Genomic DNA, 111,516 nt, shown 5'->3' with positions numbered 1-111,516 from the left:
ATCGAGACAAAATGCGCCTTCTCTCCACCGGCACAGAGCTCCTTACAGTCCAGCCAAAGCTCCACCTGTGTGCTTCTAACAAATTGCACCATCTTATCCCCTATCGGGAATCGCAGCGGTCTGGGCACACGTATCCCGGCTTTCCGGAAGTTGGAGTCTGCCCTTTCCTTTTATGAAAGACCCACATTAGTCTGGCGAAGGCGTTTTCATAAATGTGAACCTCCGGTCTGTTTCAGTTAGCAGAAACCGGCGCTGATGGAGACGTCCGTCCGCGGACTGGCGGCACTCCCGCCCTCGCGCCGTGCTTGCAGTGAGCCGCGGAGCCGCGGGGCCAGACGCGGGGTCCGCAGGGAAGGCAGAGCCCGGAGCTGGCACGGTGCCCGTGTGCGTGTGCGTGCACACACATGTGCCTGTAAACTTGAGATGTCATCGGGACGGGGACGGACCCCTTCGTGGGTGAAACTGTGCAGCTCCTTGTGGCCGGGCGCGGAGGTCAGCCGCCTCCCCACGAGGACAGCCGTGCAGCAGAGCACCAGCTGACCTCCAGACCCTGGGACGGGCCTACCCCTCTACCCCTCTAGCTCCAGCTGGCCGAGGGTGGACGGGGCTCGGGGTGGGCAGGGAAGGGGTCCCAGCAGGGGTGCCAGCAGGGAGGGGGTCAGCTGCCCTCAGCCCCCTGCCCTCTCTGATGGGGCTGGAAGGGGAGGTCTGAGTGCCGCTCTGGGGGCTCAGGACGGTGGGTGGGCGCCCAGCAAGGGGTCTGTGAATGCCGGCTGGGCCCTGGGCAGGACGTGGGGGGACACTGTCCTGGGGGTGACCTGAGCAGGGACCGGGCAGGGAGGCAGCCTCCCTCCCGTGACCTCAGCCCCACCCAGGCTGGCCCCCTCGTGCCCCTGCCTCCCCCCCGCTCAGGCCCAGAGAGGCTCAGGGAGGGCAGGAAGGGGTGTCGGTCCACATCTGCCGCAGCATCCGCTGCACCACCCCCAGCCGCTCTCAGCCCGCACCAGCTGGGTTTGCAGAATTGATTTTTCAGCAAAAAGCGTCAGGGAGAAAAACTGAGACAAGGGCCAGCTGTACGGCTCTTCCGGGCTTGCTGCCCTGGCGGCCAGCGCTCTCTGCATAAAGAAAAGCATCTGGTCCACTGGGCCAGAGGCTGGTGCCAAGCACTTGGAGGGCACCTCGGGTCCCCGTGACCAGCACCGCTCCCCATGCTACCCTGCAGACCTCTCCCCTTGGCACGGGGCATTCAGACAAGCCAGGGTCCCCTGCCGCCTCACCTGGCAACCGTGGCCCAGCCAGGGGCCACCACCCTGGTCTAACCCTGCGTGCTCACCAGGACAGCGTGACCACCTGCTGCCAGTCCACCCCCCCACCCCGGAGCAGCCAGAGGGGCGCCATGGGCACAAACGACTCGGAATGACATTCAAGAGGCACAAAAAGATGGGGTGACATTACAAGACCCTTCAGCAGCTGCCCTCAGTGGCCAGTGGGTTCTTTGTCTCCCTGCGTTCTTACACGTGGGAGCAGTGAGCATCTGGGGTCTTCCACTCCCCACGGGCAGCACCGGGGTGTCTGTGTAGGATTCCAGTGCGGGGATGAGTCACTGTTCATTCTTCCAGGCCCTCGTCACTCCTTCCCATTTTTGGTGTTACGAACCGCAGTCCAGCCTGTGGCTTGTCCTTGGGTGGTTGTCATGGGTGAACACATTCATCCTCAAGTGGATTCCCAAGAGTGGAATCGCTAATCCAAGATATGCACGTGTGCAATCTGGGGAGATATTCCTGGATTAACCAGTGTCCACTGCCACAGCGGCCCGGGCACTGCGAGATCAAACCATGTAATTCATGCCAGTGGGCAGGTGAGGAGTGGTGCCTCCATGGGACTTTACTTGCTTTTCTCCTAGTACTGGTGACACTGCACACTGCCCATGTCTCCGCATCCTATGAATTACCTGTCTCAAACTATTTTCTATTTGGGAAATTATGACTGGTCTTTTTCTTATTGATTTGCAAGCACTTTTTATTTATTAAGGAAATTCAAGTTTTAACTATAATATGAGTTATAAATACAGTTTTCTCATTTGTTGTTTGTTTAACTGTTACATACACATTTATTATCTTTCTCTGCCACTGGATGGCCAGCCCCAGGAGGGGCTAATGGGCCTCCCCCTACCCGGTTCCCGGGCCCCCAGGGCAGCTACACCTCAAGGGCTCAGCCTGGCCCCCCCACGGGACCCCCTCTGCTTGCCCCCGGCCTGCACAGACCCCTTACCTCCCCCACTCAGGCCAGGGTGGCCTCTGCAGCCACCGTCACCTGCCCCAGCAGCAGCTCCAGACTCCCGCGCCACCCCCTCTACACACACCCCAGGTCGGGCTTGGGGGGGTTTGTGCTCCAGGCATGGGGGGCCCTGGCTCTTCCGCCCCCCAACTGAGACCCCCAGGCAAGGCCTGCTCCTCCTCAGGGAACCCCTCCCCCTTGTTTCCCCCAGAGCCGGGCCAAGCCCTGAGTCAGGGGGAGTTCTCCTCGGACGGCACCATGAACGCTTGCTGGCCTTGTTGATGCTCCTGGGGGCCCATCTCAGGGGAGACCCCTCTTGCTCGGGGATCCTGTTAGCACCAGGGCACCTTCTCCGTGAGGAGGCTTGCTGGGTCCCCGTGTCCTGGCTGAGCCCACTGCCCCGGGCCGGGCAGACCTACAGCGGAGGGGCGTGGAGGCTTGCCTGGGGCGGGGGGGTCTGCTGTGGGTCAGCGCCCGCGCTCTGCCTCCCCACCCACTTCCTTCCGCAGTGGCTGTCACCTCCAGCCCTCATGGGGGGGGGTCTCTGCCCCTGAGACGGGGTTCCCATGGCGGGGTGGGGCGGGGGCAGCCCTGTGTGGTCGCGGCTGCGGTCACTCTTGGTGGCAAAAGCGGATGGAAGGCTGAGTGGGGCCAGCAGCCGGGGGGGTGGGGATGGCCACACGACCCAGGGCCGGGGCGCACACAAGCCAGGTGACCTTGCCCGCCGGCCCCCGCCTGTCCTGGCAGAGCCGTAGCATCCCTGCGTGGGCCCAGGGGTCAGACCAGGGAAGCAGGGCCTGGGTGGCGTGGACGCACGGGGGTCCGCAGCTGGGGCCCTCCGCGGGGGAGGGTGGGCAATGCCAGCGCACCCTGTGCTCGGCTCTTTCTAGTTCCAGAGGCGGGGCTGGGCCGACCCCCAGCCCAAGACGCCCTGCGAGGTGGCCAAGGCTGGGCTGCTGCCCAGGGCTCAAGTGGTGAGGTACCCTCCTGCTCAGGGCTGTGTGCTGGCCCGGGGCAGGGCACGGTCACCCGGGTGACCCCCGGCCCAGGGATGGAGGACGAAGGATACAACGGGAGGAGCCATCACACCCGAAATGAGAACCACATGCTGGGTCCTGGCCACTCTCCAGGCCCGGGCTCGTCAGCAGGCCAGGGCCCGGCCCCAGCTCCTGCTCCCTGCTCTCACTCCCAGCCCTCCCTGGCCGGGCTGTCCCTGGGAGAGCTCAAGGTAGGAGGTCAGGGACCAGGTCGCTTCCCACTGCCCTGCCCCCCTGGGGCCCAGAACTTTGGAGACCCCCAAAACCTGCTGGTCACTGAGCCCTGAGCCTCCCCACCCCCCACCCCGTCGAAGCCTGCCCAGCGTCAGAGCCGGGGGCCTGCTGGGTGGGGGCAACTTGTGGGGGCCTGGGCAGTGGGCAGCCTGGGGGGTTTGGGGTGCGGCGTCCAGGTGAGTGAGGACAGGCGTGCCTGGGGGGGCCTGGACAACACCAGATAGCGTTCAGCCCCTCTGTGGCCACCGCCCCCCAGGCCACCATCCCCGCAGGTGCCGCTGGTAAATATATCAGGACACTGGCCGAGCAGGGTGAACCCAGCAGGCGTCCAGTGGGAGCGGTCAGGGACAGTCGGTGCTGGATTGCGGCCTGACCTTCCCGAGGGAGACTCGGGACTCAGGGGAGTGACCTTAAACCCGAACGGCCCTCCGGGACCGCCAGCCGCCTGGCGCTGCCCTCAGCAAAGCGCACAGCTCCGTGGGCACAAACTGCGATTCGGTAAAGTCAGGGAGATGAGACGTGGGGACACGCAGGCCTTTGCCCCGGGGTGAGGTACCTCCCGGTGACGCCGGCACCGGCCCCAGCCTCCCCGCCAGGCAGCCTCCTGTGGCCACAGCCGTGCCGGGCCTCCAGACGGTCCAGTGCCCCCCACACGACGGTTTGTCCGGGGCCCAGCCTGGCAGCCCCGAGGGGCACAAGTGGAGGCCGGCCGCCCTCCTGCCTCAGCCACAGAGCCTCACCCGGCCAGGAGCTCCAGAGAGCTGACCCCGCGCAGGCCTAGAAACTGCCAGAAACAGTTCAGGACGGCAGCCAACCCTAACCAGTATCTTCCCAATTCAAGCGGCTTCCAAGAAGAGACGGTAGGAGCAGTGTTTACAGCCGCAATCAGAATGATGGATTGTCCGGGCACGATCTGGCCCCACCTCCTGTCTATATAGGACAGTCCTGCCTGATGTGGGACGCCTGAGCCCCACGGTGGCCTCACTTCCACCCGAGCGAATCTGAGCGTGACGCGGGCCGGAGAACGCCCCTAACTAGGCACGCTGATTCCAAGGTTAACATTGAGCAACAAACATGGACAAATAACTAGTAAGTTCTGGAAGGAAAAAACAATAAGGAAAAACCACGCGTACCTGAAGCTAACAAACATCCTCAGGCTGCAGCCAGTTGGCGCCGCGTGACGCTGGTGTGTGCAGGCACCAGCCAGTCACCCGAGGGCCTGATGCGGGTCTACAGGCACGAGGGACCGACTTCACGGGGGACAGACGGCTCCGTCGGGGGGACGGGACCGACTTCACGGGGGACAGGACGGCTCCGTCGGGGGGACGGGACCGACTTCACGGGGGACAGGACGGGTCTGTCGGGGGGGGACGGGCACCGACTTCACGGGGGACAGGACAGCTCAGAATTCTGTGCAGCTGTGGCGGGAACTAAGCTCGGGCACGTGGGTGAACATGGATGAAGCTTGAAAACATCATGTGAAGGAAAGAAGCAAACCCACCAGCCACTTTGGTGTGACTCTGTTCACAGACACGTCTGGGATGGGGAAGTCCCCAGGCGTAGAAGGCAGCCAAGTGGTGGCCAGGAGCTGGGAGGGGCCGCTAAGGGGACAGGACCTCTTTGGGAGTGATGGAATGTTCTGGAAGTAGACAGACATGATGGTTGCACAACCTTGTGAATAAACTAAAAACCACTGAAGTAAACACTCTAAAAGGTGAATTTTATGTCATGTGAGTTTTATCTTAATAAAGGTGTTTTTTTTTTTTTTTTTAAGCCAGTGCTCTCCCTCCATCTGTCCTTTGGTGGCAACCATGAGCACCCACGGTGGGATGGCGGCACGTGCCAAGGCCCTGCCCTGGTACGCTGCGGTGGAGTGCAGCTTCTCCGGGATATAAGGTTCCCTCTGACCTTCCTCCTGTAAGGACTCCGACCTCCCACATGGTTTTGCAGGGCTGCCCCCACAAACATTCTCTCCACGCACACCCCCTGGACTGCTGGGCACAGGCCTGGCCCACTGGAGGACCCCACACCCCTGTCCAGGGGGTGGGCTTCGGGAGCTGCCCAGGCCTTTGGTGGGGCCCATTGAGGGGAAGCTTTGGGCTGGAAAGGGCCACCCCAGGGTGTCCAGTGGGGTAGTCAGGGCCCCCCGGCTCATCCCAGCTTGAGTCGGCACGGCCCCTTGCCCGGCGGGAGCCCCACCATTTGTGCATAGAGCACATCCCAAGTGCGGTGGGGCTCAGGGAGCAGCGGGATCACCAGCAGGGACTGGGGCGCAGCCAGATTGGGGAGGTAGGGGTGCCTTGGGCGGGTGCACCCACACGGCCCCCCGGGGGCAGATCTCACAGGGGTGGGAGGGGGTAGGGGGCGCAGGCTCAAACACAAAGGCTTAGTCCTGGGCTTGTGCAGAAGGAAATGAAGAACCAGGGAGGGACCAGGCCACACAGGGGTCTCTGAGCCATCCAGAACCTTCTGGCCTGTAGATGTGACTGGTGGAACCACCAGGAAGCTAAGATGCTTGGGCTGGGGAGGATCCCCACCTGGAGGTCCGATCAGTGACTGGGGTAGGGGGTCCATCCACCAGCAAGGGCTCAAGCGGCATCCCGCCCTGGGGGGCTGAGGGTCCCCAGTGCAGTGCCCTCCACAGCAGGTGCCCGAAGGGGACACAGAGCCCCACCTCCTTGCTCTCCCTTCGCCCCCCACCCTTCCCCCAGCTCGAGCCCGGGGATATGATGTCCACGAAGGTGGAAGGGCCCACACGTCCAGCCTTGCCCTCTGCCTGCCCAGGCCCTAACTGCCTTCCCCACGCGTCTGGAGCTGGAGCCGGTCCTGAACAGCGGTGGCAATGGGAGGGGTGTCCACCTCCTTGCTCTCCCTTCGCCCCCCACCCTTCCCCCAGCTCGTTGTGCAGCCTCGAGCTTCCTGCTGGAAAACCAGGGGCATCTAGAGCCTGGCGGCCGGTGCTGCCCTGATGGGGACCAGCTGTCAGCTGCGGGGCAGCCAGCGGAAACCACATTCCCCGAGCCGTTACGTCATGGTTTACATTCTCGGCAGACAGAGGACATGCCATGAGAGTTGGATGATCCTGGCGCTGAGCCAGCTGGCCCACCCACAACCTCCTCACCGTGGCCGTGGCCCCTCATCCTGGGCAGGGTCCCGCAGCCCGTGGCCCCGGCCCTCCCAGCACCCCCTCCCCTCTCCACCCAGGAAACCCAGCCCGGGGCCTGGGGGCTGCTCCTAGCCCACTACTCCGCGGCACCGCTCATTATGACTCAAGCCAAGTTTTCCCCAGTGATGTTGACCTTCGGCGTTGTCATTCAGGACCCTCTCACATGTTCCTGAATCCAATTCTGGACTCCGTTCCCGGGGAGCTGATGATCTTCTGTGGATGGCACACAGATGGGATTTGGGTGGGTTTCAGGGATGACACCTGCAAACACCACTCAGGTGAGCAGACATTTATTCAGGGCAGGCACTTCTCACATGTTAACTCCCTCCCCAGCACAACTCCCATTTAGCAGGTGGTGAAACTGAGGCACAGGGAGGCTAAGCCATCACGCCCCAGCCACGCACCTGACAACTGGCAGAGCCAGGATTGGAACCAGGGTCCACACTGGTCCTCTCTTTCTTGCAGGCCAGGCACAAACCCTTCCAGAGCCATTTTAAAGTAGCTTCATCCCATTTGAAAAGCTGGGATCCAACCGGGAGGCCGCGCACACGGACTCTGGGCCCCAAGCCTTCCCAAGCGCTCACTGTGTCTCTCCGTTCACTCAGGGCCCGTCTGCCCTGCACGGAGCTTGCATGGTTCTGCTCCCGTCCGTTCCCGTCTTCCTTGCCAACTATTGGATGGTTCCTGTTGTCCTGAGAACACCACTGCTCACCAGGCTCGTCCTGCCCTCGAGGGGGGGTGCCCCTCCGTGATGCGCCGCCAGGCAACAGCCTGCCACGTGAGGGCCACGAGAATGCAAACAGGAAAGTGGGCCTTTGAAAAGGTGGCAGCCGCGTCCCCACACTCCGCCCTGCCACGGGCAGCCCAGCCTGGAGACGGAAGCAGCAAATGGCTCGCCGCCCTCCAGGGGGTCATCCAGCACCTTCACCTTAGCCCCCAGGTTCCTCCTGGGACCAAACGTCTCTTGCTCTCATGCTTAGGTGCTCACTGCTGAGAAGTGACAAGTTATCGTTTTCATGGATTTATCTTTATCAATGTTAGGGTATAGTCTCTTGTGGTCATGTACTACTCACACAAATCATTTTGTCCATCTTTTTCTAATGTTTACATCATTTATTTGATTTTCTTATTACATTTGCTAGAACCTCCAAAAAAATGTTGAACCGTGGGCACCTGGGTGGCTCAGTTTGTTAAGCGACTGCCTTCGGCTCAGGTCATGATCCTGGCATCCCGGGATCAGTCTTGCACCGAGCTCCCTGCTCAACAGGGAGTCTGCTCCTCCCTCTGACCCTCCCCCCCTCACGCTCTTTCTCACTCTCTCTCTCTCTAAAATAAATAAATAAAATCTTTAAAAAAAGGTTGAACAGTAACGGCAGTGGGAAGAATCACTGTTCATACCTGTGTTTGTTGGAAGTTTTGTGTTTTCTAGGCAGAATGATCTCAGCCAGTGTTGTGTGCAAAGATTTTAATTTCTTTTTCTATTTTATTATATTATGAATAATGATTACTATTACATTATACTATAGTAGATTACACAGATTAATAATATTGTAATCGGTTATTATATAGGTTGATAATCTGTATTAATGATGATTGCTGAACTTTGTCACATTCACTCTCAGTATTTATTGATTTGGTTCTATGAATTTTCTGTGCTATTTTGTCAATGAACTTATTGAACTCAATCATTGAGCCACCCTTGGAAGCCTGGACCAGACCTACCAAGTCACAGTGTGTAATTCTGCAGATTCTTTATTGGATTCTTCTTGCTATTCTCATATTTAGATTTTTTCTCATCTTCATTTATAAGTGATATTTGTAGTCTTTTTTTTTACATCAGGTTTTTATATTGTTATACTGGTTTTATGAGATGAATTACAGAGTTTTCCATCTTTTTATGTGTCTTGGAAAAGTTAGAGTAACATTGGAACGACTTTTCCTCTGACTTAAGGTTAGAGCATACTCCACTGTGGATGTCTCTTCCCGCTGCTTTCAAACTTCATTCCTTCATTTTTAATCACCTTTCCACTGTCTTATATTCATCTGTCTATGTTTCCCCCTATATTTTAAGTTATTTTGATAATTGGTTTTCACTAGAAAATTACCTGTTTGCTCCAGGTTTCCAGGCAGCTGCCCCAGATTTACAAGTCTTGTTGTTATATCTCTCAGCTGTCCACCCTGGCTCCCTTTCCAGCTCCTGGTTGCATGTGGGTTGTGAGTTTCTAAATTTCAATATACACGAATTCTAAATAGAGACTGTCACTCCTTAACCAGGCTTTTAGGCAGGACTAGGGGGTTCTATTTTATTTTCTATTAGAAAAAATACTTTATCATCTCTCCTTTTTACTTGTTTTCTACTTAATTATTTTCTGGTTTTCTCTCCATAATTCCCTCTTTCTGCTTTTTAAGACGCATTTTATTGTTTTCATTCTAATTTCCTAAAATGGGCACAAAATCCCTCTTTCATTCCTTCTTCTGAGCATCTGAGTGTTGTGTCAGTTGAGCCTCTGGGCTGTGCTAAGATGTGTTTACATTTTCATAGCTTTCCAGAGACCTTGTATGTTCAGATTCAATTTCCTGTTTTATCTTGAGCGTTACCTAGGAATGTGTTTCTTAGTTTCTGAGTGGTTAAAATTGGGAGTATGTATGTGACTTTTTTGTTATTTATTTCAAATTCTGTTAGATTATAATAAGATCATTTTCATTGATCTACTTTTTCATTCAAAGGTTTTCTTTGCGTGCAAGTATGTAATGTCACGGCCGTGTAGAAAGTCCTGTCTTCCCTCAGAGGAACGTGAAAATCATTGTCTACATCCATGTCTGTTATATTTTTCAGTCGTTACTAGACCTAAAAATGAAGAGATTCAGTGAGAGTTCCCGTGTCTGCATTCCTCAATCCCTGTGCTGCCTTTCAGTTTGGCTTTATGTGTTTAGTTCCTATGTTGTGTGGTACATAGATGTTGATGACTTATGTTTCTGTCATTCCCAACATGTGCTCACTTACTCAGTGTGTAGATCAGTGTGCGCCAGTGTTTGCTCCTGTCCTCTTAGTGCTGTCTTGACATCAATCTTGCATCCTCTGTTTTGACTCACGGTCAGTTTTCTGGTCTTTTTCTGGTATTTCCCTTGAATGGGGGATATGACGACGTGTACTAGTATTCATGCTCACAGTAACTACTTCTGGGCTAGTATAAGATGCCTGGGTGGAGTCCTTCTCTCTCCATGACCCATGGATGACATTTCACTGTCCTCTGCTTCCAACATTGCAAATGAGATCTCCAGGCCTTGCTAAGATTTTCTCTCTTGAAGTAACACGTTCTTTCTGTCAGCACACATGTTAGTTTCCCCACCCTGGCTACCCCATCCACCAACAAGGTTTCAGGACTTCGTGGGTTTGTGAGGGTGAGGGGAAGGACAGGCAGAGGCTCCAGGGGAGTGCGTGGGTGATAGCAATGGGGGCTTTTGACCCTCTGTTGTGCTCTCACGCCCTCCTGAGGTCTTGGTCAGAAATGTTTTATTGGAACATAGCCACGCACACTCGTGCTCATTGCCTATGGTTGCTTTCTCAGTGAGAGGCAAGACAGAGCCCCCACAGTGCTTTAGAGACTGGCAGACCCTGAGCTACCAGGCCCCAGGAGGTGAAGTGACCTCCCTGAGGTGGAGTCCCCTGGCCTCTCTGACCCCAGGGCACTGGCCTCCTTCCCTTGCTGAGTACGAGAGAAGAGAAGTTGGAGGGCCTGTCTGGGTAGAAGCTGGTGGGTTAGCTGGAGGGTGGGCAGCCTCCAGCCTCCATGAGCCTCCCAAGGGGCAAGGGCACCGGGACCTGCCTCCAGCTTGTCTCTTCCACAGGACCCCAATTCAGATCACCGCCGCAAAGGTGAGTTACTGCCTTCCGCAATGGGAGTGGAAGGCAGGCTGCCCCCGCACCCCACACACCATTCCAGGCCCTGCTAAATCCAGGTGCTGCTTCCCCAGGATGGGCTGCCCCCTCGGATAACTGACCCGGGCGCTGAGCCAGAACACTCACCAGTTGTCACCCTCCCAGACCCATGGGGCCTGACCAGTGGCTGTGGCCACAACATCTAGGGCATCCAGTGTTCTGATCGCCAACCCCACCCCTAAGGAGGCAGGACCCTCCAAAGAAGGGAGAAAGGAGACTGGACAGGGTTGCCTGCAGAGAACCGACAGAAGCACGGCTTTGCTCATTCAGATGCTGATCAGAGCTGTGGGAACATCTACAATTCTAATTTGCATCCACGGGGCCTGTGCGTGGCTGGACATCTCCCCCCCCCCCCCCCAGGTGGCTGATCTTGGGGACCCATTGCCCAGGCCTTAAGGTAGTGTCAACAATAGGCACGACCCCTGAACTGGCCGCCAAGGACAGACACTCTCCTCCCAGGGATTCCTGCCCAAACCAGCTCCAGGAAAGAGGATCAGCAGATACATGTAAACGTGGGACGCGACAGGACACCTGTCCAGTGCCCTTCAAACCCCACTGGCCCTGCGCCTTCTCTCACTTTCAGAGGTTGGGAGGAAAGGGAGGGCTGATCCTCTCTTTAAATCATTGAGAATAAGGCTTTCTATGCTTTTAAGATCTCCTTTGGGAATCCCTAGAAGGCAGGGAAGCAGACACCTCAGGAAGCACCTGCAGGGCATCCTGGCCTCTCCCCTGCCCACCTCCCAGCTCACCCCAGCACCCGCAGGGCATCCTGGCCTCTCCCCTGCCCACCTCCCAGCTCACCCCAGCACCCGCAGGGCGTCCTGGCCTCTCCCCTGCCCACCTCCCAGCTCACCCCAGCACCTGCAGGGCATCCTGGCTTCTCCCCTGCCCATCTCCCAGCTCACCTCCAGGTGGGCTTTCCGTGGTCTGAAACAGGAGGGTCCTGAAGCAGGGGCTACAGCACGCACAACTCCAGGGTGCCCTCCCGAATTTGGGGTCCATGACCCCTCATGAGCAGAGCCCCTGGAGGATTGTGGAGGATCAGGGCACCCACGGGCAGCTCAGGGGTGCTGTGACTCTGGGAGATGGTGCAGATACCTGGGAGGGGTGAAGGCGCTGGGCTCTGGGTGCTGGTGGGCAAGGGGCGCACCAGGTCGGCCTGCTGGGTGTGGTCTATAGGGTCGCCCACCAGGGGCCCGTGGGCTCAGTCCAGCTGCCTCTGGGGGAGAAGAGGACCCAGGACAGTGTGGGGTCTTCCATTAGCCACATGACAGCCAGACCTGGGAATGAATGAATAAGGATGAAGAGGGACAGCCTGGTCCCCTGCCTGCTGAGCAGCATGGAGGTGGTGGTGAGGGTGGGGCTGCTGGAGTGGGGCAGGCTGCTGTGGGGGTGGCCCCCTAGGCAGCCCCCAGGCTGTGTTTTTCCTTCCATCGGTTCTGGCCCCAGGCCAGGCAAGCAAGCGCTGACCCACATTTCCACTGGGCCCAGGAGGAAAGTAGGCCTCCAGCGAGGCTGGAGCCAGGACGTCCAGCCGCAAGGCCATGGGGCAGCCAGTGTCTGCTCAGAATTTCCAGGCTGGCAAGTAGGTCCCTGAAGTGGGGAGGAAGCCTTCCCCTAGTCCTCGGGGGCAGCTGGCCTCCCTGGGCTGGGGGGTAGGCAGAGCCCTGCTGGGAGGAAGCTGGGTGTGTGTGTGCTGGTTCACTCGGCCTTGTTGGGGAGCCTGACCCTCGGCCTGCACCTCCAGGCCTCCCGGGGGGGGGACAGCGTGGGCAGGGCACAGCGACAGAGCCACTGGGCTGGGCGACGCAGCCCCTCCCCACTGGGGCCGGCTCCTTTGATGTTCCCTGCACCTCTGAAAGGGGCCCCCTTCCTGGGACCCCTTCAGTCCCCCCACCCTGACAGGGGCAAAGCTGGACCACCTTCCTGACCAGACGGGAAGGGCCTGGACACGATGCCACAGACCCCAGAAGGAGCCAGTCCCCCTTTGCTGTGCACCCCTTTGCTCACCAGCCAGTCAGCCCTCGGAACCCTAGGGCCGTCCTTGGAAGGGGCTTTTCCTGAAGCCTGTCAGAGCCGGCCTCCAGCTCTGGTTCAGCAAATGGCTTCTCCAGCCCTGTGAGGAACGAGGGAAAACCCACGGGGAGGAAGCAAGTATGAACGTGAATGCCGAAGTCCCCACGTCTGAGCCCATTGCCGGGATGCACGGCCGCCTGGCCGCCAGCAGGGCCTGACTCAGAGCTTGGACGAAGCTCCTGGAGCAGCACAGAGGCTTGGCTGGCCTGTGGGGTCATGAGGCAAGGGGTGAGCTCAGTGCTCAAGCGTGTGGGGGCCAGAGGGCCATCTGGTGAGCCTGGTCCCTCCCACACCCTGCAGAGGGAGAAACTGAGGACCCAGGGGGTGTGGCCAGCACAGGGTCAGGACTCGGGGAGCCAGGGAAGGGCCGGCTCTGGGCTTCCCCGGCCCAGCCGCCCCCTCGGCCCCACGCGTGGCCCCCCGTGCTGGGCATCTGCTGTCCCATCGGAGCCCAGGAAAGGGGACGCTCGTGATGTGAGGCACACAAGCCCAGGGGTGGGGGCTGGCTGTCCTGGGGGCCCCTGCATCCGCCACCCACTCTGGGAATGTGTGCTGGGGAGGTGGGCGCGTGTGGTTCGGCATCCCCTCGGGCAGCACACACAGCACACACGGTCTTGCTCGGCTGGACACCCCTTGCCCCGTCCCCGTGCCTCTGGGCTCTGTGCACAGCGCCGGGCCTGGAGCTCGGGAGCTCACGGTGCCGTTGTGGGCAAGTGAGATCTGCGTCTGTCTGCCTCTCTGGTGGGTGCATCCACTGCTGGCTGCCTCTGAGGACCGTCCCCCTCCAGGCTCCTTCCCGAGGGGGCGGCCACTGGGTGGGTCTACCAACCCTTCCCCCCAAGAGGGGCTGAGTGCCATCCTTCAGTTTTCTCATCATGAAATAGGATAAAAACTATCCACAGGGCAGTTGTGATCACCAAAAGGGCCAACACAACGAACATCTCTTAGGACGGCACGGGCAAGCAGAAGGCCCAGCCGACGCAGCTCTTCTGCAACCCATCCGGACGGGCTGGACAGGACACTCGGAGGACCAGGCACCGACAGAGGCTTCCTTCTCATGCACACCCCACGTGCGCTGCGCAGCCAGGGGTTTCCACTGCCCACCGCCCCCCTCGGCCAGAGGCACAGGGACCCGGGGTCCTCGCGAGTCCCACCTGGAGAGTCCAGCAGGGCTCCTGGTTCTGCTGCAGAGAGGTGAGGTTTCCCCATTCCCTAGCAATCCCTATTCCCCGCTCTCCCCAGAGGCAGCATATCCATGAAATTCCTGTTGGGCCCCCAGCACTTGGGCTCTGCCCAGCCTTTGGGACTGGGGCCTGAGCCCGTCCTCGTGCCTGCCCTTCGTGGGGCTCCCTTCCCACCATCTGGCCGGTCCCACCAGGGGCTAACTGGCAAGTGGCCTTGTACGTGGTGCCCTTGCCCCAACTTCTTGGCCTTGCTGTTGCTTTGAGCTCCTGCTAGAGAGGCGGTGCTCAACCCCATTTCCAGCACGTGGGGGTTCAGGGGAGTCTTGCCCCAGCCTGAGGGAGGCAGGTCAGGCAGAGGGTGCACCTGGGTGGGTGCGGGTGGAGGGGAGCCTGGGGGAGGGAGGGGAGCCTGGGGGAGGGAGGGGACCCAACTTCGGCCGGAGTCCCCAGGCCTTACGCAGAGGTTCAGTCCCCAGAGAATCGGTGCCACCAAGGCTTAGATGGTCTGCAGAGGTACGGAACATTCTGGGGAGAGATGTGAGGCCTGCCCCCAGGAGATCCTGCTCATCTCCTCCCCAGGGCAGGGGTCTGCTGGCAGCCCTGCTGGACCACCCCAGTGACAGGCACTGCACAGGGCAGCTCACTCTGTCCCTGTAACTTCAAACCCCTGCTCTTTAGAGACCCCTGCAACCTCAGGCCCTGGAGCCCAGAGAGGAAAGAGATGGATCGGGTTGCCAGCCAGTGAGCAGCACAGCTGGGCTTGCAGGTAGGACCCCTGTCCCAGGTGGGACCCATGTCTCCCAGAAGCTCCAGGACAGAGGCTGAAGCCAAATTTCTTCTTAGTTTCTAATTCATTCTACTGTGGTGAGAGAACTTACACACAATATTTCACTCACTTTAAATTTACTGAGACTTGTCTTGTCATTTGGTCAATTGTGGAGGTCAGACTGCCAGATCCAGGAAGCTTATAGTGTTACTCTAGCCTCCTGGGCCCTTGTTGCGTGTTCTTTTCCTTCTCTTTCTGGTCCCGTTGCTCTATCCATTATTAAAAACGAGCTATTGGAAGTCGAAAGTCTCCAATGACATTTGACCCTCGAACAACAGGGTTTGATCCGTGCAGATCCTCTGTCACAGAGATTCTGTTTCACAAACAGTCCGGTCCCGTACATGTATTTTCCTCTTCCTTACGATTTTCTTCATAGCATCTTCTCTCGAGGGTACGTTACTATACTACGGTATACGACACATAGAACATACGCCGTCTGGGTTGCTCGACTGTTTATGGCAGCCGTAAGGCTTCCTAGAAGGTCAGATTGGGAGGGAGTCCAGGACTCTATGTGGATTTTCAACAGCACATATATGTTTATAATGGTGATACGCTCCTGACGGATTTACCCTTCATCATTGCCAAGTGTTCTTTGTCTGTAGGAACAGTGTTTGTCCCAAAGGCCATCCTGCCTCGTTGGCATGGTCTTGTTTGCTGTGTGCAAGGTGCATCGTCCACCAGCTTGTGTCTTGGAATGCAATGCCTGTCTCCTGCAGACCGCATACAGAAACATACAGAAACATCCCGCGTTACTCTGTCCATTCTGCCATTTGCTACTTGTATCTTTTTCGTTCCTCTCTTCTCCCCTATGGACTTCCTTTGTGTTAAATGGTAGTTTCTAGTGTCCCATTTGAATTCACTTGTCATTTTCTTTTACTGTGTTTTTTAAGATTTATTTTCTTAGTGGTTTCCCTGGGAACTGTAATTAATTTATAGCAAGCCCCTTCCTGATTAGTATCACTTTAATCTCAATAGCGTACAAAAACTTGGCTGGGACACAGCTCTGTTCCCTCCTCCCTTAGCGCTATTATTGTCCGTAAATTACCCATGTGCACGTCCCTTGTAACTGTTACGGCCCTGCTGTGTGCAGCTGCCTCCCGCGTCAGACAGGAGCGAAAGGAGCTCCGCGGCACAGAGCGCACCCACGCGGCCTCTGCACCGACCCCCGCCTCCGCCCTTGGCAGCGCCGTTCCCGGGGCCTGAGCGCTGTCTGTGCCCCTCAGTGCGGGCTGACTCCTCTCGTATTTCTGTCGGGCAGGTTTCCTAAGCCGGGAACGTCTTCATTTCTCCTTCGTTTTTGAAAGGGAGTGCTTTCACCCGTAGAGTTCTCGGTTGCCATTTCGTCTTCCAGCACCCTGAACGTGCCATCCCGCTGCCTCTGGTCTCCGCGGCCTCCGGTCCCAGAGAAGGCAGCTGTGCACCTACCTGCTCGGGGCGCGTCTGCGTGCGGACCTCTCCCTGGGGATCCCTTGCACGTAGCTGGGAGCTGTTCTGTCTCTGTCTCACAGGGTTTGCGTGGGACGCGCGTCTGGGTGCAGACCTCTCCCTGCTCCCCTCCTTGGGACCCATGGCTCTCCCTGGGTGCACACAGGAGCCCCTGTTCTCTTCACCGTTCTGTTCCTCAGGCTGGTCAGCCCCGGTCGACCTACCTCCTTCCCGCTGATTCTTTGCTGCTCACACGCTGTGGACTGGCTCCAGCAAATTTCTCAGTTCCAGAATTTCGATTTGGTTCTCTCTATCATTTCTGTTCATGCCCGGTGTTCTCTATTTGGTGAAACATCACCTCATAATTTAATTCTCTGGACAGGCCTCCCTTGGTTCTTTGAACATACTGAAGACAGTCGCAGTCTTTGTCTGGCAAAGTGCAGCCCCTGGGACTCCTCAGAGACACCTGCTACTGGGTGCTCCCCAGCCTGCCGCGGGAAGGGGCCGCACGCTCGGCTCTTCGTTACGTGGTTTTGGATGAAACCTGAAGATTTAAAATAATGTAATGCAGCAATTCCAGAAGTCAGAGCCTACCTGCTCCTCTTGCTTTGTTGCTTTTGCTGCCTGTTTAGTGAGTTTTCTGGGTTAATTCTGTACGATCTGTGTTTTTGCCACATGTGGCCGCTAAGTCTCTGCTTCGTTAGCTTCGTGGCCAGGTAATGACTGGACAGAGCCCTCCATCGCGTCCCCTGCTGTGGGGCGCTCTGCAGGTGCTGGGCCGTGGCCCGCACTCCCCCCATTCCTGCTGGCCCAGAGCCTCTGGCTAGCTGGAGGTAAGCTCGGGTCTTTCCGGAACACGTGCTGCCCTAGGAATTTGTGTGGCCTTCTAGATCTCCGGGAATACGCCGGTGCTTTCCATAGCTCCCTGTAGACATCCCATCTCTCAGACTTTCCTTCTCAGCTTTTCGGTTAGTCTGTTTGTCCCCACTGTTATCCACCACCTCAGGCCACTGCAAAGTTCATTAATTGCCTGTGATGGTTTCCAGCCATCACCCCTGGGGAAAAGGCTTGTCTACGGGGTCAGGTCTGAATCAAGTCAAACGCAGACAAATTTGCTAACGAGGTCTTCCAGGAAACCACGAGACAGGTGAAATCATGACACTTTCCTAGGAATGCTGTTTTGAAAGGGCTCCGTCCAGGGGCCGACTGGCTGTGGGTTTGCACCATGAACTTGGGCTGCTCATTTTTAGGCTATTAGAGAGCTGAAGAGTGGGAGGACGGACCAAGTGAAAACACCTCGTAGCTTAGTGAAGACATGGGGAAAATGGAGCCCTGTGCCCCATTGGTGGGAATGTGAAATGGTGCAGCCGCCGTGGAAAACAGTGTGGAGGGTCTGCAAAATATTAAACATGGAACCACCATACAGCCCAGCCATTCCATATCTGGGTATACTACATCCAAAAGAAATGAAAGCAGGGATGTTTGCACACCCGTGTTCGCTGTAGCATTATTCACAGCAGCTAAAGCACGGGAGCAACCCAGGTGTCCATTGACGGATGAATGGACTACCCGTGTGTGGGTGTGTGTACATCGTGTATTCAGCCTGAAACAGGAAGGACCATCTGCCACCTGCCACCACATGGTGAGCCTTGAGGACACCGTGTTCAGTGAAAGGAGCCAGCCACAGAAGGACAAGACCTATATGATGCCACTTGGATGAGGTACTTAGAGTAGCCAAAATCACAGAGACAGACGGGGCTGCCAGGGGCTGGGAGGAACGGGAACGGGGACTTATTCCTGGATGGACACCGAGGTTGAGATTCACAAGAGGAGTGAGTCCTGGGATGGACGGTGGTGATGACCATTCAACAATGTGAACGTGTGCAATACCACTGAGCTGTGCACTTAAAAATGGTCAAGATGGTAACAAACAAAACACCTTATGGCTTGCTGTTCTTACCAAGATGCAGCCAATTTTCTGGATTACAACAAAAAACAAAAAACTCTCCAAAGCCTGCTACAGCTTGGTTAATTTCCTGGTGCTGAAAAGGTCCGTGCCAGCCATTTTTGCCTGTTTTCTCGCTGCTTTTACAAAGGAGAGCATTTCCAGAGGTCCTCACTCTGTCATCTGAATTTGGATGAAGACACCATGGCAAACGCTGAGAGCAGAGGCCGTGTTCATGGGAGGCAGCCGGTCCCCAGAGCAGGTGAAGTCTGTATCCGTAGCCAGATGGAAGCGGGTCTCCTCCCACACCTGCCCCTCAGCCGCCGTGGCCCCACCCCCTCGACAAAGTGGGCCCAGCAGTGTGGCTGTGACGCCTGCCGAGAGTCCTGGGCTAGAGGGCCCCTCTGCAAGTCGGGCGTGGTCACAGGGGGCTGCCTGCAGGGGGGAGCCCACTGGGCAAGGCCCCCACTGGGCATTGGCTCCACGAGACAGAAGGGCAGGCGCGGAGCTGTGGGTGTGGGGCTCAGCTGGCTAGCACTGACCCTTCTCGTGCCTTCCTGGACTGCAGAGGCCGCAAAGCTAAACCCGGGACCCAGGATTCCCAGACAAGTTCGGGCTCCACACACCAGAAGGGCTCGGAGAAACCCGGATCCAGAGCAGAGCTCAGTGGGTGCGAGGGAGGCAGGTGGGGCCAGCCACTGGTCAGCAGCCATGCTGCGCACAGTCCTGGAAGTCGTTCTTGGAAGCCAGCAACAGCCTTCTTAACGGCTCTGGAAGCCACACCCTGCTTACGTTAGTCAGACTCGCTCTTCAGGAGCCATGACACGACAGGGCAGACGGGGCTCCTCTGGGCCAAGCGGTCAGGAGGTGCTCCCTGAGACTGACACACGGGGAGGTACAGGGAGCTGCCAGTGCAAAGGCCCTGGGGCGGAACAGGTGGGGAGTGTCTGGGCACAGGAAAGGGTGCTGGGGCAGTAGGGCGGGGAGAACCCCTGGACTGCCGGGGTGTTGCTGGAATATTCAGCCCTTCAGGAGGCGGCCATTGGAAAGGGTGTGGAAAGAGTCTGTGGTGTCTGGCAGGAACGGGGCCCTTGGTCAATGTCTGGTGAGTGGGCAAATGAGCAGACAAATGTGTGCCTGTGTGACTGGCGGGATCCCCCAGGGGAGCCAGACACCAGTGCCTGAGACAGCCTGTCCCCGGGTGAGGGCTCTGAAAGGACCCTTGTTACACCAGACCTCAAGGGCCCCCAGCACCCCGCAGGGGCATCCTGGGCTCTGGGACCCGGGGACAGGGACACAGCCCAGGGGGGCAGAGGATGAGGACACAGAGCTCACCCAGCACTCCCTTGCCTGCCAGGCCTATTCTCAGCAACCCACAAACACAGACTTCTGGAAATCCCACACAGCCCTCAAAGGGCCAGTGTGAGCCCACAAACCCCACCCCTCACACTAGATGGAAAGGACTTCACAGCTGCTCAACCACAGCAAGGAGGTCGGCCCATCAAGTACTCCTCCTGCACGAGGTACTAATTTGAGGGGGGTGCCTGCTGCGGCCATTTAGAGTGGAGGGGCGGACAGGACTGCTCTGCCACTGGGGCAATGGGGGTCCCAGAGAGCATGGGGGTGCAGGAGGGTAGGGGTGCAGAGAGCATGGGGGTGCAGACAAGGAGGGTAGGGGTGCAGAGAGCATGGCAGACAAGGAGGGTGGGGGTGCAGACAGGGAGGGTGGGGGTGCAGAGAGCATGGGGGTGCAGACAAGGAGGGTAGGGGTGCAGAGAGCATGGCAGACAAGGAGGGTGGGGGTGCAGACAGGGAGGGTGGGGGTGTGGAGGCCTGACCGGCAACCACAGTCCTGAGCCCCATTGCCCTGAAACCAGCTGAGGAGTGACTGATCAAGAAGTGACTTCCAGGAAGGGACCCTGGAATTAGGGTCAAGCAATTAACGAAGCACTCGCCAAATAATAGAATCCAGTCTACAGAATGTATCCTGTCTGCCCAGCCCCTCCCCCACATCCGGGGGAGTAGGGCTTGGTGGTCAGGCTCACTTCTGGGTCCCCAGCACTGAGACGCTGGAGGTACTTATCCAGGGTTAATGAATGGATGGCTTTCCCTTGGTGGGGGGGGGGGGTTGCCTAAGTAGGGCGGGACCTCCGTCGGTGGGGGTCTCCATGGAAAAGTGCTCCTCAAATCACGATTCTGTGATTCTCGAAGGGAGGCAGGACCCGGCAGAACTATGTCTGCAGCTGAGCGGACTCCCTACTGGCCGGGTCCCCACCTGAGGCCCAACCCAGGCCAGGGGGCCACAGGTCGCCTATCCTGGCCTCCTTCTGTGCCCCTTCCCAGGTCCCACTGTGTCCCAAGAATCCCATCAGGCATGCCCTTGGGGGGCCGTCCACCACCAAAGGAAGTGGAGCGCCTCCCAGGGGAGCCCAGGCAAGGAAGCCGGGGCCCTGCCCGAGGGCTCTAGGCCTGGGGCTCCAGCGGCCTCACATCACGCCTCCCCTCCCCAGGATCCTTGAGCTGCAGAGGCTTTCCACATGGGTGTCGGGGTGCTGGGACCAGAGCCCCCTGTAAACTGGGGCAAGCCTGAGGCCACGGCCACCACTGGACAGTGCGTGAGCAAATCGCAGCAGGAGAGCTGGCTGCAACTCAGCCCTGGGCCCATCTCCTGCTTTCTCTCCCCCCAAAAAGCCACGGCTTCTCAAGGAGAACAAGACACAGGTGCACAGAGAGCACCTGCCTTTTCTGCTCACGTTCTCTCCCGCAGGTGCGGGACTCTTCCAGAGGCCGCAAGGCCTGTCCTTGCCGGGCTGGACCAGCCCCGCACCTCCCGCCCGCTGCGCGGGGTCACATGTGGAGGCCCAGCTCTCGGCCCACAAAGCCAGGCAGAGAGAGCTCTGCACAAATGTAGAACCAGACCACTCTTTTTTGAAAAATATAGTTGTTTTTCATGAAACATTATGCTATTTATGTGAACGTATTTTCATTTGTAAGTGAGTTAATACGTATTCTGAACGTTTCTGTTAGGATTTCAAATACGGTAAGTATTGACAGCTGTAACCCACACACACGAAAGCTCTTTGGGGCTCTCAATGATTTCTAAGGGTGTCGGGGGTCCTGAGACCAAAAAGTTTGAAAACCCCGAGTGAGGATGTGCTCAGCCTGAGGACCTGCCGTCTATGTGGCTATGCAGGCAGGCTGCTCTTGTGGCCTGTGGGATGTATTTGAAATACAGCTCAGGTCATTTGTTTTTGTGTGCGTTCTATTCCTGTTGATTCTATTTATTCTGTCCCTCTCCTCCCGCCCCACCCCCCCAACCACCTCTGGAATGTTAACAGTTCCAAAAATCATAATGCTTTCTGTTTAAGCTTGAAAGCTCCCTGGGCAGTTCTGATAAGTAAGAGCTTCCTTTCTGTTCCCAGACCCCATGATTAGGGTTCTAGAAATATTTTCGTGACCGTGAGCAGTGACCAGCTTTGGTCGTGTCCCCCTGCGTGCCAGGTGTCCATGGAGCTCTACCCCACGGAGGGAAGTGGGGTGGGGGCCCTGGGCCACCTCCCTGTCCCAGTGAGCCTTTCTGGAGCTGGGACAACTCTACCCGAGTGGTTCTGGCTCCCCTCTAGGGGTGCCCTGGCCAGCCCTGTGGACGGTGGCTCTGTGCACGCTGACAGGCTGTGTGTGCCAAAACCCAGCTCCCCAAGGCCAGGGATGCCTGAACTGGGAGCCCCCACTTCTCCAGTTCCTCTCCAACACTTGGACTAGCGTCAGGCCAGGAATGTGGCCCCTGGGGTCCCACCCTGCCCGGAGGGTGTAACACGCTGGCGCTCCCCAGCCCAGCTCCCCTCCCAGCCGAGACTGCGACAGTACCTCCTGGGAGACACTAAGACGGGTTTGTTGGGAAGGGGGAGCGGCAGGGAGAGGAGCCGAGGGCGGGGAGGCGGGAGGGAAAGACAAAGAAAGGGGTGCGGCAAGTGGCAGGCGCCCGAGGGAGGAGAGTGACCTCAGCGCCAGAGAAGCATCTGCTCGCAGAGCGAGGGCGGACCGCACTGGAGGAGCCCCTTCTCTCCCTCTCCCCGTCCGAGCTTCGGCTCTCTGCAGCGGCCGTGGCCGGCCGGGGGGCTGTCCTGGGCGTAAATTGGAGCTCTGGGCTCCCTCGGGGACCATCTGCCGCCCACAGCCCAGCTGCCAGCCCTCCTGCCGCTCCTGCTGGGTGAGTACGCGTGTGCGCCCCTGTCCCCATCTGGAGGCGCTGGGCCTCCTGGCACTTTCCTGGGCCCAGCAGCCCGCAGCACCCCAAGAGGGAGGCCTGCGTTTGCTTGTGTCATCCCGAGCACAGCGAGGCTGAAGTGTACCCTCCAGGTTCCTGGGACTCAGGGATGCTGCCCCGGGCACGGCTGAGACCAAGCCAGGGCTCCGAATCTGCTGGGCTTGGGATCCAAGTGTAACCTGACACGGCTTGGCTTTTGGGGGCAGGACAGGGGTCCCCCTGAGCCTGATGGAGGTGGGAGTGCAAAGGGATGTGTGGGGGGCGCTGAACTCTGGGAGGCCCCTGCCCCTCCCCCCCCAAGGACCAGGGGTGCCAGCTGGTGGAGCTCTCCCTCTGCTCCTAGGTCATGGGAGCCCCAAGTCACACCACCACCTGGGGCAGGGCCCTCTGGGCCCTCCTCCTGACCACACTTGGCTCTGTGGCCAGCCAGCCGCTGGGGGGAGAGTCTGTCTGCACGGCCCAGCCCCTGGCCAAGTACAGCATCACCTTCACGGGCAAGTGGAGCCAGACAGCCTTCCCCAAGCAGTACCCCCTGTTCCGACCCCCCGCACAGTGGTCCTCCCTGCTGGGTAAGTACAGCCCCGCTGCCCGGTCCCTCCGGTCCGGCAGTGACCACCCCCCTCAAGCGCTCCACCACACTTCCCAGTGTGCAGGGTAGGCACGCTCATCCCAGTTTCCTGCAGCGCCAGAAATATCTGCGGAGCACGTCCTGCTGTGCTTGGGCCCTGGCCCCGGGGCGCCGGGGATGTGCGCTCCCTCGCGCGGCGGCTCACACTCCGGCCTCGCGCGCAGGGGCAGCGCACAGCTCCGACTACAGCTTGTGGAGGAAGAACCAGTACGTCAGCGACGGGCTCAGGGACTTTGCTGAGCGGGGCGAGGCCTGGGCCCTGATGCGGGAGATGGAGGCGGCCGGGGAGAAGCTGCAGAGCGTGCACGAGGTGTTCTCGGCGCCCGCCGTGCCCAGCGGCACCGGGCAGACGTCCGCGGAGCTGGAGGTCCACTCGAGGCACTCGCTGGTGAGCCCAGGCAGCGGTGGGGGGAAGGGGCTGGGCCGCCGGCTGCCGGGCTGAGCACCCGCCCTCCCCCCAGGTGTCCTTTGTGGTCCGCATCGTCCCCAGCCCAGACTGGTTTGTGGGCGTGGACAGCCTGGACCTGTGCGATGGGGACCGCTGGAGGGAGCAGGTTGCTGTGGACCTTTACCCCTACGACGCCGGGACCGACAGCGGCTTTACCTTCTCCTCCCCCAACTTCGCGACCATCCCGCAGGACACGGTGACGGAGGTGAGGGGGTGACGGAGGTGGGGGACGAGAGCCCTCCACCAGGTGGCTCTTGGGCCAGTGCGCAGCCTCATCCCTGACCACAAGACGCCAGTCTGCAGGCGGCTGCTCTTCGGGGAGGAGGGCCCAGGCCGCCACCCAGAGGCCTGACCCTTCCTGCTGTTTCCCAGACCTTGGGCCGCGCACCCCCGGAGCCTGCGGGAGCCTGGGGCGTGGGGAGTCCTGAACTGCCCGGGCCCACCCCGCGGCCCCACCCCGAGGCTCCACCCTGCGGCCCCACCGCACGGCCCCACCCTGAGGCCCCATCCTGAGACCCTACCCCGAGGCCCCATCCCGAGACCCCACCCCGAGGCCCCATCCCGAGACCCCACCTCGAGGCCCATCCCGAGACCCTACCCTGAGGCCCCACCCCTAGACCACACCCCCAGGCCCCACCCCTAGACCACACCCCCAGGCCCCACCCCTAGACCACACCCTGAGGCCACACCCCTAGACCACACCCCCAGGCCCCACCCGAGGCCGCAGCCCTAGACCACACCCCCAGGCCCCGCCCCTAGACCACACCCCGAGGCCCCACCCCTAGACCACACCCCCAGGCCCCACCCCTAGACCACACCCCAGGCCCCACCCCGAGACCCCACCCCGCGGCCCCACCGCACGGCCCCGCCCCCCGCAAGCGCACACAGGCGGCTGGGTGTCCTCTGGCCGCCGCCCACACTGCTGCTCTCCCCGCAGATAACCTCCTCCTCTCCCAGCCACCCCGCAAACTCCTTCTACTACCCCCGGCTGAAGTCCCTGCCCCCCATCGCCAGAGTGACCCTGGTGCGACTCCGGCAGAGCCCCAGGGCCTTCGTCCCGCCCGCCCCAGGCCCCGCGGGCGCCGGCGGGGGCAATGAGATCGTGGACAGCCTCTCAGGTGAGTGCGTTGCCACCCCTCGGCCAGGACACTGCAGGCTCCCCGCCCGCTCCACCGCCATCCGGGGCGCCAAGCGCGCAGACGCCCGGGGGGCCCTGACGCCCCGCGGGCTGCAGGGGATAGAAGCGCCACCCAGGTTTGCGGGCCACACAGGGACCCGTGACAGGGCAGCTGTCAATACTGACCCCCGTGTGTGAGGCCCTTCTGTCCCCCTCTTACAAAAATCCTTAACGGTGAGTGGCCACCACGTTGAAGCAGGAAAGGACACTCGGGGCCAGAAACTGCCCCAAAGGGACTGTCTTTGAAGTGTCAATGACACCTCAACACGCTCCACTTTCCAAGGCCACACTGGTCACCTGCTCCCCACGAGGGCCAGTGGTCCAGGGACCAGGCGGTGTCCATCCACCCAGATGATGCCCCCCAGGGGAGTCCCACGTTGAGCCGAGGTGGCAGAGCTGGGGAAGGTGCCCGTCCAAAGCCAGGCTCCTGAGTGTGATGTGTCCTCTCGCAGGATGCTGGGGGTCCTGGGGGTTCAGAGCACTTGGTGCAGGACGATGGGGGTTCGGAGAGATTTGGGATTTGGCTGACTGACCAGTTAGCTCTTGTCCATTTGCCCAGAAGTGAGTGGTAAACCAGGCCCCTGTCAGTGGCATCCCCGCGTGTGGCCCGTGTCACGGCCGACGGGCAGGACACCACTGAACGGATCCCTCTGTGCCCCCCACCCCACCCTGCCATGAGCCGGCGTGGGGGCGCTCCCACTGAAACACAGAGCCCCCTGCAAGCCCGGCTGCATCAGAGTGGGTTTCTCAGCAGCGGGATCCTTCCCTGCCTCCAGGGCCTTGTGCTCCCACTCCCCACTGCCAGAGCTGGCCTCCCAGGGTCCCTGAGGCAGGAGATGCAGGGGCTCAAAGCGTGGAAATGTTCCCTCCAGGCGTCGCGGTGGGGTGTTGCCAGAGGTGTGACTGGTGGTCTTGCAGCCGGCTCTGAAGTGCACTGATAAATCCAGCGCTCCCTCCCGACTCGGATGAGTGGGCCTGTCTCGCACAAGGAATGCACACGTGCTCACAGGCCTCTCTTGTGCTTGGTCCAGTTCCAGAAACTCCGCTGGATTGCGAGGTCTCTCTGTGGTCGTCCTGGGGGCTGTGTGCAGGTCCGTGCGGGAAGCTGGGAGCCAAGAGCAGGACTCGCTACGTCCGCGTGCAGCCTGCCAACCACGGGGCGCCCTGCCCGGAGCTCGAAGAGCAGGCCGAGTGCGTCCCGGACAACTGTGTCTGAGGCCAGAGCCCTGCGGGCCCTCCACCCTGCGTGGGGGCACGCCCGGTGGTTCAGCGGGCCAAGGGGGGCTTTGTCCGGCAGGCCTCCGAGCTCCAGCGCTGACCGAGCCCTCCGCGCACACGTACCTTCGGCTGCTGGAGGCAGCAGGACGTGGGGAGAGGCGTCTCCTTTCAGCAAGCTTTCCTCTCGGGCGCCCGGTCCTGGGACCCACTCTCATGGGTGAGTTCAGCCCCGAGGTTACAAGTCTCTGCGATAAATCCACTTCCTGCTGGTCGGGGGTTGTCTGCGTGCAGACAGTGTGCCCACAGCGCCCACGGGGCCACCTGCAGGAGGGCCACGCACCCCGGGCCCAGGAGCCCCAGGACAGCGGATATGAAACACCTCGGACCTGCTGTCCCCGGGCTACAGGCACCCACGCCCCCGCCTGCCCCGCAGGCCGAGGCTGCCCCGGACAGGTCACGCAGGTCAGGTGGATAAAGGAGAGCAGGCTCGGACATCTCACCTTGGCATTGTCCCATGACCCGTCTCCCTGCACGTGAATAAAGACTGTTTCCTGACATCAGGGGCCCTCGCCTCGCATTTCCTGGCAGGGCGCTGGGAGGGCCACCCTCCCACTCCCGAGTAGGGTCTCCGCTGCATGGAGGGCATGCCCGAGATTCCCAGAAGGGCACTCAGCAGCCTCCGAATGGTGTGAAGGTGTTCAGACCCGCCGCACGCCAGTGTGTGCTGCTGGTGGGACTGGCGGGGAGTTCACAGGAGCACATGTGGCTGCCTGTAGCTGGTCCCCGCCCCTGGCCACTGACCGCGGAGCCCCGTGGCCTCATAGAGATGCCCTGAGGGCTCACTGTTCATCAGCCCGGGCCCTTGTCTGAGCTCAGGGGTCCCAGCCTCGCCCACCAGCACAGATCCCATGTGGGCCCTGGGGCTGGGCTGGCCCTTCAGAGAATGACCAGGAGACGGGAGAAGCCTGCTCTCTGTTCCTTGGGACCCTTCCAGAACATTCTTCCTCCTGCTTGGACACATGCAGAATCAGATCCAACAACTACCCCCTCCCCCCTCCTGTCCACCGCCCTCTCCCCTCCCCCCTCCTGCCCACTGCCCTCCCCCTCTCCCCTCCCCCCTCCTGTCCACCGCCCTCCTGCACTCCCCCTCCCCCCACCCTTCTGCCCACTGCCCTCCCCCTCTCCCCTCCCCCCTCCTGTCCACTGCCCTCCTGCACTCCCCCCACCCTTCTGCCCACTGCCCTCCCCCCACCCACCTCTCCCCCTCCTGTCCACCGCCCTCCCCCCTCCCCCCTCCTGCCCACTGCCCTCCCCTCCCCCCTCCCCCCTCCTGTCCACCGCCCTCCCCCTCCCCCCTCCTGCCCACTGCCCTCCCCTCCCCCCTCCCCCCTCCTGTCCACCGCCCTCCCCCACCCCCTCCCCCCTCCTGTCCACCTACCTCCCCCCTCCCCCCTCCTGCCCACTGCCCTCCCCCACCCCCTCCCCCCTCCTGTCCACCGCCCTCCTGCATGCACTCCCCTTCCCCCCACCCTCCTGCCCACTGCCCTCCCCCACCCCCTCCCCCCTCCTGTCCACCACCCTCCTGCACTCCCCTTCCCCCCACCCTCCTGCCCACTGCCCTCCCCCCACCCCCTCCCCCCTCCTGTCCACGCTGCACTCCCCCCACCCCCCCTCCTGTCCACCGCCCCCTCAATGCTCCTGCTGATTCTTGGTCACTTCCACACAGAGGCCCCTCTCACCTCTGCCTCTCTGCTTCTCAAGGTCACATCTTCCCGCTCACACGTCTCCCATCTGCTCTCTCTGAGGGGCATCTTGGATCCCTGAGTGCTCAGACCTCCCGCTGATGAACCATCCACACCCCTTAGAAGCTTGAGCAGGACAGCACGCCAGCCTTGCACACACCCAGGGCCGACCCTGCATGTTGTCTCCCCTCTCTCGTCCCCCACTTGGTCATTCTCAGCAGCCAGTGTCTCCCCCGCCTATCTTGGGGGATGCTTCTCTTGGCCTCCCCTTCCCCTTCAGGTCCTCCAGCTCCTGTGCCCGCTTCCAGCCACACACCTAGAAAGGATTCTCCCCATTTCCTGTTCCCAGTGTCTCCCTCCACACGGGAGTCCCCGCTCTGCTCTGCGCCGCTGCACCCGGGGTCCACGCTCCTTGCTCTCTGTCCTCTCCCTCTCAGCAACAGGAGGTTTGACCCCCACCCCCACCCCCACCCACTACCCCTCCCCCCACTGGAGAGGCGGTGCTCCTTCCCCATCTCTTTTGAGATGGTGCTCCTCTGGCCCCTGACACCCCTCCCCGTGAGCTTGATCTCAGACCCCTCTGCCCTCTATTGTTGCTCACCTCCCTGGACCTGTTCCTCTCTCCAGAACACATGTAAATCCCCAGAGGTCGCCTTGACCCTTGACCTAGGGGAGGAAGAAGTGAAAATAGCTGCTTGTGACCCCTTTTCCCCCAACAGGGAGTAGATTCTCAGCCAATACCTTGGGTGTGTCCTGCTGAACAGACTCGGGGTGTTCACTAAGAGGAGAGACTCGTCGGAGAGATGTTCTTAGCAGATGTTCCCTGTGGATCTCTGGACACGTCATCTCGGGGCACAACTGAGATACTTCACAATACCGCACTTTCCAGCAGTGGGCTGCCAGCCTGCGTTCCTCAGAGGCAATGTAGAAACAAACACCCTTTACGTCACGCACTCACATTAAGGATAAAGCAAGGAGCCAAAAGACAAGGGGACGATGCCAGGGTGGGACGCACCTGTGAGGGGAGAACCTGCCTCCCGATCTGGGCCAAGGATGCACGGGCAGAATGTGTCTGACCCTGAAGGCTTGCAAGCCCGGGGAAGGCTTGGATGGCACATGGTGGCTCATTTGGTTCATTTTCAGCTCTCAGTACAGTAGCAGCTACCCATACGCATCCCCCAGCCCCACCCCCATGTCCTGCCACCGCGAACATGTTTCGGGAGCGGCTGGAACACAGCTTGCAGGAACCAAGGTGGGCAAAGAGACCCTGTCCTCGAAATACTGGGGATTTGTTCTGTGACAGCTGATTGCTGCTTCTAATAACAGAAGTGCAGACAGAGATGGGCACCATTGTAGTTGCCCACCACTGTCCCCCTCCAGCTGACGTAACTTCCAGGGAATTTAAAGGGAGAGCACACTTTTCTCCCCACTCCCCCTATATTTCTCACTTTTTTCCTCTTTGGGGAGCTAAATATTAAAGACAAGGACATTCAAAAGCAACTGCATATATAAGGGAAATTAGAAAGTGACCATGCATGTCCAGGGAAAGTCTCAAAAAGACCTAGGAAGACCTTAAGTTACCCTCAGACTGATCCTCAGCACAGAAACAGCCTATGGCAATCAAAGAAAAAACAAAAGGGTGCCTGAGTGGCTCAGTCAGTTAAGCCTCTGACTCTTGATCTCAGCTCAGGTCTTGATCTCAGGATCATGAGTTCAAGCCCTGTGTAGGGCTCCACTGGGCATGGAGTCTATTTAATAAAAAAAGAAAAAACATAAACCTTGGGGAAGGGGGAGAATCTGATTTTCAGAGTTACCACATTATTACATTCAAATGTCCAGTGCTCAACAAAAAATTGCAAGGCATACAAAGACAGAGGAAAGTATGGCCCATTCAAAGGAAAAAAGTAAATCAGTAGGAACTGCCTCTTGAAAAAAGTCTAATGGCAAACATACTAGACAAAGACTAAAACAACTGCTTTAAAGATGCTCAAAGAACTAGATAAGACTCCCTCCTTATCAGTAATTACTTACATATAAATGGATTAAATTCTCCAATCAAAAGACAGAGATTGGCAGAATAGATAAAAACACATGATCCAACCATAGGTTGTCTACAACAGACTCACTTGAGACCCAAAGACAGAAATAGATTGAAAATGAAGGGATGGAAAAATATACTCCATGCAAATAGTGACCAGAGGAGAGCACGGGTGGCTACACTCACATCAGACAAAATAGACTTAAATTCAGGAATGGTTACAAGAGACAAAGGACAGTATATATTAATGACATTTCAGTAAAAGAAAATATAACAATTATAAACATTCACACACCCAATGACAGACCATCAAACTATATGAAGCAAAAGCTGACGGAATTGAAAGGAGAAATAACCAGAGGTACGGAACAGCTGGAGATGTCAGTCCCCCACTCTCAGTAGTGGATGAACAGCCAGACTGAGGATAATAAGGGACCAGAGGACTAACCCCAAGCAGCCAGCCAGACGCAGCAGACACACAGAGCACCCGCCCAGCGACAACCCCACACGCGTTCTCACGGGCACTCGGGACAGTTTCCGGGACAGACCATGTGTGAGACCACGTGGTAAGTCTCAGTAGTTTTTATTTATTTATTTATTTGTCCGAGAGAGAGCTAGAGCGAGTGCACAAGCAGGGGGAGGAGCAGAGGCAGAGGGAGAAGCAGACTCTCCGCTGAGCGGGGAGCCCGACGCGGGACTCGATCCCAGGACCCTGAGATCATGACCTGAGCCAAAGGCGGGCGCTTAACTGACTGAGCCACCCAGGCATCCCAGTCTCAGTAGTTTTTAAAAGGTCGATATCATACAAAGTGTCTTCTCTGGCCACAACAGGATGAAGATAGAAATCAGGAACAGAAGGAAAACTGGAACATTCACAAATTTGTGGAAATTAAGTAACATACTCTTAAATCAATTGATCAAAGAAGAAATCACAAGAAAATTAGAAAATACTTAGAAACAAATGAAGATGAAAAATCTTCAACACAACAAAACTATGGAATGCAGTGAAAGCTATGCTAAGAGTTAGGGGAAATTTATAGCTATAAACATTTAAAAATAGAAAAGATTTCAAATCAGCAATCTGAGTTTACTACTGAATGAACTAGGAAGAAAAGAACAGACTACACCCAAAGCTAGTGGAAGGAAGGAAATAATAAAGATGAGAGTGTAGATAAACAAAATAGAGAATGGGAAAACAATAGAAAAAATCCATGAAACAAAAAGCTGCTTCTTTGAAAAGATCATCAAAGTTGACAAACCTTTAGCTATATGGGCTAAGAATAAAAAGAGAGAAGACTCTGATTACTAAAGTCAGAAATGAAGTGGGAACATTATTACCGATTCTACAGAAATAAAAAGGATTGTCAGAGTACTGTGAAGAGTTGTACACCAACAAATAACTTAGACAAGTGGACAAATTCCTGGAAACACAGAACCTACCAAGACTACATCACGGAGACACAGAAAGTCTGACTAGACCTACGACGAGTAAGGAGACTGAATCAGTAATCAAAAATCTCCCAAAGAGCAAAGCCCTGGACCTGACAGCTTCACAGGTGAATTCTGCCGAACATTTAAGAAGAATTGACACCAGTCCTTCCCAAACTTTTCCCAAAAATTGAAGGGGAGAGACACTTCCCAACTCATTCTGTGGGGCCAGCCTTACCCTGATACCAAAGTCAGACAGAGACACTGTAAGAAAAGAAAACTATAGACCAACATCCATGATGAACACGGATGCAAAAATCCTCAACGAAATACTAGCAAACAGAATTCAGCAGCACGTTACAAGGATTATATACTGCAGCCAAGTGGGATTTATTCCTGGAATGCAAGTATGGGTCAATACATGAAAACTGATCAGTGTAATATGCCACATCAACAGAATGGAGGGGAAACCACATGATCATCTCAATATGATGTAGGTCTGCAAAGCATTGGACAAAATTCAAATTAATGTAGAAAAGCATTTGACAAAATTTCATGATAAAAACACTCAACAAACTAGGAACAGAAGGGAACCACCTCCACATAATAAAAACCATATAAGAAAACCCACAGGAAACATCATACTCAACCGTGAAAGACTGAAAGCATTTCCTCTAAGATGAGGAACAAGGCAAGGCTGCTTGCTTTCACCACTTCTCTTCAACATGGTGCTGGAAGTTCTGGTCAGAGCAATTAGGTAAGAAAAATATATAAAAGGCATCCAAATTGGGACAGAAGAAGTAAAATTATCTCACATATAATTTTACATGTATAAACCCTAAAGATGACACACACACAAAGCCTGCTTAGGACTAATATATGACTGTAGCGCAGTGTCAGGAGACAGCACACAAAAACCAGCTGCATTTCTGTACATGAACAATGAACCATCTGAAAAGGAAATCGCAGAACAGTTCCATTTACAATCGCATCAAAGAGAAGAAAATGCATAGCAATTACCTCAACCAAGGAAGTGAAACACTTGGACGGTGACAAGTACAAGCCCCTGCTCGGGGAGCTGGGCGCCGTCAGTGAATAAAGACACACCCCATGTCCGTGGTTCGGGGACGAGATGCGGCTGCAGTAGCCACGTGACCCTCAGCGGCTGCAGGTTGCCCGCAGCTCTTGCCGAAATCCTAATGGCATGTTTTTCAGGAACAGAGAAACCCATCCTAAGGTTCATATGGAATCTCAAGGGACCTGGAAGAGTCAAAACAATGTTGAAAAAGAACATACTTGTTACTCCCACTTAAAAGTCTGAGCCTGAGTCGAAGGAAGCCTCCGCCGCACACGCTGGTCTCCGGGGAAGCGGCAGGAAGAGCCAGCGAACCCTCACCGCTCAGTTGACGCAGCAGCAGCGTGGGGCCCAGCGCCCGGAGCCGAGGAGTCGCACCACCCGGGACCCCGAGATGCGTGTGCACGTGGAGTGTGTGCCGGGCACTGCGCCCGCCCCGGGATGCGGCCTTGTCCTCGGGGATGCTTGGAAGACAAAAGGCTGGCTGAGGGGAAGTCGGGCCCAACAGAATAAAAGATTTAAGAGACATCTGGATCCTGTGTAGACAGATTCAAGCGCATCAACAGCAAAAGACCTTCCCAATCAGGGAAAACGGACTACGAACTGGCTCCTGGATGACAGTAAGGGTTATTATTAATTTGTTAGGCAGTCACAATGGCTTGGTGGCTAAGTTGGGTATTTTTTAAGTCCTTACGAGTTAGCTCATCTGGATAACGGCTTCAGGACATCAGGCTATAAAACAGTAGTGCAAACATTCTTGCAGTCAGCACTTTGCACACACATCACTTGATCTCCACAAGCCCTTGATAAAGTGGGTACTATTATCATTCCATCTTCACAGATGAGGAAACCAAGGCAAAGAGCAATTACGGAGCTTGCCCAGGACCACACGGAAGGTCCGTGGCCAAGGAGGTGAGCCCAGACAGTGGTCCTGGAGTCCAGGCATGGAAGCACCACACGATAGTGCTTCCAAAGGGAGAGCATTGAAATCACTATGGCCTAAATGTGTCTCCTCAAATTCATATGCTGGAATCCTAGCCCCCAATGTGATGGTGCTAGGAGGTGGGACTGTGGGCGGTGATGAGCTCATGAACATGGAGCCCCCGAATGGGACCGGTGCCCTCACAAAGGACTCACAGAGCTCCCTCACCTCTCCCACCACAGGAGGGCATGGAGAAGGCGGCTGTCTGCAACCCAGGAATAGACCATCCCTAACCCCACCATGCTGGTACCCTCTACCCTCCTGAACCGTGCAAAATAAATTCCTGTTGTTCTGATATTTTGTCATAGCAGCCCAAACAGATTAAGATGATGGCCAGGGAGGGATACCGAGGTGGAAGGCACAAGCCAGTAGGAAGGAACAGGCTGAAGAGGCACCCACTGCCTTGCACAAGGGACGCCTCAGTGTGGCTCCACCCAGAGCCAGAAAAGCCAACAGCTGCGCCCCCCTCCCCTCCCCATGTCTGCAGGGTACCAGGCGCAGAGCTAAGGGCCTCGGTTGCTGGTCCCATCTAAACCTATCACGGTGCTGCGAGATGGCCTATACCACCGTTTTCCTGTGTCATGGATGACAACCAGGGTCAGCCAGCCTGTCCGTGCTCACACAGCTAAAACACAATTCAGTGCATAGCAACTGTTTTCTCAACACGTCTCCTGAGGCAAAGGAAGCAAAAGCAAAAATAATCAAAATAAAAAGTCTCTGCACAGCACAGGAAAGAATCAACAAAACTAAAAGGTAACCTACAGAATGGGAGAAGATATTTGCAAATAACATATGCAATAAAGGGTCAGTATCCAAAATATATAAAGAACTGATACAACTCAACACCCAAAAACAAATAATCCAATTTAAAAATGGGCAGGAGACACAGACAGACATTTTTCCAAAGAAGACAACCAGATGGCCAACAGACACATGAAAAGATGCTCAACATCAGCCATCATCAGGGAAATGCGAATCAAAACCACAATGAGATCCCACCTCACACCAGTCAGAATGGCTAAAGTTAACAAGTCAGGAAACAACAGATGTTGGCGAGGATGCAGAGAAAGGGGAACCCTCCTACACTGTTGGTGGGAATGCAAGCTGGTGCAGCCACTCTGGAAAACAGTATGGAGGTTCCTCAAAAAGTTGGAAATAGAGCTGCCCTACGACCCAGCAATTGCACTACTGAGTATTTACCCCGAAGAATACAAAAACACTCATTCCAAGGGATACCTGCATCCCAATGTTTATAGCAGCATTATTTACAATAGCCAAGACATGGAATTAGTCCAGTGTTCATCAACTCATGAATGGATAAAGAAGATGTGAGATATATATATATATATATATATATATATATATATACACACACACACACACACACACACATATACACAATGGAATATTATTCAGCCATAAAAAGAATGAAATCTTGCCATTTGCAGCAACATGGATGGAGCTAGAGAGTAATGATGCTAAGTGAAATGAGTTAGTCAGAGAAAGACAAATATCATATGATTTCATGCATATGTGGAATTTAAGAAACAAAACAAATAAGCAAAAGGAAAAAAAAAGAGTGACAAACCAAGAAACAGACTTTTAACTATAGAGAACACACTGACGGTCACCATAGTGGAGGCTGGTGGGGGGCATGGGGGAAATAGGTAGTAGGGATTAAGGAGGGCACTTGTTGTGATGAAAAAATAAAAATGAAACAAAATGAAATGAAAAAAGACGATGTTACAGGAAGAAACAATGGAAAGATATCTCTGAGGCTGAACATAGACTTTTAATAGAAATGCTGTTTTTTCAATAAATTCTAAAAATTGCTAAAAACATTCAGAATCAGGATGCTAACACATAAGAACTCAAAGGTGACTAAAAATAAAAAGGAGAAGTATTTCAAGAAATGACCCTTCCACATGCCAAAGTCACTCCTACCCATAATCGAATAAGAAAGTCTCTCCTATTCCAAAGTATCTTCCCCACCCATTTGGCCACCCACTGCCTTCCATTTTCGCATCACATTTCTTTAATTTTTTAAAATTTATTTTTGTTGGGGCGCCTGGGTGGCTCAGTCATTAAGCGTCTGCCTTCGGCTCAGGTCATGGTCCCAGGGTCCTGGGATCGAGCCCCGCATCGGTCTCCCTGCTCGGCGGGAAGCCTGCTTCTCCCTCTCCCGCTCCCCCTGCTTGTGTTCCCTCTCTCGCTGTCTCTCTCTGTCAAATAAATAAATAAAATCTTTAAAAATAAATAAATAAATAAATAAATAAAATAAAATTTATTTTTGTTTTTTATTTTTTGCCTTTTTTTTAAGTAGGCTCCATGCCCAGCGCAGAGCCCAAGGTGGGGCTTGAACTCACAACCCTGAGATCAAGACCTGAGCTGAGATCAAGAGTCAGATGCTCAACAAACTGAGTTGCTCACGTGACCCACAGATTTCTTTAATTTAATATGCTTCGGGCTCCTGTAAAAAGTAAAAATGAAAGTAAAAAAAAATAAAATACAATTCAGTGAAACATCCCAGGGCATAGAATGCCAATTTTTTACCCCAAACCATGATGCTGTATTTCTCCATTTCCCCGCTTGTCTCAAGAGTGTTCATAATTACTTGCTGAAGCATCCACTTGACAGCGCACCCATATTTTTAAAGACAGAGTGTGAAATCCATGTGAGCTCCGTGGTCCAGTTCCCTGTACTCTTGACACGTCAAATTCCCAGTTTCCAGGATGCAGTTACTACCCTCTGAGCTCCTAAGGCGTCACCAAGGCGGGGGGAGCTGGGTGATGGGTACAGGGGAACTCTCTACTATTTTTGCAACTTTTTCTGAGTCTATAAATATTTCAAAATAAAAGGTTTAAAAAGAAATCATTGTATGACAGAGCTGGAAGGACCTATGGGACCACACTTGGTGATTTCAACTTCCTCCTTTTTGCAAGAAAACAGACTTAGAGTCTCATCTGTGGTGAGGCCTCAGTTAAACTGGGGCTCCCACCTCTTCCTAGTCCACACTGACCTCCCCTCCCCTGCACCCTTGTCCTTGGTTCTCACCCCCTGGCCTGATGCTCACTTCCTCCTCCCTCACCTCCTGCCAAACAGTAGAAACAACCACAGAATGGCCAAGTTGGTTGGGTCAGGATGGCACAGCGCGGGCTGGTGCTGGGCACATGCTGGGCTCGGTACTTAGGGCTTCTCTTCAAAATCCTTAAAAAATAAGAGATCAGAAGAAACTTTGACGTCACTGCGCTTGGAAAGGCCCCAAGGTTCAGACACCTTTTTATCTTGTTCCCTGGGATTTGCGGCAGTCACCTGCCTACGTGTTGCCACCATATGGCCCTTCTCACAGAAATCAATTTGCAGAATTATCCAACGAGCTGCAAGCACTCCATGGGCAGTACCACTTGTAATTGATCCATTTCGAGGAAAGTGCTGCGAGGAGTGGCTAAAGCAGCAGAGATGCAAACGTTAACATTTGTCTTAAGTTTTCATTTTTCACTTTCAACTGCTTTTTATTTCCACGTAGGGGAACGAGAGGAGAAATGCATCATGGAAGACATTCCAAGCGACACACTGATAACAGGTATGTACGACGTGCTCCATTGAATGTTGAACTCAATATGCCATTTTATGGTACGACGCTAATTTCTTGGTGCATATATTACTTGGTGGTGAGTTTCACGCTGTATGGTTTCCTCTTGAGACAGTTTGTCGAGTTATGCGAACCTAACATGGAAATAGCCTTTGGAGTGAATTGCATTAATTCATAAACCAGGAAACAAAGATACAACACCACAGCATCCAAGCCTGATTTGTTTTCCTGGTTGTCAGCTTTCCTTAAGTAAAAGAATTTCTGATACCATTAATCATGCTAATTAGGGTTGAATTCTCAAAAGATAAGTGATGTCTCCGGCCTGGTCCAGTGCAACCGTGCGAAACAGCAAATGTTGAAGTGTCTCTGAGCCTCAGCCTCTGCAGCCCCACGCGCCCGCCTGGCGGCGAGTGGTGCTGGACGTGCACACATGTGCAGAACCGAGACTACTTTCTAAGCGGAGTGCCCGTGAATCCGGCTATCGGCACAGTGACTGCTGCACATTTCCCACACTGCCACCAAGCACATCTCCGCGTGGCTGAGCTTAACTGGCCTCCTGAGAAAGAAACAGGTGCCCATGGGTTTCAGAATTGTATGGCAAATACAGTATATTTAATGTTCAAATCCAATTGACATCAAATTCCCTGATTTCAATACAAAAGAGGAAAAAACAGCAGAATCTAAATCTAGTAGTATTCTCCGTAAGAGCCGATCGTGTATTTTTACGTCCAATTCTAACTTACATTGACTAGTGCCAGGTTCTCCTCTCCATTTGTCTTAGCCATTACGTTTGGGTGTTTTATGGCAGAGAATATGGACCCAACCCGCAGAACTTCAAACGCATACAGAGAATCATGGCGCCAAAGCCAGAGACGGCAGTGTGAGGCCGGGCTGGGGAGGAGCAGAATGGGCAAAGGGTGGTGTGGGGATGCCCACGGCTGCTGCAGGAGGAAGCAGTGTTTGGGACTGTGCGGTGCGAGCAGGGCGGCCAAAGAACCCTGTGCCCTTGGGCAAGCTACTGAACCTCTCGCTTCATTTGTCAAATGGGATAAAAATAATAATGATACCTGCTTCCTCTTGTCGTGATGATGGAATTAATATTTGCAAAGCTCTTAGAATGCAGCCAGACACACAGAACATACTCTGAGTGTTGGCTCATGCCCCCTGACCCCAGCTCTCTCATCCCAGGGGACGTGTGACTCTTGGGTGAGTAGCTCTGTGGCTGCTGGTAATATAATAATAATAATCTAGATTGTCAAGAATGGAAAAAGGGAGTGCGGACTTTCTGGGGGAGAGATAAGAGGAGAGGGAGGGAACTTGGTGGGGGCAGCTGTTCTGATGAGCTTTAAACCACCGCTTGCTGGTCCTTGGAGACGTTCTTCAAACAAGGCTGTTGGTCGTTTGTAAGAGGCAAGCACCGAGGGGAAGAGCAATGTGCCAGGGAGCACAGGGACCATAATGTGGGAGACTGCTCATCAGAAAGAAAATAATTAGAATTCGGAACCAATGAAATTTTGCTCCTGGATGGTCCTGCTCAAAAGGTCCCTGGATTTGATTCACTTTGCCAAAGTACCCAGGGTTTCTGTTTTTTCTTCAGAGTACAGACCTTGTTAGAAACAGGAGACAGGAGAAGAGGAGGGCATCACCAAGTTACAGGTCAATCTCATTCGTCCACTAGAGCAGCTCCAACCTTGTCTTGTTTTTTATTTTTGTTTTTAAAGATTTTTATCTATTTATTTGACAGAGAGAAAGAGAGAGAGCTTGAGTGGGGGGAGCGGCAGAGGGAGAGGGAGAAGCTGTCTTCCCACTGAGCAGAGAGCCCAACTCGGGACTCGACCCCGGGACCCTGGGATCATGACCTGAGCCGAAGGCAGATGCCCAACCCACTGAACCCCCCAGGTGTCCCATCCAACCATGTCTTCATGGGAGACCACACCACTCCTCAGGGGTGTCTCAGCTCAGGCACCCTCGGAAGCCGACCCTGAGCCAAGGATTCTAGTGAGGAGATGCTCTTAGGAGACAGAGGGAAAGTAGCCAGGCCAGGTGACATTTCAGGTGAAGCCCAGAGTCAGGCTGAGCCGGGGGCGGGGGGCCCAGGAACTTACGGTAATACCGCGGACGTACGACTCTGCTCTTCCATCGCTGAGGAGACACCCACAGGAGCGATGGCAGGCTGTCGGGGGCAGGCACCCCCCATGGTCACTGCAGCACCATCCACAGCAACCGAGCGCGGAGGCTCCCAAGTGTCCATCAGCAGACGGACGGAGAGACGGAATGCGGTATCCACACAATGGAATGTGCTTTAGTCACAAGAAGGAATGAAATAAGTTACAATGAAATTCTGATACTTGCTCCAAAGGGATGAACCCGAAAGGCATCATGCCTGCCGAACCACGTCGCCACGGAAGGACCAGCCCTGCGCGGCTCTACGCGTGTGAGGCCCCCGAGGGGAGCTGGATTCAACAAGCCAAAAGTAGAGCAGAGGGGACCAGGTGCCAGGGAGGGGCACTGCTTAAACGGGGACAGAGTTTCTGCTTCAGAGGATGGAGACGTCTGGAGAGCGACGGTCGTGATGGTGGCACCCCAGTGTGAACACATCGGATGCTACTGAGCTGGGCACCTAAAAAGTGGTTAAAATGTTAAATTTTGTTACATGTATTTTACCATGATTTTTAGAACATTAAAACAATGGATAAGATATCCCCTGTGGTGTGTCCCACCTCCTGGCAGGTGTCGTCCCACACCACCCACTGGGCAGGGGTCTCTAAGGCTCACGGTCCCTTCCCACTCCCTGCTCCCCTGCACAAGGCGCTCCTCGGAGCTCACAGGTCGCAGCAGAGCCCGGGGCACGCAAACAGCTGGGGCAGGGGCGCGGAGGGTCCAGAGTGGGGCGGCAACAGCGTCCTCGTGGCTGCATGCACACGGATCATGGCGGCTGTTTCTCCTGGTCGAGGAAATGCGCTTCTGCCCCCAGACTGTTATAATTTCGCTTGACACCTTGCCTTGCCGCAAGGGCTTTGCAAACACCCACAGTTTCTACGGACACCAGTTCGGGAGAAATGCCTGCACTTCCAATCATTTCTCCTCAGTGACAAAACGACAAGTACCCAAGAATAAATGTAAGGGTAACGATGTGCACGACCTGCTCACCGAAAACCGCAAACCAGCATGGAGGACGAGCTTGCGCTCATGGGACAGAAAGATGGGCAAAGATCAACAGACACTTCTTAAGGGAGGAGACCCAAGCTGCCAGGAAGTAGATGGGAAGGTACTCGACTTCACGGCTCGGTGGGAGGGCACAGAGCCAAGCCCAAGGAGATGCCGCACCCCCCAAATCGTGTGGAAGCAGGTCAGAGCCCTCACACACCAGGCCACGGATTTCCCCACTAGTACCGGTTTCCCCGTGGTCCAGGTGAGCACAGGAAACTCGCGCGGAGATGCAGACGTGTGTCCACAGGCCTCAAAATCCTCACGGTGGCATGATCAGCAACGGCCAGAAACCGGACGTGGCTCAGATGCCCATCAACAGACAAACGTAAAGTAGTCGCCTCTGCCCACAGCGGACTGCGAGCGGCCGCACACCGCGTGGTCCGCATGCCCGCGACAGCACACACGCTGGCCGGGAGGGGCTGATGCGAGCTTGCACACAAGACGCCTCTGTCCTCACAAGGCCCGGGCCCGTTACCTTCGGGAGGCAGGCGGCGAGTGGGGGCGGTTGGGATGCTGAGGATGTTTCGAGCAGGGCGGTTCTGTGGGGATGAGTGGCTGAGCTACACTCTGATGATGAGCGTGGGACGTGCGTGTGCGCCTCCCGTCTGCCGCACCCCACCTCGCCGTGCTCCCTCCACACGGAATCTCCGAACGGTTCACAGCTTTGTAGGGAAACAAAGGGTCCTCGGGAGCGTTCCCCTGGAGCGTTCTGGAACACATCGCTCTACATTCGTAACCACTGCTGAGGGCGCTGGGGGTCAGCCCGACGATTCGGCTTTTGAGCGCCACCCGTATGCCTTCATTCCTTTGCTCACGCATCAGACGCTGACTGCAAAGCTCTGGGCTCAGCACTGGACAAACAACACTGGATCTTTCTTCAGCTCTCGGAATACACTAGACTTGAGGTTACAGAAGAGTGTTTAAGTACTAGAAAGGTGGTCGCAAAAAACTGGGTGGAAAAATCAGGTTACAGATAGTATATACAGTATGATTTCACTTTTTGTAAAATAGGTAATGTGTACTTATAGGAAAAAGACTAAAGGATAATCCTGAATACCAAAAACCTCTAGAGGGGATTTTTACTTACTAAGCTTTTACTAAAATGCATTTTACTTGTCTGAAACCAACCCAGTGGTCCCCGGTCCCAGCCCCAAGGACTCAGAGTCTGGGGCGGGATGCACGACCACACCAGAGGTCACGGGTCAGGGCTGAGTGCCTGACCAGCTGTGCTCCGGGTCCCCGGGAGACCAGGAGAGGCATGTGCCCGCGGCCTGCCTGGCACCCGGCAGCTCCCGACCAGGACCCGCTGAGAGAAACAGCCACGGAGGGCGCCTGGGAGGCCGGCTCTGCACGAACCACATCTGGGCTTTAACACGCACGCACACGCAAGCACACACATGCACGCACACACACACGCACGCGCGCGCACACGCTCATGAACACACACACGCACACACACTCCAAGACCATGGGGTGAGTGCTGTAGCTTGAGGTGAGGGGGCCAAGGCCCTCGATTTGGAAATCAAGCTGAGTTTTAACCCTGGCTTGGCCTTTTATCAGCTGATGGTTTCCGATAAGCCGTTCAGCGCCTTCAGCCTCAGGCCCCTCACTGGTACGCGTGGGTATCATTCTCCCCACGTCACAGGGTTGTAGGGTTCAGTGGGAGCTGAGGGAAGACACTGCACATGAAAAGCCCAATAATAAGGTCAGAAATCATTGATCAAGTGTTTACACAGCGCTTAGGACACGACCCGCTAAGTTCTGCATTAAACACGGACTCTTCACACGCTAAGAGACCATTACTACCCTGGCTTGATCCAAGGGGACCGTGAAGCGCAGCGCAAGGCAGGGCCTTGCCCGAGTGTCCCTGCTCCTAGCCAGGAGGACGCGTGGTGAGAAGCAGGACAAGGCAGCCTGTCCCCTCTGGAAGTGCTCGTCCCCACGCGGTGACCAGTCCCTCGGCGGCTCCTGGTGAGCGGTGCTTCTCTGCTGCCATCTGGTGGCAGCCCAGGGCCACGACACCTCCCGCCTTCCGTCCCCTCCGGCCTCTGGGGCTGCGGGGGGCTGCGGGGGGCTGCGGGGGGCATGCTCAGGGCCAGCAGAAAATGGCAAAGCAAGCAGAAACCACTCTCACTCATTCTGATAACTCAAGGCACTATGCCAGGAACACTGGCGTTTTAACAATGGGCCCGATTGGCACTCATTCATTCAAAATCTCCGTTGAACATGTCCTGTGGGACACTCACTCATTCACAAAACCTTACTGAGCCAAGCCCTGCCCTCAGCTTCTTGTCGGGCCCAAGAGGCCCACGAGAGAGGAATGCAGTGCCCCCTGAGCTCTAGCCCCTCACAGAGTGCAGATGAGGGGACTGCCCGGCTGCTAGAAGACCCGGCATGCTGACAAGACTAGTCCAGTATGGGCAAGTGTGGGGACAGCAACAAGAGGAAAGTCCCAGAGGAATGGGGGGCGTGCCCACCACCCCAGCAAGAGGCAGGGCGCCAAGGGAGCGTTGCAGAGGGGTTAGGGCACTTGGCGGTGCGAAGACCGAGATGCTGACCACTCCCATCGGAGAGGCGGTGGGAGGGTGCTGGAAGCGGGCCAGGAGGAAGATTTGGCGTGTTTCACAGGATGGGAAACACCGGAAGCTGAGATTTCCAGGTGGCCAAACATTTGCAAAGTGGTCCACCCGCCTGGCCTTGCGCTCCTTCCAGAACATTCAGCTGCTTCAGCAAAGGGGCCTGATCATGTTGGGGGCTTTCTTGCTCAAGTTGGTGAACGTTCCATTACGTCCTGGAAAGGAAACGCGGATTCCGCTCTCGGGGGGCGTGCTCTGTGATGTCAGGTCGGTCCTGCTGGTTGGGGTGCTCAGCCCTTCTACCTGTTGGCTGGTTTTCCCTCCATTTCCCTCCATTACTGACCACAATTGTGCATTTGTCTACTTTTCCTTTCAGTTGTTTTACTTCATGTGTTTTCAAACTGTTTATGCCTTTACGATGGTTGTCTTCTGAGTGAAAGGACCCCTTTATCATTATGTAACGTCACTCTTTGTCCTTGGTAATTTTCATTGCTCTGAAGTCTACTTTCTCTGATACTTATAGAACCACTCAAGCCTTCTTTTATTAACACCAGAATGGTATGCCTTTTTTATCCTTTTACTTTTAACTTTTTTATATCCAAAGTGACTTTCTTGTACACTACATAATACTTGGGTCATTAAAAAAATCCACTCAGACAATCTTTGTCTAATCTCTGTTTAGACCATTTACATGTAATGTAATTATTACATGTATATTGTCAGGATTTAGGTCTGCTATTTTATTATTTTTTTTCTTTTTGCTCTTTTTGTTCCCATTTTCCATTTTCTAGCTTCCTGTGGGTCACTTGAATGTTTTGTAATATCCCATTTTTGCTTTATCTATAGTATTTTTCACTATATATCTTTGTATAGTTTTTATTAGTGGTTGCTCTAGGGACTACAATACGATACGCATACTTACCACAGTCTACAAGGATCCATATTTTGTCATTTCAAGAGGAATGTAGAAACCTTATGACCATGTGCCTTTGCCCTCCTCACCCCTTATAATATAGTTGTCTTAAATATAATCTCTACATACTTTGAGAACCACATCAGACAATATTTTATATATATATATTTAAAGATTTTATTTGATTGACAGAGAGAGACACAGCGAGAGAGGGAACACAAGCAGGGGGAGTGGGAGAGGGAGAAGCAGGCTTCCCGCAGAGCAGGGAGCCCGATGCAGGGCTCGATTCCAGGACCCTGGGATCATGACCTGAGCCGAAGGCAGACGCCCAACGACTGAGCCACCCAGGCGCCCGAGACAATATTACATATATTGTTTGCTTTCAACTGTCAAACAATTTTAAGAACAGAAAATGCTCTGTTGTCATTTCCCTAGTTACTCTTTCCATTATTTTCTCTTCATTCCTCGTGTTCCAAATTTCCTTATCGTTTTCTTTGAAGAACTTCCTTTAGCAATTATTTTAAAGCAGGTGTTCTGGTGAAAAATTCTCTTAGTTTTCCTTGACCTAAGAATATTTTGCCTTCATTCTGAAGGATACTTTTCGTGGATAAAGTGTGTTTGACAATTCTTTCGTCAACAGGCGCCACTTCCTCTGGCCTCCGTGTTTCTGATGAGAACTGTGCTGTCGTTCAAACTGTCATTCCCCTGACAGTGATGCAGGGTTTCGCTCCACTTTCCAGATATATTTTTTTGTCCTTTAGAACGGAGTCTGGGGGCAGGCGGGGGGCTCCGGCCCGACCACCCCCGGTCAACCGCACACCCAACCGGAAGAGAGGCACCCGCTCCCGGATGCTGCCATAGCCACCACTCTACCGTCCCAGCAGGAAGAAGGAAGGTTTCCTCCTCCCCCGGCAACAGCCCAGCCAATGAGAGACTGCCACAGCCCGGCCAATGAGAGACTGCCACAGCCCGGCCAATGAGAGACTGCCACAGCCCAGCCAATGAGAGACTGCCACAGCCCGGCCAATGAGAGACAGCTACAGCCCAGCCAATGAGAGACTGCCACAGCCCGGCCAATGAGAGACAGCTACAGCCCGGCCAATGAGAGACAGTCACAGCCCGGCCAATGAGAGACAGCTACAGCCCGGCCAATGAGAAGCTACTGCAGTTCCCGCTCTCAGTTTACCCGAGTGGACTTCGTGCGTCCGGCGCCCTCCCTGTCCCCCTTCCTCCTCTGCTTAGCTCGGCCGACAGCCCTGCGCGTTCGTCCCGGTTTGTCCGCAGCGACGCGCGGTTTGGCCGAAGTAGCTGGCGCTGTGCTCTTAGGTCCCGAGTCTTTAGTTCTGAGACACTCTCTTCCGTAGCCGGGCTGGGAACTCACACCACGTTCGGAGCCTCGGAGCCTCCGAGCAGTAATTCCTGGGCTCCGTGTCCGGCTGCTCGGAGGCCGCTGGGGCTGCAGAGCAGGCTGGAGGGTCCGGTCTCCAGCCCCCTCCTCCCTGGAGCCCCGTCGATCCTGCGGTGCAGGGGTGCTGCTCCTCCTGTCCTTCCCTCAGCGCAGCTTCCCCCGCAGAGCTCGTGTGGGGCAGGCGGCCTCAGCGGGGCCGATCCCGGGGCGGATCCCTGGGCCGATCCCGATGTGGATCCTGGGCTGGTCCCGAGGCAGATCCTGGGCCAGTCCTGATGCTGATTCCTGGGCAGGTCCTGAGGCGGATCCCCGGCTGATCCTGAGGTGGATCCCTGGGCTGGCGGAGGCAGCTTCCCTCCCATTCTTTACGTTCGGGCACAGAGTGCCCTGCACGCAGGCGGGGGAGGCGCATGGGGGAAACACTGCGTTGGGCTGAGTCGGCTTTGAGTCCTGAGGGTCACAGCCAGCCTCCTTTTCCACCTTTCAGAGGCTTCGGGTTTCACACATTGTAATTAGAGGAGGCATGCGGTGGAGTGGACTTAGTCCATCTTCTCTAGAACTGTCAGCAATACTTTTTTTTTTAATTTAATTTATTTTTTTTATTATTATGTTATGTTAATCACCATATGTTACATCGTTAGTTTTTGATGTAGTGTTCCATGATTCATTGTTTGTGCATAACACCCAGTGCTCCATGCAGAACGTGCCCTCCTCAATACCCATCACCAGGCTAACCCATCCTCCCTCCCCCCTCCCCTCTAGAACCCTCAGTTTGTTTCTCAGAGTCCATCGTCTCTCATGGTTCGTCTCCCCCTCCGATTTCCTCCCTTCATTTTCCCCTTCCTATTATCTTCTTTTTTTTTTTTTTTTTTTTTTTTTAACATATAATGTATTACTTGTTTCAGAGGTACAGGTCTGTGATTCAACAGTCTTGCACAATTCACAGCACTCACCATAGCACATACCCTCCCCAGTGTCCATCACCCAGCCACCCCATCCCTCCCACCCCCCACCACTCCAGCAACCCTCAGTTTGTTTCCTGAGATTAAGAATTCCTCATATCAGTGAGGTCATATGATACATGTCTTTCTCTGATTGACTTATTTCGCTCAGCATAATACCCTCTAGTTCCATCCACGTTGTAGCAAATGGCAAGATTTCAAATTTTTGATGGCTGCATAATATTCCATTGTATATATACACCACATCTTCTTTATCCATTCATCTGTCGATGGACATCTTGGCTCTTTCCACAGTTTGGCTATTGTGGACATTGCTGCTATAAACATCGGGGTGCATGTACCCCTTCAGATCACTACGTTTGTATCTTTGGGGTAAATACTCAGTAGTGCAATTGCTGGATCGTATGGTAGCTCTATTTTCAACTTTTTGAGGAACCTCCATACTGTTTTCCAGAGTGGTTGCACCAGCTTGCATTCCCACCAACAGTGTAGGAGGGTTCCCTTTTCTCCACATCCCCGCCAACATCTGTTATTTCCTGACTTGTTAATTTTAGCCATTCTGACTGGTGTGAGGTGGTATCTCATTGAGGTTTTGATTTGGATTTCCCTGGTGCCGAGTGATGTTGAGCACTTTTTCATGTGTCTGTTGGCCATTTGGATGTCTTCTTTGGAAAAATGTCTGTTCATGTCTTCTGCCCATTTCTTGATTGGATCATTTGTTCTTTGGGTGTTGAGTTTGATACGTTCTTTATAGATTTTGGATACTAGCCCTTTATCTGGTATGTCATTTGCAAATATCTTCTCCCATTCTGTCGGTCGTCTTTTGGTTTTGTTGACTATTTCTTTTGCTGTGCAAAAGCTTTTTATCTTGATGAGGTCCCAATAGTTCATTTTTGCCCTTGCTTCCCTTGCCTTCGATGTTTCTAGGAAGAAGTTGCTGCGGCTGAGGTCGAAGAGGTTGCTGCCTGTGTTCTCCTTTAGGATTTTGATGGACTCCTGTCTCACATTGAGGTCTTTCAACCATTTGGAGTCTATTTTTGTGTGTGGTGTAAGGAAATGGTCCAGTTTCATTCTTCTGCACGTGGCTGTCCAATTTTCCCAACACCATTTGTTGGAGAGACTGTCTTTTTTCCATTGGACATTCTTGCCTGCTTTGTCAAAGATTAGTTGACCATAGAGTTGAGGGTCCATTTCTGGGCTCTCTATTCTGTTCCATTGATCTATGTGTCTGTTTTTGTGCCAGTACCATACTGTCTTGATGATGACAGCTTTGTAATAGAGCTGGAAGTCCGGAATTGTGATGCCGCCAGCTTTGCTTTTCTTTTTCAACATTCCTCTGGCTATTCGGGTCTTTTCTGGTTCCATACAAATTTTAGGATTATTCCATTTCTTTGAAAAAAGCTGATGGTATTTTGATAGGGATTGCATTGAATGTGTAGATTGCTCTAGGTAGGATTGACATCTTCAAAATATTTGTTCTTCTGATCCATGAGAATGGAACGTTCTTCCATTTCTTTGTATCTTCCTGCTATTCAACATAGTACGAGAAGTCCTAGCCATAGCAATCAGACAAAAAAATAAAAGGCATCAGAATCGGCAAAGAAGAAGTCAAACTCTCACTGTTTGCAGATGATATGATACTTTATGTGGAAAATCCAAAGACTCCACCCCAAAACTGCTAGAATTCATACAGGAATTCAGTAAAGTGGCAAGATATAAAATCAGTGCACAGAAATCAGTGGCATTCCTATGCACCAACAACAAGACAGAAGAAAAAGAAATTAAGGAGTTGATCCCATCTACAATTGCGCCCAAAACCATAAGATACCGAGGAATAAATCTAACCAAAGAGGTAAAGCATCTGTAATCAGAGAACTATAAAAGTGATACTTTTTAAAAGACCATCGGGAGTCAGTACAGAACATACATTAATACCAGTTAAAAGCTGCGGGGACAAAGGGCCAGCACAAGTCAAAGATGCCTTCGACTAAGCGCAGGACCGGCTGAGAGGTTGCTGCCGATGCTCCCCTCCCAGGAAATGGGATCTGCAGGGCTCCCGACCCCAGTGCCTCACTTTGTAGGGGCGGCCCTACAGTCAGCACCCAGGGACATTCCTGTCTGAGGCCCCTGTCAGCGACTAGTGTCCTTGCCTTCCAGGGAGGCCCGTGGCCCCGGACCCGGGGCTCCGGGCTCTGGAATCAGACTAGCTGGTGCTAATTCGGCCTCTACAGCTCTCGAGCTACGTGACCTCATCCGGGATTCAGTTTCCAACCTGTAAAGTCGGGACAATAATGCAGAACACAACACCCTTTACAACCTCCTCCACTTGCGCCTGGTCCGAGTGATTCCATTCTGGATCCTGCACGCTTGTCCCCACACAACCAATATTGCAGACTGAAAGCCACATCGTTCCACTCCCTCGACCCACCGCTTCCCCAGGCCCTTACAATGAAGATGCAGGCGCTCCGTGATCGGGCCCTGCCCACTCCCACCACATCTCACACCATTCTCTCCCCGCGCTCCTCACTGCAGCCACTCCGCAGTTCCTTGGGTCCCCAGGCATGCTCCTGCCCCAGGACCTTGGCATGCAACCCCGCATGGAACCATCTTTCCCCAGAAGGAGCCAGCATTGTGTGGTAGAAAGGGGAAAGCCCCGACCCTGCTGCGTTGAATCTTGACTCGGCCACTTGCTAGCTGTGTGACCTAAGCAAATTACTTTTTCTATCTTTTGGTTTCATCATAGGCAAAATTGTCATAAAATAGTATCACTGGGGTGCCTTCGTGGCCCAATCAGTTGGACGTTGGATTCTCGGTTTCGGCTCAGGTCATGATCTTGGGGCTGTGGGATCGAGCCCCACGTGGGGCTCCGTGCTCAGTGCAGAGTCTGCTTGGGATTCTCTCTCCCTCTGCCCCTGCCTCCCCCCTTTAAAATAAATAAATAAATCTTTAAAAATGTATAATATCACTTACATAGTGTTGTCATGAAAATTCAGACTATGTGTATAAATTCCTTAGAATGCTTGGCAAATCGTTAGCACTGAGTGTGATGTAGAGATATAATTTAAACATATTTGTAAGTATACTTAGTGTAAAATATATACATATTTTCCTCCCCTGTTCCTTTGGGTCTTTGCTCAAACTTCAGAGAAGCATTTGCTGACTTCCCCATATAATACTCAAAGTCTCCTATCCCTTTTACTTGCTTTCGCTCACAGCATTCTTAACATCTCCCACATTAAATACTTATTTCCTTGCTGTCTGTACAAAAGCTCCATGGAAACAAAGAGAGTGTCTATTTTGTTCACTTCTGTCCTCAGCTCCGAGAACAGGGCTCTTGCCGTGGAAGGAGCTCATTACATACGTATCAACTGACTTGGTGAAGGAATAAAAATACCTCCTTGGAGCACATGAAGAACCAGTGGGATGACATGTTAAGTGCTCAGTATGGTACCTGGCACGCACAGGGCACCGTTAGCTATTTTTCGATGGCTTTCAATAAACACGAACTCTTTTTTCATTACCATTGTACCTTGCAAGGGCTCAAGGGGCAAGTTAAGCCATGTGATGCTTCCATATACTAAAAGGAGGAAGTGGGAGGCTCTTTCGGTGACGACACCAACTTTAGCAGGAGCCTCCGAAGGCAGGCATAGGAAGGACTCTACAGGATACACCTATGCCTTAGGAAGGAATCGTGTCGGTGAGTTAGAGGAGGAAGAAACCAAAGACGATCTGCTGGTGACACTGGGAAAGTGCTGACCCACACGAAGTTTACATTCTAGATAGAAAGCTTTCACGGGCTTTTTAGTTTTTCAGTAGTCCTCGGAACTCTGAGACTTAGGAGGGATACATATTATCCCCATTTTCCGAGGGAGCTGAGTCCAGAGTGGTGCAGTCAGAGGGGAGCAACAGTGAGGGCTGGACCAAGAGCCCACGCCTTCCCCTTTACCCCGGGGTCTTACCACTTGGCTACGTGACCTCATCACCACGCTCACAGTATTTTGTGATTTGGATAATTTGAACAAAGTAAATTCATGTATCAGTAATCATGTGCAACTATTTCCTCCACCTATTTTATAATAAATGTCTTACGTTTTTGAAACAGTGACTTTCAAGATACAGCAATGGGACATACGCAGACAAGATTTCCTTGAATCTGCTCCTGGCTTGGGAATGTTTGTGACTGTTAGAACTTACAATGATGAGGTAAAATATTCTTTTATGTTTTGTTACTAAAATTTTTAATTTGCTAAAATTCATATATCATGTATCCCCTCAAACTTTAAGAAAAACCTCCGCATAAGCACTCATTAACCAGAACTGACAATTTTTAATGTGTCTAGTCCTGAATAAAGGGACTACACAGAGACGTGGAAAGTGCCTGCCTTCAATGAGCCTATCGTCTAGCTCAAGAGCAGAGACCTTAACATAAAATATTTCAGAACAATGTAAATGATGGGCCTCATGCTCATCATCCTGAGATTCGCTGGTCTTGCTGGGCCACAGTCTCCCCCCTCCTCCGTGGCAGCCCCTCGGTCTGTTGGGTCTCCCTGGCCACTTCCTCATTAGGGGGTTAGCAGGAGTAGAAGAGGTACCAGGATCCAGTGGAGAGAATGTGAATGTTGGAGTCAGAGCCAAGCTCAAGTGTAGACTGTTCAGCAGGTTGTTGACTGCTCCAGTCCTCAGTCTTCTCATCTCTACAGTGGGTGTTAACAGTGACCTCTGTGCCCCGCCGTGCCAGCTCAAGATCCTGACTTGCTCAGTCCAATCACTCAAACACAGTTGTGAGAACGACTTCCCTTTGGACTTAGAGCTGCCCTGGGGATGTGCCCATGGGACAGCAGGACGGGTGGCAAAACCTCATAGACCAGAACAGGCATCTCCTCTGGGGAGGAGAGGATACAAAGTTCCTGTTCTCGTTAAACTGGATGATTGCCTGATCCGAGCTCAGGAGACATCCTGACACCTCCACTCCTGTGGAGACTGGGAGTGGGGTCACTGGAGAGACTCCCCTCCAGCTGGATGGATGGGACCCTTGAGCCTGGCTGCTATGGCACCTTCTCCTGGGGCACCTAGCACCTGCCTGACGGTGGTTCTGCTGGGCCTGTCCGTGTAGCTACCTCCCCTCCCTACAGCCTGCCTCCCGGGCTTTTTGCCTGGTTATACAAAAACCCAATTCTCCTCTGTTCTTTCATGAGCAATCTGGAAATGTCTCCATGGCTTATTAAACGCTGAATCCAAATTTTAGTTGAGCTAAAAACCGTCACAGAACATCCCAGTCACTATTTTTAAGACAGAGAAGGTTCATTCTTCAAAAATGAAATGGAGCCCAATGCAGGGCTTGAACTCATGACGATGAGATCAAGACCTGCACTGAGATCAAGAGTCAGATGCTTAACCGACTGAGCCACCCAGGCACCCCGAAATCTGCTAATATTCTTATTGAGGATCCCTTGTGTGTGACCATTATGAAGGTCCTCGATATTTGGAGGACAGGGTCCTTTTTGCCCACCCTGGCTTCCACATGCTGCGTGCAGGTTGTCCAGCAACTCACACACATCGGCCTGCCACCTGGCGGGGGTGGGGACGAGGACGGGTAGCTGCTCCCGTGCTCGGAGCTGACAGCGACCAAAGTTAACCACAATTTACCACACGAGGCTTCCCCTGGAAATTGCAAGCCTTCAATAGACTCCGTAGTTCCAAAATAGCTACATCAGACGGATTCTAACGGTGTAATTGTGGTCTGGATGGGAAGACAGACTCCTGGTGCTGCCTACCTCACCATCTTCCCAGAATCCCCTCCTAGTTCAAAACGTTTTTAAATTTCTCTTAGGATTTCTTCCTCAAACCATGTGTTATTTAGAAATGTGCTTAATCTCGACATATTTTGGGATCTTTGTTATTGATTTCTACTTTAACTCCATTGTGTTCTGAGAGCAGACTTTGTGTGGTTTCTGTTACCGTCATTATTTATTGAAATACAGTTGATGGGTTTCTACTATTTTAAATGTGTTCATGTGCTTGGTGGCCAGAACGGGTCTGTCTTGGTGAGTGCGCCAGGTGAGCTTGAGGACGTGCGTGTTCTGCTGTTGCTGGATGAAGCCGGCTGTACTCGTACGCCATGTGCAGGTGACGGACGGTGCTGCTGAGTCCAGCGATGTCCTTCCTGACCTGCTGCTGGACCTGCCCGCTCCTGCCAGAGGGGCGTCGGAGACCCCAGCTTCAACAGCAGACTCTCCTCCTCCTCCTGCAGTCCTGTCAGTTTTTGCCTCATGTATTTTGCTTGGTTGTTAGGTGCTTACCCATTAAGGATTGTTTTGTCTTCTTGGATAATTGACCTCTTCGTCTTTATGTAATGCCCCATTATGTAATTATCCCTGATAATCTTCCTGGATCTGAAGTCTACTGTGTCTGACGTTAATATGAGCATTCCGGCTTTTTTTGTAAGGTTAAAGTTAGCATATACATCTTTTTCCATCCCTTAACTTTTAATCTACATGTGTCTTTCTATTTCAAGTGGGTTTCTTGTAGACAACATAGGGTTTTTTTGATCCACTCTGTGTGTGTTCTTCAGAATCTTCTTCTAAACTTATAGAAACACACACACACATCTGTACCTTGACAAATGATTTTTTTAATAAAAAATAGGGCCCTATACACACTACTGTAGTGCAGGATATTGGGGACAGGACACATATGGGTACAGTAGTCTCTTCTTTGCCCCATAACATTCCTTTATTTGGATTTGCCTAAATTTAGTCAATCCCCTACTAAAAGGTACTAAAGTAATTTCAAGAATGCAACTTTGCCATTACAAAAAACACCACACTGAATATCACTTTACATATAATTTTGTCTACTTGTGCATTTCCATAGAATAAGTTCCTGTAGGTAGAATCACTGAGTCAGTGGTCACATACAGTTTAATTTTTAATACATATTGCTGAACTGCTTTCCAAATGGTTGTTCAACTTACATTTCCAAATCAGTGTTTAGAAATAGTATTTCTCAATACTATCCCTGGACACTTTTATTTAAATCTTTGCCAATCTGATAGCAAATAAGGGCTATCTTACTCGGGGGGGGGGGGGGGTGTGCGCACGCGCACATTGTTTTTACCAACAAGGATAAATATTTTTGATGTTTATTGACCATTTCTTCTTTAGGAACTGCACAGTTCTTACTAAACTAACAGGGGAGATCTATTTTTAAGAAGGAAAAGTAGAGAATAATAAACTTAAACTATGGAAATCCTTAATCCTAGGTATTATTGTCCAAGTTATATGGCCCACAAGGAAGGTTCTATTTTACTTCACATTCACCTGGCGAACACATCATTTGCTTGGAATCTAATTCTACGAGGCTTGTGTCGTTTGGTGGGAGTAAGCTGGTGAGTATACGCCTCCCATGTCCTTGTTGATGAACAGAGCATCAGCACTATTCAGGCATGACGTTGGTATGCAGAACCATTACACCCGGACTGGCTAGAAACTTATTAAAGTCCTGTGCCCAGATCTCAGTGCAGCAACCAAAGAGGGAGCTGGAGAGCTTGGAAGGGGTTCAAAGGAGAGCTACAGCGTTGATTAAAGGCCTTGAAAAACAAGAACCATGAGGGAAGGTTAAAAGAACTGTGATTACTCAGGCCTGAAAACAAGCAAAGACTGGAGGGTAAATTAACAATGGAATTCCAATAAATAAAACTCTTATATGGCAGATGGTGATCGGTTATTTTCTAAACGGGCTGAGAGCAGACGAAGGAAATCTGTACTTTAGGATCAGAAATTTAGTCATATGTAAAGGAAATTTTCCTAAAAGTAATCAAATTCTTTCAGTGCCAAAAGCATTCACCTAGTAGTAGATTTGATGTTCAGGAGGGTCTAAGTACTCTCTCAGGACCGTGGGTCACCATCTAATGATTATTACATAGGAAGACTGCTGAGTAGGGCAGGGGTAGACAGGCAGTGAGAGATGGAGAACAAAGTGGGGCCTGCTCTTGAAGGGGGGCGTGGAGAGATGCAGGAGAGGAGTTGGGGGACACAACAAGGGAAACGCAGAGTGGAGCGGTTTGAAGAAGGCTTCTTCCTTTCTCCTGTTTGTACAGCGGATCCACTTAGAGGTTCGAGTTGGACGACATGACCTTGACGCAGCCATTGCTCAAGCGAAGGACAAAGTTAATGAAGTTAGCTTTAAGCTGGAACATCTAATTGAGCAAATTGAGCAAATAGTCAAAGAACAGAACTATCAAAGGGTCAGTGTGCCTATTCAGCTTATTTTATCTCTTCCTGCCGGGAACACAATTCTGGAGACAAAGCCCCCAAACCACAGAAAGGATAAACTGCCTGTTCCTCGGTCATTCTCTCTGAGCTAGCACTGTGGGGACACTCGGGGTGAAGGGAAAGAACAATCTTTCACTATCTGCCAGACTGTGAGCTCCTCTAGGAAAGGGGACTGCAGCTCATTGGCCTCTGGGTTGTGGGCTTAATAGAACGAATAAATGCTCCCAAACACACCCAACATGTATGAAGAGGCTCAGTATGCCCATTTTCTAGATCAGTTTTATTCTTGTGACACTGTGTGTTTCCCGGGTCACTGTGCTCAGTGGACTCTGGTCAGACATGGGGTCAAATCCAGACTCCAGTTTCCTCACCTGGAAAATAAGAGGAGGACAGTGCCCAGCTTGAAGTAAAGTAAGGACACCAATCTTGAAAATCTATCACTGTTGGCTGACATTCACTTGCTCGATGGTGAGAAATAAAATGAATAAGATAATAGATCAAATAGCATCTATTTTTTCATCAAAATACAAAAATATGTTTTATTTAAGGTTGATTCTTAATCCTTATTTTTATTTTTTTTAAAGATTTTATTTACTTATTTGTCAGAGAGCAAGAGAGAGCGCACAAGCAGAGAGAGAGGGAGAAGCAGACTTCCCGCGGAGCAGGGAGCCCGATGCGGGGCTCTATCCCAGGACCCTGGGATCATGACCTGAGCCAAAGGCAGACGCTTAACGTCTGAGCCACCCAGGCATCCCTAATCCTTGTCTTTAGCTAACAACATACCCTGACTTAGAAAATCAGATACTGTACTTTGGTATATTAACTGGGAAATATTAAATATCTTCAAAGCATACAGCACCTTCCCCTCAAATTCACAGTTAAATACTGTAAGAAACTAAACCTGCCTATTTCTCTTCCATATAGGACCGTGAAGAAAATTTTCGAATGATCAGTGAAGATACAAATAGCAATGTTTTATGGTGGGCTTTTGCACAAACATTAATCTTTATCTCAGTCGGAATTTTCCAAATGAAATACCTTAAAGACTTCTTTATAGCTAAGAAACTCGTTTAAAATGTTAATAAAGACAAACAACTACCTGCTAATTTACATGTTTGAGTTAACCAATCAAAATACATTCATAACCATGTACTGCTTTTATGATTTCAAAGATGATCAGAGATTGAAATTAATGTTACACTGATAAAATATTACTTTAACTATGTAGCCTTTGAGCTTGATAGAATAAGCACATCATCCAGTTCTTACTTTAGCTTGGTGTAGATCAGCACTGTCCCATAGAAATAAAATGTAAGCTACATATGTAAATTTTAAGTTTTCTGGTTGCCACATTAAAAAGGTTTTTTTTAGAAGGGTAAAATTAACCCTAGTGTATTTAACCCAAAACACCAAAAATATTACCATCTTAATTTGTAAACAGTAAAGTTACTGAGATAGTTCATGTTGCTTTTCCGATACAAAGTCTGAGAAACCCAAGCATGTGCTACACTCAAAGCACAGGTCAGTTTGGCCCAGCGCATTTCAAGGGCCCAGTGGTCACATGACATTCACAGCTAGGACACTGGACAAAGGGAGAACGCCCTTTCCCCGCCACTGTATTCCTCTCGGCAAGACCCATCCTGGACCTCTGCTTTCTCTACTTCCCTGCACGACAGCGCCCTTGTCCACACAAGCAAACGGCCCGGGTTTCTCTGCACCAGGTTTTCTCACTTGGGCCCCAGCAGGCACCTGCATGTGGATGGAAACTCCGCTCCCCAAGCCATGGAGGGCGCCATCCGAGGAGTGCCGCTGTGAAATGTCACCTCCATCTGCTTTCTCTAGCTGTTCACTCTGAAATAGGGACACGCTCACTGCACGAGGCAAGAGCAGCACCAGGAGCCCCCGCCCCCCAGCTCCATGCGGCCAGTGCCCCGGACAGGGACCCCCTAGCCCCACCCCAGGTCCAGCCCTTCACGCACGTGGCAGGTGCCCCAGCTCCACGCGGCCAGTGTCCGGGACAGGGACCCTCCAGCCCCACCCCAGGTCCAGCCCTTCACGCACGTGGCAGGTGCCCCAGCTCCACGCGGCCAGTGTCCGGGACAGGGACCCTCCAGCCCCACCCCAGGTCCAGCCCTTCACGCACGTGGCAGGTCCCCCAGCTCCACGCGGCCAGTGTCCGGGACAGGGACCCTCCAGCCCCACCCCAGGTCCAGCCCTTCACGCACGTGGCAGGTCCCCCAGCTCCACGCGGCCAGTGTCCGGGACAGGGACCCTCCAGCCCCACCCCAGGTCCAGCCCTTCACGCACGTGGCAGGTCCCCCAGCTCCACGCGGCCAGTGCCCCGGACCGGGAACACCCCGAACTCCGGGTCAGGCCCTTCACGCACGTGGCAGGGCTACAGCGACGGCGGCCTGGCCCTGCCCACCTCTACCAAGGGCTGCAAACCGCAGGCCCAGGCCGCCGCCACCGCCCGTCCTGGCCCAGCCCAGTCCACCCGCCCGCCCCGCTGGTCTGCTCTGTCCTCCCCGCTCCCCCATGTCAGTCCGTCCAGGATCCCCGGCCTCTCGGGTCCGCCCCGTGTCCCTGCCCTGCCCGCCCCCATCACGGAGGGTGCTGGGTGCACACACAGTCTCCCCGCGCTCATCTCCGCGCCCCCGCGCCCCCGGCCTTGCGGAGGCATGGAAGGGCACCGCCCCGCTCCGCGCCCTCCCGGCGCGCCCATGTCGGCCTAGACGACCACACGCTGCTCCGCAGACGGGTCACCGAGGGTCGCGATGAAGGAATGAGGGAGGCCCGGCCCTGGTGTGCGTGTTGCGCCTTTGCACGTGCAGCCGGAACAGCCTGAGGGGAGAAGAATCTAATACACACACACACACACACACACACACACACACACACACACACACACACACACACACACACACACACACACACACACACACACACACACACACACACACACACACACACACACACACACCCCACCCCCACCCCCACCCCCGTCCCGGTTGGTACCTTCCAGCACGGGTTTTGGCGGGAGCCGTGCTCCTCTCCCGTGCGCAGGCGCGGGGTGACCAGCTCCAGTCTGCGCAGGTGCAGAAGCTCGGAGGCGGCTTCCGGGCTGGGCCGCGGCGGGGCGGCATGGCCGGCTGGGTGTTCTGCAATCGCTGCTTCCAGCCGCCGCACCGCACGTCCTACTTCAGTCTGACCAGCTGTGGCCACGTGTACTGCGACGTCTGCCTGGGCAAAGGTGAGGGCGGGCGGGGCCCCCAGACCAGGCCTGCGGCCCCCCCTCGGGCACGGAGCCGGCGGGGCCGCGGGGGCCGCGGGGGCGGCAGAGCGCGGTGGTCTTAGCCCCGGGGGCGGCGCTCGCTGGCCTGGGAAGGCCGCGTGAACCCGGTCCCTGGGACGAGGATGCGCGCAAAGCCCAGCGCAGGGCCCGGGCGCGTGCTCACCTGGCCTCAGCGGGTGTGGAGCCGGGCAGAAGCCAGTGTGGACGGGCCCGTGCAGCTCGGGGGGCCGCGGAGAGCGCGTGGGCAAAGCAGGCCTGCGGGGTGCCCGGCCTGTTCCCGCGGCCAGGAGGAAGCCGCTGTTCTAAGCAGCTTGGTGACGCCATCAGACGCGTATTTTTCTTTTCACGGGATGTTCTCACTGAAGCATAAAGCAGAGAAAGTGCGTGAATGGACGGCACAGTGAGTTTTTCCGGAGTGAGTTTGCCTGTGAACCCGCTCGCCGGGTGAGGCGGCCGCGTCCGCAGTGGTCCCCGCGGCCCTGCTGTCCGGCAGGGTGGCTCGCCGTGAGTGCCCTGAGCGCCCAGCAGGATCGGCCCCGCCGCGCGCGCTCCTTCCGTGCCGGGGCTGAGGCTCGGGCCCCCATCGGCCGCCGGGGTTCTGCGGAGAGCCGTCCACGGGATCGGACGCCGGGCTTCTGCGGAGAGCCGTCCACGGGATCGGACGCCGGGCTTCTGGGGAGAGCCGTCCACGGGATCGGACGCCGGGCTTCTGCGGAGAGCCGTCCACGGGATCGGCCGCCGGGGTTCTGCGGAGAGCCGTCCACGGGATCGGACGCCGGGGTTCTGCGGAGAGCCGTCCACGGGATCGGACGCCGGGCTTCTGGGGAGAGCCGTCCACGGGATCGGCCGCCGGGGTTCTGCGGAGAGCCGTCCACGGGATCGGACGCCGGGGTTCTGCGGAGAGCCGTCCACGGGATCGGACGCCGGGGTTCTGCGGAGAGCCGTCCACGGGATCGGACGCCGGGGTTCTGCGGAGAGCCGTCCACGGGATCGGACGCCGGGGTTCTGCGGAGAGCCGTCCACGGGATCGGCCGCCGGGGTTCTGCGGAGAGCCGTCCACGGGATCGGACGCCGGGCTTCTGGGGAGAGCCGTCCACGGGATCGGACGCCGGGGTTCTGCGGAGAGCCGTCCACGGGATCGGACGCCGGGGTTCTGCGGAGAGCCGTCCACGGGCAGAGGCTGGGGAGGCAGCTGAGGGCACAGCGTGGGCGTCACGACAGCCAGGAACACGTTGGGGAGCGAGCACATGGGTGACGATGGAAGGTACTGGAGTGAGGAGAGGGCCGAGGGCGGGGGAGCTCGGACGGGGCTTCCTCTGGGAAGAGCATCTCTTAAGACGGTGACGGTAGGAGAAGGTGTGGGGGGAAGAAAGCAGAGCTTGTGGACTTGGCGTCCCAGGGCAGCGCCAGAGCCGGAACCTCCCACGGAGTTAGTGGTGTGGGTGAGCTTGGGTGAGGACGGCGCAGGCAGGTCTGTGTTCACAGATTTGGGGACGGGTTCATGGCCTTGGGCAGGCTGATTCCCACGGCTCTTTTTTTGAAGCACGGTCCAGTAGCCCAAGGTCATTCCTCCAAAAAGCCACCAATGCTGGGACACACAAAAAACCGTGGAAGGGCTTGAGGGTGGAGCACTGACCACAGCTCCTTAGCTGTTTACTGACTGTGGCTCAGGGGTGAGCCCTCCTTAAGCTCTGGTGTACATCCTTCCAGACTTTTTCCTACGGATACAGATTGGTACTGTGTGTATACCAGTTGTAGTTACCTGAGTTTATTAATAGGACATGGAGCTCTTTTCACGTTAAAGTAAGTCTGTATCATTATTTTTAAGGCTGCGTGATGCATCTTTTAGTTGCTGCGCCATGATTTATTTAACTGATTCCCTACTAACAGCTCTGCGTGTTTCCTAATATTTTGCTGTTAAGCACCACTTGTTCACTTGTGTGGTTTTTCCCTTTGGGGTATCCAGAAGGGTGGGGCTGCTGCCCTGGGGTGTGTGCATTAGCACTTAGGACCAGGCACCCAGAAAGGTGGCTGCCCCCTGTCCCCAGCATGGATGGCCGGCATTTTCATTTCATACGTTAGCGTCAGTCTGCACTTTCGCCAACTACTCATTTGGGCCCTTTCACACCTTTTATTGGAGCGCTTATGTTTAATAGGTTTGTAAGCACTGTTTGTGAATGTCAGTTTGCCTACCCATCAGCTGCAGACGGATCCTCTCTGTCAAGTCTCTTCCTTCCCTGCCCTCAATGCAACTCGTGGATTTTTAGGAGCCAGCTCTGTTCATCTTTGACTCCATGGCTTCTGGCGGTAGTGGTGCTCCGAGGGATCTTGTCCAGAATCCCCGGGAGAGACATAGAGGGCGGGAACATGCTGCCGAGGGTGGGTGCTTTCAGAAGAGGGCCACTTGAACGTGTTTGTAGAGATGGAGGAAAGGGGACAACTCTGGAGGCTGTGGAAGGGAACCCCGTCTTTCTACACAAGGACCCCATCCCACGTGCTGTGGGGATGAGATGAGATGAGACAGAGGAAGAAAGCAGAGGGAGTTGAGTTGTTCTGTGGTAAGTGGAGGAGAGGCAGGAAGATTGAGGTAGGTCATGACTTCTTTCTTGGTAACTGATACGGGGGGCCTGTTTGAACACCCCCCTAGGGAATTGGTGGGATAACACCCAAGAAAAATGGAGGGTTGCCCAGCAGTGCTGCAGCTGGGCAGTGCTGGACTCAAGTCTGTGAATGCACTTCTCAGTTAAGTGATTGTTTCCCTGGTTCTTAGCTGCACTGGACCAGAAGAGGGGGAGACAGAGAGGCCGGGGTTTGGGCTGGGTGCGCTGCTTGGCAGGACGAGGGTGCGGTATTGCCTGGCCGGCTCTGGGCTCCAGGCTGGTTTGTGAGAACGGGAAGCTCCGACGTGTGGGAATGGGGCAGAGCCCAGGATGAGAGGCCCTGCTGCCCCCACTGAAGGCATTTGCCAACGACACCCGGGTGCTCTGGTGCCGCGTGGGGGCAGGCGAGGAAATGCAAGGCTGCCCTGAGCAGCCAGCCACACGGAGGATGGCAGGAGTGGAGAAGAAGTGGTGCAGTAGGTGGGCCTGAGCCAGAGACCCCGGAGAAGAGCAGGTGGGACGTTAGCCCTGTGCTCTCCGGCCAGGAGCTGCCTTATGGGCAGCCAAAGCTCAGCAAATACAGAGCACCTACCCAGCGAGCTGTCTCCTGTCTTGCAGAGGTGAGGCTGAGGGGGCTGAACAAAGCCTTTGCTTCATCTCTTAGACGGGGTGCAAGGAGCTATTTTCATGTTGAATATTTAAAAAATTTTACGTAGGATATCACTACAAAATCTAATTGTAAGAAAATCTGAGATAGATTTAAGTTTGAGTATTGTTGATCTTCACAATCACTATTTTGGGGCATATTGACAAAACAGGAAAAATGGATTATTAGTTGAATGAATCTTTTCAACTCTGTCCACATGCACAGTCTTATCATTCTCTGAACGTGGAAAATGTAAGTGCTATCGTCCTGTATTATTTTGAAGAAATACTGTAATTTGAAGCCTGCACTTACATTCAAAAGCGCTGCTCACTGTAATAAAGTTTGCTTTTCTTTTATAGGTGGCAAGGAAGAGTGCTTGATTTGCAAAGTCCCTTGTCGCACGGTTTTACTTTCAAAACATGTAAGTTGAAATATGTATTATTTGGATATTAATCAGTGTTTTTTTTTTTAATTCAAGATTCAGTTTTTAGTCATTTGGGGGGGTCTGAAATTTTGTTTCATTTTGCTAGGTTAATTAGAAGATCTTACAAGATTTCTGAGTAAAGTACAATTAGGATTTGGTTTTGAATACCTCGTACAACTTTCTTTTTTAACCATAGATTGGCCCTATGTGTAGTTTGCTGTGCTGAGTTCTGGGAAATGAAGATGAGTTGAGTAGGTTTCTTCAGCACAATACAAGCTCCTTAAGAAGGAGATAGAGTCTGGATTTCCATGGGGGTCATATCTAATTAAGAGGGTTGGAGGAAAGGAAGTTTAAAGTGGGTTACTGTTGTAGTAGGCTTAAAACACGGTCTTTTGTCCTCTCTGTGAAATACGTCAGTGTCACCTATTTGCTTTAAATTTAGTTGCAAATAATTATTCTCTTTATACTTAGGTTCTAAGGTACATATTTGATCTGATGTTTTAATCTATAACCATCATTTTTTGCTGATTACACATATAATACGAAGTCATGCAAGACTTAAACGATACAGAAAATCATAATGGAGAAAAATCTTGTTTCCCACAGATATCCACAAGCAGGGGTATAGTTATTGCTGTGTGTGTTACTGTGACTTATTTTTTTACAAAATGGTGTTTTCTCAGTTGACTTGGTATTTTTGGCACACCCACACTCTGAAAAGACTGCATAGCATTTCAGTGTTGTCCTGGGGGGAGGGTAGTTTTTCACTGTTTCAATTTTACAGTGAATATTTTTTTACTATGTTTCTGCATATGTATAAGAACATTTCTGTAGCATAAATTCCTAGGAGTGGAAAAATAAGGGCACAGACTTAAGTGTTTAAACTTAATAGAAAGCGCTTTATTTCCCTTAAGAAATGTGCCAGTTTAAACCCTTGGCCGTAGAGCCGGGTTCTGCTGGGTCGCGCAGCTGGTCGGGCTTGCCTTTGAGGGAGGGGGCGCCCCTGGCCTTTCCCTGCCCCTGGCCTTTCCCTGCCCTCCTGGGCCCTACTCTCCATTCATTTATTTTCTCTTTTCTTTTCTAGAAGTGTATTTAGAGAGATCTGTTTCCTTCTGTTTCCTGCTGTTGTACATCACTTTGAGCATTGTTTTTATCATTTCTAGATAGTCTTTAATCTCTCTTTTAACTTCCTTTTCGACTCAAGAATTATTCAGGAGGGGGGCGCCTGGGTGGCTCAGTTGGTTAACCGTCTGCATTCGGCTCAGGTCGTGATCCCGGGGGGGTCCTGGGATCGAGCCCCACGTGGGGCTCCCTGCTCAGTGGGGAGTCTGCTTCTCCCTCTCCCTCTGCCTCTCCACCTGCTTGTGCTCTCTTTCTCTCAAATCAATAAATAAAATCTTAAAAAAAAATTATTCAAGAGAGTGCTCTTTAATTTCTAAGAGGTTAGATTTTATCTTCTCTATTATTTTTGTGGAAAATTTTTAATTTTATGTCTCTGTGACCAGAGAATATGGACATGTGGTTACTTTTTTTAATTGTCAAGATTTTCATTGTGGCTTAATACATAGTAATTGTTAATGTTCTACACATGCTTGAAAAAGTATGTATTCTTTTGTTCTCTGTGCGTGTGAGAGAGTGAAGTTGTTCCCGGCACTGACGCTGTCCCGCACACCTGCGTTCTGTGGGCGCTTCTAGCCGTCTCTCCAGGACCCAGCTCCTCCGTTCTCCATGGGCCACGTGAACGCCCTCCGCCATTCTTCCTGCTTTCCCTCCTGCTTCCTGGAATCTCTTCTCACCTGCATCCAGAGGGATCTGCCAACGTGGGTCGTGTGTCCCAGCTTCCTGGGAGTAAAACCATATCCCCTCATGCCCGTGGCTCTGTGGCCTGGCCTCTGGTGGACACCTGGTCCCCTGGCTGGCGACTCTGCCCTGCCACTGCTCCTGGGGCCAAGCAGCTTCCACCTTCCCCCTCACCCACTGCCTTTAGGTCTCTGCCTACGGCTCTGTGTGACCATACCTTCCTTGACCTGTAGCAGGAAAGACACTTGATATCATGGCACAGTGTACGTGCATTTGCATGCACATGCATCTGTGTGTGTGCACATATGGGAAGTAAGTTTCACCAAACAACTCCTATCCTTGCTAAATGCAGCGCCCCTGATGGTTTCTATTCCAACTGGGTTTTTTGTTGTTGTTAAAACCAAACAGCTTCTGGACTGCAGGACACGCATCTGTGACCGAGACTGCGCAGCTGCACCAGCCACAGGTTTTGGAACATGCGTCCTTCTCTCTTCCTGGCTGCCCTTTGCTTGGGAATGACCACAGCTGCTCCACAGCCCGAGCAGAGCTTAGATGCGCACTGGTCCCGGTGGAAGGCGGCGCACGGAAAACTATATGACGAGAATGAAGAAGGATGGAGGAGAGCAGTGTGGGCGAAGAATATGAAAATGATTGAACGGCACAATCAGGAATACAGCCAAGGGAAACACAGCTTCACGATGGCAATGAACGCCTTTGGTGACCTGACCAATGAAGAATTCAAGCAGGTGATGAATGGCCTTAAAGTCCAGACGCGCAAGGAGGGGAACGTGTTCCAAGCACCTCCCTTTGCTGAGACCCCTTCCTCTGTGGACTAGAGAGAGAAAGGCTACATAACCCCTGTGAAGAATCGGGGTCTGTGTGGTTCTTGTTGGGCCTTTAGTGCAACGGGTGCCCTCAAAGGACAGATGTTCCAGAAAACTGGCAAACTCGTGTCACTGAGTGAGCAGAACCTGGTGGACTGCTCTCAGTCTCAAGGCAACGAGGGCTGCAGTGGTGGCCTGATGGATAACGCCTTCCAGCATGTGAAGGGCAACGGAGGCCTGGACTCGGAGGAGTCCTATCCATACTGTGCACAGGACGGATCCTGCAAATACAAGCCTGAACAGTCTTTCGCCAAGGACGCTGGCTTCACGGACATGCATCAGGATGAGGGGCCCCTTAAGGTGGCGGTGGCAACTGTGGGGCCCATCTCTGCTGCGATCGATGCAAGCCTGGTTACCTTCCAGTTCTATCATAAGGGCATTTGTTATGATCCAAACTGCAGCAGTGAAGACCTGGATCACGGTATTCTGGTGGTTGGCTATGGCTCTCAAGGAGAAGAACCAGAGAACAAAAAATACTGGATTGTCAAGAACAGCTGGGGCACGGACTGGGGCATGCAGGGCTACATACTGATGGCCAAAGACCGGGACAACCACCATGGAATCGCCACCTCAGCCAGTTTTCGCATCGTGTGAGCTGAAGGTATAAAGAAGACTTTGGGGACAAAATATGCAGAAGAGGAATTTTATCTTACAACTGATCATACTTTATTGTGTGGGATAAAACACTTGAACCACTGGAGATCCAACTTGTGATCTGATTTTGTGACTTCTTTAATTGCTGCTTTGAACAGCTTTGTGTGATTGACTTGTCGAAGAACTTTTGAATTTTTATATCTTATATTTATGTATAAAATTTCACCTTTTAAAATAAAACCGTTTCAAAGTAGAAAAAAAAAAACCAAACACACTGTAACGGGCTAAGCTGATCTCCTGGGACCTGCAGTACGAAAGCGGCCCACACCTGCTCCTTTTGCTTCACACACAGGTCACCGCTTATATTTCTTAATTTGTTTGTCATTGAAAAGGGCTGTCACTGTCGCACACACAAAATAGTACACCGCCTTATCTGTCAGGTGGTAGTGGTGAGGGGACAGTGCAGACTGAAGCTGGGGAGCCTGCGGGAACCTGGGAGGGAGGCAGGCAGGTCTGCAGGACAGAGCCTCTGGTGAAAGCAGAGAGCAGAGCAGAAGGATGTGTGGACAAGAAGGGGGTTGCACTTGGACTGCAGTTGGCTGGTTCTCCAGCAGAGATGGAGAGGGGATGGCTGCAGCAGAGGGCTGCAGTGGGGAGGCCCTGAGCCCCGGAGAAGCCAGTGGTGTCCGGGACCTGGAGGCCATGAGTGGTCAGGGCACTAATCCTCATGCTCACTTCACGTAGGGCCCTGGGGAACTGGGAGAGGAGGAAGAACCCCCATTGGGCAGAACTGGGGACTGGAGCTCACTAGACCAGAGGCTCCTCTAGACAGGCGCCCCAGGACACCCACCCACAGGGTCTCTGTGACTGCCCTGTTCTCTTGTCTTCCCCCTGACCTTTGAGGGATGGATTCACTTGTCTGCCCCAGGCCCCAGGTCAGAGGTTGCTCACGGTGGGGATGGGCCTAGTTCCTAGGATGCAGCCCAGATCAGGACCTGGAGGACAAGACCACGTGCCTGCTAGGACCTGGATTTGGTATGAACTCAGAGATGGAGCATTTGGGGGGGGTGACTTTTCTGGGTAAGAGAAGAGAGAAATAGACACCAGCCACTGGAACAGCAGACTGGCCTGACTGGGAGCTGTCCTTGGCCCTGCTGCCCTTTCTGGGCCCCCAGCTAGACTCCATCTCCCCACCTGCTTCCCGTGAGCAATGCCACTCCAAACCTGGCCCCCAAAACAATCTCCTGGAAAGCCCCCAACTCAGCCAAGTGGATGCTGGTGACCCAGCAGGGCAGAACTGCTGGGCCCTGAGTGGAAGACCATCCACCGAGTCCAGCCTTCTGCTAATGTGCGGGCGGGTAATTTCCCCTTAAGCCACTGAGATTGGGAGCTGTCTGTTGCGCAGTTAGCCTGAGTTAGCCTTTGCCCGCCATGTAACTTTCCAAATCAATTTCTTTCGTCAGTTTCCACACACAAGGTCTCTTGGGTATGCACTTCATCAATACTGTGGGTAACATTGAGGTCTCTACAAGGTGGACTCTCCAGGCCATGAGCGCGGCACACCTCCCTTTACTTAGATGTGCTCCAGTGTCAGTAATGGTTTTCTGCACAGAGGCTGTGTGCATCACCGTCAGCTTCACCCTCGGGTATCGATTTGGGATGCTGCCATACTCGTTTCTTAACATGTCATCTCTTTAGTGCTTATTGCTGGTGTATAAAACTCGGTTGATTTTCTTAGCTTTTATCTGGTGACCATGCTAAATTCACTTAATGCTATTGGCTGATCTGGAGCTTTTTCTAGGCTCTCTATGCACAACCATATCATCTCTAAATGTTTAATCTCCGTGTCATTCCTCCCTTTCTTTCTCTCTGCCTTCTTGTTCCTCATTGCATGTCAGGCATCCTTTGTCTCTTTCTGATTTTAGGGTGGAGCTTCCAGTGGAGTATTCATGTGCACCTTGGGTTTCTTGCTAAGGTTTATCATGAGCCGTGTTGGATTCTATCAAGTAGTTTTTCTGTAAATATCAAGGTTATCATTTGACTTTTCTACTTTATTTTGTTGATGTAAATTGCAATTATTTTTAGAATTTTAAACCCACAGTACAATTTTTTTTAAAGATTTTATTTATTTATGACTTTAGAGAGACAGTGTGTGCGTGCATGTGAGTGGGGGGGAGGGGCAGGGGGAGAGAGAGAATCTCAAGCAGACTCCAGGAAGAGCACGGAGCCCGATGTGGAGCTCGATCTCATGACCTGGAGATCATGACCTGAGCCAAAACCAAGAGTCAGACGCCCAACCGACTGAGCTACCGGGTGCCCCTGAACCCACAGTAGAATTTTAAACACTGTAACTTGGTTGTGATGCGGTATAGTCTATATGGGCAGAGGGATTTGGGGGTTTTGCACCTCTGTTCGTGTGAGAACCGACCTGTAACTCTCCTTTCTTACAATGCCATTTTCAAGTTCTGGTGAATCAGGGTTTTGCTGACTTAATAAAAGGACTTGAAAATTCTTTCATTTTTCTCTTCTCTTGCAGTTTTTTTTTTAAGATTGGGATCATTCAGAGAAGGTACGTTAGAATCATGCCTGACATGATCTGATCCTAGAAGGCTTTTTGTGGAGAGGTTTTTAACTTGGGTTTTAATTTTTTAATTAGATATGGGAGTCTTCAGAGTTCCTAATTCTTGGGTCAGCTTAACTGAGTGGTCTTTCACTAGGAGTTTGTGCACTTCATCTGAATTTTCAAGTTTCTCATCGTCAGTGTGTCTGCAGTCATCTGTATTTTCAGTGTCTGTGAGATCCGTAGTGATGATCGTTTGTCATTGTAATAATGGTTGTTGTGCCTTCTCTCTTTTTTCTTCAACAGTCTTGCCTGGTTTTATTGACTTTTTATCAGTGTTCTCAGAGAACTAGTGTTTCTCTTCACTTTACATTTGTTCTCAGCTGTGTTCTTATCATTTCCTTTCTTCTTTTTTCTTTGGATTTAGTCTGTTCTGTAAGATGGGTGCTTCTGTCCACTCGCAGCCTCTCCCTCCTGGCATTTATGCTGTGGGGTTAGGGCAGCCCTCTCTTTGCCCTTGCCTGCATTGTATGTGTTTGGCTATTTTACATTTTTATTGTCTTTCACTTCGAAATAATTTGAAATTTCTGCTCAATTACTCCCATGACCTGTGTGTTTTCTGAGAGTATATTGACTTAGAAATATTTGGGGATTTTTAGTTATTTTTACTGACTTTTACTGAAGTCTAATACAGAAAAGTGCACAGATACAAGTCCGTGGCTCCAGGAATTGTTTGTGACCTGAACGTGTCCACCACTCAGACCAAGACAGGGTTCATTTCTGTGACCCCAGAGACCATGGCATGGCCTCGACCTTCTGAAGTCCAATGTGCAGTCGGTCTTCCTGCCGAAGCAAGGGTCTTTGTCCCACCTACCCTGTTGGTGGGTGGTTTCGTTCTGTGTGCACGGAGCCCCACAGGGCAGCTAGTGTGCGGCACCATTCTGATCTGCGCTCACCCCGCAGTCCCCCCCCATGCTCCTCGCTGGCTCCTGAAAGCCCTGCTCCCACCGAGGAGCCATTTCCTGCCTGAAGGCAGCGCCTTCTGTTGCTGGCACGTTTCTCTGGTTTTTGTCCGTCTGAAAAGCGCCTCTTTTTTTTGCCTCTATTTTGAAGCATATTTTCACTGAGCTTAGAATTCTTTAATGGACATTAATTTTTTTTGGTGCTTTGATCGTATTCCTTCCTCGTCTGTCTCCTTCCGCAGCGTGGCTGTGCTGTGTGATGACGCTTGTCCGCGCAGTTGTCCTGCTTGGCTGCACGGAGATGCCGCCGTCTGTGCGGCGGGGGCCTTTGTTGGACTGGGGAACCCGTGTTTGCTCTGTCTCCACAGCCTCCGGTGCCACTGGGGCCTCTGCCACACGTAGAATGATTGAGTCCTCCCTCAGAAGGCAGTGGACCCTAACAGACCAGTGACAGCGTTTCCAGGTGCTTGCAGTTCTGGTCCATGGAGCTCTTCATCTAGTTTGGGGTCGTCTGTGTGTGTGTAACGTATCTCTGCAGACAGGCACGGTCCCCACTTGCTGAGCACCAGGCTCAGCCACGCTCTCGGGGGAACTCTGCATGGCCCTCGGGGAAGGCTCTCGTTTCTGCTGGCCTCACTGGGAGGACAGAGGCTCGGAGGCGTCAGGCCACGTGCCGGGGTGGCAGGTCTAGCTGGTGCAGAGCAGGGCTCACACGAACCTGGAGGCCCCGGGCCCTGTCTGTGGGCCGTGCCGCCCCATGTGCAGTGGTCTGTCCAGGCAGCATTGTGCGGGGACCCCCGCTGTGCTGACACCACGCCAGCCCCCTCATATCCCAAAGCCAGACCTGCTCCTGGCCCCTCCACTATTCCTGCCAGAAGGCCCTGGCCCTTCAAGGTACAATCCCCAATTTCTACCACTGACCTAATTTAGTTTCACTGTTGTTTTAGTGGAGTTTGGGGTCACAGATGGCCCCCAAACCGCCATCCTGACCTTCATGACTTGCTTAAGTCCAGACCAAAGACCAGACAGGGGGGTCGCCCAAGACTCTTCCTGCACCTTTTCGGTCTGGTGTGTGTCCGTACCGTTCCTTCTGGTTGATGGCCGCTCCTCCCAGACTCCTGCCGCAGGATGGCTGCTGCCCGGGCTTTTATTGCTGCTGTGGTCAGGGGAGGAGGCAGGGCAGGTCTGCACTAGGGCTTGGAAGTAGGCAGACACCGTTCCTTCAACCCTTATGTTTTTAAATACTTTATGTTTGCTTGTTAAGTATCTTGCACATACTTGTGATTGGTTGAAAGCGTTCTCCTCAGCTTTTTTCCTTCTTCTGAGTTCCGTGTGTTTCCACCATGAAAGCCTGGCTTTGGGGGTGTCCTTCCAAGGAGGGGTGTGTCTCACCGCACAGATGAGCCCCTGTGGTCGAGGCCACTCTGCCCTCCGGTGGGTGCCCAGAGCCCCTTAGCACTGCCCTTCAGTCCTTGGACTGACCGACAGCCACCAGCAGCCAGGACACAGGCGAGCCTCCCAGGCCCCCTGGAGATGGTTTGTGGGGTGCTGATTGTTTGCGTCGTCTGTGGCTAATTCTAGATGTTTCTCCCCGGTGTCTACACCGTGTTGGAAGCAGTAACACGGACCCCAGCTTCCCTTCCCTTTCAGACCGACGCGGATATCCAGGCGCTGTTTATGGGCATAGACAGCCTGTGTCAGAAATACTCCAGAGAGACCTGCCAGGTGAGCTCAACGCGTGGCTTGTTCAGTGTGACCACTGTCCGCCCTCCCGGCATCAGAGACTCGCTGTTGTGATGACCTCAGAAGAGACAGGGTGTTACAAGCTCTGGAGACCAGTCCCTCCTGGGGTTCCCTGCCTCCCGTGGCTGCCCTCGCCGAGACGAAGCCGTTGGCCGTGTTCGGTCGTTGCTGCTGTGCACAGGGACGCAGCTGTCGTTTGACCCTCACGATCTGGGGCAGACCTGACGGTTCGGGTTTGGAAGGGCCCCACGTCGAGGCCGCGGCTGCTTCGTGAGGCTGTCCTTTCTGAGGGTCACAGTCCACGAGGGCATGCTCTCCCCTGGCTCCCGGGGTGCCTGTCTTTCTCCCAGCCCTGCTCCCCTCACCTCACCTGCCTCACCCCCACATCTCACCTGCTGCTCCCCCTCCCTCTAGTGTTGTGAATCCGTGCTCACCCCGCGTCCCGCCCCAGATGCCTGGCCTCCCGGCTGTCCCTGGACAAGGTGCGGGCCGCCGTTCTGTCCACGAAGCCGCTTGGGAGAGAAGGGAGCCCTCCAGCCCCCAGCCATCCTGCTTCTCCCCGTTCTGTTAACACGGAGCTACCTGCGGGCCGCCTCCCACCTACCCTCTGGGGGAGGAGGCTGAGCGGGGCAGCATCCAGGAGCTGCCTCCAGCCAGGACCTTTCCTCTGGGGCAGCAGGCCGAGGGAGAGCAGTACCCACCCTGACCGTTCTGGGCCCGTGCCTGTCTGGCTCCACCAGCCCCGCCGAGACCTCCCCTCTGCACGGCCGCGCTCCAGCTGTGACAGAGCCAGAAGCCCCACGGTGTCACGGCTCTGCCATCTACGTGTAGCCCTGCAGTCACACGCACGTGCCCCAGAAGCCGCCCACGATCGGGCCTGGGAGGTCCTCAGACCCACGGCATTCACAACGACGGGCAGCCCCGTGCTTGCAAGAGTCTCACCAAGGACATGGCGTTTCCAGACGGCCCCGCAGAGCGTGCACCCGTACAGGGGTGGGGGCTGGGCCGCGGAGGCAGCTGCCAGGGACCTCCCTCACACCTCTGGGCCACGTCCCATGGCCACGTGCCCATCTGTCCGGGTGTGAAGTGGAGTTTCCAGAGGCCTCACGACAGGATAGCGCATCGTCACACACATTAACGTACTGGGCTCGTTACTCTTGAATGAATTGGTAGGTATCGTAAATTCCTCTCGGTATTAACTTCTGGTAGGGAAGCACTGACGGACCAAACCCACATCGACAGTAACTTTAAGAGCGTAAAGCCACCGTCAGGCCGCAGCACGAATGGCTGTCAGAACCACAGCAGGGGGGTCCAAGGAGGCGGTCAGGAGGTCACCCTTCCTGATCTAGTTTGGAAGAAGCAGAAATCCTCCTTCCCCTGAGCAGCTCCCTGAGCCAGGGCTGGCCCGTGTCGGTCAGTCAGAGCGTGGACACTTGGCTGCCCCTCAGGGGGATGGACCCACCGGGTGGCAGGTGCGCCGAGCTGTCCCACAGCTTCCCCTGCCCGTCACAGGGACCGGCAGAGAGGGTGCGTACATGCTCAGCTCCTGGTCTGGGCTTCCTCAGTCTCCGCACTTCATAAAAATCTCACGGAACGGGTGCCCCCTCCGTGCAGGAGGGCACTCTCTACCAGATGAGGGTCATGGCCCTTTTACATTTTGTTCTGCTGGTGTCCATATCCCCCGCCCTGGGCAAGGCCGCAGCATCTCAGCCTGAGGGGCCTGACACCCTGGAGTCCCGGAGGCTGGCCCCTGCCTGGTACAGGTGGGTGGCATATGGCCACAGGGGTCCACGCTGCCCCTGGACTTGCACCAGGCCCCTCGGGACTCGGCGTCCCATCCACAGGCCCCTCTCCCGGCTCAGCTCTGCCCGTGGCCCGGTCCTTGCTGTGGCCTCATTGCCTTGTCCTGTCTGTGCCAGCCGCGGAGGCCTGCGCACTTGTCCTCTGCCTGTCCTCTGCCTGTCCTCTGCCTGTCCTCAAAACACCCACGGGCCCGCCCACAGGCCCTGCTGAGCCCCAGCTCTTCTGAGGTCAAGCCCACCTGCCGGCGTGGACACAGCCCTGCTCCCGGATGCTCCAGGTGGGCCATCCTGTGGTCACTTCCAGATGCTCCTGCTTTCTGTTTCTCAGAGTGGACCCTGCACCAGGACACGAGGTTTAGGGGTCAGAGGTGTGTGATACCCTCTTCTTGCCACAGGTACAGAACCCGTTGAGGAATGAGACCAAGCGAACAGACTGTTGGCCTAGTCCTGGCTGAAGGCGACTTGGCGGGGGGGTGCCTCTAGATCTGCCAGAACGCCTCCCCGCTGTGCACAGCCCCCGCCTCCAGTCTAGGACCTGGCTGGCCCTTCTGTCCCACAGCACCTCACCCCCTCCTGGGAGCCAGACCTGAGAGCTGTCGCCGAGCATCAAGGACATTTCTGGGACGTGGCCTCATGAAGACGAAGATGCCCATGGGGGTGACATTGCAGGCCCCTCGTGGTGCCCCCACCACAGACTAATGCTCCGGGCAGAGCCTGTGTCCGTCGGCCCTTGTCTTGTGGAGCAGGGGCCCCATGCAGTGTGTCCTCCAGACCCCTGAGGGTATGGAATCCCTGGGAAGATGCAGGAGGATAGGAAGAGGCTGTCACTCCTGACCGTGGTCCTGTCTTCTGGAGGTGGCCTGGGCCATAGAGGAGGCACTGAAGACCTTCTGTGGGCTGGCCGTCCAGTCCATGGTGGTTTCTCCCTCAGTCTGTGCTAGCCCAGTGAGCCTGGGGACAGCACCAGCCGCCCTTCATGTCTGCCCACTAAGCAGAGTCCTGGGGTACACTGATGGGGTGTAGGACCTAGAGGATGCTGGCCTCACATCCCAGTCCTGCAGGAACCCTGCCCGGGGGGAGCAGAATCAAGTTTTAGCAGTTACAGGGTGGTGTTCCCAGAGGGGAGGCATCATTGTCTGAAAACTTCCCTTAGGGACACCTGGGGGGCTCAGTCGGTGAAGCGTCTGCCTTCGGCTCAGGTCATGATCCCAGGGTCCTGGGATCGAGCCCCGCATCAGGCTCCCTGCTCAGCGGGAAGCCTGCTTCTCCCTCTGCCCCTCCCCCTGCTTGTCCTTTTGCTCCGCCCCCTGACAAATTAAATAAATAAATAGAACTTCCCTCAATGTGGCGTGGCTCTCTCTTCCCCTGAGTAAATCACAGATCGCTGTTTCTGATTTAGTTGGTCTTCTCAGGAACCTACCGCAGATGCGGAAGTTGGGGCCCGTCTAAATGGAAGAGCAGAGGTGGTCCCAGGTGCAGTGGGCCCTGGGGGTCCAGAAAAGGTCCCTGGGCTCTCTGGGCTCCGCTTGGCGCTGTGCCCTCCCGGCCAGCCCCATCCACGTAGCATGTCCAGGGTGTTCCCCGTGGGTGCTGTTTGGTCAAGAGACCGTCCCGTGATCCACTGCTGCGGCCAGAGAGATGGTACACTGTGATTGGCCCACTGGGTTGTGTCCCGTCCCATGGCGAGGCCCTGAGCACCACTGAGGATGCAAGCGAGGGGCGTGGTGCAGCCCTGTGGTCTGTGACCTCCGTGTGGAGCACGCGGCCTCCGCTCGCGTGTGCATCTGGGCCCGCGCCACTGCACACACCGCCGGCTGTGAGCTTGGCTCCAGGCACGGGGTGGCAGCCAGCAGAGCCCACGCCCGGACCGGGGGACAGGGTGTAGGGAAACGGAGTGTGCTTGGGCCTGCACCGAGGTCCCTCCCAAACCCTGGCCTCCGGGACAGCGTGCGTGGCTGCAGCCCGCGCCACTTCCTGTAGCTGATACGTATTCTCTTCTCAGATTTCAGAATTTCAAGAAAAGCACAGAAAGAGACTCTTGACCTTCTATAGAGAAAAGGTAACTCCCGTGACTTGCTGCCTAGTTAACCCAGACCGTGTCTCAGGCGGCGGGGCCCTGGCTGGCACCTGTCCTGCTGACCCACGGCCCAGCACGGGTTCTCGTCTGTGATCGGCACATGGCCGCTTGGGGGACCCAGCTGTGGTCACGGGGGCAGTTTCACTTTGCGACAACACTGACCCATGAACATCCCCAGAACTCATCAGGCACTTTTCCACACACAACAGCTATGAGGTTGCCCTGGGGAAACCTTACAAAAGGACGTTCAAGATGCCTGTTTGCCCTATAAATACCCTGCTCTACACGGAAGGAGAGCAGAGCTTTGGTGAAAGCAGCAGTGTTCATCTAGTTTCACATCTGGGGTGTAGACGGAGAGCTCAGAGGAGCACCGGGGCGAGGCTGCTTGCTGAGGCTGGGCTACACCGCACGGCTTCACGCTGCCCAGACGGCTTCCCAGCGCCGGCTCCCGGGGCCCCTGACGGCCTGCACGCGGTGCAGATTTACTCTGAAACAGCAAGAGGGCAGCTCCTGTGGCGGCCACGTTCGGATTCGTGGCTTGCAACGTTGAGAGGGTCAGTGTGTGCTGTCTACGCTCTCTCCGCTAGTCTGCCTGATAACCAGAAGTCTGATTGTGTTTAGATCACAAAGCTGGAGGAATCCCTTCGGAAGTCAGTGCTGCGGATGGAACAGCTTCAGAGGTGAGTCCTCTCCACAGGCACACCCGGGGCAGCTGACTGCTGCCCGCTTGGCCGTCTGAACTTGTAAGACCTTGTAACCAAGGGGGAGAAGAAAGAGCACTTTCATTTACTAGAAGCTTCTGTCAAAGCAAAAGTGCAGTGGGAAGCAGAGGGAGCTGTGAAAACACACAGGACTGGTTCCGCTGGGGGGCTCCCCAGAGGGTCCTGGGGCTGAGGGGCTCCCCTCTGCCAGGAATCATGGCGCCCGTGACAGTGAACGCGTCCAGCCCATGTGTCCGTCAGTGTGGGGCCCGCGGTCTACCCTAGGGCAGCATCCACACGGCCCCCTTACCGTCACGGCGCCTTCTGTTCTGTGAGATGGGCTGTGGTTCTCTCAGGTGTGTTAACACGGGGACTCTGCGGAAGTCCCAGTTTGCCGGGTCGCACGTTAGGTTAAAGGCTGCAGAGTCAGTGGCCTGGGGAGCTGCTGTCCACCCAGCTGGTCGCGTGTGCGGGGGTGACCCACACACTGCAGGTGGATGCTTGCTGCCGGGGGCCCTGGGCAGCTGGAAGCTACACGGCCACCACGGGGCCTGTCTGGGGTAAACTGGCCGCCGCCAGCCAGCACCAGGGTGAGGGTGTGCTCTGGGCTCCACACACTCCGGGGAGATCCGGCCCCGGCTGGCACAGCAGTGGAGGTCCCGAGAGGCTGACCTAGTGGTGAGGCCCTGCTCCGTCCGAGTCCAGGGAGCGGCAGAGAGGGCGATGCGCCCACGCGGGGTCACTCCTTGGTGTACAAGTTCCTTTCTTTCTGGGGAACCGATCCACAGCCGCTGTCTTTCCCCGGGCTGCTCCCGTGCGGCCCCCCGGCCCTGCTTCTGTGCTCAGCTCTGCGCTGCACACCTTTTCCACCTCGGGTTCATTTTGGCTGCTCAGTTACACGTTTCTAGAAGGTTCCTGGTCCTTTCTGCCGTCGTGGGGTTAGCTTATTTTTGTCCCCATCTTCTGTTCAGGCACATCACAGGCAGGGTATCTCCCACACCTGACTCGTGCGAGTCCGGGTCTGCCTGTTCTCCCCGGGCTCTCGCGCCAGGTGGAGCCTTTCTGGCCTGGCTGGGGCGGGGTCATCCGGCTGGCTCGCTCCACGCGTCCCTCGCTTGGGGGAGGACGCCCTCACCCAGACCGCCGCCCGCGCACGAGGAACAGAAGTCATGCAGCGCGGCGTTCACCGTGGGGGCGTCGGTGGGTCGGCTCTGTTGCGGTGCTGTGTCCTGGGGAGGCCGGCACAGAACAGACGTGTGTATGGAATCCAGGAGCCAGTGCGCTCGGAGACGCTGGGTCCCCGCAGCGCAGACGTCTGCCTGCCCCACCCCCTGGTCAGTGAGTCACTTGGCAGGTCTTTGTCAAGCACCTGCTTGTTCCAGCACTGGGCACGGGCAGGTCAGAGTGAGCTCAGGCCACTTGCCTGTCCTCAGGGGGCTGCTCTGGGTGGAAAGTGAGTCCGCGTGTACGTGAGGCTGGCAAGAGATGGGGGGCCGGGCGGACGGGGGGCCTCTGGCTGTTTGTCATCTTCTACTTCAAACTGGAATGAATTACGTGGGAGTAGACGTCTATGGTTTAATTAACACCTTCTCTCCATCTGTTTAGTATGAGATTGTCACAACAAACAGCTTTCAGCGCAATAAAAACTCCAGTTTCAAGTAAGTAACATGGGGCCTGAACGGGGAGGGATATGAAGAGGCGACCGCGGCCTAACGCTCAGACCCCCACCACAGCTCCTTCAGCAAAGCCAGGCGGACACCCGCTCCTGCCCCCTGACTCGTCAGCCTCTGACAGGTGTGTGCCTGGTGGGAACGTCTGAGGGCCCCTGAGAGTCACGGGTCTGACGGGTCACACGGCCCTTCCTCCAACACACCTCCAGTTCTCCTCGGCCCCCCAACCCTGCAAGTCCCCCGATGCTGGACAGCTCGGTGGACACCCAGCGACACTTAGCACAGGACTCGGGAGCTTGGCCCTCCCTCCGGCCCCTCCGGGCCCTGCAGAGCCTCACAGGCACAGCCCCAGAACCAGGTGTGTGGTGCAGGCTGGCCCATCAGAGCTCCGTCCCCGCAGTCGTCACGATGGTCGGGGGCCATCCTGTGCCCGTGCTGGGCTGATGGGCGTCGTCGTGCCTGGGACTCTGACCTGGGACCAAGATGGCCAGGCTGGGGGTGGCGCTTGGAAACGAATGCAACACAGAAAACAGGACAAGATACCACAGCTGTGCTGGTGGCAGCACTGGGGACCCTGACCCACCCTGGCTGACGGGAGCTGCACCCCTCGCCGTGGCTCTTCCCTGAGACAGTTGGGGTTGAGTCTGGGTGCAGCACCGGACCTTTCTGCCGCAGCTCACGCTCGGTGGGCGCACGGTTCACTCCCCCACCCTTCCTTTGTCCTTCCTCCTGCCATCTCTCCTGCGGGGCTGCCCAGACGACGCTTCCCTGTCACACGTGGGCTGAGTAATTAGGGGACTGACATTTACTGAGCACCCATTGTGTAAAACGTGTCGGTCAGGCAGTAAGTGTTAAGGAAAGTAGACGAGATGTTCCTGCTTGTGCTGCAGGAGGTTTGGGCCTGAGTTGGAGGGGCGAGGACACGGTTGGCCCACGGAAGAAGGAGGGTGTGGGGCGAGGAGTGGAGCAGGGGCTCCAGAGCGGGGCCAGGGCCCGGTGGAGAAGCGTGCCCATGTGCGTCTGGCTGACAGGCCGTGGGCAGCCAGTGAAGAGCCCGATGCACGAGCGGACAGAGTGTGGGCCTGGACGGGGTGTGGACGGGACCCAGGCTCACTAAATGTATCCCACTGTTCATTTAACAGAGTGGAGTTCATGCAGGTTGACCATACTCCTTCCCCAATGAGAAAAGTAAGTACACCTGTTCCCCGTGCTGCTTGTCCCCCACACAGCACACAATTGTGGTTTTCCTCAGTGCCAGGATACATGAGCGTTTGTGTAATGGACGGATCACAGCGGGGTCTCTTGTCGTGTGCTGGTCCGAGGGGTGAGCAGGTTGGGGTGTGGTTTATAGAGTAGGTCCTGCATGACCCTGCAGGGAGCCGAGCCGGGACTGTGACTGAGGCACAGGGAGCAGGCAGGTGGGCAGGGTGGAAGTGATGCTGTGTAGTCAGGATCAGCCCTGTCCAGCCAAGCGGAAGTATGAAGGGCTCTGAGGAACAGAGGAGAGAAACCAGAGCAGAGGAAGCTCAGGGCCCCAGGCCTGGCCCAAACAGAGCGTGGCCAGACTGCCCCCTGGCCAGACGCGGGCAGCTCGGGAAAGGGGTGGGGGAGCTGGTCCCCAGGGGGAGGCTCCTGGGGCCCGGAGAGGGAGCGACCAGGTCAGAAAAGTGGCTCGAGCAGTGCGCGGCTGGTTGGTGCACATGGACTCGTCAGCGTTGGTGACTTAACCGACACAGCGCCTAGTGCTTCTTGTTTGCAGTCTCCTGGTCGCCCTGGGAGGTGCACATTGGTGTGCAGGCTGCTTAGTGAGTAGTGCTCATTTCCAAGGGAGCCGTCCTGGAACCATATTAAGGAGGAATCCGGATTCCAGGATGAGCAGGTGGGAATGCAAAGCCATTCAGAGCTGGGATGGAGGAGACACCCCAGTCCCTGGCAGCTGGTGCCGGCGTGTGCCTCTTCCCCTGCCCATCTCCAAGCCCCACGTCACGTCCTGGACGGAGACTGAGGCTGCACTTCCTCCCTGCCCTCTGGGTCCCAGCACCCCCCACCGCCTGTTGGCCTTTTTTCCCCAGAGGCTGGACCCTGAGCCTCACCTACATGTGGCCTAGTTTTGGAGATCAGAGACTGACAACCTAAACTGATTCATGTGTCACTGGGTGTTACAGCTGAGGGACCAGAACGTGGGGAACTGTCTTGAAATTGCAGAGTGACGTCCTGGACCAGTGGGAGCTCGTGCTGCCATCAGGGGCAGATGGGGGATAGTGAGACTGCACAGACGTCTCCAGCAGGCAGGCGTCCAGGGTGGGAATGAGCGGGCGCCCTGTGGTCAGAGACGGGCTACGGGCTGCCGGAGCAGAGCGCAGGGGGACTTGTCTACCCTGTCGATCCCCGCCCGGCCGCTCCGCTGGCCCTAGGAGTGGGTGCATGCGACGGCACCTTGGCCAGAACGCTGTGCAGGCCCAGCGGGGGCGGGTGAGCGCCGTCTCCTGGCAGACCCAGGGTGGTGCAGGCGGCCTGCGGCAGGGGGCGGGGGAACAGGGCTCCGGCCAAGTGAGGGGTGTTGTCTGGTGTTTCTGGCAAGGTGAGTGGCCATGGCCACGGGGGAAGCCGAATGAGGGCATCACAGCCAGCAGAGAAGATGCCGTGCCCACCCCACGACACCTCAAGCAAGCAGCCGGGGGTCAGCTGCTGGGGCACGGCCTTTGCCAGTCCCGGGGGGCCTTGTCCTTGCTCCCCTGCTGCCCAGCGCCGAGCCTGGGGTCCTGAGAGAAAAGGCGAGCGAGGCAGAGCCTACAGTGGACGGGGTGCTGATGGCGCCTCACGCGTGGACCAGGCTTTCCCAGCCTGCGACTTCCTGCTGGGGACTCACAAGCATCAATTGGACATATCCCGTAACTCACGAGTTCGTGAGGGAAGCCAGTAAAACGTGAACGTCAGCTTGAAGGAGAATCCCGAGAACAAACGCACGTCAGCCGTCGAGAACGCAGAAACGAGTGCGTGAATGTGCTGACACGTAACCAGCAGCTTCCACGTGGCACCCCAGGCGGGTGGGGTGGCCGTTGTCATGTGACTTCAGGACCAGGAGACCCCGACCCCGTGGCAGCAGACACCCTGGTGGGAAGCTTTGCACATCCATAACCTCCTGACACTGGGTAGTCCTAGATTTTTCTAGAGTGTTTATTCTCTCACAGGAAAAAGCCTCCACTGAGCAAGTTGTAAACAGAGGGAGAGCCATAAAGCTGCATTTGATTCAGCCCGAGCCGGGCCTGGTCCGCATGGGGCCGGCAGGCGGCAGGTGAGGAAGCCCGCCCGTGAACGCCTTCACATGCGGAGCGCGCTCTTCCTTGGAACCATCTGCCATGCGCTGTCTTCTCGGATTTCCTGTGAACTCCTTGCCGCCCTGTAGAGCCCTCTGCCCTTGGAGCCACCCCCAAAATGCAGCCTGGCGTGGGACCCCTCCCACGGGAGCTGTGGCTTCCTCGTGCTGGTCCAGGTCGGGTCTGTGCCTGCTCTGCTCAGAATGGGCCTTCGGCCGGGGCCCAGGGAGACGGTCGGAGTTCTGCGTGCGGCTGAACACAGCAGCGAACATCCCAATCCTAGGCAGTAACTCCCAGTCATGCTCCAGAAGATGGGTCCTCACAGGCCCTGTCCTGGTACCTCTGACTCCTGGTGCCCATGGCAGCACCTGTCACCCCTGTGGCCGTCCTTCTGTGCTGTGGCCACCACCCTGGGCAGTCTGGGTCTTTGTATCCTTTTGGCTTCTCCTGTTACTGGTTTCTCCCTAGAACAAATAGAAATCCTTTCTTAGTAGGAGCTAGGGTGAGAAAAGACAAGTTACCCAGTTCTAATCCAACTTAGTAATTTTTGCCTGTGCTCTATGATGATAATCTTTCTGGTATTGCAAATACTGTGTCAGTTGTTTAGAACTGGACGGAGGTGGGGGTCAGGGGCACAGCCCCGTGGGAGGCTGTGAGAGGAGCAGGTGCAAAGGGCTGCTGGGGCGCACGAGAGCAGTGGGCATCACCCCTGACTCAGTGGGTGGCCATGGAATGGGGAGCCCTGGGGAGGGTGGACAGGCCAGGTACTCTTGACTTACGCTGAGTGCAGCAGCAAAATGGTGCGGTTGCCAGGACTGGCCCATGGGAGGAACCCAGAAATAGTGGGACCAGAGCACGAGCCCACAGGGGGACAGCTGCAGCCAACCGACCATCCCCAAGGATGGCCGGGAAAGACGCTTCAACTTGGGAAGCTCTGTCCTGGTGTGAGCGTGCTGTAAGTGGGTGTGAGCGTGCTCTCCTGGGTGTGAGCTTGCCATCAGTGGGTGTGAGTGTGCTGTCCTGGGTGTGAGCGTGCCGTCAGTGGGTGAGAGCGTGCCGTCAGTGGGTGTGAGCGTGCTGTCCTGGTGTGAGCGTGCTCTCCTGGGTGTGAGCGTGCCGTCAGTGGGTGTGAGCGTGCTGTCAGTGGGTATGATCGTGCTGTCCTGGGTGAGAGCGTGCCGTCAGTGGGTGTGAGCGTGCTGTCGGTGTGAGCGTGCTCTCCTGGGTGTAAGCGTGCTGTCAGTGGGTGTGAGCGTGCTGTCAGTGGGTGTGAGCGTGCTCTCCTGGATGTGAGCGTGCCGTCAGTGGGTGTGAGCGTGGTGTCCTGGGTGTGAGCGTGCCGTCAGTGGGTGTGAGCGTGGTGTCCTGGGTGTGAGCGTGCCGTCACTGGGTGTGAGCGTGCTGTCCTGGGTGTGAGCGTGCCGTCAGTGGGTGTGAGTGTGCTCTCCTGGGTGTGAGCGTGCTGTCAGTGGGTGTGAGCGTGCTGTCAGTGGGTGAGAGCGTGCTGTGGGTGTGAGCGTGCTGTCAGTGGGTGAGAGCGTGCTGTGGGTGTGAGCATGCTGTCAGTGGGTGTGAGTGTGCTCTCCTGGGTGTGAGCTTACCATCAGTGGGTATGAGCGTGCTGTCCTGGGTGTGAGCGTGCTGTCAGTGGGTGTGAGCGTGCTGTCAGTGGGTGTGAGCATGGTGTCCTGGGTGTGAGCGTGCTGTCAGTGGGTGTGAGCGTGTTGTCAGTGGGTGTGAGCGTGGTGTCCTGGGTGTGAGCGTGCTCTCCTGGGTGTGAGCGTGCTCTCCTGGGTGTGAGCGTGCCGTCAGTGGATGTGAGCGTGGTGTCCTGGGTTTGAGTGTGGTTCCTGGGTGTGAGCGTGCTGTTCTGGGTGTGAGCGTGCCATCGGTGTGAGCGTGCTCTCCTGGGTGTGAGCGTGCTGTCAGTGGGTGTGAGCGTGCTGTCAGTGGGTGAGAGCATGCTGTGGGTGTGAGCGTGCTGTCAGTGGGTGTGAGCGTGGTGTCCTGGATGTGAGCGTGCCGTCACTGGGTGTGAGCGTGCTGTCCTGGGTGTGAGCGTGCCGTCAGTGGGTGTGAGTGTGCTCTCCTAGGTGTGAGCGTGCTGTCAGTGGGTGTGAGCGTGCTGTCAGTGGGTGAGAGCGTGCTGTGGGTGTGAGCGTGCTGTCAGTGGGTGTGAGTGTGCTCTCCTGGGTGTGAGCGTGCTGTCAGTGGGTGTGAGCGTGCTGTCAGTGGGTGAGAGCGTGCTGTGGGTGTGAGCGTGCTGTCAGTGGGTGTGAGCGTGCTCTCCTGGGTGTGAGCTTACCATCAGTGGGTGTGAGCGTGCTGTCCTGGGTGTGAGCGTGCTGTCAGTGGGTGTGAGCGTGCTGTCAGTGGGTGTGAGCATGGTGTCCTGGGTGTGAGCGTGCTGTCAGTGGGTGTGAGCGTGTTGTCAGTGGGTGTGAGCGTGGTGTCCTGGGTGTGAGCGTGCTCTCCTGGGTGTGAGTTTACCGTCAGTGGGTGTGAGCGTGCTCTCCTGGGTGTGAGCGTGCCGTCAGTGGATGTGAGCGTGGTGTCCTGGGTTTGAGTGTGGTTCCTGGGTGTGAGCGTGCTGTCCTGGGTGTGAGCGTGCCATCGGTGTGAGCGTGCTCTCCTGGGTGTGAGCGTGCTGTCAGTGGGTGTGAGCGTGCTGTCAGTGGGTGAGAGCATGCTGTGGGTGTGAGCGTGCCATCAGTGGGTGTGAGCGTGGTGTCCTGGGTGTGAGCGTGCCGTCACTGGGTGTGAGCGTGCTGTCCTGGGTGTGAGCGTGCCGTCAGTGGGTGTGAGTGTGCTCTCCTAGGTGTGAGCGTGCTGTCAGTGGGTGTGAGCGTGCTGTCAGTGGGTGAGAGTGTGCTGTGGGTGTGAGCGTGCTGTCAGTGGGTGTGAGCGTGCTCTCCTGGGTGTGAGCTTACCATCAGTGGGTGTGAGCATGCTGTCCTGGGTGTGAGCATGCTGTCCTGGGTGTGAGCGTGCCGTCAGTGGGTGTGAGCGTGCTGTCCTGGGTGTGAGCGTGCTGTCAGTGGGTGTGAGCATGCCGTCAGTGGGTGTGAGCGTGCTGTCCTGGGTGTGAGCGTGCTGTCAGTGGGTGTGAGTGTGCTCCCCTGGGTGTGAGCGTGGTGTCCTGGGTGTGAGCGTGCTCTCCTGGGTGTGAGCGTGCTCTCCTGGGTGTGAGCTTACCGTCAGTGGGTGTGAGCATGCTCTCCTGGGTGTGAGCGTGCCGTCAGTGGATGTGAGCGTGGTGTCCTGGGTTTGAGTGTGGTTCCTGGGTGTGAGCGTGCTGTCCTGGGTGTGAGCGTGCCGTCAGTGGGTGTGAGCGTGCTGTCCTGGGTGTGAGCGTACTGTCAGTGGGTGTGAGCGTGCTCTCCTGGGTGTGAGCATGCTGTCCTGCGTGTGAGCGTGCTGTCAGTGGGTGTGAGCATGCTCTCCTGGGTGTGAGCATGCTGTCAGTGAGTGTGAGCGTGCTGTCAGTGGGTGTGAGCATGGTGTCCTGGGTGTGAGCGTGCTGTCAGTGGGTGTGAGCGTGTTGTCAGTGGGTGTGAGCGTGGTGTCCTGGGTGTGAGCGTGCTCTCCTGGGTGTGAGCGTGCTCTCCTGGGTGTGAGCTTACCGTCAGTGGGTGTGAGCATGCTCTCCTGGGTGTGAGCGTGCCGTCAGTGGATGTGAGCGTGCTGTCCTGGGTTTGAGTGTGGTTCCTGGGTGTGAGCGTGCTGTCCTGGGTGTGAGCGTGCCGTCAGTGGGTGTGAGCGTGCTGTCCTGGGTGTGAGCGTACTGTCAGTGGGTGTGAGCGTGCTCTCCTGGGTGTGAGCATGCTGTCCTGCGTGTGAGCGTGCTGTCAGTGGGTGTGAGCATGCTCTCCTGGGTGTGAGCATGCTGTCAATGAGTGTGAGCGTGCTGTCAGTGGGTGTGAGCATGGTGTCCTGGGTGTGAGCGTGCTGTCAGTGGGTGTGAGCGTGTTGTCAGTGGGTGTGAGCGTGGTGTCCTGGGTGTGAGCGTGCTCTCCTGGGTGTGAGCTTACCATCAGTGGGTGTGAGCGTGCTCTCCTGCTGTGAGCGCGCTGTCAGTGGGTGTGAGTGTGCTCTCCTGGGTGTGAGCGTGCTCTCCTGGTGTGAGCGTGGTGGTCTGGGTGTGAGCGTGGTGGTCTGGGTGTGAGCGTGCTCTCCTGGTGTGAGCATGCTGTCCTGGGTGTGAGCGTGCCATTAGTGGGTATGAGCGTGCTCTCTTGGGTGTGAGCGTGCTGTCAGTGGCCATCTGGTGGAGAGCCAGCCCTCCAGGCAGGGCTGTGCTGTTTGCAGTGTCTCTGCCCGAGGGGGCCGGTCCCTTCAGGGTTGAGTCTGGCTTGTGGGTATGAGCCAGGGGTGGGGGCCGCCAAGGGAGACTGCCTGACCATGGAGTAAAAGGACCACTGCGTGGATGTGTCAGGGGTGGGAGCTGGGAAGATGGGCCGCCGTCAGGGGCCTGGGGGCTGGTGGCCGAGTCTAGTGACAGAACAGTGGGTCCGGGCATGTGAGGGGCCACAGGAGTGAGGCCAGGGCAGCTGGAAATAGCATTTGGCCCGACTCCTGGCAGCATCTCTGTGTTGGGAGGAGGGCTCCCCCATCACTAGCATTAGCACCAGGGAGGTGTTCTCTCAGGAAGTCAGGGAGGGGGTACATGACAGGTGCATGGCCAGAGCAGGGCTCCTTGTGATTTGATAACACCTCGCCCCATCAGCATCTAGTTTGCAAGGTGATAAAATTATATGCACAAAATGAGGATTTAATCAGGATTTTAAACTTTATGATATCAGGGGTGCCTGGGTGGCTCAGTCGGTTAAGTGTCTGACTTGGTTTTGGCTCAGGTCATGATCTCAGGGTCATGGGATTGAGCTCCACATTGGGCTGTGCCCCCAGCAGGGAGTCTGCTGGAGATTCTCTCTCTCTCTCAAAACGAATAAAATCTTAAAACGATAAAATTTATGACGTCAGTCAAGGACTTGACTTCTCTCTCTTCCGAAACTCTTAAAAGCACTTCGTGGAGCCCTCCATGTGTTAGCTGCTGTGGGCTCCCTGGGGCCGCGGGGCACAACAGTGTGGGGCCCGTCTCCGGCCAGCCCAGGAATTTCCCCAGCTGACTGACAGACACTAAGCAGTGTGTTCTTAGTAAATAGGGAGAATCTCACTCAGAAATGGCCGCATTGGAAACTGATTTTTCTTTTTACACCTTAGCCTGAGGTGGCAGTTGGCCCAGCAAGAATCTCTCTGATCAGCCCGCCTCAGCATGGACGCATGGGTAAGTGGGGGTCCCTGCACCCGTACCCCATGTCAGCACGTGGGCTGAGCTCCATTCCCCAGAAAGGAACATGCAATCAAACCCATCAGAACCCACCTGTGTCAGTGCTCCTTCAACAAAGTCAGCGTGGGAGTGACCTGTTCCCCAAAGTGGTGTGGCTGCTGGGCCCATTGGGGGACCCGTTATGAGCACCTCAGAACACGCCAGAGTGCTCTTGCGGTAGCGGGTCTCCTCTCGGCCTGGAGCAAAATGGTATCATCACCAGCTTTGCTTCCTGGGAGTTGGAGAGGCTGATGGGTTTCTGAGGGGAGTGTGTGTGCCCGCCGGCAGGCTTGGGCCCCTTCCCCGCTGGGGTCAGGATGGGCCCCCTGGCCTAGCCCCTCTGCTGTTGCCCCCACCTCCTCACCAAACACCCAGTGAGCTCAGGCCTGCAGGGGAGATATTCGTGCTTTGTGACCAAGCTTGCTTGCCCTTGAGCCCAGCTTCTCTGCTCTCTGCCCCACCTTTGCTTCTTGCTGCCGGTGCTATTCCAGTAGCTGCCTTGGCGTAGGACCGAGAGGCAGGCTATCTGCGTGGTCGCACCTAGAGCCTCCTGCTGCCTCCCTCACGGCTGAGTGGGAGTGGGGGTCCTGCAGCACCTGCCCTGGGGGACTGTCCCGTGGTGCGTCCCGGATGCGGCTCTACATTTCTACCACTCGTGTTGTTCCTGCCGGCCGGGAGGCACCCCAGCATGGGTGTTCATCCTGCTCACAGCCTCTCATTCCCACTCCTTGCCTTTTGCTCCCACACTGCCCACCTCAGGCCTGATGTGCCGGCTTGGAGAGAATTCAGCTCACGGATGCAGCTCCCCACCCACCCTCCCCCACCCCCCGGGTATGGAGTTTCCCATTTTAGCCTGTTTATTCCCATGCACGGGCCTCCCTGTCACAGCCTGGTGAGAGCTTGTGACACTTACTCTCTAGCCCTGTTCAGCTTCCCGTGGATGCCATTTCCGTGGTACATGAGGTGGTGTTCCTCTTGGTGCTGGCTCTTGCCCCATGCTCACCTTTGTTGGGAGCGTCCTCTGGGCCCGCATCCCCTGCACCTGCGCGGGCCAGGCAAGCTGTCCTCACACGCCCCGGTCCCACCCACATCCTGGCCTTCACCGTTCCCGTGCAGTTGTGGGTTTCAGATCTGTCTTTACAGGACTGAGGTGAGACCAGCAGTGCATGCAGGGGAGTTGCTGCCCTGCTCATCTTCCTTTCCATACAGAAGCCTGTGACCTGGCCTCCCAGCCTGGCCGTGTCCTCAGCCTCAGTGCACTTCCCACCCCCCCAAGGAGGCTCTTGCCCCTCGCTGTCCACAGTGTGTGCGAGTTGTGTGCAGGGACATTGGTCCTCACTGGATTCTCTCCCCGGACACGTTTCCAGGAGGGAACACGGGGACCCCCTTGATGCTTTCCAGATGTATTGATCAAGAATTGAGAAGTGACAGGAGGGCTGCCCTGTGTGCATCCTGCCCCGTGCGTCTCAGTGTCCCCCTGTTGCCACTCTGGAAGGGATGGGTCCTCATTTCTGTGACTGTGATCCTGAGTTTCTTCATTTAAGTCATCTCTTGTTTTTTTCTGTGAATTATCTATTTTTTCATTTGTCCTTCACATATATGAAATCCTCAAGATGAGGGATATCAATCTTTTATCCAATTTGCTATTTAATTTTTTATTTGATTTTTTTTTTAATTTTAGATACTTAATATTTTTATGTCTCAAATCTGTGGTTATGTCCTTTTCTGCCTCACGGAGGATTTCTGTGTTTGGATAGGTTTTGTCCATACCCATACCATTTTCTTCTAGTTTTCAATATTTACCTTTTTCCAAGCTCTTTGGAGTATATTTTGAGATATACTGTAAGATGAGTGTCCCAGCTTGATAGTTTCATAATTTATTTTGAAAATACTTCAGAAATAACACACAAGAAAATGGTAAGAATAATATAAAAAACTCCCATGTTCCTTTCACCCAGATTCCCCAACATTTTGCCAGATTTGCTCCCTACCATTTATGGTCAGTGTATCTCTGAGCCACTGAGAACATGTTGCAGATGCGGTGCCCCAGCCCCCCCCTCAAAGGACAGGGGTGCTTGCAACACCAGCACAGGCTGGGGCCGCTCGGCATCAGCATGGCTCTGCCCCACAGCCATTGAGTAGCCTCGTTTGCTCTCGACCCAGAGTTCCCTGTAAGGACATCCTGCATCTCGTCCTCGTATAGCGGCTTGTGTCGCCTTCACTTTCCCCGTCTTTCCTGTCTTCAACAGTTTTAAGGATTATAGGCCTTAAATTCTAAAAGAGCCTAAAAGGCCATCCCCCCCCAAGCCTGGGTCAACCAAGAATTCTATATCTAATAGAATTCTCCTTCAAAGTTTAAGACAAAATAAACATCACAGAGTAACAAAAACATAATTGTTGCTAGCCGACCTACCCTACGAGAAATCCTAACAGAAGACATTGAGCTGAAGACACACACTGACGGTACCTGATGCACTGGAGGGAATGGGGTCTCATTCTCTCGGTTACTCTACAAAACGTAAGACTGTGGAAGCAGCAAGTATAACACTCGTTGGGGTCATAATAAACAGAACACGTAGGGCAGTAAGCACAGAGGAGGGGGAATGGGGCCATGTTGGAGCAGAGGCGACACAGCCCAACAGAATTAAGTCAGTGTTAACTAGAAGGAGACGGTTAAACACAAATGGGACTCCAAAAATAGTTTTTAAAATCAAGAGGAGTTAAAATGTTGCATTAAAAAGCACTTGTTTACCGCAAAAGAAGACAATAAAGGCAGACTAGAAGAAAAAAGGTACATGAGACCTGTAGACAAATAGCAAAATAGGTGTAAATCAGATCCTATCAATGCTTACCTTCAACATGAACAGGACTAAACCCACCAATGAGAAGGCAGAGGTTGTCAGACTGGATGGAGAAGACACAGCCACACATTGTCTGCAAGAGACACGCTTTAATCCAGCAGCACAAATAGCTCAAAGTACAGGGTGTAAACCACACCATGCAAATGGTAACCAGACGAGTTGGAGCCACAATGTGAGTATTGGACAAAACGGTGTTGGACGAAGGATGTTTCTGGAGAAGAGGAGGAACATCTTGGTAATACAGGGTCGCTGTATCAGGAAGACACAATTATAATGTATACACATGCAACAACAGAGCAGATTTATGAAGCAAAAGCTGACAAAATGGAAAGAAGAAATAGACAATTCCATTTTAGAGATCTTAATACTCTTTTCTCAAAGGTTGATAGAACAGCTACACAAGGAAAGATGTAAAAGGAAACAAGCAGATGGCAGTGTAGCCCCCACAGATCTAACCGATCGGTGGTAATGTCAAATGTGAATGCACAGAACACCCCCCAACAGAAGAGCAGAGATGGTCAGACTGGTGCAAGAGATAGCCCCAACTGGATGCTGTCTAAAAGAGACACATTTTAGATTCAAGGATACAAATAGGAAAATTATAGGAAAAGATTATTAAGCAAACAATAACCACTACAGAGCTAGAGAGGCTATTTTCACATCAGAATCGGGTTGTTCTTAAAAAACTTTTTAAAGATTTTTAATTGGAGCGCCTGGGTGGCTCAGTCATTAAGCGTCTGCCTTTGGCTCGGGTCATGATCCCAGGGTCTGGGATCAAGCTCTGCGTGGGGCTCCCTGCTCCACGGGAAGCCTACTTCTCCCTCTGCCACTCCCCCTGCTTGTGTTCCCTCTCTGGCTGTGTCTCTGTCAAATAAAATCTTTTTTAAAAGATCATAAAAAAAAATAAAGATTTTTTTTATTTACTTGAGAGGGAGAGAGCATAAGCAGGGGAAGCAGCTGGCTTCCCGCCAAGCAGGGAGCCCGAAGCGGGGCTCGGTCCCAGGACCCTGGGATTGTGACCTGAGCTGAAGGCAGATGCTTAACTGACTGAGCCACCCAGGCGCCCCGGAAATCAGTCCTAAGATAAATATTATTAGAGACAAAGGGGCATTTCGTGATAATGAAAGGCTCAATACACCAGGAAAACATAATTATTACTGTAGACACCAAAAATGGAAAACCTAAAATACGTGATGCCCAAACTGACAAAATTAAAAAGGGAAATGGTTAATTCAACTATTGTGATTCAGATATTTCAATATCCCACTGCAATAACTTGAACAACACTGTTAACCCCACTGACTTACCTGATAGGTGTGGACCCCACCCAGTAATATCACCACACACATTCCTTTCCAGGGCAAATGGAGCACTATCTAAAATAGACCACATACCGGGACATAAAACAAGTCCTGATGCATTTAAAGGGATTGTAATCACCCAAAGTGTATTTTCAGGTGACAATGGAATTAAATTGGTAATCAGCAACAAAAAAAATCAGAATAAAACAAATATTTGGAAATTAACACAATTATAACTAACTTTTAATGGATCAAGGAAAAAAATCAGTAACATCAGAAAATACCTTGAAAGAAAATACAACATACCAAAATTTTTAAGATGCAGGTACAGCAATGCTTAGAGGGAAATGTATAGCTTTAAATGCTTATGTTAGGAAGGAGATCTAAAATCAGTGAGCTTCCAAAACAATAAAAAATAAAAATAAAATAAAAATAAATCAGTGAGCTTCCAACCTTAAGAAGTTACAACAAAATATATTAGAAATCTATGAAATAGAAAACTCAGTGGAATCTAAAGTTTGTCCTGTGAAAAAATTAGCAAAATTGGTAAACTTTTACCTAGAGTGACCAAGAAAGCACAAATTACCAGTATCGGAATGAAAGGGGGGACATCACTACATACCCTACAGATATTAAAATAATTATAAGAAAATAGCATTAACAATACTATGCCAACAAAGTAGATGACTTACATGAAATGGATAAATTCCTATAAAGACATTATCAAAATTACCTCCAGAAGAAATAGTAAATATGGATAGACCTCTATCAAGTGAAGACATTGAGTTAATAATTTTAATATCTTTCTACAAAGAAAAGTCCATTTCCCAATAGCTTCATGGGTAATTTTATGAAACATTTAATGAACTAAAAATCCTACATGAACTCTTTCAGAAAATAGGAGAGGATTGAACTCTTTCCAGTTCATTTTACAAGGTCAGCAGTATCTTAAAGCCAAAGACACAAGAAAAATAACTGAGCAGTCAGTATTCCTTATGAATACGGATGCAGAATTCTTTAAAAATATGTGAGGCAATCAAATCTAGCAACATAGGAAAAGAATTGTATACCATCACCAAGTGGGGTTTATCCCAGTAATTCAAGGTTATTTGACATCTGAAGATCAGTTAACTATATTAGAAATAGAAGACCTAAAAAACATTAGATCTTTTCAACAGATAATTTGACAAAAATCTATAATCATTCATGGTAGAAGCTCTCAAGAAACATGTAATAGAAGGCAACTTCCTCACCAGGTAAAGGGCATCTGTAGAAAACCCACAGCTGACAGGGTACTGTTGAGAGGGAGTATGCTATCCCCTGAGACCAGGTGCATGGCAGGGCACCCACAGTCCACAGCCCCTTTCCAGTCCCACATCCACTGGGGGCTCCAGCCAGTGCAGGGAGGCCAGAGAAGGAAGTGACAGGCACATAGATTGGGTGAGAATGAGTGTAGTGTCCTTATCATAGATGGTATGCCCTTGTGTGCAGAAAATCATAAGGGATCTTTAAGAATACTAGTAGGAATCAAACAAGGTTGGTAAGGTTACAGGATGCAATATCCATATACAAAAGTCAGTTGTAATTCTGCATATGATAAACAGTCCAAAATTGAGGTTAATCAATTGGTCATAACTGCCAGAGTTTTCTTCTGGACTTTGTATTCTTTTCAACTGATCAAAATATCATCTTAGGGGCACTGGCTGGCTCAGTTGGTGGAGCATGGGACTCTTGATCTCGGGGTTATGAGTTTGAGCCCCACATTGGGTGTAGAGATTACTTAAATGAAATTTTTAAAAATAACCATCTTCTTGATTATTTTTGCTTTACCACTAAATTTTGAAATCAATGTAAGCCCTCTGACTTTGTTCTTAATTTACCAAAATGATTTTGGCTATTCTAGGTCCTTTGCATTTTTACATAAATCTTAAGATCCACTTGTTAGATTCTACCAAAAAAAGGCTGCTGAGATTTTGATGGGAATTGTGTTGCATCTGCACATCAGTTTGGGGGAGAACTGCTGTCTTAACAGTTTTGAGTCTTTGAATCCATCAGCATGGCATGCCTGTCTCTCCACTTCTAGATGTCTAATTTATCCAGGGGATCTTTTGTTGCTTTCAGTGTATAGGTCTTTTATAGATAAACTTATGCTTCAGTAATTGCTTTTGATGGTGGAATTCTCTTCAGTCCACAAGGCATATCTTTTCCCATTCTTTTTTATTTTCAACCCATTTATGTGTGAATCCAAAGCATACCTCTTGCAGACAGTATCAGATGTTGCTTTTCTTGTTGCCTGATCCATTCTTATACTGTCTGCCTTTTCACTGGAGTGTTTGGTCCATTGAGGGTTAATACATTATCAGCATGTGTGGATATATGTCTGCCATTTTGCTGTTGTTTTTTGTATGTCTTGGGATTTGTTGTTTGTCTGTATCTCCTTAACTGTTTTTTGCATTAAATATTTTTAGTGTATCATTCTGCTACAGACTGGATTGTATCCCCTCAAAATTGATAGGTTGAAGCCCTAACCCCCCACATGACTGTATTTGGAGACAGAGCCTTTAGGAGGTAAATGAGGTCATAGGGTGGGACTCTGATCTGATATGGTTAGTGTCCTTATAAGAGACACACGGCGTGGGGGGGGGGGGCGGGGAAGGCACATTGTGTCAACAAAACCATAAAACAACAACAAAAAGAGGAGACACCAGAGAGCTCACTCACTCTCTATGCACGTGCACTAAGAGATCACATGAGCACACAGAAGATGGCCATCAACGGGCCAGGAAGAGGCCCTTCCTAAACGCCCAGCCGGCCTCCATGACTATGAACAATAAATGTCCACTGGTTAAGCCCCAGCCTGTAGTGTTGTGTTGTGACAGCTGAGCCCACTAACACACGTTTGATTTCTCTGTTGATATTTTACAACGTGTTCTGTTATTTTCTCAGTGACTGCCTAGGAATTCCACCGTGCACCCTATCATAATCTACTTTAAGTGAATACTGACTTAACTCTGGTGAAATTCACTGCTCCCTTACAGTTCCTCCCCTGCTTCATGATGTCCTATTAAGTATAACTACATATGCTATATATAACACATAATAACACATATAGCATTCATAGTATTACAAACCCAGTAACACAGTATCCTCCTAATTACTTCTTTAAAACAATGTCAGATTTCTTAAAGATCATAAGAGAAAACAAAGTCACATACACACATTCTTTACTTGTACTGCATTTTTACCATTTCCAGGGTTCCTCCTTCCTTCCCATGGATTCAAATTACTGATGGCTCTTATTTCATTTCAGCCTGAAGCACCATTTTGTTGTAGGGCTTGTCAGCTGGCAGTGGATTCTCAGTCTTTGTCCACCTCTGAATGTCTTCATTTTGTCTGCATCTTGAAGGGTCACTTCACTGGCTATAGAGTTCCTGGCCCACCATTTCTAGCCCTGTGGAGGCTTCCCCCTGCCTCGCGCTCCTTCATTTCTGGTAAGGAGTCAGCTGTAAGTCATGTCATTCTTCTGCGTGTGATGAGTTGCTTTTCTTCTGCCGCTGTAGATCTTCTTTTTGTGCAGGGAGCCCTCTAGCCTTACCCTCTTTTTCAAGCCTGTCTTGTCTCTTGTGCGGATGCGGTGTGCTGGGAGCCTGCTCTGCACCAGCAGCTCTCAGCTGTCCCCACCTCACTCTGCGGGTACTCACTCCACACGCGAGTGCTGTCTGCCACCGGAGTCCCATGGCACAGCCTCTCCCTGGCACTCACCTCCATCCCTGACTCAACTCTGGGCTGGGCGGCAGCGTCCCGCGGACTCGCCAGGGCCCTGCGGGAGCATGCGGAGCTGCTGCTGTCTGTCACTGGTGGGCTCGCAGTTGGTGTTGCACGGCTGTGTCGGGGTTCATCCTCGCTCTCATGAGGTCCGCTGGTCTCAGCTCCTGGGCAGCCTGGGCCCCTTCTTGATGAGCACATTGGAATGAGTGGGGGAACTATGGGTGTCTCTCTGCCCCTGGGCACAGGTCCTCCATTCCCCATGGCCCGGGGCTCCTCCCCATCACCAACCACACCCCATTGCCTGCTTTTGCAGCATGTTGCCCCATTCAGAAATGCCCTTGTCCATCTGGCATCACAGGGGGATGAGTTTTCCCATGTTCTGGGTAATGAGACTTGCCCTCTTTGGAGATCTTTTTCTTTCTTTCTTTTTTCTTTTTTTTTTAAGATTTTATCTATTTATTTGATAGAGACACAGTGAGAGAGGGAACACAAGCAGGGGGAGTGGGAGAGGGAGAAGCAGGCTCCCCGCGGAGCCAGGAGCCCGATGCGGGGCTCGGTCCCAGGACCCTGGGATCATGACCTGAGCCGAAGGCAGATGCTTAGCGACTGAGCCCCCCAGGCGCCCCGAGATCTTTCTAAAGTGCATTCAACAGCACCGCTTCCTTGAACAAGAATTACAGGTCTTGACTTGTGGGCGTCTTGTTGGTAGTGGAGCATCAGTCTGACCACCTGTTTTCAGGTGGGCTGAAGCAGGGGGACACCTCAGCACCCGAGTGCCTGGTCCTGCCATGCTGTTGAGTTCCCATAAGGCCTGGGACGGTTTTCTGCTCCTCACACCCCGCCGAGTCACGCGGTCCTCCTCGGCTGTGTGCAGGGGCGCCCACCGTGCTGGGCTCAGGCTCGCACGGCCCCTGTGGGTTGACCTGAGGGCCTCTGCTTCCTCATCTCCGTTGATAACTGTTCTGTCCACAAATTACTGTAAAGAGTAAGACGCTGTTTCAGTCGACCGTAATTGTGTTGAGTATGTAACCCACCATTACTGTCATGGTTCTGCCCCATGTTAAAATATACTGAGATTTACTTAATCAGTCGTGTGGCCCACAGACCAGGAGGGGCCGCCAAGCAAGATGAAGTTTTCCGCACAGTCTCCTAGAAGCAGGGGGCAGGCTGCCCCACAGGGCCCCACGTGGGATCCCTGGGTCCATCGGGCGGGGGTGGGTGGTCTTCACAGGAAGAGTGGCGGGCAGTGGGATCGACGAGGTTTGGGATTGCTTAGTTGGGGTCATATTAGCAGTTTGCGGGGCAGGGGTAGGCGCTGTCCCGCGTCCAATGCTGGCCTCAGGTGGTTAGGGCAGAGTGTGAAAGGTGGGGGGTGATTCAGAGCACAGGCTCTGGGGGGTCAGATTTCCTGTCAGAGGCGGGTTTACAGACAAATCATTACTCTCTGGGAGTCAGCTAGCCCTGGGAGGGGTGGTCTCTCCAGGATAAGCAAGGCCCCACGGTGTCAGACCATCACAAAATACAGAAAATAAAACACGTGAGACACTTTGTCTCCCTGATTCTCAATGATTCTGCAGAGCTTCTGAGGGTCACCTGCACACTCAGGAGTCCTGGGAGCCGCCAGTGAGCGGAGTCCTCCTGCGGTCCACACAGCCCAGCGGCACAGAGACGACCCCATTGGCCACTTGGTGCTGTGCAGCCCTGTGAAAAGCACTGCCTCTCTCTGATCCAGGTTCTTCAATCACAGAAGGACACATGGAGATCCCAAATGCTGTCCTCCTTTCTTTCCCTGCCATTCTTCTGTTAAAATTCTCCCAAAATCTGGACGCAAAGAGTTCGGGTATTAAACGAGAGTAGTCTTCAAATTTGCTCCCTGCTATGACTAATGCACACCAGGGGCTGTTTACATCTTTAAAGGAAGTTGCTTCTTAGCACGGAGGATGTCAGCAGAAATTCGGGAGTGTAATATCTCATGGTGTGGGTGGAGACGAGGCTAGTCCTGGCACTGAGGCGCTCATCAGAGCTGGAAGCTTCTAGAAGTGCTTTTCCTCCCAGTGGTTCTCAGACTAACGGGAGCCAAGACAGAGTGTAGGGCAGAGTGCAGGTCTCCAAACATTACTGAGTGCCCTCCCTTGCCAGGCCCGCAGCCCAGAGCACGGGGTCAGACTGAGGCTCCGCAGGGCTGAGCAGCCCCAGCCCGGCTCTGCTGGTCTGCATGTTCCCTGAGCACCTGCGGCGCACGGGGCACAAAGCCCTGGACGTGAGATGTTCTGCTCCCATCCTGTGGACGCACCTGTCCCGTCGGGAAGGGCGTGGAGAACAGTACGTCGGGGATGTGCCAGGGGACAGCCGGGGGCCGTCTGCCTTCCTGGAGCTGCACACGTTCACCTTTTAATCCTGTCCACTGCAGGCAGCATCTCGCGCCTCGGCCCGACGCCCGGTCACAGCAGCGTGTCCCAGGCTCTCCGGTATGATGTCTCGCGGCGCCACAGACGTCCCAGCGGGAGGTGTGGGAGCGCCCTGCTCACCACAGATAAGGCTGTGAGCCTTAAGGGGATTGCCTTTTAAACCCATTTGTCCGTGTTCTGAGTAAGATGACATCGTGTAGACCACGTCACGTTTTGCTTTTTTGAAGCTAAAATGTAACTTAGGCAGTTACCTTGTTACTAAAAACTCCAAAAGAGCCGTTTCACGGCTACAAGATATCTTATCACAGGAACAGACTAGGGTCGGCAGACATTTCTGTAAAGGGCAGGTAGTAAATGTTCTCCGCTCTGCCATCGTGCAGACAAGGTCGTAGAGGTAAGTAGACAAACGGATGCAGCTGTCCCGCTAAAACTCTGTCTACAGAAGCAGGTAGGGCTGGATTGGCTGCCGTGTACCAACCCTGAATGGACAATTCCCTTGACTCTTCATCTTTGACACTGGGGGCCCCCATTCTCTGCTGCATATTGGAACCCCCACCGGGGTCTCTACGCCAGGCTCTCTGTCTCAGCCCTCCAGGGCAGGTGGTCCCTAAATGTGGACGCCCCCCCTCCTTACCTAAGCTCCTAATGGCCTTCGATGCTGGTGGGTGAGCACACATTTTGTCCTCTGGGGTAGCCCAGCCACGGAGCTCCTCGTCTTCCCCCAGCCCGCCCGGAGCCACGTCTGTGTGCCCTCTGCCCTGATTCCAGAGGCCATCCCCACCCCCTGGGGAGCTGGGCCCTCCCTGCTGGGGGGCACCAGCACAGAGGAGGGTCTGGCTCTGGGCATAAACCTGCTCCCAAGGGGCCTGGTCGATGTGTGTCTGTTGAATTGACTCCTAGGATCCCACCGCTGCCGGTCCCCTGCAAGGCGCTGTTCCCGCCGGCAGCGCCCCTGGCCCCCGGCCGAGCGGGAAGAGGGGGCTCGCCCAGCCTTCGGGGCTCCCAGACGCTGGCCCCCAGGCCACCCATCAGCATCTCCGCACTGCTGCAGAAGCAGCATTTAGGCAAGTGTGCCCTGCTTTGAAAAGTGTGTGTGGAGCACGTTTTGAGTGTGTATGGGAGGAGTAGACACAAAACATGTTGAATGTTCCTGAGAACTTGCTTCTGAGCTTTGGTGAGTGGTGCTCACGTGTGTGTGCATCTCGGCTCACGGCTCCCGTGCTCTGCAGGGTCTGCCGGCCTCGGGGCAGCCACGCACGGAAGGTGAACGAGGTCCTGCCCGTGTCCGTCCACCTGGGGCTCTCTCGCCACCAGCAGGACGTTACACAGTAGAAGCAGTCTGTTCTTCTTGATGGAATAAAGTAATACAGTTGAATAAAGTATTTTTCTGATTATCTGGGGCAGCATATATGTGATATGTTTGAAACTTTGCTCTTTTTATTACCTTAAATGTTCCCTAGAACGCCAGTGTTGGCTCGCTGTGGAAGGCTCGGGGGGTTGGGTGGGTCTGCAGTACGTCGAGCCCCACCTTCTGCACACAGGCCCCCCACACGGGGATGGCCACGGGGTTCGGAACGGCCACGGTCACGTGGGTGCTCCCGACTCACATATGCTGTTCGGCAGTGACCGGTCTCCAGAGATGAGTTTTGTGCCTGAGTCCTGCCGGGTGGGTGGGACGCGCATGCTCTGTTGAGGAGAGCAACTAGTCAGGACCACACAGGGTTGGAAAGAGGCTTCTAGAGCTAGTCATAATCCTTTATGGTGCAACTACCTAAAACTTGTCGAAAAACTTGGTCTGTGTTCTTTCACGGAGGTCAGGCTCACAGCGCGGGCAGGTGTATAACAGGACGGGGAGGAGACGACCCCCTTCTGCACCTGGAGAGCCTGAGGCACAGGCAGGTGCCTTGTCAGGTGACGTCTGGCTTCCTGCCCCTCTGGCCGGGCCATGTCCCACACTGGCCTTTCGGAGGGCCCAAGGCCCTGTGCGGCTTCCGCGTCCGGCGGGCAGATGCGGGCTGCAGGCGGAGTGTGACGTCTCACAGTGGGGGCGCTTGTGCTGAGTTGGTTCCGTTTCCGGAAGTTTCAGTGTTCTAGAATCCCCAGTCCTGGCATGTGTCTCTCTCTGCGAATGTTATGTAAGTGCATGACGGTCTCCAGCATGAGACTGGCCAGTCGTGACGTGCAGGCCATCCTCCGGCTCCCACTCCACCTGCAGCAGCAGTCGGACGGGTCCGAGCCTGGGCTGTCGGGAGGTCTGACCGCCGTGCTCCTGCTGGGAGACGGGCTTGCAAACTGCCCAGGAGCTTCCCACCGCCGGGGCGCCTGGGCCCGCACACCGCCTGCCTGCCTGGCAGGCCTGTCTGCACCTCGCACAGGTCACCCTGCTGCTCAGACACAAACCTGGACTTCAGGGTCAGCGGCTCGTGTCGTCTTGCCGCTGTTCTGCCGTGTGGAGACGCGAGTCTCGGTGGAGCTTCCGTGCGGCAGGTGAGGTGCAGGGCCGTCTGGGGGGGCTGCTGTCCAGGCTGCTTCTCACCAACATCAGCACGTCTGCTGCTTTAACATAGTTTTCATTGGAAGGGCAGGATTAAATGGGACATCTGAGTAGAGACAGAGGACAGCCCTGGCTGACAAGACCAGGTGTGCGCTCAGCCTTCCCTCGAGGCCTCGGCACAGTGCGAGGCTGAGCGCGGACCCACCGCCCTGCAGCTGAGCTGGTGCTGCTCCCAGTGGCTCCGGCAAAGAAAAACCACAAAGGTAAGAGGGTTTGACAGGTTGGAGCCGTGAGGACAGCAGTGTGGCGTGGCCCGGAGCGGTCGCCGGCGGCTGCCCAGGTCCACTCGGACTTGGGGGGATGTCGCCTAGACTGTGCTGTGGCATGGGGGTGGGGGCTGTCGCGCGGCCCCCCAGGGCAGGCGGTTGGGCGCCAGGGGTAGTAACACCCCCAGGAACCAGCACATTTGAAAGTTCAAGCCGGCCTCGGGCCCTTCTCTGGGCTGAGCTCTCGTCTCAGCAGGTGGAGCAAACGCCAGCGACGTTCAGGGGCGCGGTGCCACCCGGGTGTAGAACAGCGACAGCAAGCCTCCGCCGCCCAGCACCAGGCCCTAGTTTTGTGATGGGTGTGCCTGTTACACCTGACCCGCCTAATGGGATGCCCCACTTGGTGCTGAATAGATATTGGACAGCTTATCTACTATCGTGGTTTTTATTTTGTTTCTCCTCTTGTCTTAATTACAATAGAACACTTATTCAAGCCCCAAGATCGAGACGGAGACGCGTGTTTCCTCGTGCCAGCCAGCAGGTGCCTGGAACTGGCCCCGCCCCAACCCCCGCCCCCCCCCCCCCCGCTCTCCCACAGTCCCCCTCCCCCAACGCCGGCCCCCGCCCCCCCCCCAGGCCCCCGTCCCCGCCCCGCGGGCTCAGTCTGTCCTTGGGCAGCGCAGCATCCTCCAGACTGTGTCTGGTCTTTCAGACGCCCCGCCTGTCGGACCATTTGTTTTGGTTTTAGCAGAACTGGGCTCGCACGAGCAGCTTCCGAAGCGGGCCGCGCAAGTGGGGGGTGAGCGCGCCCGCCCCGCGGGAGCAGAGCCTCGGGGAGCACGGAGGCCGCTCCCCGCCCTCGGCTCCGATGGGGTGCCGCGGACACCGGGCTGGGAAGGACACGCGGGAGGCCCAGCCGCGGAGGGGCCTTGGCCGGGACCCCAGCGAGTCGCGAGTCGCGAGGGTCCTAAGCCCCTGGCCCAGGAAAGCCCGGCGGGGCGGCCCGGGGGCGGATGGGAGCTGGAGGGCGGCGGCGGCGGGGGAGGGGTGGGGCGGGCGGGAGCGCCGGGCGGGGTCTGGGGGCCTCTCGAGGCGGCGGCGGCTGGGGCTCGGTGTTGGAGGAACCTGCTCGCTCCAGAGAAGGGAAGAGGCTGGCGCCTCCGCCCAGGAGGCCTCCCCCCACCGTGGGCGCACCTCCAGAAGAGGCAGTTTCCCCAAACCCTGGTGTGTTGGGACCGCTTTCGGTCCAATTCTCTTTTATAATTGCAGCACAGATTTATGCGGTTCCAAAGTCAAATCTGCCCAAAAAGATACCTTTGAAGAGGACCAGCCTCTCAGGCCCACCTGCCCCCCACTCCCCTGGACAGAGCGAGTCTTACGGTTCCATTTTTAATACAAGCACGGCAGGATTGCAGTCCCTCTTTTCCTTAGATAAAAACATTTCCCCACCCTGGGTTCTCACGTCCCCACAAGCTCACAGACATCGCGGCCCCTTGCACCCAGGATGGCCTTGCGGGCACTAAGCGCTGGCCCCTCCTCACCCGCCAGCCTCAGAGGTGCTCCGGACACTTCTCAGGAGGAGCCAGCAGCCTCCCGAAGCCTCTGGGCTTCGAAGCACGCAGTAGGTCCTTCTCCTCTGGGTGTTCACCATCTCTAAGACAAAGCAGGGGCCATCTGTCAAAAATTTTGTTTTTAGCCATAAAATTTCCAGGGATGAGGTGTCGAATTGGATATTAACTTACATTTGCTGGATGTGTTTTTCCAAAGTGAGAGGGTGTCCGACCAGCACTATTTCCCAGCTATGGCCACTGCGAGCTGGGGCCGGGCCCTCCACGGCCTCCCACCCGCTGACCGGCAGGAGTTTTACCAGAAGGAGAATGCGGAAAGCCCCTGGGACCAACAGGAAGACAGAGGAGGACCTGAGCTCAGGAAGGGGCCGCACAAAGGAAGCAGGTCTGGGTTCTGCAAGCTCCAGGCCCCTCGCCTTGTCCCAGACGCCCCGTGGACTGGGAGTTGGGGCTGTGCAGAGAGGCTAAGCCGACCCTCAGGAGCACAGAGGTCTTTCACGCCCCCACGGCTGTGACATGGAGGGAGGTTTGGAACGCGTTTTCAGACGGGAGGAAATTCCTAAAATTCTTAGGTGGTAAATCCAAGTCTGCACCAATTTTGTGTTGCACTTAAGGGAACCGTGGACGGGGGACTTGCATGGTGGGAGGGGGCAGGTGTCCCTTCCTCCACGTGTGCAGATCCTGGAGGCCTTCCAGCTGGAACATGGCTGACCGGGGAGCAGGCTGGCGCCCTCCCGTTGTCAGGGCAAGGAGAGGCCCCGGAGGGATGGCCGCCCTGGCAGACGTCTGCACAGCCGCAGATGCTACGTCCCAGGAAGCACAGGTCACCCCGTGAGAGGGACGGTGCCATCCGGCAAGGCAGGTGCTTGGATGCCCGGATGCGGGGCCGTTCACCCTGGGGGTGTCCCCAGGCTTCCCGTCACCTTTCACACGGAAGAGTCACACAGCACCCTTCCTTGCCGCACGTGGGCCGCACGTGCACACACGGTGTGTTCTCACTCCATGTCCTTTCCCTGAGCCACAACCGTGGGCATGTCTCTCAAGGGGAGTGACTCACATCTGGCCTCGTCTGATGCTTGCTGTGGCCAAAGCAGGTGTTCCAGGTGGTAACCTACATCCGTGTCCTTCCAGGGCCCCACAGGTCACGCACACGAGCCATGAGCCCAGCACCCCGCACTGGCGACATGTGTTTACAAACATGTGCACGGGTGTGTGAGGACAGCTTCACGGGTCTCCTCTCGCTTCAGTGGGTTTCCAGGTGCGTAGCTGAGATGCAGGAAGATTCTCTCTGGGGCACAGCCTGGCACTTTGCATAGACACTTGCTTTAGGAGAGTCAGAGTTAGCAATCCTGTCCATACAAATACGTCCGTGTCCAGGCCCCACTCCCCCAAGGGTTGCAGGAGACTGCCCGGTTGAGGTACCCAAGAGCCTGTTGTCCTGTTGGGCCCCTGGGAGCCCCAATAGAGGATACTCTGAGCTCTCCATGGCACACGACTTTTGCTTTTGTTTTTATTTTTTTAAGATTTCTTTATTTAAGAGAGAGAGAGAGCATGTGCAAGCAGGGGGAGGGGCAGAGGGAGAGAGAGGATCTCCAGCAGACTCCCCACTGAGCATGGAGCCCAACATGGGGCTCGATCTCACGACCCCAAGATCATGACCTGAACCGAAACCAAGAGTCAGATGCTTAACTGACTGAGCCACCCAGGCGCCCCAGGACTTTTGCTTTTAAATTTCCAACACGTCACAGAGTGATCAGAAATCCGGGTGAAGCTGCCTCTGTCCTTCAAAGAGAGCTTTGGGGAGAGGGCTGCGGGGCCCGAGTGCTTCTGGTGGCCACTCTGCCCGCCGGCCTCGTGGGCACGGGGCTGGATGCACTCACAGCCCAGGAGACTGACTGGCACTGAGGCAGGGCCCGGATACACACCACTGCCTTCCTGGAGCCCAGCAGGAGTGGGCTGCAGGTCCAGTGTGCTCAGGGCGGGCACAGAGCGGGTGGAGGCTGCTGGCGGGACTGGCAGATCCCAGGGGCTGTGGTGGGTTCCTGCAAGGGTGGGAGCAGGGCTGCGGGTGCGTTCCTCATTTTCCCAACAAGGGAATAATTGTGTGTTGCAGTCAGCACAAACACCACTTGGAAAATTGCTTTAGAAGAGCCTGCCTCACCTCAGGAATACAGAGCACGCTTCGTGATGCTGTCCTCTGTCTCGCAAACATGCCGGGCGGCCACACTGGGGCTCGTGGTGCAGAGCTCAGGGTAAATCAGGCAGCTGTGGCCGCATCCTGAGGGTGGTGGTCTCAGGGTCCCCCCTCAGCCTTCATGGTTTCATGTGCAACTGGAAGTGATGGGCCCCCTGCCTCCCGGGGTTGCAGGGGGAACTCACCAGTTCAGCTCTGCACCCCACAGACATGCCCACCCCCCCGACGCCCTTCACCGCCCAGCCCGGCAGTCAGTGGGGGCGGAGGGGGGTGCGTCTGCAGACCCCACGGCAGTCCTGGGCCCCTCTCCAGAGTCTCCGCCTCCTGCTGAGGCTCACGTGCTAATGGCACGAGGTCCCCGGAAGCCCAGGCACAGGCCGGCCACAGCGTCAGGCCGGGGTGGCCTGGGGCTGCATCCAGCACCGCGGGGAGCACTCTGCACCTGACCGCAGACCCCTCAGCTGTCCCTCTGGCAGCAGCAGGCTGGCTGTGTCCTCCGAGGACAGGTGTAGGGCCTCGTGTGCGCAGACGGGGGGGAGCAGCTCAGCGAGGAAGGGAAATCGCCACCTGCAGAAGCACTAGGGGGGCAGAAAGAATTCAGTGATGGGACTTACAGACCTTCAGGAACCTCCTAAATTCGTTTTCGTGAAATGTTATTTTGCCATTGTAGAGACACGGAGATGCAGCCTGGACTCTGCAGAGAGCAGGGCTGCCTGCAGCTCAGGCTGGGGCCTCTGTGGGGGCGCTGGGGAGCCTGGGGGGCACTCGGCACAGACCACAGGGCGGGGGCAGTCAGTGAGAACACGGGACAGACAGCACGGAGCTGGGCTGGGAGGAAGTGGGCACAGGGCCCCAGATCAGGCACAGAGGCAGGGCTCCACCCCCACAAGTTCTCCCCAGGTGGGCGGGGGGCGGGGCCCAACTCGGCATTGCATCACCAGGGTGGCTCAAGCCCCTGCAGAGGGTACGGCTGACCCAGGGGTGAGGAGCCACATGACTCATCGTGGACACCAGCGTCCTCGGAGGATCCAGATACGCCTGAGGGCATTGGAGTCAGCGGGACGTGGGGATTGCAAGTGTAGTCTGCTGGCTGCAGAATTGGGGAAACTGAGGCACAATGCCACCCCCCCCACACACACGCACACCCCGAGCCCCACCTCATGCCGAATGAGGGCAGAGCCCCTGCTCCCTGCCAGGCCTGCCCCTCCGGGGTGAGGCTCTCCATTGCCCTTGGCATCTAGACGTGGCATGGGCCTACGGGACCCTCTCAGCAAACCCCGTCCCACTCCTGGACACCCAGGACACCGTCCTGTCCAACCCCACATGCTGCAAAGACCCTGTGAGCAGGGCAGCGCCAGACCTGGGTGGATGGAGGGATGCATGTACATACGTGTGTGTGCGCACACACGTGTGTGCAGGGGTGGAGGGAGGGAGGGAGGGGGACAGCTCTGGGGCCAGGACTGGAGGGCCGTGGTCTTCAAGGGCAGTGGGCTCTGTTCCTGGCCCTGGGTGACAGGTCCTGACTCAGGGTCTCAGGCCTGGTGGGGGTGAGCAGGACATCCCAGGCGAGGGCCCTCCTGAACGCCCGAAGGGGGGGACCCCCCGCTTTGCATCCCCCAGGCGGGCGGCCAGCTCCTGTGCCCCTTTCAGACCATCCTCCTCCGAGAAAGCCTCTTTTCTTCCTGTTTTCACTTTTACTGCTTCTGGTGTCTGCCTTTTTACGTCTTAGACTGAAATTTGGCAGAAAAACGATTTGCCTCAGGACTTTTCAGAGCCAAGACCCGGGGCGGGTAGTTTGTGAGCGCGGACAGAGCGCTGGGGGTGGGGGGCTCCTTGCCTCTGAGCTTTGTTTTCTTTGGGCAGAGAAGGGTTGTGTCCCCTGCGAGGGGAAGCACAGATGTTTCTCGGCACATGACTTCGGGGCCGGGGTCACCGTGAGGCTCCGGGTGGCCCCCCACCTTTGGGGAGGAACTGCGGCCACTGGAGCTTCCAGAATCCTCTGCAGGATCGCCACCTTCACAGGAGACATTGGACGAGACCAGGTTTAAAAGGAAGGACCATCATCTCCCCCCCAGGGCTAAGTGACAGGCCTCTGGCCCCGTCTGTGAAATGGGCCAGCACCCTCCTGAACCACCTTCAGCTCCTGCCTCAGAAGCACCTCCCCCAGGAGCCAAGACGTCCCGTCTCCTCACGCAGGTGGCACGGGCAGCAGGGGTCGCGCCCGGGCTCCAAGCCGCCTGCATCCCCGTCCTACTCTGGGCTGCCCGGCTTCCAAGTGCAAAGAGCTTGAATCCGGGCCTTGGAAGAGTTTCCAGATGTTTCTGGCATCAGAAAGAGCCTTCTGTGAAGCTGGGAACACAGCCGGGGTAGGGGTCCCGGTTTACCCAGTGGGCGCTCCTGTCCTCTGGCGGGTCAGCCACACCGCACCAAGAATGTTCCTTGCCTTCCAAGGGAAACAGGCCAGCCGGAGGGAGGCTCGGGGCCTTCACTCCCAGCCTGGGGGTGCCTGGCGTGGGGAGAGGACACTCGGGGACCAGGGCAGCAGACTTCTGCCCCCCCAACAGCCCCCTCCCCAGGGATGCCGAGGCCAACTAAGAGCCTGCCCTGCAGAGCCCAGCATGGCCCACCTCACCGCAGGGGCCAACAGGTAGGGGAAGCCTGGCACCCCTGAATCCTCCCTGGAGACCTGGTCTCTCTGTTGTTCTAGAGGTGCTAGGGGCCTGAGCCCTGCCCTGATCCTGAGTGTGAGGGAGAAGAGGGGCCCCCATGCGTGCACGCTCACAGACACACGCACACCGCACCCTCGCACGCATGCACACCCAGCCCCCTCCACACACAACTGCGACTCCGGGAGACAGCCCCTCAGAGCCCGAGTCGGCCGCCACCCTGGGCCCCTGCAGCCCCGGAAGCCCGGGTTTGCAGCTGGCTGCTGCCTTCCAGCTGGCAAGGCCGCGCCCCGGCTGGGCGCCCAGCTGTGGCCGAGCGCGCTGCACGCACAGGACTCAGTCGCGTGCGGGAGTCGGCGGCGCCGGGGTGCAGCCGGCCGCAGGCCTTGGTGACAGAAAGACGACCGCTCGCCTCGGCCTCCGGCCCCCCGAATCTGGGCCTGTGCCCTGTGGCCATCTCGGCCCCTTGGCCAGGCCAGCCGAGGCACCCCCAGAGCGGCAGGCCAGCCCTGCCCTCCTGGCCCTCCGCCGGCCTCCCTTGGCCCCAGCCTGTCGCTGCAGCTGGGCCAGGCGCCCACCCTCGCCAAGCCCGGCAGAAACAACCAAGTTCACTGAGCGCTCGTCTGGAAACTGGATATATTTGCAATTTTTTAAAAGCTCAGAGCCAATGTTCAGAATGGGGCTGTTTTTCCAGTGGAAACTGTAACGTGAGCCCAGAACCGTTCCCGCTTGCTCGCCACACGGAGACACCCCGACGCCCCTGCTCATGAGGCCGGCGCCCTGGCTCAGGGACCATGTCGGGCCAGCTCCCGCACCCCGCTGGGGTGGTCCCGGCTGCAGAACTCGCCGGGAGCCCCCCACGAACACGCCAGGCCAGCCAGGGCTCTGGAGACCCCTCAAGTCTGCGGCCCTGCCCGGTGCAGCTCCCTCACACTCACCCAGCACCCCAAGCCGTGGCTCAGACCCTGAGGGGCAGCTGGACCCGGGCCTCAGCCAGCCCCGGCCAGTCCCCCGGTGCCCCAGCTGGCCGGCCGGGAGCGCGAGAAGCCTGACCTCAGGCACTTTGGCCTCAGGCAGCCCGGCCAGCCGCCCTGCAGCTCCTGGCAGATGCCTTTTCCTCCAAGGGCCCCCTCAAGGCTGTGACCCTGGACCCCTGGGCTGTGGGCATCGGAGCCTCGTCACTGGGCCAGGGAGCTTCTTCCTGCTCCCCTGCCCCAGGTGCTGAGGGCTGACATTGGGATCCTCCCGCTCGGGGATGGCCCCAAGGCCGCCAGGCTGGGCTCACCCGCAGCTTCTTCCCCTCGGAGAACGGCTGTCTCCCAGTGTTCACCTACCACAGCTGTTACCGGCTTGGCAGTGCGGAGAGCCTCCGGGACGCAGGGGTCCCATGCGCTTTGATCAAGCAGATGAGGGGCGCCCTTTGAAACCTCGGTGGTTGGTGCTGCCCAGGCTCTGGGAAAAGGTCCCTGGGACACACAGCGGGGTCTGCCCTGACCCCGGCCGCTCCCGGTCCCCCACAGGGCTGTCCGCACCAGCGCTCACTCACAGAACCCTGGTCCCAAGGAAGGGGTCCCCGACACCCCGCTGGGGGGCATCTGCTCCCATCCGCCTGGACGTGGAACCCCAGCCCCCAGCCGCAGACTTGTGGGTCCCTGGTGCTGAGGACGCGGGGTACAGAGGCAGGTCCCTGCCCCCTGGACCACACCTCCAGCCACTTTCCTCCCACAAAGACACGAACAAACCGCGGTTGGTCCCTCAAAGCAGGAAGGGCCGCCTGGAGGTGAGCGCTGGGGGAGGCGAATGACCTTCAGACACCCCAGCTGAGCTGAGGACCCCTGCCAGAGCCAGCGACCCCCTCCAGGCCCAGCCGGACACGGGGCAGTTTCAGTGCCGGCCCGCGCTTCTCTCACCACCTGACACGAGGGCCTGGGGCCCACATGAGTCCAGGGGACCCGGCTGGGGCAGCCTGTGGCTGTCACCCGCTCACCGTCCTGGCCTGGTACACAACCTCTCGCCAATATATTCTTCTAAAGACTTGTCATCTCTACACCCAACATGGGGCTTGAACTCACAACCCGAGATCAAGAGTCCCTTGCTGCACGGCCTGAGCCGGCCAGGCGCCCCATGGCAAGGTTTCTTATCCTGCTGACGAAGGCATATTGCTCTACCCAGTCCACCCCCACAGAGGGACGTCTGCCACTGCCCTGCCTCGCCAGGTCACCGGGTACGTGTTGTGGGACCGTCCGCCGTGGGTGTGCAGTGTCCCCGCCCTCCTGGCCCAGCAGCGGAACGGGCTTCACCGGGGTGGGGGTAGCTCGGGAACACAGCTCAGCTCTGACAGCCTCCCGGACGAGCCCTGGGCGCTTGAACAAAAGGCAGGCCGGGGGACTCAGCGGGGGCCTGGGGCCACAGGAGGTCAGCCTTGCCTTGGGGACACTTGGGGACAGCTGCAGCTGCCATGGGCACGGCTGGGCTTGTCTCCCCTCTGCTGCAGGAGGGAAGCCTCTGCAGGGACCAGAGGAGGGGCAGTGGGCCAGGACCCCAGCCCTGGGACCCCCATCCATCTGGGCAAGCTCCCCGTGGCCAGCAGGAGGCTGGTGGAAGTTGAGTGGACCCAGCAGTTGGGAGAGCCAGGGCGAGGCCAGGCTGAGCCGGGCACCTTCTTGGGTGTGGGGGAGGCAGGCCGTGTTGTCTGAGCCCCCAGCCTTCCCGGCGGCGGTCACCATCCAAGGCCGTGGGGCAGGGTCCTTTGGCATACATCCACAGGTACCCAGGCCTCAGGGGCCTTCTCCTTGCCCTGAAGATGCTCCCTCTGGTGTACAGGGATCCCTGACCCTCAGTACCGCCGTGTTAGGTAGAGTAGCACGGGCGTGGGCTCAGGTCTGGTATCAGGTGGAGGGAACTGCGGCGGTGGGGGGGCGGGGGGTTGCCGCCCCTGCCCTCCCCGAGTGGAGCATCCCAGACCGCCCCCTGCCCTGCCCTGGGATAGGCCCTCTTGCCCCCCAGGGCCTCCCCACTTCTGGGTGGACTTTGGACCCCAGGCCATCCCAGAGGGCCCAGCACCCACCCCTGCGGCCTGAGGGTGGGTGCCTTGGCTGTGGGGTTTGCCCCCAGGTACTCCTGCCTGGTGCCCCCAGGGTGGGCCCCAGGCCAGGGCTCCGGGTCCCGGCCGGCCCCTGCTGAGGCCCCCAGCCTGCCGGGCTGGCCAGCGTGGCGGGGATATTGCCCGTGAGGATCAAAGCTGGGCCCCGCTGGGCAGAGTCGGCCCTTCCCAGGGCAGATAAGAAGGATCACGGCGCCGCAGAGGGGCTCCAGGTCACCTTTCAGCCTCAGCACAGACTCAGGCAAAGGCTAAAACACAGCCCGAGACAGATACCCGGCTGCTCGCGCGTCCTCACTGCTCCGCTGAGACCCCCAGGGAGAACCGCCGGCAGGCCCAAGCCCCACGCACAGCAGTAGGCACGCATATGCGCCACACACGTAAGCACCACACACAGACCACGCGTGCACATGTGCCCGTCGGTGGCCCCAGACTGCCCCTGGATGGGCTGTGGCTGAGGCGCGGGATCTGCCAGAGGATTGGCCCCTCGGGGCCAGGGTCACCCCACTCGGCGGGCAAGGGAACAAGCTAACAAGCTCGGCTGCCGCAGGATGGACGGCAGACCCCTTCGCTCACATCTGAGGGGACCCCTGCCTTCTCCACCCCCAGCCAGACAGGCTGCCAGTGTCCGGCGGGGGCCAGGAGGGGAGAGGACGAGGGGTGTGTGCGCAGAGCCAGTTGCCCGGGCGGGGCACGGGGCGGGGGGTGGTGGCCTGGGGCTTGCGGAGGTGCAGGCCCCCCGTAGACATCCCGCTGTGCTGGGCCAGAGGGTGGTGGGGCAGGCAGCCCCTCCAGCCCCTCTGCGGAGCCCAGCCCTGGCGTCCGCCGGGCCCTGGCAGCAGGGCCTGCCGGGTGGGTGAGGGCTGCTGGCTGGCTCTCCCTCATTTCCTCTTGGCCTACAGGCTCCAGGCGGCCGCAGGAACAAAGGGCGGATTGTGCCTCGTTCTGGGCCTGCTCCCTGGCTGGGCCACTGCCCTCCCCGGGCCCCGTGGGCGATGTTCATGTTTGTAGCGAGGGCCCCTCCAGCCGGCCTGCAAGGGCTCCGGGAGCTCGGGCAGTTGTGACAGGCCCGGGCGCCCAGGAGCCTGCCCCAGGCTGAGCTGGCCCGCCGTCCCCATCAGGGACACCAGCCAGGGCGTCTCCGCGGGGCCCTCCCGTGCCTTCCCCTATGCAGACTCTTCCTGTCCTGTCGCCAGGCCACGGCTCGTGGCTGTCCAGCCCCACCCCCTCCCTGCCTGGGTCCCCCGGGGCCTGTGACGCTTGCCACCACCCATCCACCCTGCTGGACCAGAAGGAAAGGCCCCAGGTGTCTGTGGCAGGCCTCCCGGGTCACCGGAGGGCAGGCGGGAGGCAGACACACTCTGGCCCCACACACCCCAACATTCTGGGCCCCAAAGCTGCTTCTCTCCCCGAGCATTTAATGAGTGGCACTGTGTGCAGTTAGTTGTGGGCACCAGAACCCCAGCCCTCCTGTGCCCACGGCTGGGGACACTTGGCAGAGGACACAGACAACTGAGGGCAACCACCATCCCGTCGCCCAGGCGGGCCTGGGGTCCTGTGGCGGCAGACGCCCTCGACAAGGCCGTGCTGGCCGGACACCACACTCAGGACATGCACAGAGACGGGGATGGGCTCCAAGTCCTCCCCCCAACAAGCAGGGCCAGCAGGAGGCCCAGAGAGGCGCTGGCCGTGTCCCCGCTCCAGCTGGGGAGCCGGAGGCACTGGGCTCCGGCGGCGAAGGTGGACAGCCTCCTCCCCGCCAGAAACGGGAGCAGGCTCAGCCCGGCAGAGCCCGGGGTCCAGCAGGACCCCCACGGGCTGCGCACAGCCTCCCAGGGGCCCCGGGCACCGTCCCCCCGCCCCTGCCCCGCTGTTGGTTTAGCTCCCACCACCACCGTCAAAGGAGCTTTGTGGCCGCCCCGAGGAGCCGGGTGCCGATTGTCTTGGAGGGGCTCCAGGAATGAACAGTGGAGAACAGCTTTTAGAAGAAAGTGGAAAAAATAGAAGAAAAAGCTGTGAAGGAATAAGGAATTTGCCTCTGCAGAGCCCTGCCCATCCCACCCACCAGCCGAGCGGGGGCCCCTCATGCCCAGGGCTGAGTCAGAGTGTGCTGGGGAAGCGGCCAGGCCTGCAAGATGCGGTGGGAGGCGCTGCCCAGGGCACGTGGGGGTGGAGGCGGGGGTCACGGGGCCGGGAGTGGGTGGGGTTGTGACCCCAGGACACCCACCATCCTGCCCACACATCAGAGGGTCAGAGCCCGGCCGGGCCAGGTGCTGGCTCACACAGGAGGTTCAGAGAGGGCAGGGGGTCGTGGCCACCTGAGCTCATTGCCCCTTGTTCACTGGGTCCTGCCTAAAGCTAGGTGCCCCCCCAACCAGGTTCCCAGGGCATGGCCCAGAGGAGGGTCCCGGCCAGGCAGTGGGCAGCTCTGGTGCTGCCCCCAGCTGAGGGGGCGGTTCCTGGGGGGCTGCTGGGGTGATGCTGGGGAGGGCCTGGAGTCACGGGGACGATGGTCCCAGGGGCGAATCACACAGGTCTCCAGGCACCCACGGAGATTCACAGTTTTCCAGGAAGGTCGAGTCTGGGTAGGACCTGCTCGCCCCCACCCCTAACCCGAGACCCGAGAGGAGCCACAAGTGGGCTCCCACTCTTACTCCGCACCGTAGCCCAACTTCTCCTCCTCCCTTCGCGGTGGACGCTGCTGGGTAGGGGGAGGGACGCACTGCTTTCCAGCAAAGACCCCTGCCCCCTGCCCAGCCTCCTCTGCGGCCCTGGCCCCTCCCTTCAGAAAGTCCCCAGACCCCGGGCCCCCCCAAGAGGCAGATGGAGCCTCAGCCCCGCACCAGGGCCGAGACACTCCTGCCTGCTCGGCACCGTCCTCGCGGCGAGGGCCCTTCCAGGGCCCAGGGAAGGCTACTCAGGAACGCGGTGGCTTCCCTGGGACTCACCATGCAACCCCCTTCAACTGCAACCCAACAAAGCCCGCCACCCACCCACCACTCCCTGCCTCCACGGGATAAGGCCGGCGCCCGCCCCTCCAGCCAGCTGTCGGCAGCTGTCTCCACCTGCCGGCCAGATGCCCCACGGCTGTCGCAGGGGGTGGGGGCAGGGCGGGGCAGCCTCAGGCCCCACCCCCACTCCCTTACCTGGGGCTGCTGCCGACCCTCTGTGGGTCCCCCCACGCTGCCTCTGGTTGGGGTGTGTGTTCCAGCTCAGCCACCGGGGGGGGGTACACATCTGGCCCCAATCTGGTCCCCTCCCTTGAGTCGTCAGAGACACCCCCCACCCGGCCCCCAACACAGGGCATTGCTCCCCCCTGAGATGCTCAGGAGGCCAGCTCACTCCTCCCCACCAAGGCTCGACTATGGGGCGGCTGGCGGGTCCTCAGAATACTTCACGTACTTCTCCCCTCGGCCTCCCTGGAACCGTGAAGGTGGTGTGGACGGGGGCCGGCGCAGCCTCTGGGGGTGAGCCCACGCCCCTCTAGCCCAGGAGAGAGGCCTCAGCGAGGCCAGAGGAGGGAGCGAGCCTCCAGCCCGCAGACACGGCCCAGATGGACTTGGCCCGAGGTCAGCGTGCATGCCCAGCCCCAAACCCCAGCTGCAGGGATGCAGCTCCCAGGAAGCCTCCGGCCACTGCGCTGGCCATGGGGCCCGACCCAAGCATGCTGCCTTGTCGTCCCAGACCAACGCCAGACTCAAGACCCCCCGAAAGGAACCGGACGGGATCCCAAGAGGCAGACGTGTGCAGAGGGGCCCCTGACCCCAGCGCCTTGCCCTGCCCCAGGCCGATGCTGAATTTGTGCTGAGTCCCCACCCACCCACACCCTGGGCTGACCGGGATTCCCAGGGTGGGGGCACAGGAGGCCTGGCCTGGCTGGCGGCGGACGTAGGCAGGCAGGGGCTAGTGCGAGTCCTGGTCAGTGGCTCCCACCCACGAATCAGCAACGCTAGGGCACGAGCAGCTGACTGGGCATTGGCAGCCACGGAGTCTGGGCCAGGCTGCGGGCCACAGAAGCATATTCGGGGCTGAGCAGGGCCCCAGGCTCACCCCTGGCAGTGCCCAGGATTGGGTTCGTGAGGCCGGAACGGTCATCAGGAGCGGCTGACCCTGCGTCGTCCTCACGGGAGAAGCCCAGGTGGGAGGTGGGCTCAGCACCCCTCGGCCCCTCAGGCCCAGGGATGTGCCCCGGCTCCCACCTAGTGTCACCAAAGCACGTGGGCCGGCAGGGGCGGGGGGGGGGGCACTGACTGTCCCTGCATGGGCAACTGCAGCCCAGGGACCAGAGTGGCTGGGGCGGGGCACCGGCCTGTAGCGACCTCCGAGCCAAAGCAGAGGCTGTGGAGAGCTGCGGGGCCGGCGGGGGCCGGGGAGCGCCCTGGGTGGGGCGGACAGGACAGGGCTGAATCTCAGGAAGGACAGCCCAGACCCTTACAAGGTCCAGC

At 55.7% G+C, this 111,516-nt stretch overlaps 3 protein-coding genes, 3 long non-coding RNA genes and 1 pseudogene across 9 annotated transcripts; 5 read left to right on the top strand and 2 right to left on the bottom strand.

Moving 5' to 3' along the window:
* The first annotated feature begins 22,088 nt into the window (after positions 1 to 22,088).
* Positions 22,089 to 26,405, top strand: SPON2 (spondin 2). The gene is made up of 6 exons (XM_036070156.2): positions 22,089 to 22,320; positions 22,721 to 22,946; positions 23,170 to 23,393; positions 23,467 to 23,658; positions 24,391 to 24,571; positions 25,662 to 26,405. The coding sequence occupies exons 2-6, from the start codon at positions 22,724 to 22,726 to the stop codon at positions 25,844 to 25,846; spliced, it is 1,005 nt and encodes a 334-aa protein (XP_035926049.1). The 5' UTR covers positions 22,089 to 22,320; positions 22,721 to 22,723; the 3' UTR covers positions 25,847 to 26,405.
* Positions 26,396 to 29,360, bottom strand: LOC118521561 (uncharacterized). The gene is made up of 5 exons (XR_004910194.2): positions 29,172 to 29,360; positions 28,332 to 28,494; positions 28,192 to 28,256; positions 27,588 to 27,688; positions 26,396 to 26,855 (listed from the first exon to the last, which is right to left on the bottom strand). It is a non-coding gene; the product is annotated as an uncharacterized LOC118521561 (long non-coding RNA).
* A 5,960-nt stretch (positions 29,361 to 35,320) lies between these two features.
* Positions 35,321 to 55,121, top strand: LOC118532140 (transmembrane emp24 domain-containing protein 11). The gene is made up of 5 exons (XM_036086535.2): positions 35,321 to 36,696; positions 49,877 to 49,977; positions 53,036 to 53,161; positions 53,873 to 54,019; positions 54,972 to 55,121. Exons 1-5 carry the CDS (start codon positions 36,573 to 36,575, stop codon positions 55,119 to 55,121), a joined length of 648 nt encoding a protein of 215 aa, XP_035942428.2. The 5' UTR covers positions 35,321 to 36,572.
* On the bottom strand, positions 36,740 to 57,201 carry LOC118532141 (uncharacterized). Of its 2 annotated transcripts, XR_004915581.2 has the most exons (4): positions 57,063 to 57,201; positions 38,811 to 39,005; positions 38,312 to 38,434; positions 36,740 to 37,261 (listed from the first exon to the last, which is right to left on the bottom strand). It is a non-coding gene; the product is annotated as an uncharacterized LOC118532141 (long non-coding RNA). The 2 variants fall into 2 exon arrangements; XR_013446225.1 differs by having other exon boundaries at positions 38,312 to 39,005.
* RNF212 (ring finger protein 212) lies at positions 57,069 to 96,177 on the top strand. Of its 2 annotated transcripts, XM_078068284.1 has the most exons (11): positions 57,069 to 57,297; positions 60,945 to 61,006; positions 69,460 to 69,534; positions 73,357 to 73,413; positions 74,053 to 74,111; positions 75,738 to 75,790; positions 75,866 to 75,926; positions 76,945 to 76,990; positions 84,340 to 84,403; positions 94,786 to 94,843; positions 95,684 to 96,177. In XM_078068284.1, exons 1-11 carry the CDS (start codon positions 57,189 to 57,191, stop codon positions 95,865 to 95,867), a joined length of 828 nt encoding a protein of 275 aa, XP_077924410.1. In that variant the 5' UTR covers positions 57,069 to 57,188; the 3' UTR covers positions 95,868 to 96,177. The 2 variants fall into 2 exon arrangements, with proteins under 2 accessions (XP_077924410.1, XP_077924411.1); XM_078068285.1 differs by lacking the exons at positions 94,786 to 94,843; positions 95,684 to 96,177 and adding an exon at positions 87,313 to 88,157.
* LOC118532137 (procathepsin L pseudogene) lies at positions 57,240 to 65,962 on the top strand (annotated as a pseudogene). Its single transcript, XR_013446224.1, has 3 exons — positions 57,240 to 57,297; positions 60,945 to 61,006; positions 62,611 to 65,962. The product of XR_013446224.1 is annotated as a procathepsin L pseudogene (transcript).
* Positions 71,513 to 72,692, top strand: LOC144381312 (uncharacterized). The gene is made up of 2 exons (XR_013446226.1): positions 71,513 to 71,632; positions 71,750 to 72,692. It is a non-coding gene; the product is annotated as an uncharacterized LOC144381312 (long non-coding RNA).
* Positions 96,178 to 111,516: the final 15,339 nt, after the last annotated feature.

This window comes from Halichoerus grypus, chromosome 3, assembly GCF_964656455.1.
Source record: "Halichoerus grypus chromosome 3, mHalGry1.hap1.1, whole genome shotgun sequence".
Taxonomy (NCBI): Eukaryota; Metazoa; Chordata; class Mammalia; order Carnivora; family Phocidae; genus Halichoerus; species Halichoerus grypus.
This window is presented reverse-complemented; position numbering and strand designations above follow the sequence as displayed.

Bases quoted from the DNA above. Each gene is read 5' to 3' on its own strand.
- RNF212 (XM_078068284.1), top strand. From the start codon at position 57,189: ATGGCCGGCTGGGTGTTCTGCAATCGCTGCTTCCAGCCGCCGCACCGC. The intron at 57,298-60,944 runs GTGAGGGCGGGC...TTTCTTTTATAG, and splicing joins CGACGTCTGCCTGGGCAAAG to GTGGCAAGGAAGAGTGCTTG. The intron at 84,404-94,785 runs GTAAGTGGGGGT...TGTCCACTGCAG, and splicing joins GCCTCAGCATGGACGCATGG to GCAGCATCTCGCGCCTCGGC.
- LOC118532140 (XM_036086535.2), top strand. From the start codon at position 36,573: ATGCAAACGTTAACATTTGTCTTAAGTTTTCATTTTTCACTTTCAACT. The intron at 49,978-53,035 runs GTAAAATATTCT...CCTTAATCCTAG, and splicing joins TTAGAACTTACAATGATGAG to GTATTATTGTCCAAGTTATA. The intron at 54,020-54,971 runs GTCAGTGTGCCT...TCTTCCATATAG, and splicing joins AAGAACAGAACTATCAAAGG to GACCGTGAAGAAAATTTTCG.
- SPON2 (XM_036070156.2), top strand. From the start codon at position 22,724: ATGGGAGCCCCAAGTCACACCACCACCTGGGGCAGGGCCCTCTGGGCC. The intron at 23,394-23,466 runs GTGAGCCCAGGC...CCCTCCCCCCAG, and splicing joins TCCACTCGAGGCACTCGCTG to GTGTCCTTTGTGGTCCGCAT. The intron at 23,659-24,390 runs GTGAGGGGGTGA...CTCTCCCCGCAG, and splicing joins CGCAGGACACGGTGACGGAG to ATAACCTCCTCCTCTCCCAG.